This window comes from Ambystoma mexicanum, chromosome 9, assembly GCF_040938575.1.
Source record: "Ambystoma mexicanum isolate Mex_15411 chromosome 9, UKY_AmexF1_1, whole genome shotgun sequence".
Lineage (NCBI taxonomy): Eukaryota > Metazoa > Chordata > Amphibia > Caudata > Ambystomatidae > Ambystoma > Ambystoma mexicanum.
This window is the reverse complement of record NC_090931.1, coordinates 823,275,892-823,420,070: the sequence shown is the minus strand read 5'-3', so window position 1 is coordinate 823,420,070 and position 144,179 is coordinate 823,275,892. Positions and strand designations below refer to the sequence as shown.

Below are 144,179 nucleotides of genomic sequence, written 5' to 3'. Positions count from 1 at the left end.
GAAGAGGTGGAGGATTCAGAGGAAAATGAGGTGGATTTCAGAATACTCAATGTGGATTTCAAAATGTCCAGGGTGGAAGTCAGAGCATTCAGGGAGGAAATAATGGTGGGTTTGCCAGAGTGCCACCCCCATTGTCCTGGAATTGTGGGATAGTAGGGCATATTGCGCATGTATGTAGGAGCCGAGAAAACATGCAACAGAATGGACAAAATTCAAGAGGGGGACAGGTCATCCACCGCCATACAGCACACAAACACAAGAGGACTGTGCCCAGGATCACACATACTCAAGACTCAGGCGCCGCAAGCACAGCAGGGGCCAGTGCAAATTCACCCACTGCAAGGGCAATCACAACAAGCACCTATGCAGACACAACGGAATGTGGGCACAGGGCAAACACTAGCACCTAGGATAGGGGGTGTCACCGTGGTACAAGGGAGCCCTTTTATGGGGACAGGGATGAATGTGTACCCTCATTAGGACAGCTCACAGGGTGACTTGATGTGTTCAGTACTATCAGTATGAATGTAGTTCCTTTTTACTGATAAATTACCTGTTTCTATAGGGCAATGTGAAATGTCTGTCCCCTTGTTATATTCGCGACAAACGCCAGTTAACATTCTGGGTAGAGATTTGATGACGAAACTTAGCATGAACATTTCATTCACTGATCAAGGAATACTCCACTCCAGGATTACACTATTTCAATGTAGGAGAGTTTATACTGGCATTTACAGGACAAGTGGCCCTAAGTGGGATTCCGGTAGATCCGTAAGTCTTCATATATGGGGTGAGCATTTTATTAACATGGTTACCTGGATGAGTAGGGGAAATTGTGAGGATATTGATGAATTTAGACCACAAGTACATATGGATGAGGAGGAAGGGCAGATTATGCCTATAGAATTGGAAGCAGCTATAGTATGAGGGTAAATAGCAATGCTTGAAGGAGTATGAAGTATGAAGGAGAAGGCAGAGTATGGAGAACAGTGATAGCTCTTGAAGAGGGATACAGATTGACTGATATAACAGATGAAGATATGTTCAGAGATGAATATACAGATGATGAGCTAGTTTTTTTATAAGCATTACATATTGGATAAAGATTGAGAAAGGGGAAGTCCCACAGTGACTGGCACTGACGCGACAAAGACCAGCGTTCTCGCCGGAAGACATAGAAATGGTGCCAAGTGTCCTTTGGACTACTTGCCAATATGACATTGGCCTATTGAAGGTAATAGGAGAGATTAAAATAAAACGCAAGCAAGGAGCAATTATGCTCCAAGCAAAACAGTACTCGAGAAGCTGATGAAGGCATATTTGAGACTATTTCAGCGTTGATGAAACAGGGAATCCTAGTGCCATCGGACTCCTCATTTAATACTGCGGTGTACCCAATTAAAAAATCAAAAGCGGGGTGGTGGAGATTTATCCAGGATTTGTGCCCTCTTAATGAGATTGTAGAAGCAGAATTTCCATTAGTTCCGTACCCTGCAACAATGTTGTGTAGTATCCCAGTTGAAGCTAAGTACTTCATGGTGATCGATTTGAAAAATGTGTTTTTCTCAATCCGTTGCACAAGGCCTCACACGACCTTAGTTCCTTTACATTCAGACAAAAAAGACAAAAACAGACTCGTTTGCCTCAGAGGTACTGTGAGTCCCTGTTGATTTTTAATAGGGTCCTACAGATGGATTTAGATAATATTGAACTCAAAAGTGTGGTAATTCAGTATGCAGATGACAAATTAATCTGTAGTGAAACAGAGGATGAATGTAGGAAGGACTCTGTTCAGTTAATGACTGTATTGGCAGACAAAGGATACAAAGTAGATAAGGAGAGGTGATGTACATAGGACAGTTAATTTCACATGAAGGAAAGAAAGTGATTCCTGAGAGAGCTGAGGTTATCATGAAAACACTGAAGCCAAATACAGTGAGGCAAATGCAGCAATTTCTGGCTTTATGTAATTATTGTAGGGCCTGGGTGTTGGACTACAGCACATACACAAACCTCTTTTGCAAGCACTTAAGAAAGCACAAGTTGGTAAGAAAAGGATAGAATGGACTGAAGAAATGGAAGAAGGATTTGAGGAATTAAAAAGAGCAATTTGTACAGCTCCAGTTTTTGGAATTCCCAATTATAGTGAAGAGTTTTATTCGTTTTGACACACCAATGGATCAGTAATGACAGCAGTGCTCACACAAAGAATAACACTAGGTTATAAACCTTTGGTGTATTACAGTGGGATTTTAGATACAGTCACAAGAGGACATTTTCGATATGAACAATCTGGATGCTGCTGCATTTCCAATTGAGAAGTCCACAAGCATTACAATGTGCTAGGCAATGACGCTATGGGGCCGATTCATGGAACAAACGTGCGCCGAAAATCTTGGTGCAAGCTGGCACAAGCGTGAAAAAACAGGCGCACGCGTGCGATTCATGCAAGTCCCTGCGCATGTTTCCCTCGGGATGTGCGCCAAACCCGTACATGGCGCACACGGGCGCACACGTCATTGCAACATCCCGAACGCCGTACGCGATGCACACAAGGAAAGCGCACAACATCGGCACACACACCAAAATGGGGGCGGGACATGGGGCGTAACACGCGGAATGGGGAACAACGCGTGAAAAAGAAGGCAGAACTGGGGAAGTACTGCAGGGAAATACACGGAACGCCCACACACACACGCGAACAACACGTATTCATGGAATCGAATATGGGAAACCTGCGCACGCTAAAAGACACGCATAGGCGTCAACACGTCTGCCACACGAAGGCAGGCGGAAGCGTCCCCGCGCACAGTATAAAAGTGCGTGCAAACAACAAACACGTATATCCAGCTACGATGGGAATGCCCAATTTGTCGCAGCACTGATCGTGGGACACCGCAGGAGGTGGAGAATAGCCAGTGTCTGCATTTTTTTCCCCGGACTAGCCTTTTTGGGATGCCTGACGACCAGGACTATGGCAGGTATAGGTTTCCACCCTGTATCATCCTAGACCTGGTCAGGGAGTGGGAAGATTACCTTACATCACCCACCCTGTGCTCCCAAGCATTGAGCCCCTTGGAGAAGGTCCTCAATGTCCTGCAGTTTTTGGCCACTGGGTCCTTTCAGCGGACAACTGCCATAGTGGGGGTCTCACAGGCCACGCAGTCACGCTGCCTACACCAGGTGTTGGCAATCATCACTGCGTGCCCCTCAGTCCGCAGGCACATATACATGCCCAGAACACCCGCAGAAAGGCAGGCCGTGGTCCAGGACTTTTACAGGGTGGCACACTTGCCCAAAGTGGTCGGTGCCATAGATTGCACCCATGTGGCCCTATGTCCACCTAGGGCCACTGAGCACATCTATCGAAACCGCAAGCACTGGCATTCCATCAACACACTGCTCAGCACAAAGCACATTGAGCAGCCATTGTGTTGCAGATACACCTTGGGCATCACATGAAAATGACAAATCAAATCAATAACCAAATGACGCATGTACAGGATACCCAAATGGTAATAGATCATGTGCTGCAGGGACACAGCAGGCCTGAGAAGGCAATCTGTCTGCACCTGTGCCCATGGAAGGGTGGTTGTACGTGTGGTGGATCATTGTGCATTTGTGTGTGTCATTAGGGACATGCACTCAACATATGCATGTGAAATCAAGTGACCCTCAGTGTCCTGTACACATCATATGTGAATATTGCCCATGTGAACACCCCAGCATGTCAAACCACACCAATCCCCTGACACCAGAAAAGTAAATACAACACAGGAACAGGCATTGACCACCACAACACATCATGTACATAGTACCCCACAATTACAATGTCAGAGTGCCCAAAACACTATAGCCCAAGCCAACTGTCCAACAACAAAAGGCCCTCCCTCATTTACACATCACCGTGACCTTCGGAACAACTGTGTCTGGGGTATGTAGCCTTCTTCATTCAAGTCTACCTGGCTACAGGATCACCCTACCCCTTGGTCTCCATGTTCCAGCTTGCGTGTAAATAGGGTCCACCCCCCTCAGAGGCCACCTTGACTGGTAGAAATACCAAATCGCAGAGAACTCCAAGTAGCCAAACCCACAAACCAGGGAAAAAGCCTGTAGGCACCAAAAACCCCCGGAAGAGTCTCCAGTAGATGACTTGAAGTAGCAGGAAATGTCAAGGCACATGTACAAGCACAATGATAGAACAACCAAGGTAGCACAGTTGAACAATGGACCAACAGGATGGGTACCATTTACGGTACATAACATACAATGAGGATGCACCAACTGATGGGTAGTGTCACAGCTCCTGTGTCCAGACGCAAGAGTGGCACGAACCAACCACCCCCTCTGTGGTCTGGGCGCCTGCATGGTCAAACTTACACAGGCCTCTGAGACCCCGGCGGGGAAGGAGGGTCAGGGATATGTTGTTTGGACAGGCATTGGTATTCAGGATAACCGGAAAGAGGGGCAGGAGAGGGGAGGTGGATTTGCAAGGGAAAGTAGGCAAAATACAACTATTCACAAAAACACATACTCAATTTGAAAAAACATGTTCATCATGCACATTGTACCAAATGAGCCAAATGCAAGCCAAAGACAGACTTATCTCTGGGGTGAGTGCTGGCCTCCTGCCTGCGCACTCTCAGGTCCGGTAACAGGAGCAGTTCAATGCTGCAAAGAGAGCGTGAGTTACTAATCTGAATGTGTGTTCACAACACACACAGACAACACCATCCATGCCCCAAAGTAAGTGACTTCTCCACAAACTAACACCCCTGTCTGCTGCTTTGTACCCATACGTTAGCTTGGCCCCCTGATGGTTCATACACTGTCAATGCAGTAAGGCAGGCCCACGTTGGCACGCGGGAAATGGAAGACCAATGCGTCAACAATCACACATGATACAATGGTCCCTGGGTGAGCTGCTAGATGCGTATGGCGAGGTGCAACTTCAGTACAAGTTGTGTTCTGGCAGCCACAGATTTCAATAGGTAGTGCACGTGGCAATTTGCACATGCAAATGACATGCACTGCCCACAAGTCTGTGCCTCGCTGGGTGTCCCTGTGCACTGTATCAGTTTCTGGCTAGGAACGCTACTGTCCTAATAACTCTGCTTCAATGGAGCAGGGGGGATTCGAGGATATGTTCGATGGCCCCTGCATGTGCCCCTGACAACCTGTAAAGCCACTTGGCATTTGGCCCTCAACGCATGTCAGCTGTACTGTACGCTTCTCCAACAAAGCCTGGCAAAGCTTCCCAGCACTGGTGCTACTTAACATGCATGTGCAAGTGGCCTGGTGGAAGGTTGGCTGCGGTGTGGGCCCTTGTGCTGCTCAGCTTTCCTGGAGCTCCTGGAAACACGTCTGCTTCTATCGGACGTCTGAGCACAAGCACTGTGCTTCTGTTTGCACACACATCCACACGTCTGCACCACCGAACGTGGCCGGTTTTCTGGATTACACGTCCCTGTGTCTGCTGGCAAAGGTAGTCTGGAGGCTCATCTTCCTGCAGAAAGGGCATAACATAAATTAATAAGGCTGGAAAGTTCCCTGTGTGTGTGTCTTCATGCTGGTTGTCACTGGGCCAGGTTACAGACCTATATCCAAACTCCTCCCACCATCAGTGTCATTTTGACAGGCCAAGGGTGCAGGCTACTGTCTACAGCATGAAGTGCATCAAGCACATATACAGGCAAGAAAATAACATACATCACAATCCACATCAATTAATGGAGACATCAATCACGTACTCACCCAAATTGATTACAGACATGGGGTGGATAAAACGCAACCAATCCCCACTAGGGGTGTTAACACAAGTAGTACAGCAGCAGACAGACCTCAGTTATGAAGAAAGTCCAAAGCCCTTGTGTAAAATTTTGTTACACCGAACCATCCTAGCGAGCCCATGGATAAGGGAAGCAGGAGTGGCCTATGTGAGTCAGGAACCCAAGCTGCAAACACATACACGAGACAAGCTTGAAGGGCCCAGCTGGAACAGACAGTGGATGCTTTCAAAAGCCACAAAGCACCACACCGTCACATGAATGCACAATAGACAAACAATATTAAACTATATTAACTAATTAAACTAACAATGAAAAACCTACATAACCTAATTAAAATAACTATCAAATAGTTAATATTAACTAACTAAACTAAAAGGAAAAATCAAAAATGGCCACATATGACCCGGGGGGAGGCACCCAGGAGGGGGTAGGTACAGGGTGCACCTCAACATCCACGTGCGATGATGTTGAGACAAAAAAAAACCTCCATGGGCTCAATGCCTGCACGCCACGACCTGTGTGGGAGATATCTCGTCGTCCGAATCTGGCTCATCCTGAAAAGGAGGACGTGGCACAGGAGCCTGACCACACCTAGCCGCAGCTTGCCCCTCGTTGGCAGCAAGTCTGCCGGACGGGTGAGCCTGGTTCTGTGGTGCGATGACACGTAGGTCTGCATGCAGAACCTACCATGATACACGTGCTTCCGCTTGCAAGGTAACACGTGTAACACAGAGTTCTTCCTGCAAGGCCTGGCTGGACAACTGATGCACCTCCTGGCAAGCACGTAGCTCAGCCGAGATGTAACGCTCAAGCTGCGCAAACCTCTCCTCTGCCTGCTCCCTCTGGATCATCATGAGCACACCCAGAGTGGATCTGAGGGAAGCATACTCACCCTCCATGGCCTCCATGTGTGCCTCTGCGTGAGCAGCAATTGCTTCACACAGAGACAACATTTCAGCCTGGCGTGCCCTGTCTGAGGCCACCATGCCCAGCCTGAGCAAGTGGACCGTGGACTGCACCGCCTGCTGCTGGAGAAGTACCTGCCTAGCAGGGGGAGCACGGATTGGGCCGCACGTTCCATGCTCACAGCGATGTTATCAAGTGCTGCCTCCTGCCATTCTGAATGGGCAATCATGTCTTGCTCCCACTCAGTATACCTCAGTGGCACGCAGCCACCGCGTTGCTGGGCTTGACACCTGCAGGACCCAAGGACCGCCCATCCTCGTTGGGTTTGCACCACCCGCGGCTGCACGACTACATGCCCCCATTGACGTGATGCCCCAGGCACATCAGCGACTTGTGTTGAGGGTGACCCTGCGTCCGATCCACCACAGGCGGAGGTCCCACCACTGTCTGGCCCCTCAGTGCAGGTGTCGTGGACAGAGGAGTGTCCACATCAGAATCACTCACCCCTGACATTTGGACCTGATGCACATCCAACTCGACATGGACGTCAGAGTGGTCATCTGGGCTGGACTCATTGCCAGCCAAAGACAAGATGGTCTGTAGCACATGTGGGTTCTCGTGGTCTACCACCCCATGACCCCCACTTGTGCCGGGTTGCTGTTGTGATAACAACCCTGTGCCTGGCATGACAACACCATCCTCTGGCTCCATTGCGTCATCATCTGAAAAGTGGAGAGAAAAAAACATTAGTACACATGTCAGAAGCACATAACACACACACACACATAGACATCACACAGACAGCCAACACATGAAGTAGACATGTCACACAAAAGAGAACCTGCCAGGCATGCCTGGTCAATTTGACATTGCATCAGTGAGTAGGCATGTAGAACGGTGTTACACGGCTCAGAAGTGGTTTGATGCAGTGCAGAACATGTGTACGTTACTCACTATCGTAGAAAATATAGGGCGCCTGGCGGAGTCCTGATTTACCCAGGTGGGTATATACTATCTACATGAACAAGTACTTCATGATGTGTATCAAAAAACGTGAAGCCAGTGCAAGGGCAAGTTCAGGCATCACGTGCAATTTGCATGCAATGGGTTGCATGGCTACAAGCAAACCCCCCTCTGAGTGAAAATGCAGGGATGCCTTACATGGTAGCAAAAGGGTGACCAGAGACCTGTGCATTGGCAGAGAGTGTTGACTAGCATCAATGGCATCATCTGAGGCAACTGACAACACAGCAGATGATGATGGGAAAGTAAGCAGGACACATGACGAACCCTCAGTAGTACACCCATGTGTGCAGAAGCCACTACACCAGTTGGACAGAGTCAGTGGGCCTGAAACAGGGGGAGGACTGTGCCCCATACAGACTGTGACACCCTAAACATGTGTGTGATGCAGGACTGGGCCAGAGTGGGCATGGGATGGCTGAAGAAATGCCATGAAATGTTGATCATCCCGGACATGTAATTCAATGATCATCCAGTCAAGGACACATAGGGGCATGCATGGAATGCACATGGAGCATGAATGGGCACTCATGTCCCTGCGGAGCATCTACCATGTGCACAGTCCAAGTGAGACACCCTGCATGAAGGGCAGAGGATGTTCCCCACTGCATGAGTCTGGCAGGTTGGCTGGTGGAAGTTAGCATGTACACAGGAGGCTTGAACACGCCATTGCAGTATGCCAAGATGATGCACACCAGTGCAATGGTGTAATTGGGGTGGAGGGGCAAAGGGGCATGCCTACATGGAGTACCCGCATGCAGGCAGAGGACACATGCACGTCAGTCATGCAATGACATAGTCCCAGTGCTGAGAGGAAAGACACCCCTGGCTACATGCAGAAGGGCTAGTGAGCTGGAACATGGACCAGAGGGGCATCTGGGTGACTAGCATGTGAGTAGGGTGCAACTGTGGTGATGAGGACAGTCCCCGTCTGCTCTACATGTCCACCATCCTGCACAGCAAGCACACATCAGTGAAGCATTGCATGACTAGCACATGAGAACCATGTACACATAGCATGTAGTGGCAGTCAAGCACAACACATCACACAGCCAAACCACACATGGGCTGGACATACACGCAACAACACTCACTGGACGGGGCGTCAAAGTCCTGCATCTCTCCCACTCCTTTGACTGATTCTGCTGGTATGAACTCTGCAACGAGTGACTCGTGCAGAGTGAGGTCATCCTCCTAAGGTGGTGGCCCACCACCAGTCACCAGAGTCATGCTGTAATTAGAGACACGCTTGGCCTAAGCGCTGCGTTTGAGGTCATCCGAACGCTTTTTGCACTCGGCACCTGTGCGTACCTCATGGCCGAATGCACTCACATTATCCGCGACATGCTTCCAGTGGGTATTCCGATGTGCAGCCGTAGTTTGACAATTCGGCCCCACTAGCATGTCACGCCTGTGGGTCCGCACGTAGTCCACAAGGGAGTCCAGTTCCTGCGCACAGAAAGGCTTCTTCGTTAACATGCAGGGGGCCGTGGCTGTGTATGGGGTCCCAGTCTGTGCTGCAGATGCAAACTTCCTCCTCTTGGATAGTGGCGCGGACCCTGGCTGGTGAATGCCGCCCTGATCAGTATGGCCAGTGGCACCGGTGGATTGAACCAAGGGAGTGGCAGGTGGTAGGACGACTGAAGGCCTGACTTGCGTCAGTGGCTGCTGGGTGCCCTGGAATGGACCCTGCGCAGCAACATCCGCTGTGCCAGGGTCATTGACCGAGCATGTCCTGGTTGGTAGACTCACAACCGGGGTGTTGTTGGCTGCATCTGCCCCTGCACTTGCCAACACACAGCTGGTCGGGGCAGCAGATGACATTACTGCCCCAGGGACACGTGTCTCGCTCAGGGCAGCCCTACGTGCACCTACGGTGTTCCTCCTGATCTGCTGGGAAATCTTCCATGGACTCTTCAAGTGCCAACGCAGACTGCTCTGGCAGACCCTGAGCCTGGGTGGTGGTGTCCACAGCTGCACCTGCAGCTACCACTACCGTTGGCCCCGTGGCAGTCGATGAAACGGACTGCCGGGTCACATGGGCACCAGTGCCAGATGCAGAAGCTGCATCTCCCAGAACCACAGGGGGTGGTGGCATGACTGCACCAACACATGGCACAACATTGTGCCGAAGTGGCGCACCCCTGCCTCTTCCCCCTCTGTGGCCACCCTGGACACCCTGGAGTCCCCCTAGTCACTGGTCACCCCGGCCAGGTTCCTGCCAACACCCGCCATGAGGAGTATGCCCAGGTGAGGCCCCCCTCACCTTTGGTGGCCTCCCAACCTTGGCACAGATGGAGTAGTGCCGGCACAGATGGAGAAGTGCCAAATGGGAGGTGTACACGACAATTGTCCTGGGAAATTGGGGTGAAGGGGGTGGGATACAAGATGTTAAAAGCAACCCTGCACCTGCAAGGCTGTATGTGACCCCGGTGATGAAGTGACGGGTCACGCAACACTCAGGCACCCCAAAACTGCAGTAAAACCGTGCATGCAACCCTGGTAACCCACGTGTGTGGAATTAACCTCCCGCAGTACGCGGTGGCACCCAGGGACACGGAAAACACATACGCGACACACAGGGGCACCCGCAGTGGGAAAAATAGCGTGCACGACTCACTGTCAAACTAGCATGATAATGAAAAACACGTGTAGCCAATACCCCCGCCAACAGAAGAGATATGTCCTTGATCCGCTGTGAAGTTGTGATGGTGTGCGAAACAACACGAAGTAGAAACACACACGTCGGTCTCCACGAAAGGCACATACAGCGAACTGCTGGCCCCACTCACCTTTAACCCATGCTGAGGGAAACGCCCGCGCGTGTCACGTCACTTACGCGCTTAGGCCCTTTCCTCGGATTACACGCATTAACACGCGGACATGCTGTTTTTTCACGTGCTGAATCACTATGCACCCATCACGAGGGAAACGCCCGTGCGCATAACATCACAGACGTGCTTACACGCTAAGGGCCTTTCCTCGAATTACATGCTGACGTGCACTTTTTTCACGTGCCAAATCACTCCGTATCAAGCTGGCCACGCGACAACACACAGAAGACCACGCTCATGCCCAAAAGGACATTTTTCTGTCCCCCAGAGCCCCGAGCTGCTGCCTGCCTGCTGCCCACGTGCCCTGCTATTTGGTGCCTGCATGTCAGTCATCTGCAGGGGTCCAGTTGCTGTGTCCACCCCTGCTGAATAGAAGACTCCTGACTGGGATACCATCGCTCCACAGCCCAGCCCCAGGACCCAGTTGCCCACCCACACCTGCCTCGGGGGTCGCCATGTCAGGGTAAACACCATCTGAGACCACTGTCGACCCCCAGCCAGAGAGACAGAGGGCTACCAGCTTCAGCGATAAGGAAGTTGGTATCCTGGTGGAGCAAGTTCTGGGGCATTATGATGCCCTCTTCACACCATTGTGCGCCAAAAAGGAAGGACGGGAGAGGATCTGGGAGAACGTAGTGGTTGCCATCAACGCGGAGGGGGTGGCAACCCGTGACATGAAGCACGTCTGGAAGCGCTGGGAGGACTTCGGGGCCAGGACCCTCAACAAGGCCCAGCGCCTCTTGAAGGCAGAGGATGCAGAGGGATGCCGGGTCAGCCTGAGTAACATCCAGATGAGGGTCCTGGAACGCATAAACCCAGTCCTCCACATCCAGATCCTTCAGAGGCAGACCTGTCTGGAGTTGAGCAGTAAGTGGCCATGCATTGCTGTGTGAAACAGGGCATGTTACAGTGTGCTGGTAGTCAGCTACTTGCCTGTATGTGTGACATAGGCCATGTATGGATGTATGTGTGCAGGGACATCATGGTGCTGCATGTGAGACCAGTCATGCGTGAACCACATGGATGGTGCATGTGTTCCAATGCAACATGGGGAGCAGCATGCGGAATGCACACATGAATGCATGCCTGTCTCTGTTCTTGGACATGGATGGGGTGTGAGAGATGGGTGCTGCTGTCATGTACATGTATGGTGTACATGTCTGTGTGTCTGAGTAGCGTGTGTGTGACTTTGAAACGCCATGGATGCATGACACATGTCCGTGACAATGTGTTAATTCACTTATGCAGTCTAGTCATCCTTGTATCCACTGTGTCTGTTGTGTACGAGCCCTGATGCATGACCCTCCAGTGATGTGTGTACATGGGATCAGTATGAGCCATGATGCATGTGAGTTTGAAGACAACATTTATGTCAATAGAGGCCCTTGTACATGGATGCTGATGTTGATTGCATGCACCGTGCCCGTTTCTGCATCTGTGTTGCCTGCATTGACCCATGTGTTGTGGAGGGACAGGATGGAAGTGACGTTTGACAGTGCCACTCATGTGTTATTGCTTCCTGTCTAGGGGACTATTGTACAGTACCCTGATGCTTGTGTTCTATGTCTCCCGCTATGCAACGTCGAGTGAAGAAGAGGGCAGAGACGGAGCTGTGGAGGAAAGCGGGGGGGATGCCTCCACCGGGCAGCGACACAAGGCCCAGCCACCCTCCCAGGAATTGCCATCATCTGGGAGCGAGGGGACTGGTGCTACGTCTGCCACTACGGCTGCAGCGGAAGGGCCGGGTGAGCCCCCACAGGGGCTTGCAATGGTGGAAGACAGTGCAGAGCCATCCAGGTTGGTGGTCTACACAGAGGAGGAGGAGACCGCTACTGAGCCGCACATGGGGCCTGGTGGGGGTAGTACCACTGGTGCAAGTGGTGCAGTCCAGGGGCAGGAGGCAGCACAGGTCACCGCGGAGGGGCGTGTGCATGTCACTGTCCCTGACCCTGTGACTGCACCATCATGCACCAGCAGGGATGCCCCGTCCCAGGCTCGTCCGCAGGTAGGGGAGGCCCACGTCATCTGGCACTCCACTACCTGCGGAGGAGGAGAACCATGACCGTATGGGTTCCGTCCTGATTGGTGTCGTGTTGCGCACGCGTGTCATTCATGATGACGTGCATGCTTCCTGGGGGGACCACGCACGCCATCACGAAGAGCTGCATGGCAATGTGGCACAGTTGGGAGGGGCCCTGGTCGGAGGGTTCCTACATGTGTTGAGCACTCTGGCGGCCCTCTCCTCCTCTGTGGAGGCTATGCGCCAGTCGTTCTCCCTGCTGTCTTCTGGCCCAGATTCCAACAGGGCCCCCTGTGGACCTGGCCCGACCAACACAGCCAGCTTGGTGGAGATCACATCCCTGCCACAGTCGGGAGTCAGAGGTCCAGCAGGGGTGGACACCCCACCAACTGGAGACCAGCAGATGGAGGATGTTCCGGCATCATCGGGCAGGGCACATGGACAGCAGCAGCAGGCTCAAGGTGAGAGCGATGATGGCTCGGGGCCATCAACATCAGAGGGGCAGGCATCGGCCGGAGGGCAGGAGGACCCTGGAATGGGAGTGTCTTCCGTGTGGCAGCGGTTGGGCCAGCGGATAGATGCGGAACGCTGGCGGGCAGAAGAGGCACGGCTCACCATGGTCAGGGCAGAGTTCTCCATGCGCAGGACGTTGAGGCGGGGTGAGTGCCTCAAGGCAACTCGCAGGGAGTTGGAACAGGCATTGACTGCATCCCTGCGAGACCTCGGGGCCAGGGCAGAGGCCCGCCTCCAGGACATCGACATGGAGTTCGATGATGCCCTGGCCTGGGACATCACAGAGTGAGCCATAGGACTTGCCCGCCGCCATTGTATATAGTTAGTTAGTGTTAGGTTTCCTTTCTGTATTTATTTCTGGTGGGGCGCTTGGACAATGTCTTTGGACTTTGTACTTTGGATTTGTACTTTGTAAATAGTTCTACACTGGATTTCACTTCTTATTTTTTATTTTTCCATGGATCAATGGTTTTGTCTTGTTTTTTCACTTTGGATTTGTTTTGCCGGACTGACACTTTGGACACGTGCTTTTGGATTTATTTGGATTCTGCTTTCCTACATTTTCATTTTATATTTTGGACATGCAGCTTTTTGATCATTATTTCCATTCTTGTGTGTTTCATTTCATTCCCTTGCTTTTGTGTTTAATACATTTTTATTTCCTACTTCAATGTGTGGTATTCTCTCTTTGGTTTCATGCATGTCACGATGTGTGTTTTCTCAATCACATGCACCCATTGTATGGGTGTGACGGAAATGTGTTGATGTGCATACTTGCCATTTGGGATGTATTATGTGATGGGGATTTCATTGTGGGGTGGATGTAATACCTGGTTGTGTGTTTGGACTGGGGTGGTCTGGGGTGTGATTTGGGTGGCCATAAGGCCCATGATTGTGGATCGTCATTACGTGTTGGGGGGGACATGAGCCGGGGCCTGCTGGCAGGTGCCTGTTACTGCTGGGTGGGTGACAGGGGGTGCAGGGACATGAGTCGGGGCCTGCTTGCAGGTGCCTGTCACTGCTGGGTGGGTGGGTGGGTGGGTGAGTGGGTGTGGGGACATGAGTCGGGGCCTCCTGGCAGGTGCCTGTCACTGATGGGTGGGTGAGTGGGGGTGCAGGGACATGAGCCAGGGCCTGTTGTCAGGTGCCTGTCACTGCTATGAGTGGGTGGGGGACATGAGTCGGGGCCTGCTGGCAGGTGCCTGTCACTGCTGGGTGGGTGGGGGTGCAGGGGGACATGTGTCGGTGCTCACTTGTGCATGATGACATGTGGGCTGGCTGGGGGGCATGGCCAGGGTGGATGGGCTGCCTGTGGGGCATGGCCAGGGGTGCAGGGTAGTCCCCTGTGTTGTAGGCTGCCTGCAGGGCCTGGGGAGGGGGGAGCGGGCACACCTGGGAGGACACACACTGCCAATTCACGTTGGGGCACCCCAGGAATACACGTTCCCCTCCCGCGGCAGCGAAAATGCATGTAAAACGTCCCGCACACCCCTCAGAATACACGTACCCCGCTCGCACAAGGCCTATCGCGTGTGATACTTCACACGCATCCCCGAAATAAACGTACCCCGCTCGTACAAGGCCTGTTGCGTGTGAAACATCCCGTGCACTCCTCAGAATACACGTACCCCGCTCGCACAAGGCCTGTCGCATGTAAAATGTCCCACGCACCCCTCAGAATACACGTACCCTGCTCGTACAAGGCCTATTGTGTGTGATACTTCACGTGCACCCCCAAAATACACGTACCCCGCTCGCACAAGGCATGTCGCGTGTAAAACTTACTGGGCACCCCTCAGAATACACGTACACCACTCGCACAAGGCCTATCACGTGTGATACTTCACGCGCACCCCCGAAATACACGAACCCCGCTCGCACAAGGCCTGTCGCGTGTAAAATGTCCCACGCACCCCTCAGAATACACGTACCCCGCTCGCACAAGGCCTGTCATGTGTAAAACGTCCCACGCACCCCTCAGAATACACATACCCCGCTCGCACCAGGCTGATCGAGTGTTACACATCCCGCACACCCCCAGAATACACGTACCCCAGCTCGCACTAGGCCTATCGCGTGTGATACTTCACGTGCACCCCCGAAATACACATACCCTGCTCGCACTAGGCCTATCGTGTGTAACACGTCCTGCACACCCCCAGAATACACGTACCCCGCTCGCACTACGCCTATCGCCTGTGATACTTCACGTGCGCCCCTGAAATACAAGTACCCCGCTCACACTAGGCTTATTGCATGTAAAACTCACTGCGCACCCCCAGAATACACGCAGGTACCCCATCCGCCCTAGGCATGCCCCACAGGCAGCCCATGCCACAGGAGGGTGATTTTTCTATGCTATTTCCCTGGCACGAGCGGGGTTCGTGTATTCAGATGGGTGCACGGGGAGTTTTACATGCGTTTTCGCTGCCGCGGGAGGGGTACGTGTATTCTAAGAGGTGCGCAGGGAGTTTTAGACGCGTTTTTGTGGTTAGGGGGCTGTATGCTGGTCCACTGGCCTTTGCGCCATGTACTGGATTCGTGCGCTGGTCATGGCACACGGGGCGGGGTTGGGGGTGTAACTGGCGCTGCTGCAGGGTTGCTGCGCCACTCTGCGCCACGGCTGCTTATGGATGTTGAAATCCATGAATACGCTGTGCGCTGAAATGGGTTTTGGCGCACATGGGTGGCGCAGACTGCCACACGCAAACACTGTGCACCAGCTCCATGCGCCACTTGGGTGCCGAATTCTATGAATTACTCCCTATATGTAGAGCATACCATATTCGCCATTTTAGAGAAACCCAAAAGTACATTGACGACACAAAGAGCTTCTGCATATGAAGTAATGATTTCTAATCCAGTGATTAAAATTGTGAGATGTAAAATAGTGAATCCAGCCACATTTGTAGCAGAACCTATAGAAGAAGGTGATCATGTACACAATTGCACTCACTAGGTTGAACTTTATGATGATGTACCCCGTGTGAATGATAATGCTTAAGAGAGAGGGGAGTTTCATTTTATTGATCATTCATCAGAAATTGAGCAAACTAGTGGGGAGAGGCATACAGGAGCCGCAGTTGTGAGATACAGATTAAATGGTGAATTTGAGGTAGTGGCGAATGCAAGACTACCATCGCATTTTTCAGCACAGGCAACAAAATTGGTAGCGTTTATTGCTCCGCTTGAGAAACACAAAGAACAGGAAAGGACGGTGTACAGTGACTCTGCCTATGTGATGTCAACCGTACATGCAGGGCTGTCATGCTGGAAAAGGAGGGGTTATCTCCGACTCCCAGTGGCCATAGTGGTCATAAAATGCACAGCAAACACTAAACAGACAGACTTCATTTCTCACGGAAACAAAGCTGCAGCTTTAGAAGCTAAAATGGTTGTGTATGCCTCCGAAACTTCGAGTTTCAAAACAGAAAATATCAAAGAAGTATCAACTAGAAGTATGTTGGTACGAGAGGGATTTAATATGCTGTCAATTTTGCAACTAATAGAGATACAGGGTAGAGCCCCTCAAGGAGAGCATGAGCTATGGAGGCATAGGAGGTATTCTTTATCCCACACAGAAGCACTATGGAGACAGGAAAGCACTGGAAGGCCAGTGATGCCACCTGCATTACTGAAAGTCGCACTTGAGCAGCTGCATTACCCTGTGCATATAAGCCGAGAAAGTCTTGCTGCCACTATTGCAGAGGACTAGTTTGTTCCCAATATATTGGAACACGTTGCATAGTTCATTGTGAATTGCATCGTGTGTTAGAGGTTTACAGCTGGGTATACATCAAGAACAATCAGAGGAGTAATATCCTGTCCAAATGGACCATTTCAGCATCTGCATATCGACTATATCGATATGCTGCAGATATGTAATGGATATAGGTATTTATTGGTGGTCGTGTGTCCCTTTTCGAGATGGATCGAAGCAAGTCCTTGTGCACATCCTGATGTTACCTGTGCAGCAAAGTTCTTAGTGCATGAGGTATTCCGAGATGGGGTGTGTGTGAAGTATGAAGGTCTGATAATGAGCCACACTTTGTCAATTAGCTATTTGAACAAATAGGGCTTTTATTGAACATAAAGCATACATTTTCATCTGCTTATCACCCACAAGCAAATGGAATATGTGAGAGGCTCAACACCATCCTAATAAGGAAGAATAGCAAAGATTAGATTAACTTTGAAAAAGGGATGGCTATATTGCCTTCGGAATCAGCCAGGTTCAGACCATCACCTTATGCCCATGAATTAGTAACAGATTGCCGCAAGAGGACGCCCCTCATGCCCCCATGTAGAGTTCGAAGTGATGCCCAGAGTGTAGCGCAGACTCTAGGTGACGAGATGCATGATTATTTGACATGCATGACTAAAAGTGTTTCTTTCATTTCAGATCAAGTCAAGCATTGGAGGAGGGGGTTGAGGAACATGGAAGTGGACGGCTCATTAATGATCCAAGTGAATTATTGCCATCACCAAAGTTGTATGTTGGAGATTAAGTGCTTATCAAAAACTTTACATGTAGATGGCATGAGCCAAGGTTTAATGGAAAATATCAAATGGAGGAAGTTTCTCCTACTACAGTTAGGGTGTCTGGAAGAAGAGCGTGGTTACATTTGGTCGACATAAAGATCTACAAACACGAGAGCAAGTGTGTGATTACAAAATAATATTTCTTTTGGATTGGAATTCGTTGGACACTCCTTAAAATATTAGCAGGAAGTGCATGGACTTGCAGAGAATTCCAGAGCTTAAACGTACTTTTTAGAGATTCTTTCAAAAAGTAAAATCATATCGGCACTATGCCTACGTGCCAATTCCTTATTAAAAACTGGAAGCAAGATAAATAACCAGATTCATTTTCAGAAAATATTTTGCAAGAATAACAAATGACACCAGCCGATAGTGACACAAATAGGGTTGTGGTTGCAGTTTTTGTGTTTATACTTCATTCATATCCTAGCCTCGTTAGAAGAGATGTTAATATTCTCAACTTTTTCCAAGATCCAAAGAACAGCCCAGTTATAAGAATGTTTTTGATTGCAATATTCGAGCAGATTGTGCAACTACAGATCTGATTTGAGTACATATATTAAAAATGATTCAGGGAGTAAAGAATGCAGTTGCAAGAAGGCAAGAAAATCAACAAGAAATGGCGTGGCACACAACATGTTTGTCTAAACTCTTATGCATAATATACATATGCATGTGCCTGCTTTTCTTCTTTTTGTATGTTACATTCCGAAGTCTTTATCAACTTGATGGTTCAATTGAAAACACGACACATGTGATTTTTCCCAGTATAAGTACAAATGATGATAATTTCTTTGGACTATTTGGGCATGTCAAACGACATAAGAGGGATGCAGAAGAAGACAACCAGGGGATAAATACCTATCTTGATAAAGCGGCTCACTTGGGGAATAATATGTAGTACCAACATATGAAAAAGGTGGGGAAGAGGCACTTGATGGGAGCTGTTATGTCTGCTCTCTCATCCCCTATGCCATGAGTACAGTAAGAACAATAATTTTAAAAGAGATACCGGCACATGATGCGAAGTGCCTCAGCCATCTAGCAGCATATACTACTAGAGGACAGCTCCAAGGGTGCTGGGCAACCCAGCAATGGTGATAAAGACAGACATTCTCATACCAGGATGATTATATCAAGACAAAGCAAATGGAATAAAGAGCCTGGATGGACAGACAAGATGCTTGTGTATCCTTCTATGAGACAAGACAAAGTCATAATTGAAGAAATGAAGAGGATGAATTGCTCTGACAAAACTGAAAAAAACTGGAATGCCTGGATGCTAGGAGTGCTTACAGCTGTTAATCTATGGATGAGTGATTATGGCCAAAGGATGGGAAAATGGGATGCTGTCCTGTGTAGCTCATTTACTGAGGAAGGAAACAGTGCACAAGGTGCAGAGATTGAATGATGAGTGCCTAAAGTCATGAGCCAAGAACTCTAGACTGCGGACATGGGAGGATGATGAATCAGGAGCAGTGGCCATAGTCCCATTGACTAATGAAACAATGTGCTTTCGAAGCAAAAGTAAAGTCCAAGTTGGAGAGAATAAAGGGTGCAAGAACATAATTGATATCCCAGGAATGAGGAGAGGGACTGTTGTCCTAATGGATCAATCTTGGGCATGTGGATCCAAAACATATATAAAGTTGACCAGGAACTGGGGAGGACAGTGTTCCATTTTACTGAGCCATCTTCCAGCCTTGGTGACTCCACAGAGCGATCTGAATATCGAGGGATTTCCAAAAGTGGATGAGCACCTGAGAAAAAGAAGGTCACTTGCACTCCAGCGGGCGAAGAGAGAGAATTATTTCTCAGCTAAATCAATAAAAGCTTACAATAAGATTCTCGATGAGCACAAGTTGCTCAGCAAGACTGCAATGATAATGACATCTATATTTATGCCTGTACTCCAAGCTGTAGTGAATGCCAAATGGTTGCAAATCACCAGATGGGAGCAGTTACAAACAATCAATGCCAATATAAAAGGATTTAACGCCATAAAGGAAGAGTTGAGGGCCATAAGATTAATGACCTTCCAGAACAGGTATGTCCTCGACATGTTTTCAGCAATGGAAGGAGTTGTTTGCGCCAAGGTCGAGCCTTCTTGCTCTTCTTTCATACCATCCTATTGTCAAACTAGATATTAAATTATGCCTCCTAGTGCAAACGATTATATGTATATTGGCCTACGCCAAGTCGCATAAAACTGTACACGAATAACTCTCTACGGCAAGGTCTTAATCTTAGAAATTGATGTAAATCGCCATCTTGAATCAAACCGCCATTTTAGGTTCTCTTGCTGTTTAAAAGTCACCCTGAACATCAAAATGGTGGACAATGCCATTCAAACAGAATCTGGTCGGCATTACCTCCGTACAGCTAATGTATAACTTGCCTGCAGGCCGCTTGTTAGGGTCGTGAACTGAGACCTTGTCCTTCTGTTGACCTGCATGTAAATGGATTACCTGTATCAACGGAATTGATCTATGCACATCCAAATTAATAAATTAGAGTTGACCTGGCAGAGACCTTAGACCTGTTACACATTCATGGAATGGTTAACCCATGAAGGGGTTGGACAACAGGCTGGAGAAATCTATAAAAGCCTGAATGTCCCAATGTACAGTCTCTCACTGAATACATCGAACCCCGTTGAAGTTCGTTGTGTTGCACTGAGGGCCGATAGCTATCTGACCTGTCATTTGACTTTGTTATTGATTGACCTTAAAATAAAGTACTTTGTATGTTTCTTTGTAACCAGTGTTTGGTGTGTTTCCTTTGGGTTCCCCGGCCTCATATTATTTTCCTCTTTTCACAGTTGGCACCCGAATAGGGACCCTCAAGATTGATGCCGGAACATTGAAGGTTTACGCATACTATCGGACTGGGATTGGACGGTGTGATACTACGGGCCCGACTGAACGAGACGCGACACCTCTACAGCGCTGCACGATCCGATCCCTGGACGATAGCGGTGCGGTCTGAGACGGCATCTTGACGAGGGTCCACTTTTGAGGCGGGCAGATTTGCCGAAATCACCAAACACAAGGTAAAATTCGTTAGGTAAGTTCTTTGATAAACCGTACGGTCCTCCTTAGGTTTGGTCAGGTGAGTCGTGACCCTACTCTTAATTTAACCCTGACAATTTGAATTTGGCGCATTGTATCTGCAGACACGATTATTGACCAGGTAACACCAAGTTTTTGAGAAATGCCTGGGAAATTGTCTAGCTGCTTTAGGGCATTTTTCCGCAGCGATCGACAATCTTTGGAATTTAGCCGCCCGGCACCACAGGAGGGGTCGCCGGCGTTTACTATGTATTGTAAACATGGCATTGGAAGTGTAGTATTTAATGATATTTGGCACAGACAAACCAGACATGCCTCCGAACTTCAGTGGCCAATCAATGGTAGTTTTGAGATCCCTTGTATTGAATACTTAGAGTCGGTCTTGTTAAAGAAAAAGGCTAGACCTGTGGCATTTGATGTTCTGCAGAATTGGAAAAAAGAAGCGTTGCTGCAGCTTAAGACTAGGGAAAAACATGCGCGTCGTCATAAAACGAACGCTGAAAAGGCGTTGTTGTATGATCAGGACAAACAGTCTGAGTCAGTTAAGAATATGAATAGGGCTTTCTCACTCGGTATTCAGAAAATCTATCCTTCTAAAGACCTTCATGTTTCTGACGAGTTTCTCGACAAATTATTAAATGAGCGAAGGCCCGGTGCCTCTGCACCACCTCCGTATGATCTTCTTCCTGTTGCTTTACCTCTTCCTGCTGTTATTCCTGCTCTCCCTGCTCAACCTGTTGTTCCTATTGTTCCGGCTGTCGTTCCTCCACCTGCTCTACTACCTCTTCCCATTGCACCAGTAATAACACCTTCATTGAATCTGCCTGCACCTCCACTCCCGAGTAGTTCTGTACCGACTATAGTTGATCGGGGTGCGGGGTCGAAGGTTGTTACTCGTAAATGGGCATCTGAGGAAGCACAAATTTGTACAAAAGATGCGATTAGATGGATTTCGGATTTATCGATAACTCCGGTTGAGGTATATGACACATACAGTCAATATACGCTAGAAATGCAGAGGAAGGTGATTCAGGTAATGGTAGAGTACCTGCAGGATGAATGTGTGAGGAAGAAGGTTAGTTGTCCCACAGAGTTACTAGGTATTTATAAGAGAGCTTTTTCGCTTGACACTTCTTCGACTGCTTTAGCACTCGACTTAGTTCTGCTGCTTAGTAAGCGTTCGGAGTTGCCTATATCTCAGTCGCCAATGAGAGAGGGGCCTCCAACATTTATCCCAAAAGTTGAGATTGCCGCTAATGCTGCAGCAGTTATAGCTGCTGTGGACATTCCTACACATTATGTATCACAGTTTGTTCACGTCCCATTTTCGCGACAAGAAGTGAACACTATTAGGCAATCTATTCCCGACATTACGAAAAATCCGACAGGATTCTATAAAGAGATAGAGTCCGTCTTGCAGTCCTCAGTGTTCACCATAGGCGATATTGACTTGTTATTCCCTGTACTCCTGCCCGTAGATTTGCGGAAACAGGTTAGAACAATAGATGATGCACCCGGATTGGGAGATACGTGGGCTAATTTAACTAGGCTTGACAGGGAAAGGCCTGCTGGTGAGAGACCGCCTCAGGTGATACTCACTTTGCCTGACAGAATCATTGCGAAATTAAAAACTATAATTCCCGAAAAAAGAATTATTTGGGACAAGGTTACGGCCTGTGTTCAAGGAAAATCTGAGGGTGCCACTGAGTTCTTTAATCGGTTTGAACAAGTATTCTCGGACTTTAGTGGACAGGATTTAGGCACCGAATCTGAGAAAAGGTTATTTGTGGACAAATTTGTGCGTGGATTGCTGCCTGACATCCAGTCACAGATTATGTCTTCCGAGAGTGCTTGGCAGGCGAAATCTCAATCAGAAGTACTGCAGATGGCTCAGTACTACGAGAACCGTGTCAATAATGAAAAAGATAGAGTAGAAAAGAGAAAAGGAGACTTAAAGACTAAAGTATTGTTACAACAAATTGGTAGAGGCCCCAGAGGGGGTAGTTGGCAGATTAGAGGTCAGTATGTTCCACAAGGGAATGTGCCCTTGGGTCTTGTGAACATTAACCAGTGTGCCTATTGTCACCAAGAGGGTCATTGGCGTGCACAATGCCCTGTCCTTCGACAGAGGTCGAATAACACACTTGGGAGTATGGGTAGACGACCCAGAGGTCGCCCCGGGGTGGGGGTCCCTGGTAGAGGTCAGTTTTCACAGGATCCTCAGCAACCTTTTTCACAGGACAATCAGACTTCGAGTGTGGATACTAGAAACATATTCGATCACCCTTATGCTGCTTACCTCTCTGAGGAGCTTACTTCTGATGATGTTTTGTTTCGTTAGGATTGCCCGAAGCAGGGTTTGGAACCTACACCTATTCCCGTTAGTCAGAAAGGTCCCTACGTTGAAATGGTAGTGGGAAATAGAAAACATCAGTTCTTGATAGACACTGGAGCACAAAAGTGCTCCATTGATCATTCTCGGGTTCCAAACATTTCACTGTCAGGGCAAACCAAAGTTTCCTTAGGGTTTTCTGGCACACCAGTCATTTGTCCAGTTTCTTCGCCGGTACCTATTTCTTTGGGTCCCTTTATGGACCATTGTCCCTTTCTTTTGACTTCGAATTGTGGAGAGAATTTGTTGGGGTTGAATCTGTTGAAGGAATTAAATGCGGTAATTCACTGTTCACCTGATGGAGTGCTTTTGACGATTTCACCACAGCAGTTTTCTGTTTCACAATTCTTTACTAGACCTTTGCCACCAGAATTTAGTAATGTCCCGGAGTGTTTGTGGGCGGCTGACGACAATGATGTCAGTGTTCTACAGATTGAGCCTGTTAGAATAGTCTTGAAACATGGTATTAAGCTGCCACGTATTACGCAGTATAAGATCTCGGTTGAAGGTGAGCGAGATTTGAAGAGCATTGTTTCCGATTTTGTGCATCGTGGGGTGATTGAAAAGATTACGGGTAGTTTGTGAAATAGTCCGATCCTACCCGTGTACAAAAAAGGTGATAATGCTATTCCATTTCGTTTTATAATTGATTTGCGTGCCATCAATAGAGTTGTCGCTCCACAATTTCCAATTGTGCCGGATGTGACGACAATATTAACTATGATTCCAGCTACGGCTACTTACTTCAGTGTTGTGGACCTGAAGAATGCTTTCTTCAGTATTCCTATACACAAGGACAGTAGATATTTGTTCGCGTTCACCTTAGAGGGACGCTCGTTCACATTTACTTGTGCACCTCAAGGTTACACCGAGAGTCCTAGCATTTACAGTAGGGCCTTGAAGGAACAGCTTGATACTCTCGAATTGTCCCTTACTTGTACGCTGCTTCAGTACGTTGACGACTTGCTTTTAGCAGCAGATTCTGAGAGCTCTTGTAAAGAGGGCACGGTATTGTTGCTCATCCATCTAGCTAAGCATGGTCACAAAGCTTCGCTTAAAAAGTTTCAATATTGTTGCCAGGAGGTCACCTATTTAGGCTACCTCCTGTCAAAGGAGGGAAGAAGATTGACACCTAAAAGAATAAAACACATTTCTGGCATGTCTGTCCCAAGTACACAGAAGGAAGTCAGAGCCTTAATAGGTATGGCCTCTTACTGTAGGTTATGGATCCCGAACTTTTCACTAGTGATAAAACCGATGTTGGCTTTGACAAAGAAGGGCATTTCTTCGCCATTGCCATGGAAATCGGAACATCAACAATCATTTGAGCTTCTCAAGACTGCATTATGTTCTGCACCGGTTTTGGGTACACCAAATTATAGCAAGGCCTTTGTGTTGTTTGTGCATGAATGTGATGGATGTGCTTTGGCTGTATTAACGCAGGAACATGGAGGGAAGAATAGGCCGTGCGGCTACTACTCTTCCGCCCTTGATCCTGTCGCATGCGCTTTGCCAAGATGTTTGCGAGCTGTTTCTGCTGCTGCTGCGTCTGTAAAACAGAGTGAGGGAATGGTCCTAGGCCATGATCTAACCCTGATGGTACCTCACTCAGTAGATGTTCTATTGAACAAAACCCAAAAGCAACACCTCACTTCCGCACGATTGACGAGATATGAGTTAATTTTATTTGCTCCCCACATACAAATTAAGCGGTGTTGTGTTCTTAATCCGGCTGAACTCCTACCTTTCCCGCAAAATACTGTTTGCGGTGATGATGAGTCACATGACTGCCTGTATACTACTGAACAAGAAACGAAGGGCAGAATTGATCTTAAGGACACTCCATTGGATAATGCGCAAGGGGAGCTATGTTGTGATGGCTCCTGTTTCAAACTTCTGGATGGTACATCCACAGCTGCTTATGCAGTCACAACATTGAGCACGGTTGTAGAGACCAAACGAATTACACATAACTCTGTGCAGGCCGCAGAGATTATAGCATTAACCCGAGCTTGTGAGCTTTCCAAAGGGCTAACAGTGAATATATATACTGACAATCAGTATGCCTTTGGGGTGGCTCACAACTTTGGGAGACTTTGGTCAGAAAGAGGGTTTTTAACTTCACATGGGACCAAGATTCAACATGGCCTCCTGATAGTACAATTGCTCTCGGCGCTCGCGCTTCCTAGTCAGTCAGCGATCATGAAATGCGCAGCGCATGCAAGATCACAGACGATGTAGGAAAAGGGAATGCTTTCGCTGATCAGATAGCCAGACAAACTGCCACAGATCTTCGCACAGAAATGTATGCTCTAAGAGAAACAAGGGATGTCTATGTAATGGACGAGGATATTGGGTCTGTGCGGGATATCCAAGCTGATGCCACAATGGAAGAATCTAAGAAATGGGCTGAAGGCTTGGGGAAATTAGATGATGACGGGTGTTGGGTGGACACAGTTGAAGGGAAATGGTTACTTCCTAATGCCTATATAGTTATGATGGTTACTATGGCACACGGTCCCACACATGTGTGTGCCCAACAGATTGCAAAAATGTTAGAGAGTCTGGGTAAATGATAAGATTTCAAAAATTGCTCAGCATTATGTCCAAAATTGCATGATTTGCCTACAGCACAATGTGGGGAAGGGGACGGTAACTCCAAGGGGTAGCTTTGGGCCTCCTTTTGTCCTGTTTGAGGTGATACATTTTGATTTTATTGAGATGGAGCGGTGCAATAGTTTAAAATATGTCCTTGTGGTCATTTGTGCCTTCAGTAAATGGGTTGAGGCTTTCCCTGTCAAAGACGCTACAGCCATGACACTGCAAAAATTATGGTAAAGGAATATTTCCCGCGGTTTGGGTTGCCAAGAGTCATCTGGTCGGACAATGGTCCACATTTTGTTGCTGCTGTAATTTTACAGATATGTACGGCACTGCATATTGATAAGCGATTTCACTCGGCTAGACATCCTCAAAGTGCCGGGTTGGTGGAGAGACATAACGGTATCCTAAAGAACAAACTCGCTAAGACGTGTGCCGGTACCAAACTAAAATGGCCGGACGCCTTACCGATCGTGTTATTAGCCATGCGCACTACCCCTCAAACTAAGACTGGGCTCTCTCCATTTGAGGTGGTGATGGGGAGACCTGCCAATATTTGGGGTCTTCCGAAACCTAAAGCACTGAGAAATGTTGAGAATGTATTGCTTTCAGACTACTGTAACCAGTTGACTAAAAATCTGTATTTCATTTATCATCAGGTACGATCAGCTTTACCTGTACGATATGAGGGCCGAGGACACAACATCCGGCCTGGAAGATGGGTCCTGGTGAGAGCATAGGAACGGTCCTCTTGCCTCGCGCCTCGCTGGCGGGGACCATTCCAGGTTTTGTTGGTCACCCAAACGGCAGTGCGGGTGGCTGGAAAGAAGAACTGGATACATGTGACGCATGTCACGAAACTTCCTCACCCGACGCCGCATGTTACAGAAGAAACAGAACCCCTCGCTAACGCTGCAATCGATAATCCTGGAGCAGCAAATAGCACTGTGAGTGAATCAGAGAATCTCTCTGAGCCCGTGGTGCTTGGGGAACCGTTCATTTTGTCTCCACACTCTTTGGAAAAGTCATTTCCGGAAACCATTGCTTCGAATTCTGCAACTTCCGTTGCCTCTGATACCTTGCTTCCCTCCGGGGGTGACGTTACCTTATTTCTGGATCAAACAGTACCGGGAATCACCAGATATAATCTTCGACGGAGAAAATAGACCTACAGCACGGTTCGATTGTGCATTTGAAAGAAGGAAAGAATCGTCAAGGGCTTGCCTTTTTGCCCAAATTTGAGAAAAAGGGGGTTCTGACGGCTAGGGTTGGGGAAGGACTAAGAAGCCGTGCAACCGGAGGGTCGCCAGCAACGAACATTGGGGTTTCCATCCGCAGACTGCGATTCCTGCCACCGCTACTGCCCGTATTGAACTTGTAAATAAGGGGTTGACCAACTTGAACAATGAACAATGTGCCTGGGCCCCGAAAACATATTGCTATGTTTTGATGTTAATAATTGGGATTTCTATAGTAACTGCTTTAGGATTCTGGTACGTCGAGGAGATTTATCCTCTAGAGCCTCCTTTACCAAAAGAAATTGCACCTACTGTTTTTACTCCTTTTGTATACCTGCATACTCTGTCACCTAGGGACTCTCAGCATAGACAGAAGTATCACAATAATATTATGATGTTAGTTATGAATTCAACACATGCCATTTTTAACAAAACCAATTGTTGGGTCTGTTCACATTTACCGCAACATGGGGATAAGGGGCTTAGGTTGGTATATTCATCTCTTACCTTTGACGACTGCTTGTTATGCCTCTCTCAAAGCACTGTTCTTTGGCCGATGGAATGATGGCATCTCGGGGAACTTCGATGGAACTAATTTGAATGATTTTGAGAAACGTGTTCTGACTCCCCTGGGATGCTCGCTTTTCGCAAATAGGAGCAAACCCAACGTTGCTTCTATTAGGCCTTCTGATAGACTATCTCGTCCTTTCCAAACTTTTGTTTCCTTTAAAATGGCTCCGATAGGCAATAAGGATGCTGTGCCTCCTTCTTAACCATAGCCCCGATTCAGTTTCTTTCTGCATACAGAGGAATGGTACCCGGTCAATGGGAGATTTTAAAGGCTGTGCCAACGTTGCAAATTTGACTGGGGAAAACAGACCTTTGTATGTGGGCGAACCTGTCTATTTTATTTGCGGTAATGTAGCATTTCCATGCTTAGCCTGGGATTGGCAGGGAACCTGTTATTTAGGGATCCTGTTACCTGGGGTATTCATAGCAAGCACTCTGGAAGTTTCAAAGGCTCGTCCACGACGGGACGAGAATGGTGATACCCCCGCACAAGTGATGGGAGATATAGCTAAATCAGTTGTGCCATTTCGGGGCCAGATAGCAAATTCCAAAGACATCAGGAGACTAGCGAGAGTACTGGAGAGAACCATCAACCGGACCACAGATATACTCTATAACATGACATTAGAGCAGAAAGCGATAAGATTAGTAGCACTCCAGAACCGGATGGCATTAGATGTCATTCTGGCTGAACGTGGTGGAGTATGTAAATTAGTGGGGTCCGCTTGCTGTGTTTTTGTACCAGACTCCTCCCCAACCATTTTTAAAGCAATTCAGAATCTGCACGTCCTTAGCTCAGAAGTGCATGTTCCCGAGGGGAACTGGAATCTTAGTGCGTGGTTTTGGGATTTCTTGCGATCTTGGGGTTGGAAGGTACTCTCAGTCTTGTTGATCATTTTGGGAGTTTTGCTATTCCTTTGTTATTGTATCCAATGTCTGCCTAGCATATGTTTGATGCTAGGGGGATGTTGTGCTCAGGCAATAGGTACGATAGGACACAAAGTATATGCCCCGGATAAAACTTCCAAGGAGTATGTGTTAAAAGAGATTTTAGTGAACGACCTGATGGCCATAGATATCTCTGACAGCGATTCAGGGTGTATGGACGATGACGTATGGAGTTACTTGCAAGGAGATCAGAAGTAGTCTTAGCACTTGGCATAGGCCAAAAGGATGGTTTGTCAAACCGTTAAATTTAAATTATGCCTCCTAGTGTAAACGATTGTATGTATATTGGCCTACGCCAAGTCGCATAAAACTGTACGTGAATAACTCTCTACGGCAAGGTCTTAACCTTAGAAATTGATGTAAGTCGCCATCTTGAATCAAACCGCCATTTTAGGTTCTCTTGCTGTTTAAAAGTCACTCTGAACATCAAAATGGTGGACGATGCCATTTCGAACAGAATCTGGTCGCATGACCTCCGTACAACTAATGTATAACTTGCCTGCAGGCCGCTTGTTAGGGTCGTGAACTGAGACCTTGTCCTTCTGTTGACCTGCATGTAAATGGATTACCTGTATCAACGGAATTGATCTATGCACATACAAATGAATAAATTAGAGTTGACCTGGCAGAGACCCTAGACATGTTACACATTCATGGAATGGTTAACCCATGAAGGGGTTGGACAACAGGCTGGAGAAATCTATAAAAGCCTGAATGTCCCAATGTACAGTCTCTCACTGAATACATCGAACCCGTTGAAGTTCGTTGTGTTGCACTGAGGGCCGATAGCTATCTGACCTGTCATTTGACTTTGTTATTGCTTGACCTTAAAATAAAGTACTTTGTATGTTTCTTTGTAACCGGTGTTTGGTTTGTTTCCTTTGGGTTCCCCGGCCTCATATTATTTTCCTCTTTTCACACTATGACAGTGAGAACGGGACTCTGACAGATGCTATAACTATGTTGACAGAACTGCACATGAAAATGGCGGAGGAGACAGAGGCTATTGGAGATGGTGATTGGTTCTCATTTCTGTTTGCATGGATTCCCGACTGGATGGCAAAAGTGTTCAAGTTCCTTGGAACAATATTGGTGATGATAATTTTCAGATTCCGTGTTATAAGTATTATAATTGAACAATGCCATAAAACAGCAAAGAAAGCAGTGGGAATGAAGATCATGATCGATGTGAAGGATGAAACAGAACAACACGCAGACTGAAAGTACCAATAGAAACCACATAAAAGCAATTATTGTGGCACCTGAAGGAATGCAATTCCTGTACCCAAGAGATCATTAGAATTATGTGGGACGTTGGGTCTTTTTTTACCACACGGGGAGACTGCAATTACACGAACACAACAATAATGCGGGCAGCCTGAGCGGGGTGACAAAGATATGGATACCAAAGAAACCCTTCTTAAAGCGAAGATTCAAAGAAGCAGGTAAAATTGAGGAGGTGCTGGAGGACTCGACCAGAGAGGAGAATGTAGACATCCACAGGAGATCCTACCCCCCTATCTCACCTGTATTGGAGGCATGAGACTGTGCCCTGTCTAACACCAGCTATTGTACCAATACCGCAGCGAGTATTTTTAAGACGGTATCCATTAGGACAACCATATCGAATGTACCCTTGAGTTGATGACAGTTGCAGGAGGAGATTCCTGAAGGAATATGAGAAAGAGAAAGAAAATGGACTGATGACGTCATAAGAAAGTATGCACACAGTCCTGAAATACTGAATGAAGACAATGTATGAATCCTACAGGAAAAAATGACTAAGTAAATAATCAAGTGAACCTTAAAAGTGTATAAGAAGAAGATTACATGGTAAAAAGTGCTGCTGAAATCAGAAGTATAATGAATGTACATACCGCGAAACGCAAGATAGATGAAGTCATTGTATAGGCTAGCTACAAGTAGTGAATGGAATGCATGCGGAGCCGCCATTGTACAGAAACTGGACATTGGAATCATGAAATAATTAAGCCAAAGAATTATGAATAGAAAATGAAAGGCTGAGTCTCAGTAGAATTGCAGGTTGTTGGAGCTGCGTTGCGAGGCTGTCTGGCCTGAAGTCAAGAACTGAAAAGTCGAGTCCAGCTATCTACGCTTAAGAGGAACATGTGTGCTGAGGATGAGTCCTCTCACTATAAGTTGCAAGAAAGAACACAAAAGATGCCAAGTCTTAATTCATTAAAACATTTAAAAGCTTGCAGAGCGAACAGAATTGTGGTCTCTTGTCACATGAGTTGAGGCTGAAAATAGGGCTTGAACTTGAAGTTCCAGGCCCGATAGTGAGTGCCCTTACTCCTGTGCCCTCACTCTGCAAGGCCAAGTACAAAGACAATTTCATGGCCGAAGGCATGGGTGATGAAAGATTTTCGGCTATTTGGGTGGCAGGGCAGCTTCATGTCCTATCTACTTGCACCTGGGTCTTGGCTTATGTGCTGCTAATTGAACCGAATGTTCCAGGCCTGGCACACACGTGCCAAACCAATTGCATTAGTCCATGTAATAAAGGACCTTATAGCTTGAGAAGGTAATGAAACACTGTGTAGCTGATTTTTCTTAAATGACACGTATGTAGAGGTAGTCATATGTTGTCCACATATTTGACAGCCAATAACAAACCTAGCTCTTATATGATTGTATATCTAGATGAGTCCCTTAACCAATCCCAACCCTTCATAGGTTTTTCACTATTGCCACTTAGCATGACGTCATTCTGATGCACAAAGAGAGTATATAATTGTATTTCATGTGGAAATCACTGAGAATGTCCATTGATTTTCGTTGTAAACTCCCTGTTTTAGATAATTGTTCATAAAGCAGTAACTGCCCATCTTCTTGAGTTTGTCCGGTTATTTGGACTCAGAATTATTCTGGTGTAATCGCATCCAGTAACAGATACACGTTTCCATGGGCCATTAGCTTGAAGGCGTATGATTTTCCAGGAAGGTCTAAACTTATAACATCTTAGCAACAGTCTCCCAACCTGCTCATTTGCCTTTGCAACATTCTGCTATAGGATCCCTGCTATTCTACACCCTGCCAACAGTTTTGGCCTGCTCACTTCCTCCAATCAAGGCTCAGGGGGTACATTAATTAGTCTAGCTTCTCATTTTGTAGTAAGCATCACATGACAAACGTGTTTATTGTTTGCTATTATTATTTTTTATTACAGTCAAAGTAATCCTTATCTGTAGCGCTGAAAGAAAAGCACATTGCTAATTTGAACAATGTGCCAAAATATACACACAATAAAAATAAAAACAATTGTGAAACTTCTGCAAAAAAAGCAGTTAGTTTCAGCTAGCAAAACACAATCACCATATTTTTACAATGCCTTCCACAGATAGTGTTTTTAAAACCAAAGTTTCAAAAAGACCTTTTGCAAACAGTATTTCTATTAATTACATCTGGGAAGAGATGTGTTCAAGTTCATGAATTGAAGACAGCTCTCAAATCCAGCCTTCGCCACTTAAAAGTTGTGGGTGCACTCACTTTGGTTATCACGCTATGCCTTATCTGCCAAAATTAGAAGTCTGTACAAGGCATTCCACTGCCTGCTACTTAAAAATGCCTCGCTCCTGATATTGCCACATAGGTAAAGGTTAATATTGACAATTCATATACTGGACGTCACAGTGTATTTGTCTACTCTCTTACGCATGGCAACACAATTGAACTTCCCATGATACCTTTGCGTACTAAAGACTCATTCTGTGATATCACTGATGTCACTATTTATGCAAATTAGGGGGGCGCGCACATCTTTTGCCGTCCAGGGCCCTGCAAATGCAAGGGCCGTCCCTGAGTAGGCCCCTGGTACCGAAAGCAGTTTCCTATCGGGTCCTGGTGGAGTACAACTACTTTCACAGCTGTCAAGTTTTCTGTGGCCATGAATGAGGGACATCCAGGCCTGGTTTTTCCCTTTGGATTCTGGGACTTGTAGTTTTTTCCCAATTAGAAATGTAGTAAAAAAGTCACAGAATTCCAAGCAAAAACACAACCGGATGGCATGGTCATGGGACAATTGAGAGCTCTCCACCTTCGGGCTAGTTCAATCAGGCCAGGTGTATGAAATTGATGTGGATAAGGTCAACACGCTAATCAGGCATGATGGTGAGAAGAAAGCATACGTGCGCCTAGCTCCGGATGCATTGGATACAAGATTAGCACCATTTAAACTGCTGCCTTGGTATCTGTACAGTTCAGAATAAAACATTTTTTTTTTAAATGAAAAAATAAATCAGGCCAGCAGGTGTATTGGAAGGGTCCTTCTTAGTTGAGCATATCAACAGTGACTCGGGTGTCAGCAGAGAGACTTCAACCTGCAGTATTTTGTCATTTCTCTGTGTCTGATGGTGGAACCAAAGTATACTCATTGTTGAGCTAGCGTTTAGTTTGAATCAATATTGTTGCTCGCTGCAAGCATACAAGGTTGTCTACGTGTCCAAGAGAATGAATTCACGGCTAGGGTGCCATTGAAGCTAGGATCGCCATGGCGACCACAGAACTCCTGGAAGCATTGTTCCCGGAATTTCCATTCATTCTGGAACCGTGCGCGTGTGCTCGGAATCTGATGAGAGAAGCAGTGAGGCCGAAGGGTGCCATGCAAAATGCGCCCTTTAGCCACGCGAGTGTCCAGAATGAGAATGGAGAGCTACGGTCCTTGCCGGACACCGGTGCACAGCAGGAATACCAAGAGGACATACTAGAAGAATACTTCCTATCTTCCCCGGGCTCCTGCCAGCTGTTCAACCAACCCGGGAGTGGGGACGCCCGCTACCGCTCCCCGCAGCCTGGCTGCTTGCAGAAGAACGGGCAGGTGCTTCCAACGCCCGACTTTGAGGCGTGCCATCAGCGTCATGCCAAGTGCCAAATCCCAGAGAGATCTTTGGCCCTAAGTGAATCGGGTGAAGGCCCGGAGAGCCAGCACTTGTCAGAGTTGAGGACGGAGACCTGCTTCCCGATGGAGCCCTTCAGCCCAGCAATGCCTTCAGATTGCACTGGATATCTCAGCTTCTTTGGAAAAAACCACTTGGGAAACCGCAGAGATGCCCACACCACTTATCCTCACCACAGCGGGGAGTGCGCGCTCTCACAGGTACAGAAGTCTTCATCTGTGCAAGGCCAACACCGGTTCATGAAACCCAATGACAACCAACAGGCTAACCTGATGGTGGAAAAATGCCCTATGGCGCCCTATCTAGAGATGTGCCCTGTGCATCTTGATCTTCAAGAGCACTTGTGTGACCCTCTGCAAGAGCGACTCTACTACTTAAATCAAGAGAGCCTCCAGAATAGCCAGCTGCCCACCATGCCACCCAGGGACTTGCACCACCACAGAGGCCCCCAAGATAATGCCTGGCTCTTGCAAGAGCTGCATGGGGCACAGAATAGACAGGTGTTTGCCCTCCATGATTTGTGCCTCTTGAGTCAAGCCTATGGAGCGCAGCAATGCTACCTCTCCCTGCACAGGAACCTCAATGAGCTGTACAAGGAGCAAGAGCACGGAGGGTATTTCCCAGGTCAGCAGCTGAATGCATGTTGTTCTGAGGCTCCTAGAAAGCATCTGGGATTACACTTACAACTAAACCACCACTATTCTTGGCCAAGAGCCTTCACTGGTCCCTCCGTGGAACCCAGAAGCTTGGAGAGATGGCTATTCAGCCATGGTCTGAAGCAAAGGTGATCTTCAGAGTTCCTTTGTTCGAGTGGGAGTTTTCTCAGTGCCCACCTTTCGTTGGTATCTGGTTCACATTCCCGTGCCATGCTCCAATTTCCTTGTCTGGTGCAAGAATAGATATTGTGATTAAGCATGGAGATTTTGGCTCTGGAAAGGCTGGCATACTTAAAGGTCCTGCTTTTTGCACAGTCGGAGTAGGAATTGTCATGGAGTCATTGGAATTTTGTGGTGGTTAGAACATTGTCCTCTTATTCTTTTGGCAAAATTAGGAAGGTCCACTGCTTTTGGAATTGTATGTAGGGTGAATTAATTGTGTGAGGTCTGAATGTTCTATATGAACAGTCTGGGGGAAACAAACATTCGTTGATAGTAGCTGCAAATGTCCAGTTCTGTATAATTCTTATTACTGGGGAAATTACTGTTCCTACTAAATCACAATTGTTCCAGTTAAAGAAAGCAGGTCAAAGATAGATAAAGTGGTTTGCCCAGGCAAGACAATTTTAGGTGGGGAATAGAGGATTATAACTTTGGTCTTGGCATGGGTAGCACACACACTAATTAAACCACTGTTCTGCATCTTCACACCTGAATCACTCAGTAGCACTGTTCTCGTGTGGTTTATAGTGATTTGGTCGAAAACAAAAATGTCGAAAGTCAAAATGTCTAAAAAAAAATCTCGGAAAAAAAAGTCAAATTTCTTTTTCAATACGTTTTTTTTTCGAAATTTGGGGTTTCCCCACAAACCCCCTTTTTTACTATTTTTTTTATTTTACCCCTTTTTTTTACTTACCAAACCCCAAAAAAAAAAAAAACAAAATTATAAATTCGACTTTTTTTTTTTTGACATTTTTTTTGGGACATTTTTGTCATTCGACTTTTTTTTTTGACATTTTGACTGACCACCTTCTCGTGTACCTTTCAGGGCTCAGACTTTATATAAAGTTGCTAGTAACACGAGAAGCTGGTTTGATTACAATGACCCTCATTACGACCCTGGCGGAAATCGCGGTGCAAAATGCACCATGGAGCACGGCGGAAAGCTGCCGATAGCGCCATGGGGGATGGCGGATTTTCCGCCCCATTCCGACCTTGGCGGGGCGGTAAATCCCCATTCCCCATTTTACCCTTCCCCATTCCCATTTTTGCCCCATAGGGTATAATGGGAGTGGGGAAGGCGTTAATTACGCCACCGTAAAATACGGTGGCGTAATTAACAGCAAGGTCCCGTAGCGCCATGGATTTCTCCGCCCGGAAAAACCAGGCGGAAAACGCTCCATGGCGCTACGGGAACTCGTAGTAGGGCGGACGGGTCCGCCGCGAATAACGCTGGCGTAAACCCACTCCGCCAGGGTCCTAATGAGGCCCAATGTGTAGTGACTGGTGGCCACGTGGAGGATGATGCCTCATTAGAACAAGAGGCGGCGTGCTTGCGCACCAACACTCCATGCGGGTCAAAGCGACCCGCGACACCCAGGTAATAACCGCTCACAATCCCAACAGCCTCCTAGAACCCTGCTTAAGTCTAGATGCTGTGTGGTGGATGATAGTGCAGAGCATAAGAATGCGAAGTGGCATGCCAACCTCCCATGCCGCCACCAGTCCCTACACAATGGCTATCTAGAGTAGGCCGAAGAGAGTGGGTGAAAACAGATCAGTGACTCGGTTAAAGTCCAGACTTTAGACAATACTCTTGATCAACGCAGACTTACAATGAAATCTCACTCGGGCAGCTCAAATATTCAGTTAAGTGAATCCACTAACAGGGTCACATTTTCCTGAATTCTCTCCATCTCAGACCCTGGACAGAAATCTGGCTAGCAGCAGGGAAAAGGTATAGGATTCTGTACAGGATAATCAAACTCTCCCAAGAATGACCTGAACAAGTCCAACCCAAATGTGCCTCTTATGCAGGTTTTGGTGTCCCTTTTACCAGCCTGCAAGGCACCCCAAGAAGAGTATTGATGTGGTTACTTTTAAGTTTTTAAAAGGACCGGTTCAATATCTCTATTTTCTGGGGTTCGTGAATGTGTGAGGCACAATAAGACTGCTCCCTGTGTACGTATATGATGAAAAACATTGATACTAAAAGCAGTTTGAAGTTTGTTCTGGTTGTAGCGGGATCTTCGTCTATCGCACCTTATTGGGAGATAGGGGCAGGCGGGCACAAAATAGCTTAACCCTTCACTTATAATATGACCCACCTCTTACCTGTCTCCAAACCCCGCTCTCCTGGGTTCAAGATTACCCCGGTGTACCTTGCTATTAAGGTGGTGAGGGCAGGGAGTGGTAGAAAGTCAGAGTAGAAATACCCCTAAGGTCAAAAAACAAGGTTAGAGTAACTCGAGCACAGAAGGAAAGACTGACAAAAGGAATGCTCGTGAACGGTTCTTTTTAGTTGGTAAAAGCTTACTTATATACTTTTTCAGTACACCAGCAGGGTTTTGTGAGTTTTGGTATAAAAGGGACAAACACAAGACTCTATATAGAACTTAAGTTACTCCTAAGCAGCTGAATTACTATAAAGTAAAACACAAAAATATAAAAAAAGAGTCCTTCAAATATTAAAAATATAAAAAAGTCTTAAAAAAAATATATTCAAGTCTTTACAGTAAACTGCATTAAACACTATTTCTTAAAGACCTTACTTGCAAGACAACCTGGCCAGGCCTGTCTCAAGTTCTCCGGCTGTTGCTCTCTTGATCTTCTTTCTCCCTATGTTCTTTTGCGATGGCTTTTGTGACAGCAGCAGCAACATAAGCAAGGGGTGTGTGGGGACCCCTGAAGTCTTTAAATGGCCGTCAGAAGGTGCAGCCCAGCAATAAGAAATAGTGTGGGGAGCTCCCAGAGCTTCCTCCCACCTGGGTCACATCTGTCAGATGCGACCCAGGTGGGAGTGGAAGAGATGCTGATTAGGTACTCCCCTGCCGGTCAGCGGAGTGTCTTCCTTGAGGCCCAGGCTGCGGCAGCATACCAGAGTGGAGCAGAATGCCTGCCAAACCCTCTTGAAGGGTCCAACTGTCACCATCACTATGTTCGTGCCGGTTTTTTGCATGCATGAGGGTCCCTTACTTTCACTTTTTTCCCCCATTTTTTTCTTACATTTTGGGATCCCCAGCACAGCTTCACACGCCGGGGATGTTTCTTCAATCCCCAGACCCGGGAGGTAGATGCTTCTTTCATGAAAGTGTTTAATTGTTCTACTGATTCTCTGCAGAACCGCTGAGCATTGCCCTAACTGGACTATGCGTCTCCTGGATCCATTTGATACAGAGAGTTTGTTTCTGGTGTAAGACCCCCGGGAGAGTGACAGATTATTCAAAACCAATTCTGGGTTCATTCCCATTACGACAAGGATTAAGGTTAGCTAAGAAACAAAACTGTGATAGGAATGGTCGTCAGTTCGTCCCTCTTTTTCAGGGATGGACTGGGAACCATAAGAGGCCCTGGAAATAATTTTCCCCATAAGTGGCCCCATATTACACATTTTGAGGAAGCCTAACCCTTTTCCTATGAGAAAATGTCGAAATACCTACACAAATGTGGCCCAAAGTGCAGATGTGTACCAGGAAATCTCTAGTTTTCCCTGTAGGCCAGTCCACTCCTGCGCTTGTTCTAGATCAGGGCTGTTGCCCTGTGTAGCTCAGTCAGTCACATTCTCTGGGATATTGTATTGCTCTCTAGCACTTCTTTCTGAATCTGTGTTTTTATTGGTTAGTGCTTGGTTTGGTTAAATTGATCCTCTTGGACTCTGCTACCAGATACCTCTACCCCAGTACCAATAGGTCATCCAATGGGGAGTCAGGTGTCAGACACTTTAGGTCCTGGTAATTGAACTGCAATAAACCTACTTAATAACTTACCTGCTGGCTCGGGTGTTCATCAGCTTCCAAGTTATTACACTGGCGACGAGGGTGGGATCTGTTGTGGAGGGGACAGTCTGGAATCAGGAAACATTGCCCTCCATTGAAAGCATGTCCTGTCAGCGGGTTTAAGCCCTGGTATTCTCCACCGGTTGCAGATGCCTTTCAGCGGGCCGGGTGGCGCTGAGCTAAGGATCTGTTCTGCACACAAGTCGGTGTGCGGCGCACTTATAAACCTGTCGGCACACAGGTCGGTGTGCAGCACAGTTTTTTAGTCCCTGGGTGCACTTTTGGGGCCTGGTCGGCACACAGGTCCGTGTGCTGGGTCCTAGGAGTATCCTCATGTTCCATCTGCCAAGTCCCAGCGCGCCTTCTGCGTCGGTTTCCGACTCTGGTTGGTGTTCGGAGTGAAATCAGGTGCTGGCAGAGGACTGTTAAGAGAGGAGGCGGCTCTTGGCATGTGCACGGGGCGGGCTTCAAGTGCCTCCTGGTGCGGTATGCAGAGCGCTGGGACACTTGGATGTGAGACGTCCCTGCACGCTGATGGGTGCCGGATGGTTCGTGTTGAGAACCGCATCCGTGTGGGGCCTGTAGAGTAGCTTCAAGTGTCGGTGTCCACTGATGTTGCCCCGCGTGCACAGATGGCGGGTTCCCTGTCATCCTATTCCAGGGAGGGGCAGAGTAGAAGTGAACGCTGCAGAGCCTGGAGCAACTCTAGTGACGTAGCGTGTCACCTGGAGGTACTGTTATGCGGGTCATACGCATGCCGACAGAGGGTGGAGTGCGAGCGCGTTCATGAAGGCGCGACGGAACGCGTAGAGGTAATGGCGTGGCCTTTGTTGCGACGTGCGTTCCAGCGTAGGCTGCTGGAATGCTCAGGAGACTTTCGTTACGTTGCTAGTTGTGAGCGCAGCGTATACGTGGAAGAAGTGTCCATTGGCTGTGGAAAGCAACCACGGGGACACCTCAGGATATTTGGAGAATTTCATGATTGCGAGTGGCATACCATGAATGTTGGGGGTGATTTGGTCATCCGTGTGTGCACGTCGGAAGAGCGCAAGCCTTACCCTGTATGGGTCGATGGCATCAGCATCGAGTTTGGTAATACGGATAGCCGTGTGTTTGACGTTGGGTGTTTTGCGCTCGAGTCGGAGACACTAAGAGATGAGCATTTATTGTACTGCAAGTCCGGCAGGCCTGGAGCAATGGAGGATTGGTCTGCGCCCTATTGCTGGACTTGTGGTGGTGCGTGGACCTGGGACAGGTTGGGATTTGAATCTTTGCACTTTGTTACGAGGAGGAGGACGTTTCCGTTCCTGATGAACATTTTTCACTAGTGAGTTTGTTATAATTGTTGCCGGCTGTATTTTGGATTCCAGTGTGTGTGTATCATGGGTCCGTGTGAGTGTGTGTGGATGCGCGCGCTGAATGTTTGCATGAGTGTAAGTGGCTGTCTGTCAGGGTTATGATTGTTGTATGCAACAGGTGAGTGAGAGTTAGCGTTTGTTGTTGCTGTAATGTGCTGAAAATTGCAATGCATTTTTCCCATTATGATTAACAATTTATTCCAGGTGGACTGAACTTTTAGGGTTTGGACTAGTGGGTGGCGGCACTCACATCTTATTATCAGAGTAATGTCTGCATTAATCTGCTGAAGGCCTAACATTTTTATTTACAGGTTGGGTTCCATTTGGTTTTGGATGGACTCGTGGGTGGGGGTGCCCGCGGGTGATTATGCTTTATCGGGCTGTCAGTTAAACCAAAAGTGCTTTGAGACATTTCTCGTCCTAATTGTTTAGTTATGTTATGTCTAATCTTTTGTAGCACTGAATATGCATGTGAAAGTCAATGTATCTTTAGTAGATATGCATATGGTGTGTGGAGGTGTATATGGAGAGTGGAGGTGACTCTATCCTTAGTGTGTGTGTATGTGAGGTGTGCTATTGTTATGCAAGGTGGGGCCACTGGGTAAGTCCCATGTTGGTGAAGAGTCCTGCTGTTTTGCAGGTGGTTGGACCAGGGGTCCAAGGTGAGTGGTGTGGTGTCCTGCGTCCGCGCAGGATGCTGGACCTGGGGTCCATCTTATAGAGTGGTGTGCTCCGGGTGGCAGTAGGTTGGACCTGGGATCCAAGGTATGTAGTGGGTGTGCTGCGGGTGGCAGTAGGCTGGACCTGGGGTCCAAGGTATGTAGTAGGTGTGCTGCGGGTGGCAGTAGGCTGGACCTGGGGTCCATGGTATGGAGTGGTGTGCTGCGGGTGGCAGTAGGCTGGACCAGGGGTCCTAGGTTAGTGGTAGGTGTACTGCGCTGTGCAGTAGGCTGGACCAGGGGTCCGAGGACGGTGTATGTGTCTGGTTGTGGTTGTTGTGTTTCCGCTATTCTTGCGGGTTGTGTTCTCAAATGTTCATGGTTTTGTGGTGTTGTGGTACCCTTTTGGGGTGCTGTGGTGAACTGTTACGTTGTTGTGCTTGTTGTTGCTCTGCTGAGCTGTGTGGTTCGTGCCCGGGGGTGGCAGCCCTGGTGTCCTAGGGGGCAGACTAGGACGGAAGGATGTTTGTGCACTGAGGGATGAGGATAGTTAGGTAGTTTTTCATGTGGACGCTGGGTCGTGGCAGGACCTAGGTTCCAAGGGGCAGCTTGGAACAGGTGGAGGTGCTTAGTTTTTTTTTATTTTTGTTTCTCGAAGGGTATCCAGTTCTGTTCATGGGAGGAGTTAGCCCTTTTTAGATTGCGTTGGGTTCCTCGTTGTTTGTTTTTAGAGGGAGGAGTGGAATTGGAGTTGGAGTAGGAGTTGGCTGTTGTTGACACGGTGTGTTATATTTCCCAATTTGTTATGGCACAGTTAGTTAGTATCTTGGGGGTGCCATGTAGGTATTATTGAGTTCCTATTCTTTTGGTGGAGCTCTTTCCTGTTTCCTAGATCTTCCTTGGAGTGTCCGGGGTTTTGGTTTTCTCTGGGGGCAGTTTCTTGTCGCCAGTGGTGTTACTAGTTGGTGCATTAGGTGCTGGCAACACGTACATGTAGGCGTTTTGTCTGGTGGTGGTTTTGGTGTGCAATTTCTCTAATTTCAATAAAGTAAAGGAGGGAGAAGTGTTGTAATGTGTCTTTCTAGCTGAGTGGATGACATCACTGTACAGGGAATGTAGTGATGTCAGTGTGAGTGGAGTGTTGGTGTGTTGCGATCTGAAGCTGCATTCTATGCTGGGCAGTAGGAGGTATGCTGACTTGGAAAGGACATGCCAATGTTTTGTTCCTGGCAATTGAACTACAATAAATGTCAGACATTTTAGGAACAGATGTATCCCAGGGAACATTGAAGTTCCCATTAAGTCTTAAGTGGCCTCTTATAAACTCAGACATGTACTCATGTTCACATGCACTGTTCACATGTCTCTTTACTTTATTTCTGGCCCTTCAACTGCCACCTGCTCCTCCAGCTTAGTAGCACTGTTCTGGCCCAGGCTTTGGCCAGTACTTCAGTCCCTATCTATCCTCCTCACACCCACTGTGCTCCTCTGCTCTTACTTTTCTTCTGTTTCATCCTGCAGTTCTCTTTCCTCCTCCTCTCCTCTGTCTTTCAAATGTCTGTATTTTCCATCTCCTCTACATCCCTTGATATACCTCCTCTTCCTCTCCTTCATCTTTCTCTTGATGTTTCTCTGCCACCCCCTCTCTGTCCCCTCACATGTGTTATTCCCCATCCTCCTTTGCTCACCCTTGATGTTCCTCTTCTTCGCCTCTCTTTCTCATCCCCCTCTTTTTTCCATCTGTCTCTTCTCTCACCTTTCTCTGTGTTCGTGTGGTAGTGGCATTACAGTGTATTTAATGTATTGTACTTTGTGTTCCTTTTGCTGGGGGTGACACGAGGAACACATGCTTACCTCATTGTTTGTTGATGTCCCAGGACCAGTGGTCCAGGGCTGCAGGTTAGTGAATGGCTGGAAGACAGGGACATGGGTTGCTACCATTAAAGTTGGTTCTTTGGGAACCTCTCACCACATTGTGGCGACAAGGACCCCCCACGGCAAAGGGCCCTGCATCAGGACCACCTTGGAGGGACAAGGCAGTGCCCTCGTTTCAGTGCATGTTGCGGCAAGCCAGATAGTGTTACGGCTGAACAGCACTACATGGGCACACTGTAGGCATTAACATGACCTAGAGAGCTCCCGAGGCCTCGGCACAATCGCTGTTGTCAGGTCCCAGTTTACCAATTCCGCAGAGATTGAAGATGAACCCCGCTAACCCCTTCAGAATCACCTGCTCTGCAACCTTCGAGTTACTATTGCAGAATCAGAAATCCTGGGGGGAAAAAGGGAAGTGGATAAAAGAAAAAATATCAGCTCCCGGCTTGCTGACCTCTCTGTTCTCTGGTCAATGACTTGGGTTTGGCATAGATCTAAAATCAAACACAAGACTGTTATTCTCCTGACTACTCCTTTTCCCAGTGTCTGTCTTAAATAGGAATGTATTCCTTCTCCTAATTACCCTCCTCCCTTTGCTATGTGCTGCAAGGTCTTTTAGAAACTTTACTTCAAGGTACATTCTCAATTTCGGTTCCTCAGTTAGTTTCTTTCCTGTTTTACTGATCACCTCAACTTTAGAGATAATACCTTTGAGAAGTGTTCCTTATATCAGATGTTGTGTGGAGAACTTTCTCAAGTGCACTTTGACTAGTTCTCGTGTGTTTTATTTATATATCATTCTGTTTCTGTGTCTGTCAGAATTTCATCCTGAACTCAATTGCTGGTCCACTGTGCTGCCTGCACTGACTCAGAGAATAGTTTTGCTTCTTTTTGTCTGTTTGCTTTTCACTGCGCTTCTGCGCTCACTAAAATCTTATTTATGGATTTCAAAATTCACTGTGTACCCGTGCTTACTAGGAACGCTGAATTTACCAATTCAGGATGCCCCACGCATTTGCGCTCATGGAAGTGTTCCTCCTTGGCTCATCACCACACTTCCATGTACACTAGGGTCCTTTACTCTGGCTTCCATCGTGTCGCTTTGCTGATCGCCGGCACTGCCTAATTCCTTTCATCTGTTTTCTCTGGTTCCTTATTTGTACATTCATTAGCTTTGCTTTGAATAAATAACTGTTTCATCTAAACTTTACCTAACACTAAACTGTGCTAGTTGGCTAACACTCGAGTAATCTATATACCACTAAAACGTAACTATAAAGACTGTACACTTTTTCACTTATCCTCTGCTTGCTCTGACTGTCTCTTGATATTCAGGGACTCTGGTTAAACTTACTCTTCTGCAGTTTAATTTCCTGTCTCTGATGTCCCTTCTTTAGTTAACTTCTTTTCAGGAGCTCTGGTTTGCTGTGACCATCATGGTCCATGTCCTGGATGAAAGGCAGTTTTGAATCTTTCACAAGATGCTACATTACCTGACAGGGAATCGTATGCCAATCAGTGTAGAGAGATATTCCCACCAGATATGGGTTGTTTGACCTAAAAAACTTGCCATACTGCCGATTTGACCTAATTTTGTTGGTCTTTATTTTGTACCTATAGTGCGGTGAGACACCCCACAGTCCCCCGACTTCCTCCCACCTCAACCTATTCCCTTACCCCACCCCACAACTATTTGTTTATTAAAATATACCATTTGACCTACCAAATTCGACCAAAAAGATATGGTCAAATCGGAGTAGGTCCAGTTGGCATTAGGTCAACTATGCCAGACCATTCCCACCATCTTGAAATGGGATAACTCCAGTCTCTTGATACAAACTACGTTAAGAAAATATTGTTCACCAGTGATTGTCAATCTCTCATCCTTTTACTAACACCAACCAAACCTCCTGCATGCAACACACCCTCCTACCTTGTGTACCCCTCTGCCCCCCTTCTTGGAGAACTTTCCCTGCAGGACCCTAACAGCCGTGAACAGAACAGCCGACATATACGTGATGTTCCCTGGAACGTTAGAGGACAGAACCCGGGTGCCGTCCCTTCAGGAGACATTAGCAGCTTGACGACTGTGTCAAGGGCGCCACCTACTGATGCGTATAGGTATAATGCTGATTTGGAAAACTCAGCCCAATAAACCCACGCCCAACATTTTTTCAGTAAGGCACATTCAATAGCCATATAATGCAATCCACAAATGCAAAACCAATCCTTGTTTTCGAACGGTCCTGGGGACCCACCAATCAGTTGGGAGTTATGGATCGATGCATTCCATGTCTGTCTTTGTGCAGCCGGCAGGAGACAATAATTTGATGGCCAAGAAGAGATGGCATTGCTATACTGCTTAGGGACAAAAGCTTTGTGTATTTTTCGGCACCTACATGGCGAGGCTGTCATGGTGCCAGAAGGCAGAAGAGAAGGCAGCATAGTTGTGAGCACATATGTGGATGCCCTAGCCAAAGTTGGTAAGCATTTTGGGAAAAAGTTAAACATTTTATTGGAAAGATACCATTTCTTCTCAAGAGTCCAGTGACTAGACAAATCTATTGACACAGACATTACTGCTGTCAGGTCCCTAATAGCAACCTGTAACTTCACATGTGTCATTGAAGAAAATATCAGAGACTGGATAATGATGGGAACTTGCAACATCAAAGTAGGCAAGAGACTATTGATCGATCACAACCGTACTTTGGAGAAGGCACTAGAGTTGCCAAGGGCCAGAAGGAAACACAAGTGGCAATGAATGAGGATGTGCAGACTATATATTCCAAGAGAACTGACACTGGAAGGCCAAGTCCGTCAAACCCTAGTAGGAACAAACCCGAAACCTATGCCAGTTAGTCCACCAGAGGAAAATCTGCATGCAGCTTATGCGGATGGAGCAACCACTGCACAGGAGTGAGAGAAGGCCCTGACGTGGGGGTGGAATGCAGACAATGTGGATTGAGAGGACACTTCACTAGACAATGCAGAGCATACACTCATACCACAAAGCCAAGGGGGCTGGATAAACCTGCCACATAAATCCAGGGTGTAAAAATGGTGGAGTATGCGAAAACATCCAGAATCCCGTCAAGGAAGAAAAGGTGTTATTGCAGATACAAGGTCACAAAAAGAATGGGCCTTAGGATATCATGCCAATGAATTGTGTTGACATGGAAATTATGGTGAATTCAGGCTTCCCTTACACCATGATTTCCCCAGAGCTTTATGAAAGCTGTTTTTGGAAATATGTAAACATGCTCACCCCAGCATATATAAAGCCCATTTCCCTCTGACAAGTCCCAATTACGGTTCTGGATTATGAATCGATGATCATCCAGTAAAAGGGAAGGTAGGCCAGGGAAAACTGTATGTCGCAAATAAAGACACTAGTGTCCTAGTTTGGGATGAACAAGCAACTTTGGAGATACAAATCTGCCCAGGAAAGGAAATCCCTATTCTGTGTATACATTCCGATAAAACTATGCCAATGGAAAACCACAGGGCAGCTTAACATACAGTTTTTAGTGAGAAATTAGGGCTATTGAAAGTGTTTGCACATAAAATAATATTGCAAAGAGGGGCAGTAGCCAAGACACATAAGGTACGGAATGTACCTGTACTTGCGGGCCTTGTCTTGTGCGTGGTATAAATAAAATAAATGAATAAATAAGCACTCAAGAGGGAACTCAGTAAGCTTGTAGGCGAAGGAGTCAATGTAGGAATTGAGGCATCAGAATGGCTATCACCTATTGTTTTGGCTAAGAAACAGGATGGGGCATTAAGGATGTGCGAGGAGCTATGTGATTTAAATGCTAGCATATGGTCGAGAGACATCCCCTGCCGGATATACATTACAATTTAACCATGATGGGACAGGCTTCTTGGTTTTTGACATTCCAGTTATCATCTGCCTACCACCAAATATGGGACATGAGGCAGCCTACCATCTTACATCTTCTATTACGCCATTCCGAACGTACATCTTTCATAGAATGTCATTTGGGTTGCCGTCGGCTGCTGACATTTTTCAAAGTTTGATGCAGAAATGATTCAGTAGGTTTGTGGGTGTGTGCTAAACCCACAATGATATACTAGAGTGGGGAAAAAGAGTCAGAACACAATCAGAGAATACACCAAGTGTTGCCATTGTTACAGGAGAAGGTGCTAACAGTAAAAATGAGTAAACATCAGATGAAGGTGTCAAGCATCACATATTTGGGGCACATCATTGACAGCCATGGAATAAGACCAAGAGAGGGTTTGCTAAGAGTCATATCCCAGACTCTACTCCTACATCCAAAGATCAGCTAAGATAATTTCTGGGCATGGCAGAGTACTAAGAAAAGTGAATCTTGGGGTATGCCGAAGAAACCATTCACATGTTGAAGTTCTTAAAAAAAGGGATGTTTGATTGGTCGAGACAGTGTGAGCAGGAATTTGATAGAGTAAAGCAGGACATGGATAAGACACAGTCATTTTCCACTTTTGATGTGAGGTGTCAACTGGTATTAACAGCAGATGCCTTGGGGCGGTATTAGAGCATTGGGAAGAAGGTCAATACAGACCTACAGCTTTTGCCTCAAGGGTTTTACGAGATCCTGAAACAGCTCAGGAAAAATTCAGTTAAGGATTGTCTTTTCAGTTTGCCTGTGTCTTCATGTGAAACCATGCAAGAGGGTGGGAGTACACGAGTACCGTGTGTTATACCTGCTGTCGTTAAAGAGCAATGGTGGGCAGAGAGCGAGAAAGAGCATGAGTTAATATGGATCCGCAAGGGGTTGAGAGAGGTGTGGATGAAGATTGAGAACATGCCAGAAGGGAAGAGAAATGCGTTAGTTTTGACTCAACTGGATGAGAGCTCTTGGGGCAGAGGTGATAGGTTTCTTGTTCGTGTAAACATGAGGAGTCATTTGGTTGAACTTGCTGATGAAGGACATCTGGGGAGAATGTTTACTAAAAAAAGCCTGAGATAATCTTATCGGTGACAGGAAATGGCAGCGATGTAGAGAGTGTGGCCTTGTGCTGGGAATGATAAGAGGTAAGTGTTGAGAGCAAAGCCTTTGCATCCTGTTTTGATCCCAGATGAAGTGTGGAACAAGGTGGCTTTAGACCTCATAGGTCCTTTTGAGGTTCCGATCGAAAGTGTAGGATATCTGTTGGTTTTAGTGAACTATACCTCACGATGGATAGAGGTGAGTCCTAGTGGGTTTGTTAACCAAGGTAGTGGTAATAGACCCTCTGGATAGGGTGTTTGATAGAGGAGTCCCAGGGAGCATTGTGATGGACAATCGTGTTCAATTTGTATTGCACCAGATGGTGCAGTATTTGAAGGAAAGGGGAATGGAGCATCATGGGACTGCTTTGTATAATCCTAGTGAGAATGAACTTGTGGAGCACATGAAGAGGTTTGACAAAGAAAATATACAACTAGCACTTGTGAGTAAGTTACAGTGGAGGCTAGTTTTGACAGAGGCTGTAAAAGTGCATACACATACCCCAAATAGTCTCATAGAGTGTACACCTTTTGGATTAATGAGAGGAAGGAAGGCAGGAAGCAAATTGAGGCCTATGGGTCTAAGAGGTGCGGTGCAATCTGAAGTAAATGTAAAGCAGCTGGTGCAAAGAGCTAGGGAAAAACAGCTAGGTAAGGCTGAAAGACATAATGATAAACACAATAGGGAGTCTCAAGTCATGATTGGGCATGTGGTGAGAGTAAGGAGCCTGAGGTTTGCGACAAAGGGTTTACCTGTTTTCCTTTCACCTTTGGTGATAGTTGGCGTGTGAGCGGGATATGTGAAACTGAGTGATGAGACAACGTGGAGCAAGAGGAGGTTCTCTATTCAAGATTCCTTGGGAGCATGGTGGATGGTGGTTGACGGGGACAGTGACAGTCTGGAGAGCGGCAGGAGTGTTGAGTGTTGGGATGGGAGAAGCCAGGATGTCCGAAGGTACCAGCATGGCTTGTGCCGGGGGCGACATGAGGAACAAATGCTTACATCATAATTTCTTGATGACTAAGCGCCCGAGGCCGGTGTTTCATGATGAGCAGTTGGTGAGTGGCTGTAAGACTGCATCGTGGGGTGCTACCATTAAACGCTGTTGCACTCTGGTCAGTCTCCGGTGGTTCTTTGGGGACCCCCCCCACCACCACAGTTCGCCATTCAAATTCTAAAATCCACACTAGCATCTTGGTCATGTTACCTTTTATATTCCTCCATTGACTGTAATTCGGATCTTGAGCTGCTACTCTGTGGCAGCTGTGTGGCAATCAGGAGTGAGCCCTCTGACTGACAAGGGCCTGGTCAAACCACCTCACTTAAATTCCGTTTAGCTCCATATTACGTTGCAGCCCCGCTCAATGAAGGCACAAAAGGGCAGTTGGCTTTCAGAGAGTGAGACGGTCCCGATTCCATGGCTCCCGGATTGCAGGATAATGCCTCCAGTGTAGGGCACTGATGTGTTGCTCCACATGTGTTGCTTTCACTGTGTGAACCATGAGCTTCGCCATGCCCACACAAGGTGCCTCACTGTATGCCCCACAAATCCTGCTTTGCATCAGTTACCCAATGGTATTTGACTTGTTTTTTGTCAATATGCATCTTGTGAGGTACCACGAACAGGGGGCTCACTAGCCATAGTTGTTAAGTTCCATTTCTTTCTCTATTCTGAATTCATTTTACAATTTAGTGACTGCAGTGAAAGTTCAAAGTATTTCTGTGATGTACAGCACACGTTTTTGGATGGAGTGAAGGCTCTGGAAGATCCCCAATATACCACCTACAGGTCCAGATTTGTGGTGTGGTAGATGCCCCCGGCCTATAGAGTCCCCAGGGACCCATCCAATAGCCTATCCAAAGTGACGTTGTCAAACTGGGTCGAGATGCAGTAAGTATGGACTGGGTGCAAAAGGTGGCTATGGAAACACTGTGCAAGAAAGCCAAACCCCACCAGGCAGAGATTGAGGTTCTCTGCCCAAGAAGGTTTTGAAAAATAGCTCCAAATGGTGAATTTCAAAGCACATTAGAAAAAGTAGTAAAAAATACCAAAAACAACATAGAAACCATTTGTTAAGGTTGAGGGAAAACACGGTAGATTTAGAATTCATTCTTTGCTTCAAAGGCATGTGCTAATGAGGAGAGATGAACCGAAAGGGGTTTGGTGACTGAGAGAGAGGAAGGGAAAACTAGGTCATCCACACAAAAGAGGCCCATTGTGTAGAGCTCCCACGTAGAGGCCCACCAGGAAATCCCAGACATCCATGTAGGCCAGTCCATTACTGGATGCAGCATTGGGACTTGCTTCTGCATCACATGACACACGCATTCCCCTTTTGTCTCCCAAAATAAAGACTTTGGGCCTCATCACGAGTTTGGTGGTAACCCTTAAATCCGGCAGTAGCGCTGTTACTGCCGGATTTAAGGGTCTGCCAAATCAGGGCTTCGGCAAATTTCTCCCCAGCTCTGAGCTGGGGTGAAATCCGCCGATAATTCGCACTCATACCGCCGGCGGGAAATCCGCCGGCGGTATGAGCGCGAAATTTCACCATTGAGCCCAATGGGGAATGGTGCATTCCCGAATGGGCTCAATGGGGAATGGGGATTTCCAAATCCGCCAAACCCGTGATCTGGCGCTAATAGCGCCGGTGGGTTTGGCGGTAGGGCAGATAGGGCCAGCGCTATTAGTGCTGGCGTTACCGCCCAACTCGTGATGAGGCCATTTGTGCTTTAACGCCTTCCAAATATGATGTACTATGCATCTGACGGAGAACGATGGCCTGGAGGGTTGCCCAGAGCAATGGCACAGGTTGAGATTAATTCTAAACCTTCCAGCCATCACCTCTTGCTTTGCTGTACTGTTCTTCTTCCCGTGTATATCTCCAATATTACCTTTAGCTAGACCTGAGTCTCTGATGCCAAGACGAGCTTGACACCAACACCCTCCTGGTCTGATAGGAGTTTTAGCTTTTACTATGAAACCTACAGTGGATTATATAGGCCGTATTGCATGGACATTTAAAAGCTGACATATTGCATAAAAATACCTTTTTTTTTAATGCAGCACAGGCTACACAATGATCTTTAGGGCACCTGGGTGGAAATGTATGTTTTCTAGGACATCAGGTAAGCATATACAGCCTCATTATGAGTTTAGCAGTAGCTCGGCAGTAAATCCGACAAACTACTGCCAAATTCTGTTAACGTTACCACCACTTGGTCTGGCGGAATTACCACCGGATTACATGTGGCTGCCTGCTTATGTTAGTCTCCATGGATGCAGTCCATACGACTCTAATGGGTTTTTGGCAGAATTACCACCGGCGGTAGTTCTGCTGTGGTTATTCCATCAATAATTGGTGGCAGTGTGGCAGATTTTTCTCCAGCTATGTGCTGCAGGTAAATCCTCCGACCCCACCGCCAATCTTGTAGTTCAGCGGTGCGGTAATGCGGCAGGAATGCAGAGGTAATGGAATTACTGCCACATTCCCGCCAATTTTTCCCACACCGCCGACCTTGTAATGAGGCCAATATATTCACATGCTGTCATGCAGGCGCAATTCCCAATGACGTGAAATGTAATTTTTTATTTGCCCACAGGCCATGACAGGTCTGCGGCTACCACCAACTCAATAGACCCAGTCAGCCACCCAAAGAGGTCACAGGTTATATGGCCTGTGGACTTCATAGTGACAAATCTGCCCCCCAAACATGACAGGGCCACAGGTTACCACTAGCTTCACAAACTTGGTTAGGAGGTTTGAGCCAGGTCTACAGATTTGAGGCTGTTCAATTCCTCTAGGTGTCTCCCTGCCCTGACGGTAATGGGGGATTAAGAGGGGTGGAATATGGTGTGAAAATGTCAAACAGAGCCAGTTGTTCTTTCTGGGAGCCATTGACTAGACCTGCGGATCCCACAAAAAAAGTCTGCATTTTTTCCCATCGTCAATCCATTTTCACCCCCACTCCGCCCCTAGGGTTTTGAAATCCGTAGATGGCAAAAATAGGCCTTAGCTTGGGGAGATAACCAGAGGGCAGTAATGTCCCCCTTTTGGAATTTCTTGCAATGCAGCGTCCATAGTACAGCACAAAAGTATGCAAATACCCATGGTGGGCGTTAAGCATAACCTGGGCCCCAAACAATCAGATTGTTACTTTTTCAATGAGTCAAGTTCGTTGCCCCCAATACAATTCATGGACCTGAAACAAACTACCAAACGTGGCCCCTGAAAACAGCCATGTGGCTCCACAGACAGGGCGATCTCAGTTATCCCTAGCCGAATGTGCACCACACAAGCGAAAGCACGTTTCTGGGAGTTGCCTGCAGATGTCTTTGTACACTTCCATGTCGTCATGCAGGCAAGTGAGGTTACTATCAAGAAATCATCAATCACATAAATCGATGACTAGATGGGCATCCCTAAGCTGTGGCATCATGTGGCGCCTTTTTGAAGCAGCTTGGTATTCTTTCTAGGTATCCGGTTTTATTACCTAAGCCTCTGCTGGCAAAGCTTGAAAGCTCATGTCAAGTGTGCCTGCATCTACCCAGCAGCCCACATGAGCACTGTGTAGTGGCATGAGCTCCACCTTGCAGTATCTTGTTTGCCTGAGGCATGGTATAAACAGGCAGACTCCATATAAGTTGAGGGTTATAAATTGAGGTTTAAGGCCCAACTTTACTGTCTCAACATCCGCAGGCAACTGCCTGCTCTCAGGCCGGTTTCACTTCCACCCACCTACGTTCCACCCGTCAGCCTGCCCCATATTCCACAGACCGAGACCTCGACAACACATCCCTGATCCAACAGAAGAGAAAACACAATAGGACATTATTTACAAATATAGTATTTTGCCCGGCTAGGTGGAGCAAGCTGTCTCGTACTGCTTCGGACACTGTTCCAGCAGCTACCAAGTGGTCGGAAACCCTTTTCGAGGAAGCAGACTCAGAAGAAGGTCTGGAAATCAAACCAGCACGAGGGTCTATGCATTAGACGTAGACTCAGAGGAGGGCTCCCTACTCTCTCCTTGACACACGAGCAGGCCACCCACAGCCATACATTTGGCCAGGCGCCATATGGACCAAATTTCACCTCCCTCTAAAATTACTACACCAGCCCTTATGGCACTTATCTTCCTCTGAACTAAAACATCTCCCTCTGGCACAAGACACCCATTCTGGGATTGTGCACCAACACCCACTCTCCCACTTCAAAATGTTATGTCTTTTCGTTTTCTCCTTAGCACACCATCTACCGTTCATATTTCATCCATGACCTCATACCAGGCCCACCAATCTCTCTCTCTCTCTAGAATGGACTTGTCTGGCCAACCACTAAGTGTCCACTCTTGATACACTTGAGAATGTCATCCCCAGCCTCAGTCTGTCTCCAGGCCTCCTCCGATACAGCGGTAAGCTCTGCGCAGGCCACAATCACTTCACCCTCCGATGAGACTTTTTCCTAATGACCCTGAGGAATGGGAAGGCAAGCAGATAATCAGCAGCCGCGTTCTTGACTCCTGGGAGATGCACCACTGAAAAATCAAAGCACTGCAAATCCAGCAGACATTTAGAAATGTGAGGCGAAGCGTTTCTTCACCCCACTTAAAAATATCAATACAAAGAGCTTAGCATTAGACCTAATCATAAACCTGTTGCCCCACAAGTACAAATTAAAATGGGGTACTGCCTCCGATAATACCCCTGCGCCTTTGAGTGGCCTGGATGCAAAATCTATATAGATTCTCCCTATGGTTTAGAGTACTGAGAAAACATAGCCCACAGACCAAATCTGCTGGCTTCAACTGTGAGTATGGCACGCCAGTCAGTAACCAAGTTCCCAAACTTGAGGGCATTGGAAATGTCAGACTTGATACAATGGAATGCTTAATTCCATGCACCTGACCAAAGGAACTTTTTTTCTTTCTTCAGAAGAACCCTGAGTGGAGTAGGCTTTATGGCAAAATCTTTAGCACATTTGTGATAGTACTCATATAAGCCGAGAAGGAGTACAATTGGTCCTTGTCATCAGGGGTAGGGGCTAACTTACCTGTGTCAATCAGACCGGCTCAGGCAGGTACTCCCTCTGCAGTTGACCTGTTGGCCAAATACTGCAGTTCATTCATATCTACCTTACATTTACTCTTTTGTAAGGTGGGATCTGCATCCATTAGGTGGTTGAGTACATGCATGCATGTGGAATCATGCTCAACAGTTATACTGCCAGACACCAGAATATCATCTTGGAACACCACTGTATTGGGCATACCCTCCAAAGCATTATTGCCAGGTCAAAGTGAATCCGACAAAAGATGAATGCCCCTAGAGGAGTAATGAAAGAGGTCAGGTGCTGGCATTCCTATGATAGATAGCCCTTCCTGGTGCAGCTCAAAGTCCCCAGTTTCTCTGATACATTAGCAACCCAGATTCACTTGTTGAGAGTTTGTAGAGCAATACAGAGTCATAACTTTCCATTAGCTTTGGACACCAAAACCACAGGGGCTAACCACTCTGAACTTTCAATGTCCTTAATGACACCACCCCGCAGCATGATGTCTAGCTGCTATCATAGTCCTTTATGCATATTGTGTGGAATGTGGTGCACATTATAAACTACTGGTGTGGCAATGCTTTTAAGCTTGATGTGAAGTTCAAATCTCTTCCCAAGTCCTGAGTTCATGTGTCTGCTATTTTGGCTCAATACAGATGCAAATCACCTTTTCCTCCTCCCAATCCAAAAGTCATAAATCCAAGTCATGCACGCTCTGTCCTTGTATGTGATGTTTGGTCAGAATCGCTCTAGCAAATCAACTCTCACTTCATCATAGTCCCTGGGACTGATGTCTTCTAGATCATGGTGTAGCACTGTGGAGTATGTTGATTTGAAGATTATGGTCCAGCGTGATCAGCCGTCCACTTTCATTGTGATTCTTTTGTCTCCAATCTTAAAAACATCCTCTTCTGCCTTCCAGTGATGTCACCTCAAAAACTGTGTCTTCTCCCATTCCCGTCCGATGTAACCTTATCAATGAATTTCACTGTTTTGTCTGGGAGGCTGGAAGTGTTTCCTGAATCCTTGCATTGGCATGCAAAATGCCTCTGTCTTTTGCACCTAAAACAGGCCATGCTCTTCGCTGGGAAGAAATCCTTGTTAGCAAAATGTCTTGGACTGCCACACGTAAAAAACATTAGATCGCTGTTGTACTCCCTTATTCTGTTTTCGCTCTGTTTGACAGCACAAATTTCCCTTGAATCCAACTTCATCTGTTTAATATGTACATGGCAATTTGCTTGGTGCTGTGGACTATTGTTGCAGCTTCACCTAGAGAGGGACCCTTTATTCCTGAATCATCAGGTTATTGGTACACCCGGCCGGCTGGTCTTGAAAGTCAGATGTATGATTCATAGGCCAGTGACATAGTTCTCAACTGGCTCATGCAGCTCTTGTATTGTTTGAAGGCAGTGTTAGTCTCAGGACCAAAGTGGGTTCTCAATGCAGTGACTGCCTTGAAAAAGCAATCTGTACCATCAGCACCTTCCTCCTCTACATCTGGTACCCCATCATGCATCGTACTTCCTTCTGTGCATAGGTTGTGTAATAGTATTGCCTGTTTTCTTGCAGCAGGTAATTTCTCTCCCCTAAAAGCAATCAAGCAGATGTCAAGACTTCTATCCATCGTTTGCATACTTTTGAGGGCAGGCCAGTTTCAATCAGAACGATGTGGGTGGTATCATTCCAGCTGCAGTCATTGTTCTGTTCTGTCTACTGCAAATCCAGTCTGAATCAGGAATAATTTATGTTGGCAAGCCCTTATCTGAAGACAGACCAGTTGGGAGATCACCTTAGCACCTTCAGCACTCTAGTGCAGACACAGTTCTTTTTCACACTTTATCACAGAGACTGTGTGAGCTTGTTTCTAGGTAGCTATGATGGTTTGATGACCACAGGTCGTGGTCTGGTCTTCTCCCAAGATTTCTGCCATACTGACGTTCTCAGCATCCAATGGCTCTGGTTGCTGTCAGTGAGTTTGGTCTTCCTTCAGGAGTCAGCGGTTTTGCCTCATATGGCCCGCTCTGCAGTTGTGCTGACTAATACTGTGTGGCTGAGAATGTGGCTAGAATTTCTTGGGTCCCATGGCACAGCTCGCAATGAGGCTTCCTCAGTCGGGAAGCGTGGCCGTCTGCCAACAGAGGCAGGTGGTATGGATGTTTGATGGTCGCCCTACTCCATAACCCTTATCACTTGTATGCCAGTATGAAGAGGCATACTCCAGGTAAGTTGTGCGTCAATGCCCAACTTTATTGTCGTGACATCTATGGGCAACCATCCACTCCTAGGACTCCCTTAAATCCCTCAGTTTGGTAGTGGTTGGTAGCTACACAACCTTGTCTCCATGTCTCTCGGTGTGCAGTCCATGAACACACCAATAACATTCATGATGACCTCACATATGCCAACACTTACAGCATCACTTTTGTAATCATTGATGCCATCACTGGAAACTAGCCCACACTAAAAACAAACACAGATGCCATCACTGATAGCCTCACATGTGGCATCACTTATGACATCTTCGATGACATCTTGGTACATGCCATTGTGAACATTCACATGCTTCATTTCAATGCATATATATGAGAAACATGCTTTAGATTTAGTGTTTGCAAACAGAGAATATGTCATGCCTACTTAATTAAATGCAGAAAAGTGACTTATCGTGATTCTAAAAATAATGACGAATGCATTCTAAACGTCATTCAACGTCCAGATGACCTATGATTTCATACACAAAGATCACAAGTTAAAGTTGAAGCGTATGTCATCTTCCTTTGTACTAATAATGTTTTGTCTCCGAACATTTAACCAATTTTCCACCAGTTTGGCCATTACAGGTCATTTAACATAAGCATTACAATTTCACTTGCTTGAGGCCTACATTCTCATTGGTGTACCAGACCTTTATCTTCCTGTGTTTTGACAAACAAATGAATTTAAGAAAACTGTTTCATTCATCGCATTTCATTTCATTTGTTACTGTCCGTCTCTGGACTGCTGAATAGACATAGTTATTCTATGCACATCGTCCATTCCGATCTTTGATGTACTTTGAAAGGCCATGGTGTGAACATTTTAACATACGGCTTCATCAAAGCAGACTACCTTTTGACATACCCTGAAAGTTTAAGTTAGTACTTTAGCAACTTAGTAGACAAGGCTTTCATGCAAAGGGTACCATTTTAAGGACTAAGAAGTTAAAATGATATACATTATTCATAATATCTTTTGTTTGGAAATACTAATCCATTACTGCCTGACTCCAGCCTGTTTGATTTTTACAGTCAAAACATGACACTATTTCAAAGTAGGAGGTGTTAGATGTGAAAATAAGACTAACAATGCAATTGACTCCTTAATTTATAGAGTGTAGTACTGATGATTAGGTTTTGTAGCTCTCTTAATTTTAGATGTAATCTGTTCTACCATTGATGTCATTACAGAGCCACATTAGTGGCTGTGTAGTTATGGTTAAGTTGCTGTTTCCATAGGAAGAGCACTATTTGGGTGGCTTATAACTTCGGCCTCCCTGGACGAATCCTCACCAAACATTGCAGAAAAAGTATATGGCCCACTCTGAATTTTGTTTGCAAAGTTTGGTGAGGTTTGGTCCAGGGGGGGCAAAGTTATAGGGGGGTCCCAAAATGTATTTTTTTCCCATAGACGTAATGGGAAAAAACTTTGCTCATGCCTACAGCCCAAACCGCTGGATGGATGTACACCAAATTTGCGGCAGGATTGGCGGCTTGGCCCCGAAAGCGTGCTTTTGTTAATTTGGTGTAAATCCATCCAGTAGTTTTTTTTTAAATGACCAAAACGTAAAGCACAAAAATTAGTGATATCAATGTCCGGTCCGCCAACTCACTTCCCTGTTCGGTCCGCAGACTGGCCTCTGATTGGCTGCACTGTCCGCAGACTGGCCTCCGATTGGCCAGAAAAATTTGCAGACTTTTGCGCGGTCCGCGGACACCGGGCGCAGCCACTGACTGGTCGGTGAGAAAACGTGCAATGCGTCTGTTTTCTTGAAACGCCCGCCATCTTGGATTTGCAGACTTTTTTGGGGTCCACGAACAGCGTGGTGAAAACATTTAAAAGAAAACAGCATTTCACTTGTCAAACTCGACAAACAATCTCTGGGGATCTGGGGGGGGGTGAGGATTGGATTGGATATGGCCATAAGAAGCCAAAAAACTGGTTGTTTCACCCCCCCCCCCGAAAGTCTGCGAACACTCTGGATGTCCTGGGACAGTCCTGTGGTGTTCGCGGACACTTCAGATGTCCTAGGACATCTGTACCTATTTCTGCATTACAGCGTTGGGGAAGAGCAGCTTTTGGATGGCTTATAACTTTTGTGCCACTCAATGAAACTGCATGTAATTTTGCAATTTTATTCTAGAACTAATCCTGAATGGTTTTTTTGGGATTCTGTCAAGAGGGGGCAAAATTAGAGGGGGGGTCCCAAAATATTGTAAAGGCATATAAATGTGGTGTCATTTGACGAATCTGCACAACATTTGGCAAAACGATTTTGGATCTAGATATAAATGTTTTTCTAAAGTTTGGTGGGATTTTCTCAAGAGGGGGCTAAATTAGAGTAGGGGTCTCAACATTTTTTGATGGCTTATAACTTTGTTGCTATTTGACAAATGTGGACAACATTTTTGGACAATGTTTGTGTAAAGACTGAATGGATTTTGTTGAGTGGGGTCTAAGTTATATGACTATTGTATGTTCATACTTTTTGACACTTTTATAAAAATAAAACATGGGTGGATTTCGAGCAAACTCGTGAGGAGCATTGGCAAGGACATTAAAGCATGGTTTTGCAAAATGTGCCCAAGTGTAGTGTAATAATGTAGTTACAAAAAATAGTCATATACCTTTGGTGACTGAGGTATAGCCTGTGGCCAGGGGGAGTAGCCAGATTGTCTGGGTCATGGCATGGCATAAGATTGTCTGGGTCATGGCATAAGGTTATGACATGGAAAATCTGGCTGCTGGCCATGACCGCTAGGGACGGAAAATGGTGTTAAAGTGGCTATGTCTACCAGGGACCAGCTATGTGGTAGAGTTATTCGAAGGTAGGATAGGTTTGAAAGGGAAAAAAGTGCTTGTGGTAATATGTTCATAGGGTTTTGCGGGCTGCCATGGCAAGGGAAGAGGGGCTGTGTATGGAGCCCCGCCTTCTCTTTCCATGTTGGCTGTCTTGGAAAAGGATGTTCCTTCCTACAGCGGGACACCAAAGGCGTCCCGCTGTAGGTAGAATAATCCTTCCTCCTTACAGCGGGACGCTGCAGGTGTCCCGCTATAGGAAGAAAAATCTATGTTTTAGCACCCTGGGTTCCCGCTTTGGGAACCAGGGGTGCTAATGGCCTTTATCCGCCATTTCAGGGGCTGAAAGGGTGATTATGGCCCGTAGCCCTCCTTATTTATTTATTTATAATGCACCAATGCCCGTAGACATCAGGCTGTGTGGTTACAGTATTTGTTGAGGAAGATGAGGTGGAGGAAGACAGCTTGCTACTTGCTGAGAAAGGAATAACCTTTCTGTGAGCATTGTGGTCATTGGATTTGGTGTGGTGGCGCATGGAGGTGGTCCCGTAGGAGTATTGCCCATGTAGTCTGCGACTGAGCACAAAATTGCACTCAGTGCATTTCAATTTGGTAGCTTTAGCCTTTCGTACACTCCCAGCAGTAGCAACGAACTGGCACACCCATGATTCGATCTTGGTGCTAGAAGTAGGCACTTCCTCTACCTCATCTTCTTGGTGATGTCATCTTTGATGTCCTGGGTGTTAGTCTTAGCAGTGCACGGTGCTGGCGCGAGTTATGGTTGCTTAGCTTACCATAACTGGCGAATTTCAGGGGTTTTTCGATTTTTATTGTAACCATAACGTCCTTTTGACAATGTTTTTTACTGAATTTCATAGGTTTTTATTAGTGCAACTTAACCATAACGTCCCTTTAACAAAGTTTTTTAATTGAATATGATTTTATAAGTGATGTAATATGTGATGTTAGCTGTGTGTTCATGGGATGCACAATGGGGAGCTCAGAGATAAGTTGGTGTAGCTTCCAACAATGTCCACATTTCTGGGGTTTTGTTATAACTGGCACCTTAAAATCACTTCAACTAAAGCTTTTTTAAACACATTTTAAAGTTAGTTTTACTATCTATGAAAGGTTGAAATCTATAAACGTTTGGAATGCCAATATTTTGGTTTAACCTATTAAACATAAAACCGACATTAACACTAATCAAATTATAAAATAGAAACAGCATTAAAAATTATATTTTTGGAATCTTACCCACCCTCTTTTTATGAAGTGTTGTTAATGTGCGAATGTGTTCAATAGTATTTTGTGCATAGTTTGTATAACAATGTTGTGTGAATTCTTGTTTATACTTATCATATTAATGTTGGTTGTTGTTTGGTGTGAGGTATTGCATGAAGATGTTGGTAAGAGTACATCTTGTTTTGAACTAGGGATTTTAGTTATATGTGGTGGGGTCATTTAATATAAGGTGAGATTTTAAATGTATGTTTTGACATCATTTACTATAAGGCGTGATTATTTGTGCATAGTTTGATGACATGTAATGTTTTTATATTTTAAGTTTTTAGAATGTATTGTATGTTGCTATGTATGTACAGTGTTGGAGTGAATTGCAGAGATTTACCTATATGCTGATATTACTTTTTTACTCGTAAATTGTGTGGCTGTGATAAGGTTCCATAAATGTTGATTTAATGTTAGTTATAGTTTATGTAATGCTTAGCGTTAATGTTAGTTTTATATTTAATAATAGGTCAAACCATAATGTTGCATTCATAACATTTATAAGGTTACATTTTTCTTATAGATCATAACCATAACCCTTTTATAACAAAACATGATTTTCACTAATTTCCTCATTTATTTAGGCAAAGGTGTATTTCATTTTTTCGCATGCTTGTGTTTATGCCTATACATTCTTACGTTTTTGCAAAGTGACCAGTATAAGTTGATTTGCTGTTGATTTGGTGTGATAATTCCCAAAGTATATGGCATTTATTCAGTACAGTACTACATATTGTACATGTGTATGCCATGAGACAAAGTGGGTCACAGTATAGCAGACTGTTATTTTTGTGGATGTTTGTTTCTTCATTCCTCATCTTATTATTCTTTCTATACCAATCCATATTGCTTTGTGTGCTACTAATATGAGGTATAATAATCCTTCCATTTGCAATGTCTTTTTTATTCTGCAGCAACAAGTTAGTGGCATCTTTCAATGTATATATTTTTTTATTCTGCCAATACAAGATCTTTCTTATGCATGGAGCTTGTCAAGATTGTAAACACAGTTTGTACCACTTGACACCTTATGCATCAAATAAACATTCACAGGGTAATTCATAGAATTTCGCAGAAAAGTGTCGCAATCGGCTGGCGCAGAGTGTCCGCGTGCGATTGACTGCGCCAGGCACGTGCGATAAAACCGATTTCCGCGCACAGCGTATTCATGGATTACATGCTCCCAAACCAGCCGTGGCGCAGAGTATCGCAGCGACCCTGCAGCAGCGCCAGTAACGCCCCCAAGAACGCCCTCTCGCAAGGAAAAGCCAGCAAAATCGCTAAATCATCGCAAAGGGCTGCGCTAACTCTGGACCAGTTTACAGGGCAGCCAAACAAGGAACGCAAAGCGGGTAACGTGCATATCAGGGGTACACGTGAAGTCATACACGCGATTAGCCAGGGTACGTGTATTACAGGGGTACGCGGGAAGTTTAACACGCGATTGGCCAGGGTACGGTACGTGTATTACAGGGGTACGCGGGAAGTTCAACACGCGATTAGCCAGGGTAAGTGTATTACAGGGGTACGCGTGAAGTCATACACGCGATTAGCCAGGGTACGTGTATTACATGGGTACGCGGGAAGTTCAACACGCGATTGGCCAGGGTACGTGTATTACAGGGGTACGCGGGAAGTTTAACAGGCGATTAGCCAGGGTACGTGTATTACAGGGGTACGCGGGAAGTTTAAAACGCGATTGGCCAGGGTACGTGTATTACAGGGGTACGCGGGAAGTTCAACACGCGATTGGCCAGGGTACGTGTATTACAGGGGTACGCGGGAAGTTTAACACGCGATTAGCCAGGGTACGTGTATTACAGGGGTACGCGGGAACTTTAACACGCGATTAGCCAGGGTACGGTACGTGTATTACAGGGGTACGCGGGAAGTTCAACACGCAATTAGCCAGGGTACGTGTATTACAGGGGTACGCGTGAAGTCATACACGCGATTAGCCAGGGTACGTGTATTACATGGGTACGCGGGAAGTTCAACACGCGATTGGCCAGGGTACGTGTATTACAGGGGTACGCGGGAAGTTTAACAGGCGATTAGCCAGGGTACGTGTATTACAGGGGTACGCGGGAAGTTTAAAACGCGATTGGCCAGGGTACGTGTATTACAGGGGTACGCGGGAAGTTCAACACGCGATTGGCCAGGGTACGTGTATTACAGGGGTACGCGGGAAGTTTAACACGCGATTAGCCAGGGTACGTGTATTACAGGGGTACGCGGGAACTTTAACACGCGATTAGCCAGGGTAAGTGTATTACAGGGGTACGCGGGAAGTTCAACACGCAATTAGCCAGGGTACGTGTATTACAGGGGTACGCGTGAAGTCATACACGCGATTAGCCAGGGTACGTGTATTACATGGGTACGCGGGAAGTTCAACACGCGATTGGCCAGGGTACGTGTATTACAGGGGTACGCGGGAAGTTTAACAGGCGATTAGCCAGGGTACGTGTATTACAGGGGTACGCGGGAAGTTTAAAACGCGATTGGCCAGGGTACGTGTATTACAGGGGTACGCGGGAAGTTCAACACGCGATTGGCCAGGGTACGTGTATTACAGGGGTACGCGGGAAGTTTAACACGCGATTAGCCAGGGTACGTGTATTACAGGGGTACGCGGGAACTTTAACACGCGATTAGCCAGGGTAAGTGTATTACAGGGGTACGCGGGAAGTTCAACACGCAATTAGCCAGGGTACGTGTATTACAGGGGTACGCGTGAAGTCATACACGCGATTAGCCAGGGTACGTGTATTACATGGGTACGCGGGAAGTTTAACACGCGATTGGCCAGGGTACGTGTATTACAGGGGTACGCGGGAAGTTTAACAGGCGATTAGCCAGGGTACGTGTATTACAGGGGTACGCGGGAAGTTTAAAACGCGATTGGCCAGGGTACGTGTATTACAGGGGTACGCGGGAAGTTCAACACGCGATTGGCCAGGGTACGTGTATTACAGGGGTACGCGGGAAGTTTAACACGCGATTAGCCAGGGTACGTGTATTACAGGGGTACGCGGGAACTTTAACACGCGATTAGCCAGGGTAAGTGTATTACAGGGGTACGCGGGAAGTTCAACACGCAATTAGCCAGGGTACGTGTATTACAGGGGTACGCGGGAAGTTTAAAACGCGATTGGCCAGGGTACGTGTATTACAGGGGTACGCGGGAAGTTCAACACGCGATTGGCCAGGGTACGTGTATTACAGGGGTACGCGGGAAGTTTAACACGCGATTAGCCAGGGTACGTGTATTACAGGGGTACGCGGGAACTTTAACACGCGATTAGCCAGGGTAAGTGTATTACAGGGGTACGCGGGAAGTTCAACACGCAATTAGCCAGGGTACGTGTATTACAGGGGTACGCGGGAAGTTTAACACGCGATTAGCCAGGGTACGTGTATTACAGGGGTACGCGGGAAGTTATACACGCGATTAGCCAGGGTACGTGTATTACAGGGGTGCGTGGGAATCATCACACGCGATTAGGCTGGGTGGGTCCTCACAGGTGTTCCCTGTACACCCTCCACGGCCCCTGCAGGCAGTCTACAAAACAGGGGACTACCCTGCACACCTGCTCATGTCCCCCTGCACCCCCACCCCCCCCAGCAGTGCAGGGGCAGCCTCCACCAGGCCCCCACTCATGTCTCCCACCACCCCCACCCTCCCGCCACCAGGGGCAGCCTCCACCAGGCCCCCACCCATGTCTCCCACCACCCCCCGCCACCAGGGGCACTCTCCACCAAGCCCCCACCCATGTCTCCCACCACCCCCACCAGTGCAGGGGCACCCTCCACCAGGCCCCCACCCATGTCTCCCAACACCCCCACCCACCAGCACTGTGGGGCACGTGGCCAGCAGGCAGTCAAGCAGCAGCAGATGGCAGGTGGGAGCGTGCTCAGGGCTCTGGGGGGCAGTAATTTCGCCTCCTGGCCAGGAGCGTGGTCTCTCGTGTGTGAACGCGTGGACAGCCTGATAGGTAGTGAAATCCCACACGTCAGCAAAGGCCCTTAGCGCGTAAACCCGTCAACAGCATATGCGCGCCTATAGTCACCTGCACGTGCAGGAAATTGTTACGTGACACGTCCCAGTGTCAAAGCGTGTGATTGGTGAAAATTGATGTACACGTAGAAGTGACAAAGCGTGTGATTGGTGAAAATGGATCTACACGCAGGAGTGACAAAGCGTGTGATTGGTGAACGTACACGCCGCGTAAGTGACGCTGTACGTGTGGGCCTGTATATAAGGTACATGTCGAACACCATTTCCTTGTACGTGCTTTTCGTGGAGAGCGAGTGGGTGAAATCTGTACTTCTTGTCGTTTCACACGCGATTTACTTCACGGCGTTTCCAGTTCGTATTCCCTGTTACCTCTGACAGCTTTTTCTCTTTTTTCTCTTTTACTGGTTTACCTGGGCCTGTTCCCTCAAACAGTGTCCCCTTCTACTGTTGTCCTGTCTTCTCAGACAGCGTACACATCTTCTTTTGGCGGGGGTTTAGCCAGCCAAACGCGCTCATTCTTCACGCTCTTTTACCTGGCAGACGGTGAGTCACGCACGTATCCAACTTCTGTGCTTGCCCCGTGTGTTGCCTACCCCTTCAGAGGTCATTCTAGGCTGCGTGTGACACGCATACGTTCATTCTTGTGTTACTGGGTGCCACAGCGTAGTGCAGGTTTTTCTTTCTGCACACGTGGTCTAGGAGGGGTTGCGTGCACGTCATCTCCCTTTTTTGGGCCTCCTGTGCGTTGCGTGACCCGTCATCTTTCCCCAGGGGTTACAATCAGCCGTGCTAGAGCACTAGGGTACAATTACCATCTGGTACCCAACCCCTTTGACCCCCAATTGCCCAGGACAATTGTCTACAGCCACTCCCATACGCACATTAATATCAGTGCCATGGCTGGGAGGCGAGGATTCCGTAAGGGTGGCAAAGGTGGAAGAGCCACAAGTGGTGGCCGTGGTGGATCCGGTAGGGGACGTGGTCGTAACTTGCAGGGTGAGCCTGTCCCCCCATGTGTGGAGGACCAGTCAAGGGCACCCATCATCCCCCCCCCCTCCCCCCCTCCCGTTGAGGCTGAAGTGGCTGACACCATCCATGCTCAGCCCTTGTTGGACCAGCCCATTGTGGCACCAGACCTGGCTGACTCCATGGCTGACTTCCAGGTCAGCAGGGCTACGACACGTGCGCTGGTGCACGTTGATGCCATCATGCCACGTGGATCTGGGGCAGCAAGGTCATCTACTGCACCAAGGAGGCAGGGCGGAGTGGCTGCAGGGGCAGCTGCGGCTCCATCCACCCCAGCCCTCACACACCCAGCCAGGACAGTGTCGGTCCTAGTCCATGCTGCTGAGATTCCCCCTGACACCATCACACTCGAGCCAATGCCTGCACCAACTCCCATGCTGAGTGTGCAATCCCACACTCCTGATACAGAGTCCACCAGGGCTCCTGCCCCTAGTGTCCAGAGCGGCGCAGGACACTCAGGATCACCACCACCTTCCAAGCGGAAGAGGAAGAGTGCTCGTCCGGCACAGGCTGATGCCCCAGACACGGCTACACAGTCCGGCCCGTCCAGGAAGCCCAGCTTCACGGATGACGAACTGAATGCACTTGTCGAGTATGTGTCCGGACATGACAACGAGATGGTCATTGTTGCAGGATCCAAGACCACACCTGCACAACGCCAGGCACACTGGCAGACCGTTGCGGACATCGTAAGTGCCCTTGGAATCGTGAGGCGCACAGCCAATGATTGCTATAAGCGCTGGAATGACCTAAAGCGCAGGGCAAAGAGTAAGCTGGCCTCAAGTCATGCCGCAACTCTAGTGACTGGAGGTGGGTCTCCAGTAGTAGACATGGAACTCACTCCACATGAGTCAGTCGCTGGGACCTACGTCACGGAGGAACAGATCCAAGGCGTGGGAGATCTGGCTGATTACGAGGCATTGTCCGGTGAGTGCACATGCATGTGTGTGTCATACATGTGCATGGTGTGTGTGTGAGGGCTTCTGTTTGGGTGGCAGGAGAAAGTGTGTGCGCCTCAGTCGTATGGGTCAGCCATGTGCTTCATGCAATACTTCCTGCGCAGCTGCATTTGGCCATAGCAGTATCCCTTCTGCCAACAGTAGACATCTAGCACAACTGCACGCCAGTTGCCCTTGAAGTGTCACCTTGACACAACAGATTTGCTTATTTTTCACTGTTCATTCAGTCAGTTTGTTTGCATTCCACCACTTTCACTAGGCATGTCGCTGTCCACTAGTCACATGTCTGACATGGGTATGGTAAAGGGGAGTGACTTTGTTACCTGGATATCATTTGTACCCACATGTCCCTGTGCAATTTGACCATTACAGACTGGCAGCTCCAGGTGAAAAATCTGACCTGTTAGAATCAGAAAAGCTATTACATGCGGGAACTGGACTGAATGAATAGGTGCTGCCCTCCTCTCCATCTTCACTCAATAGCAATGGTACATGCCATCTGTGTGATGGCATGTGTGTTTCACCTGCCAATCACAGGCCAATGTGTGATGCCACTGCCAGGCAGCATGCAGAAAATTTGTTCATCTTCCATCTTGGTGTCATCAGTGTGTGCCGTTTGCCTGCACTTCATACGCAGTGTGGGTGCATGCATGGGAGGGTTTTAGTCATGTGGGACATGTCAATCAAGTACTGGTTCTCTTGCTTCTCAGCCCTCAATGTGTGCCATGGTGCTAATGCCTGTTTCCATTACTTTGTTTTCATGTCTTTGCAGGGGAAGACGCACCTGATACTGCTGGGGTTGTGGAGATGGTGCAGACCCAGGAGGTGTCCCAGGGCCGACCAACCACCAGTGAGGGACGTGGTGTGGTGGTGGGGGAGAACCCACAAGTGCTGCAGGTCGTGCTCTCAAGGGGTGTCTCTGGCTGCACCTCCCCCGAGCTGTACTCAGGTGTTGATTCGGATGAGACCTACGTGCCGTCGCAGGTGAGTGTTCCAGGGAGGGATTCTGTTCTGTCTCACCCACCTGCACCAGGGTCAGTACCCTCCATGGGGATGTCAGTGTTGGCAGCTACGCCTTCGGTGGTTACGGATGCAGGGTCACACTCCGCGACATCTGATCCTGTTCCTGGGCCAGCAGATCAGAGGGGGAATGCAGTCCTGCAGCCTCAGGCAGTGCCGGCACAGCAAGGCGCAGTTCGCCTTGCCCCAGACAGGTGTGGTGCCCGCCGACGTGGTGGCCGTACGCCACCTGGCAATACCGCATGGGAGCAATCCATTTACGGTATGGCTACCCAACAGGCTGCATCATCCGAGATGATGGCTCAGGCCATGGATAGGGTGGCCACTTCCATTGTCCCCCCAGAAAGGCTGATGGAGCGACTAGAGCAGGCAACTGACTCCATCTGCCAGTCACACAGGGAGGACATGTTGGGGTCCAACAGGGACAGGCGGGCGGCACTGGCGACTCTGCAGGAGGCCATCTCCATTGAGTCCCAGGGCCACAGGGAAGCCCTGAGGCAGGAGCTCCTACACCTCAGGACGACTCTTGTTGAGCTTGAGGCTTCAACACACCAAAGGACAGAACAGCAGCTGGAGCGTCTCACCCGTACGCTCTCAGCTGAGATGCAGGCAACGAGGGCGGAGGTCCGGGCATCCCGTGAGTTGTTGCATGGGGACCTCCGCACACTCATCCTCCAGAACCAGACCTACCACACCCGCATGCTTGCAGCCATGGAGGAGCAGACTAGGGCCTTGCGTGGGCTGCCTCCCATAGTGCAACCACCTCCGGATGCAGCTGCACAGGGTGATAATAGCGACAGCAGTGACACTCCCACAATAGGGTAGCCGTGTGGGCCATGAGCCCATGGAGGTGTTTTATTTTCCCAGGATCCACGCAGGTGGGTTCTGGTGTGCATCCTGTCCTCGGACCTCCTGGGTGGCCTCCCCAACCCCCCCCGGGCCCATCAATGGCCATTTTTGATTTTTTCTTATTTTTATTTTTATTTTGATTTCTTTTATTCCCAATTTTTTTGGGAGGATCTGTTGGCTCCGATCTGTTGGCTCCGATCTGTTGGCTCCGATCTGTTGGCTCCGATCTGTTGGCTCCGATCTGTTGGCTCCGATCTGTTGGCTCCGATCTGTTGGCTCCGATCTGTTGGCTTCCGTGGTTCCTGTGGGCATACGCTGCATTGTGGCTGGGCACATGCAGGCTTGTAATGTATTTGGTTCAGATGCTTGGGTTTGAGTCACACACACCCCTCCTGCTTCCCGTTTCCATGGGCTTGCAAAGGGTGTGCCCAAGTGACAGTGAATTACACAGTGACGTTGGACTCCCATGACCTGTGTGGCCAGTCTGTAGTCAATACTGTGTATACATTCCTAGTGCATATTGCTGTTGTGTTGTACACTGCATGTTGCATTGATGTGTAACTCTTCTTCTGTGTCTACCTCCCAATTTGCAGGTCCCTTCCTCAAGTCCACACAAGGACCTCTAGTCTGGCGATGGGGACCATGTTGGCAGCAGTGCACCTACAACTCTACATGGCGCCAACACTGCACAGTTGGTAGTGGTGGGAGTGCAGGCATTTCCAGGTGGTGAGACTACTAATATGTTACATTTTTGATGTCATGTTAATGGTACTACGTGCTCAAGTATGTTGTTGGTCCGGCATTGCTGTGAGCATTTCAGGTGTTGCAGGTTTCTAATAGTGCTACTGTACATAGTGAGAGTGATGTCATGTTGTGGGGATTACTTTGTTTACCTGCAATTAGCATGACATGGCACGGTGTGTCGTGTGGCAGTGCTGGGGTTGGGTTGGCTGACATGCCACTGTCCTCTTGTTGCATTTTGCAAGTGGGTATTCATTTTAGCTGCTTCAATGTGTAACTTCACAAAACTGCATTGGTGGTGTCTGTGTGGGTAGGGATGCACACATTGTGACACTTCCAGGTGAACAATCTCAGGCTGACATGGAATTCCCCGTTCATTCTCCACACATTCAGGATCAGTGTCAGGTTGAGTCATCATTGATTGTCAGATGGAATGTGCCAGGGCAGTGTGCACTCCACAGGGGTGTGATTTCTATGTGAAGTAATTAGCCACTAGCTGTGTACGGGCTGCCTCCCCCCATGCCCTTTCCCCTCCCATGCGCAGCGGCTGTGCATGTGGTTGGGGATGTGGGGCCACCACCATGTCCACGGCCAGGCCCCGGCGTGTTGCAACGTTGTGCAGGACACATGCTGCCACTATGATCCTGCACACTACTGGGGGAGCGTATAACAGCTGCCCGCCAGAACGGTCAAGGGAGCGAAAGCGTGACTTCAGCACTCCGAATGTGCGCTCCACTATGCCCCTGGTTGTAATGTGGGCTGTGTTAAATCTTACCTGGGGTGGCGTGGTGGGGTTCCGAATTGGCGTCATCATGTGGGGGCTGAGAGGGTAGGCACTGTCCCCTGTGGAGGTGGGGATTGGTATCATTGGTGAGGTTGTGACCTTGCTCAGTATCCAACATGCATGCATGTGCAGTGGCATACATACTCACCAAGCAGCCATGTATCGCCATGCCGCCCAGCTTCTAGGTCCCGGCTTAGGGTGGACATTCGGTAAATGAAGCTGTCGTGGGTGGAGCCGGGATAGTTGGCATATACTGAGGTGATGATTCCCTTGGCATTACATGCTACCTGCACGTTGATGGAATGCCAGTGCTTGCGGTTCCTATAGATGTGCTCAGATGCCCTGGGGGGACGTAGAGCCACATGGGTGCAGTCGATGGCACCTAGCACTTTGGGGAATCGTGCCACTGCGTAAAAATCCAGGGCGGCAGCATGCCTTTCTGCAGGTGTTCTGGGCAGGTATATGTGCCTGCGGACTGATGGGCGTGCAGTCATGATGTTCAAGACCTGGTGTAGGCAGCGTGACTGGGTGGCCTGTGACACCCCACCCACTATGGCACTTGTCCGCTGAAATGATCCAGTGGCTAAGAAGTGCAGTACATTGAGGACCTTCTCCAGGGGGCTGAGTGCTTGGGAGCACAGGGTGGGTGATGTGAGGTCATCCTCCCACTCAGTCACCAGGTCCAGTATGATGTGTGGTGGAAACCTGTACCTCCCATACACCTGGTCATCAGGCATCCCGAAAAGGCTGGTTCTGGGTGTGAATATTCTGGCCCTGACTATCCTCCTCCTCCTCCTTTGGTAGCCCACTGCCACTGCTGCTAGGAACGGTATGTTCATCCTGGCGTCTGAGCTTGTTATTGTTAAAGTCCGCAATTTATGCTTAGCGCGTGTTCTAGGCGAGCGTGTGACCCGCGCAGCCCTGGAATCCTGTTGCCAGTCCAATAGCGTGTGGAAATTCACACGCACCACGGGATACAGCGTGTGACCCGCGCAGCCCTGGAATCCTGTTGCCAGTCCAATAGCGTGTGGAAATTCACACGCACCACGGGATACAGCGTGTGACCCGCGCAGCCCTGGAATCCAGTTCCCAGTCCAATAGCGTGTGGAAATTCACACGCACCACGGGATACAGCGTGTGACCCGCGCAGCCCTGGAATCCAGTTCCCAGTCCAATAGCGTGTGGAAATTCACACGCACCACGGGATACAGGTTCGCTGACGTACTTGCGTGTGTAAGTGGCCGCGCACCCATTAAATACACGTACATAGGCCAATCGCGTGTACGCGCACTTTTGTCCAATTACACGCGATGACACTCTGACGTGCAGTATCTCCACGTGTGCCCCGTCATCACGTCCTGAGTGGGGAACACCCGTGCGGGTCACGTCACAGACGCGCTTACGCGCTGAGGGACTCTGGTCCAATAGAATCGCGTATGCGTGCTGACGCGCTTACGCGCTAAGGGCCTTTCCTCGGATTTCACGCTGACGTGCAGGATTTTCACGTGCCAAATCACTCCGTATCAAGCTGGCCACGCGAAAACACACGGAAGCCCACGCTCCTGCCCAGAAGGCCGAGTTACTGCCCCCCAGTGCCCCGAGCAGCCTCCCACGTGCCATCTGCTGCTGCCTGCCTGCCTGCCTGCCTGCTGCCACCGTGCCCTGCCATTTGGTGCCTGCACATCAGCCATCTGCAGGGGTCCAGTTGCTGTGTCCACCCCTGCTGGAACTGAAGACTCCCGACTGGTATTACATCGCTCCACAGCCCAGCCCCAGGAACCAGTTGCCCACCCACACCTGCCTCTGGGGTTGCCATGTCGGGCACTTCCACATCTGGCACCAGTGGCAACCCCAGGCCAGAGGGGCAGAGGGGCACCAGCTTCACTGTCACCGAAGTTGGTGTCCTGGTGGAGCATGTCCTGGGGCAGTATGATGCCCTCTTTGGATCGTCCCGCGCCAGCAAGGAAGGACGGCAGAGGATCTGGGCCGACTGTGTGGTTGCCATCAACGCGGAGGGGGTGGCAACCCGCGACGTCCTGAAGATCAAGAAGCGCTGGGAGGACTTGAGGTCCAGGACCCTTGTGAAGGCCCGGCGCCTCGTGGAGGGGGGCCGGGGCCGCATGAGTACCATCCAGATGAGGGTCCTGGAACGCGTACGCCCAGCGCTCCACGCCCAGATCCTTGAGAGGGAGGCCCGTCTGGAGTTGAGCGGTAAGTGTCCATGCATTACTGTGTGAGACAGGGCATGTTGCGGTGTGCTGGTTCTATGATACTTGCCTGTATGTGTGCCATAGCCCATGTATGCATGTATGTGTGCAGGGACATCATGGTAATGCATGTGCGACCAGTGATGTGTGATGCACATGGTTGTTGCATGTGTTGAAATGCCGCATGGGGAGCCCTAATCAGATTATGAACATGAGAGCATGCCAGTCTCTGTACCTGAACATGGGTGGGGGTGAGGGATGGGTGCTGATGCCAGGTACATATATGGTAGCCATGTCTGTGTGCCTGACCTGCGTGTCTGTGACTTGTGCATGCCATGGATGCATGACACATGTGTGTGACAATGCAGAGATTCAGTAAAGCAGCAAAATGACCCTTGTATCCGCTGTGTTTGGTGTGTTTGGGGCCAGATGGATGTGACTGAGGTGATGTGTGTGCATGTGATGGGCATGAGCCATGATGCATGTGAGTTACATATCATTGAATGTTTCAAGAGTCCATTGGACATGCATGGAAATGTCCATGGCATGCACCATGCCTGTTACTGTGTGTGTTTTGCCTGGACTGGCCCATGTGTTGTGGAGGGACATGATGGAAGTGTACTTTGACAGTGGTGCTCATCTGCTATTGCTTCCTGTCTAGGGGACCATTGTACAGTGCCCTGATGCTTGTGTTCTTTGTCTCCCTCTACGCAGCGGCTAGTGAAGAAGAGGGCGGAGACGGCGCTGTGGAGCAAGGCGGCGGGGATGCCCCCACGGCTGCAGCGGAAGGGGTGGGTGAGCCCCCACAGGGGCCTGCTACGGTGGGAGACGGTGAGGAGCCATCCAGGTTGGTGGTTTGCACAGAGGAGGAGGAGGCCGCCACTGGGGCACACATGGGGCCTGGTGGGGGCATCCCTGCTGGTGCAAGTGGTGCAGTCCAGGGCCAGGGGCAGGAGGCAGCACAGGTCACCGTGGAGGGGCCTGTGCATGTCGCTGTCCCTGACCCTGTGAGTGCACCACCATGCACCAGCAGGGATGCCCCGTCCCAGGCCTGTCCGCAGGTAGAGGGGATGTCCATGTCACCTGACTCCCCTCCACCTGCGGACGTGGGAACCCCTGGCCGTGCGGAGAAGGTCCTGATTGGGGTCGCGTTGCGCACGGCTGCGATTCGTGATGCCGTGCGTGCTTCCCGGGAGGAGCACGCACGTCATCACGAAGTGCACCGTGCCGACGTGGCCCAATTGGGATCGGCCATGTTCGGGGGTTTCCTGCATGTGTTGGCCAATGTGGCGGCCCTCTCCTCCTCTGTGCAGGCTATCCACCAGTCGTTCTACTTGCCGTCTTCCAGCCCAGATGCCACCAGGGCCCCCTGTGGACCTGCCCCGACCAATGCAGCCAGCTCGGTGGGGATCCCATCCCTGCCACAGTCGGGAGTCAGAGATCCAGCAGGGGTGGACACCAGAGCAACTGGACCCCAGCAGATGGAGGATGTGACGGCATCATCGGGCAGGGCACGTGCACGACGGCGTCGGTGGTTTCCATCAGCCTGGATGCCGTCGTGCTGGCACAGGCAGTTGCGTCGGAGGCAGCAGCAGGCTCAACGTGGGAGGCATCATGGCTCGGGGCCATCAACATCAGGGGTGCAGGCATCGGCCGGAGGGCAGGAGAACCCTGGAATGGGAGTGGCTTCCGTGTGGGAGAGGTTGTGCCAGCGGATAGGTGCGGAGCGGCAGCGGGCAGAGGAGGAACGGCTCACGATGGTCAGGGCGGAGGACTCCATGCGGAGGGCGCTGAGGCGGGCTGAGTGCCTCGAGGGTCTTCGCAGGGAGTTTGAGCTTGACACTGCGTTATCCCTGCGGGACCTCGGGGCCAGGGAACATGCCCGCCTCCAAGCCATTGAGCAGGAGTTCGAGGATGCCCTGGCCCATGACAACAACCAGTGAGCCGTCCGAATAGCCCGCTGCCTTTGTATATAGTTGTATAGTTAGGGTTAGGTTTCCTTTGTTTTTTTGAATTTTTTTTGGGTTGCGATTGGACAATGCACCACTTTTTTGTATATAGTTCCCTTTTTAGTTAGTAGTCAGTTAGGTTTAATTTGGTAGGGCTCATGGACCCAGGATTATCTTCTTGATTGGCTTATTTTATTTTTTCATAATTTTTTCATGGACATTCATCTTGTTTTGTTTGATTTGCTTTGTGTTTTTTCTTATTTGCTGTTCAATACATATTATTTTTTTAATCTTCAATGTGTCGTATCATCTCATTGCTTTCAGGCATGTCATGTTGGGTGTTTTGTCATTCACTTGCAGCCATTGTGTGTGACAGACATGTGTTAAATTGCATTATTTACATTGGGGGTGTAACATGTAATTGCCTTTGATATGTGGGTGGGTGTGATAGTTGGTTGGGCCTTTTGGCAGGGGAGGATGGGCATTACGGACATGATTGGGGAATGTTGGGACCCAGGTGCAGGGGGGCATGGATTGGACATGGGTGGGGGCCTGCTGGCAGGTGCCCCACAGTGCTGGGGGGTGGGGGTGGTGAGAGACATGAGTTGGACATGGGTGGGGGCCTGCTGGCAGGTGCCCCACAGTGCTGGGGGGTGGGGGTGGTGGGAGACATGAGTGGGGCCCTGGTGGAGGGTGACCCTGGTGGCTGGGGTTTGGGGGTGGTGGGAGACATGAGTTGGACATGGGTGGGGGCCTGCTGGCAGGTGCCCCACAGTGCTGGGGGGTGGGGGTGGTGGGAGACATGAGTGGGGCCCTGGTGGAGGGTGACCCTGGTGGCTGGGGTTTGGGGGTGGTGGGAGACATGAGTTGGACATGGGTGGGGGCCTGCTGGCAGGGGCCCCACAGTGCTGGGGGGTGGGGGTGGTGGGAGACATGAGTGGGGCCCTGGTGGAGGGTGACCCTGGTGGCTGGGGTTTGGGGGTGGTGGGAGACATGAGTTGGACATGGGTGGGGGCCTGCTGGCAGGTGCCCCACAGTGCTGGGGGGTGGGGGTGGTGGGAGACATGAGTGGGGCCCTGGTGGAGGGTGACCCTGGTGGCTGGGGTTTGGGGGTGGTGGGTGACATGAGTTGGACATGGGTGGGGGCCTGCTGGCAGGTGCCCCACAGTGCTGGGGGGTGGGGGTGGTGGGAGACATGAGTGGGGCCCTGGTGGAGGGTGACCCTGGTGGCTGGGGTTTGGGGGTGGTGGGTGACATGAGTTGGACATGGGTGGGGGCCTGCTGGCAGGTGCCCCACAGTGCTGGGGGGTGGGGGTGCAAGGGGACATGTGTTGGTGTTCATTAGTTCAAGGAGACATGTGCCTTTGCTGGGGGGCATGCCCATGTTGGGTGGGCTGCCTGCGGGACATGACCAGGGATGCAGGGTAGTCCCCTGTGGTGTGGGCTGCCTGCAGGGGCCGTGGAGGGTGTACAGGGTACACCTGGGAGGAGCCACACTGTCAAATCACATGTGGAACTTCCCGCGCACCCCTGAAATACACGCGCCCAGGCTATTCGCGTGTGGAACTTCCCGCGCACCCCTGAAATACACGCGGCCAGGCTATTCGCGTGTGGAACTTCCCGCGCACCCCTGAAATACACGCGCCCAGGCTATTCGCGTGTGGAACTTCCCGCGCACCCCTGAAATACACGCGCCCAGCCTATTCGCGTGTGGAACTTCCCGCGAACCCCTGAAATATACGTAGCACGCTCCCCCAGGCCCGATCGCGTGTGGAACTTCACGCGAACCCCTGTAATACACGAAGCCCGCTCCCCCAGGCCCGATCGCGTGAGGAACTTCACGCGAACCCCTGTTATACACGTAGCCCGCTCCCCCAGGCCCGATCGCGTGAGGAACTTCCCGCGCACCCCTGAAATACACGCGCCCAGGCTATTCGCGTGTGGAACTTCCCGCGCACCCCTGAAATACACGCGGCCAGGCTATTTGCGTGTGGAACTTCCCGCGCACCCCTGAAATACACGCGCCCAGGCTATTCGCGTGTGGAACTTCCCGCGCACCCCTGAAATACACGCGGCCAGGCTATTCGCGTGTGGAACTTCCCGCGCACCCCTGAAATACACGCACCCAGGCTATTCGCGTGTGGAACTTCCCGCGCACCCCTGAAATACACGCGGCCAGGCTATTCGCGTGTGGAACTTCCCGCGAACCCCTGAAATACACGCGCCCAGGCTATTCGCGTGTGGAACTTCCCGCGAACCCCTGAAATATACGTAGCACGCTCCCCCAGGCCCGATCGCGTGTGGAACTTCACGCGAACCCCTGTAATACACGAAGCCCGCTCCCCCAGGCCCGATCGCGTGAGGAACTTCACGCGAACCCCTGTTATACACGTAGCCCGCTCCCCCAGGCCCGATCGCGTGAGGAACTTCCCGCGCACCCCTGAAATACACGCGCCCAGCCTATTCGCGTGTGGAACTTCCCGCGAACCCCTGTAATACACGTAGCCCGCTCCCCCAGGCCCGATCGCGTGAGGAACTTCCCGCGCACCCCTCAAATTCACGCGCCCAGGCTATTCGCGTGTGAAACTTCACGCGAACCCCTGAAATATACGTAGCACGCTCCCCCAGGCCCGATCGCGTGTGGAACTTCACGCGAACCCCTGTAATACACGAAGCCCGCTCCCCCAGGCCCGATCGCGTGAGGAACTTCACGCGAACCCCTGTAATACACGTAGCCCGCTCCCCCAGGCCCGATCGCGTGAGGAACTTCCCGCGAACCCCTGTAATACACGTAGCCCGCTCCCCCAGGCCCGATCGCGTGAGGAACTTCCCGCGCACCCCTCAAATTCACGCGCCCAGGCTATTCGCGTGTGAAACTTCACGCGAACCCCTGAAATATACGTAGCACGCTCCCCCAGGCCCGATCGCGTGTGGAACTTCACGCGAACCCCTGTAATAGACGAAGCCCGCTCCCCCAGGCCCGATCGCGTGAGGAACTTCACGCGAACCCCTGTTATACACGTAGCCCGCTCCCCCAGGCCCGATCGCGTGAGGAACTTCACGCGAACCCCTGTAATACACGAAGCCCGCTCCCCCAGGCCCGATCGCGTGTGGAACTTCACGCGAACCCCTGTAATACACGTAGCCCGCTCCCCCAGGCCCGATCGCGTGAGGAACTTCACGCAAACCCCTGTAATACACGAAGCCCGCTCCCCCAGGCCCGACCGCGTGAGGAACTTCACGCGAACCCCTGTAATACACGTAGCCCGCTCCCCCAGGCCCGATCGCGTGAATAACTTCACGCGAACCCCTGTGATGCACGTACCCTGCAAATCGCGTGTGACACTTCCCGCGCACCCCGGTATACATGCACACGTATTTTTTGTCAGCGGGTGTCCGTGTTTGTGGGTACCCCTTTGCACGTCATTTTTCCTGGAGGGCCACAGTATGGGACATTCATCATGGCAGTATATAGGTGCTATTTGTTGGCGCACCTTTTGGCGCACATTTCTTACAGCCGCAGAGACGCTACCGCCTCCTTTCTTGTGGCGGTCGTGTTTGTGCCTGTGCGCTGGTTTGAGCGTGCGCTTTTTTCCCCTATTCTATTCCATGAATACGTGTTGTAGGCGAGCGTGTGGGCGTTCCGCGCACTTGTGCCCTGTACTTCCCCCGTGACGCCCACGTTTTGGCAAGTTGTTCCCCATTCCGAGTGTTACGCCCGTGTTCCGCCTACTTTTATTGCGTGCGCCGCGCTATGTGCGATTTTCGCTGTGGCCTGTGCGATTTTCGCTGTGACCTGGCGCACGCTGTTAGATGGCCTGTGCGCTAACGTGCGCCGCGCACTTTTTATCGCACATCCGCTGGTTTTCTCGCGCACGGACTTCCATGAATCGACGTGCGCTGCTTTTCGTGCGATTTTCGCACGTTCACTGCGATTTTCGCTATTCCACTGCGATTCGCACGTTTTTGCCCACTTGCGCCGCGCTAATTATTCCATGAATCGGCCTGTTAGTGTTTCATAGTTGCACTTATGTATATTACAGCAATTCATGTACAATCTGTGCTATTGTATGGTTATTATTTTACATTTTCATTGTGCTATGTTTGTGGAAGTCATGTTTAGTTAATAGCCTATGTGTCAATTTTAGATCTATGTTTTGTATTATTTTGTGTTGGATTACATTTTTTATTGAATGTAACAATGTCTATGCTGGTATGCGGTTTTATGTGGAGTATACGCTATCTAAAATGTGTTTAAAGCTTCTGTAGAGCCAGGGATCTTTTCCGTATGTGGTTTGTAACAGAAAGAAAAAGGGTTTCAGTTTGTGCTGTGTTAAGTGGGTTTTGGCAGCTGCTTAACCAAGCATGATTATTTGTGTTTCAATGTTTTCAAAAGATGTGCATGTAATTGGATGGTTGATTTGATTGTTCTGGAAATGTGTGAAAGTAAAAGTGTGATGCAATGTTGTGTAGCCTGCTTTCTCTTTGTATATTTTCAATTGTTTAGTTTAGTTTAGTTTAATTTAGTTTAGTTTATTATTTGATAATGCGCACCAAAACCCAGGGGTAGCCGGGCGCAGCAGTTACAAGAATACTTAAGCTTAGTTACATACAATAGTGCATACAGAGGATACAGTTCAAATGTTATTAACAATTTAGCAAGCATGTATAAAGGGTACAGGAGGAAGGAGGTTCCTATACGACGAGGAAGTCAGGTCAGGGATCAGAAATGACATGGTGGTTTTTCACCGTAGGTAGCCATGGTGAATCCAGGCCGAGAGAGTTAGTTAGTTGGCGTTGGACCAGAGCCACTTTTTTACGTGGCGTCTAAAGCTCGAGTATGGAAGATTAGCTCTCAGTGCAGAGGGGAGGGCATTCCATGCGCAAGCAGCTTTTACAGGGAAACTGGCTCCGCCTGTTTTTTTAAATTTAAATTTAGGAATTTCAAGCAAGAGGTGGTTGGCTGCTCTCGTGTGGTATGTGAACGATTTTCTGTGTAGTTTATCCGAAATGTATGGTGGGGCGTTATTGTTCAGTCCTTTGTGAGTGAGGGAATGCGTTTTGAGGAGGACTCTGTCGCTAATTTTTAGCCAGTGATGCTCTTTCCTAGTATTGGAAATGTGTGCTCTGCGAGGTGGTGTCTAGTCAAATGGTCGACAGACAAATGGCCGACAGACAAATGGTCGACACAATTTGGTCGACAGGACAAATGATTGAATTTTTTTTTTAGTTATATATATATTTTTTAGGTTTTCGTTTAGGGAAAAAAGGGGTTTTTAGCAAAAAAAAGGGGGTAGGGTGGGACCCCCGCCAAAAAAAAAAAAGTGAAAAAACAAAAAAAATTCGATCATTTGACCTGTCGACCTTTTGGTGTCGACCATTTGTCCTGTCGACCATTTAGATTCAACCATTTGACCTACAACCCTGCAAGGTATATCCAGAGCTGCTCTAAGGGTATTATTTTGTAGTGTTTGCATTTTGTTTATGATAGACTTGCTGGCCCCCAAGTAGAGGGCGTTGCAGTAGTCTAATTTCGACATTACTAGGGCGTTGGCAAGTGTTATGCAGTTGGATTTGGAGAGGTAGGGTCTGCAAGCCCTGATTAATTTGCATGTGTAGGCCGTCGAGGATGCGAGGACATTAGTTTTTTGAGAGAAAGTGTAGCGTCGAGGTAGAAACCTAGAGTTTTTACCTCAGTTGCCACTTTGATTAAATTGCCATCAATATTGAAGGCACGGTAATTGGGACTGAGTTTTTTGAGGTTGGAGTTGGAGCCCAAGATCAGTATCTCTGTTTTGTCATCATTCAGGCAGAGGCCGTGTGAGGCCATCCATGCCTGAATGAGGAGATAAATCTTATTTACTAGAGCTGTATCTTCGACGAAGTTGCCAGAAAGTGGTATGAGGATCTGAGAATCGTGCCCATAGTTAGTGTATGTTATCCCCAGTCTGTCAAGTTTGTCGAAGAGTGGCTTAGTGAAGATATTATACATTGTGGGGGAGACACATGAACCTTGTGGGACACCACAGGTGATATGTATTGGGTCCGCAGAGGCTAAAGGGGAGAACACTCTCATCGTCCGGTTAGCCAGGAAGGATTGTACCCAAGCTATCGCTTCACTTGAGAAGTAGGCGGCAGACGCTAGGTGGTTGCATAACACTGCATGGTCCACCAAGTCAAAGGCCGCCGATAAGTCAAGGAGGAGGAGCATAGCTGTGTTGCCTTTATCCTTCAACTCATCGATTTGAGTCTTAAGGTCAATTAGGGCCGTTTCAGTGCTGTGTAGTGGTCTGAAACCAGATTGGTGCGATCCTAGTAATTGGTTCGTCTCTAGATAGTTTTGTATCTGGAGGTAGGCTACTCTGTCGATAATTTTAAGGAGAAATGGTACCGTCGTGATGGGCCTGTAATTAGTAGGGATGGCTGGGTCAAGGGTCTGTTTTTTAAGGAGGGGCAGTACCCAAGATTCTTTGAGGTTAGTGGGTACAGTGCTAGTTCTAAAGGATGCGTTGATTAGCTTAGCTATGAAGGGTGCTAAGACTCTGGTTGCATCCTTAATAACTTGTGCAGGGCAGCTGTCGACTCGACAGTTGGAAGGTTTCAGGGAAGATATCACCTTTTCAGTTTCCAATATGGATATGTTGGTGAATCTGAAGGGTTCACAGTTGAATTGGGTGATTGTTCTTGGTGTATCCGGGCATTGGGTAGTCTGGGTTGCAGTGGCACTCAGGGAGGCTTTTCTTTTAGCAATTTTAGATTGAAGAGTTGTAATTTTGTTCGCTTGGGCATTTTCTATACTCGTGCACCATTGTTTGTCTTTGGGAACATTGCCAATGGGAGCGATCGGATTTTCCATTTTCCGAAGGATGGAAAAGAGTTCCTTCGAGTTGGAGTTAGCTTTGCTAATTCTCTCGTTGAATGTATCTTTTTTAGTTTGAATTATTTCCTTCTTGTAATGTTTGACAAGATTGTCAAGTAAAGTTTTATTCTCAATTGAGGGTGTGTGCCTCCAAATAGCTTGTAGTTTGCGTTTTTGGGTTCGTAATTCTTTAAGATGGGCAGTAAACCATGAATTAAGGTGGGCTTTTCATTTACTTTTACGTTCTTTGATGGGGGCAATGACGTCCAATGCTTTGGACATAGTATTGTTAAATGTCTCCACTAGCGTATTTGGATTGGTGTAGATATTACTAGCTCTAAGATCTGGTAGGAGAAGCGGAAGTAGTTTTTCGACCGTAATGTCTTTTTTGCTTCTTGTATGCATAGGTGGAGCTGTTTCCAAGTTGGCTGGTTTAGGAGGCTCTATGGTGGATGTGAAGCAGATAAGGTGGTGGTCAGTCCATGTCTGAGGTAGTATATTAGAAATGGTGGTAGTGCAGTTTCTGTTAGCCATCCAATCTAATGTGCGACCTTTCATGTGTGTAAGGGCTAGGACGTTTTGGGTAAGGCCATGATCGGTTAGGATAGATTGGATGGAATGGGTCTGTTTGTCCTCAACATCATTAAAGCCCAGATTAAAGTCGCCTAGCAGAAGGAGCTGGGTGGGGTCTTTGATGATGTTACTGAGGAGGCTGGATAGGTCTTCTTCAAAACTACCCAGAGGGCCTGGTGGTCTGTATATCAGGAGGACCGTTAGGATGCTGATGTATGAAATAGGAATTTAAGCTGAGAGAAGTTCGCAGGATGTGATATCAGGGGTGAGGGCAGAGTCTGCATCCTTTTAGTTTCTGAGAAGTAAGGAGTGTGCCAGCATTGTTGTCTTGGACATGTGTTGTAAGTGCGTGCATGGTGAGTATTTGTATTTGTTTGTTCCCTATGATAACGGTTGCATTTGGTGGCAGGGTATGAATTATGTTGTATGGTGGCACATTGCTTTTGGATTCATTTTGCTTCCATGTTGTAGATATGTTGTTCCAGGTGATATTGTTTTTTGTGTGATTCCATACTAATTTCGTTTTGTCCCTCTGACAATATGTTGTGCAGCATACATTTTATTTTGAACCACTGAAATCAGTTTTCAGAAGGCAGCAACTAAAGACCAAAGTGGTAATAATATTGCCAATATATAGTAATCTTTAAAGAAAGTTTTAGGGGCAATTTGCCTTTGCATTTTGTTAGTCGTTTGTTAAGGTTTAATTATGGAGGGTTAGTAAAGATAGGCTGGAGTTTAGTCGGAGAGTAAGATAGAATCTAAGGACTGGCATTAGTTAACAAGACCATCTGAGAAAAGGTTTTAAAATTGGCATAGGGCTATCTCTTTGGCATTAACTCTTAGCATAGTCTACTCACAGTGAGAAGGCTCTTCAAAGGGCAAGCACCACAGACAAGGAAAGTAAAACGTTCACATCCAGGCAGCAGCAGAGGTGTTTACAAGTGAATAAGATCAGTAGTCTTCCAAGGAAGGGTAGTGTAAATAAATAAATTTGGTCCTGCGATGGAAGAGACTACATTACAGCTACAGCTCAGATAATTAATAGGAAAGGCTGATAATTTGATTCTTTTGTCCAATTCTCATTTTCCTATGTGCTAATAGCTTGGACAGCTTTGTGAAGGGCTGTGCGGGCAGTTAGCATTAGGGCATCTGTGGGGCATACTACAACTTTGGATGTTTTGTGTATTTTGTGGAATATTCTTCATTTTATAGTACTTTTTAAAATGTAGTGTTGCCTTTTTGACCCACCTACACATATACAGTGACTATACAGTGGCTTTTGTGTGGCGTATCACCATGTGCATTTTGAGGATATTTTTCACTTTGCTGTATTTTTTTTAATTGTTTTTGTTCCTCCATTTTTATTGTCTATCACTGTGCATGTGTGTATTTGGAGCTGGTGGTGTTTTTGCATGTTTTTCTGGTAGATTTGTAATTATTTTTGTCCCTTTGTTTCTACTGTGCAATATTTTGACCATAAACAGTGAATATGCCATCTTTGGCTCATGTCCTATTGACAGTTTTTGTGGCGAGTATTACTTTAGCCTTCGGCAGAAGTCTATGCAAGCAATCTCAAAAATCCAAGTGGACACTTTTGAGATATTGTGGGCTCAATGATGCCTTTTTCAGCCTTTTTGCGAATCAATGTTTTTCTGTAAGAAAACTTGAGCAAACTTCACCAAATTTGGCATGTGTGTTTATTTGGCCAGATCAATGGCCTTCCAAAGTATGTGAACTTTCACACATGGAAATGACCGTTCCAGAGGAAAGCATTATACCTATTTAAAGGCCATGGTCACCTTATCGCTGGTAGTACAGTATTTAATTTCCCATGCTGGGTAATACAATTGATCCACTATTATATATACTCACACACTGCCACATTGCAACAGTAAAGGATTTGAAGCATAACAGAACACATGCACCCTCAAAAGTCCTTGATTCGCAGTTTCACTGATTCATTACATCACGCAAGATACCGAAAAAGATACATGAGCGTGAATGTTTAATTCATGACATATGTACATTTAAACAAGGTCAATAAACCTTCTTCAGACTATGCATACATATATCCTTGCATCTGTGTGCCCCAAAACGACCCCAAATCATCACAGAACTGCTAATTCTCAGACCTAAATATCAGCAAAGAAAAAAAGCAACAACAAGTAGGTTAGAACACACACACTTATTAACTTGCATGCACATACTTACAAAAACATTGTGTTTTCAGTGAAACAAAACCAAAATAACTACAATACAACTAGTGTTGTTAAAATCAACTAAACCACATCTACAACAAGTAACAACAGGGACTGAAGGAAGTAGCATGCCAACTTTACATGATTTGAAAATAATCATAAAATGTAATTAGTATATGTAACAAGAAGCACAATATTCCCACCTATAACCTCACTATACATGCATTAACAGCTTCAAGCCATTGGAATTCCCATGTACAGATTCTGTCTATGGCCGAAGAACAGGGGTACCCACCAACAACTGCAAAACACCACCTCAAGCCCATAACTCTGAAAGAAGGCAAATCGAATCTGGGATCAGCTGAAGAGTACCAAAAAGGAAAGACCAAAAATAAATGAACATCAGGAAAAACTGTCACACACAAACCTATTAAAATGTGTGGCAAGTGAAGCCCTGAGAATGTTTGAGCCAATTAACACTGTTTCAACATGCGATTGAGAATGGGTGAGAATGTGTGTGCCAATTGCCCTATGGGGCTGAAATGGGAATGGGGACTAATTATTACCGGCACCCGGCAATGGGCAAATACTGGGTCCACCGGGGGCGGAATGCCCCGTAAGTGCCCATGGCTGGGTGATGGTAAAAAAACGACTCCGGCTGCAGTATTTACCGGCACGGCTACCGCCAAACTTGTAATGAGTTTGTTATAAGAATATACAAGATAAAATAAAGCTCCTATAGATAGTGACTGTATGTAGTTGTATGAAATGTAAGAGGATACGTTATACGTCCTCTATCTAATAACTGAAAATAACGTTTTGCAAATAACAAAGGTGAAATGGAATATGTTATGTTTTACTGCTGTTGCATCATATTAGTGTGGTAAAAATTCAAGTACAGCGTGGTAAAAAGGCACAAAGCTATCAGCTGCGGGAGTAGATCCTTGAACGGGGAGGGGGATTGAAACACTTGTGTATAGGCGCGTTACAAATGCCATATCATATCATATAATTTCTTGATACCAACACAGTAATTTGCACTAGGCTGGAGAATGCCCTAAATAAGAGTGTTTTCAGTTAATAAAATATAGATAATAAAGATCGGTCACAGGTAAGCTAATAAGCTTTAGCATCATGCAAAGGCACTGCAAACAGGCCTCAGAGCATGCTTTTAGAAATGCGTGCTCATTTAATTAATTTGCTTAGTAGCCGCAGTGGCTGGTAACACATATCGTTTCGTCCCAATTGTTCAAAAACACTTTGCCGAATGGTACATTTGGCCGAATTTGCCCAGTACCATTAGTTCAAAGCTGAAAACACAGAACATGAGGAGTAGGGTTTGCGGGGGTGTCTTCCGCTTCCATTGTTCAGTACTTTTGGCTTCGGTGGTTGTGGGGTGTCCCCCGATTCCTCGACAGTTCTGACCTGCATTGGACGGATGCAACTGACGCCACAGGGTACAGGAGAAAGTAGCGGCAGATGAAGAAAAGATAAGTAGGTAGGGGGTGGTGGCTCTACCGGCGATTTGGCAGACATGTTTTTTTTTAACTGAGATAAAAATGTATTTGCACCGAAATCGACTACGGTCAATTCCAATGCGATTCTATTTACTTCGGTAAAACAACCCCAATCGGCAAATCTCACATTCCCAGGATAGCACGGTAGGAAGCGAAAAATCTTTGTTACTTTTGAGGTCATAAAACAGAGCTCATGGGTGCTGCGGGAAAACAATGAATGCACAAACGTATTATAATTCAGCATATTGATTTACAAAGCCTGTTCTACTGACGCTTTAAGAAAGTCATGCCGGTTTCAAATTGCCCCTGAGTACAGCTCTGCTTTGGAAGAATGTTGAAGAGTTTATAAGCAACACTAAAGCACTAACAAGGCTCTGACATTGTCATGGTATAAGACTTTCTCATAAGAACGTAGATGGAGATGACCAGTGCAGTTGAATGAAGATCAGCTGGTCATCTCAAATGTTTAAATGAATTGGCATTATGATGCGGGAATTAGGGGTTGGAGTGCAATGTCACAATGGTAAACTAGGGTGGTGTGTTAAGGTTCTCTTTGAATTTCACATTCCCAGCTGCGATTGAGCCCAGATTAAAGTTGCATTACTTCCTGCCTGGTGTACACTCCTTTTGACTGCTTTTGTAATTTTTCTGGTGAGGTCCGAGGCGACCCCATGAACAGTATCTTCAACATACCAAATGATGAAAAATAAATCCTCGTTCTCATTAAAAATATATTATACAACTACCCGATAAATGCGCCCTGTGTACCTATTCACCAATTGTCCATTATGAAGAAAATGATCAACCATGGCAACATGTAAAATTATCAGCCTATGTTATGGTCTGACAGGTAAGCCACATCGTTCATTCACACTGCCAACCAGAGAAGTGTTTCAAGTCTCAAATGGCCACCATACATTATAGGTACAGCTCAAAGTCCACTGTAATATTTGTTAACCAATTATGCTAATCTATCAAAATAAGCTCTTCGGCAATTTTCTTATTTGACAAATACAAATAAAATCAAACAAGAATACTTCACCTAATAAACAAATTAAAAGGCAAACAGATATCCAGTGTGTTTGTTACTTTTGATTAAAATAAAATTAGAAATCCATCAAATGGCTACACAGGGATCAGTATTTTACCTGTGTACCTACTAAAAAGCATGCGTGCCTATGAAAGGACATGCAAAAATAAAAACAGATATCCTAATACATGAGGAAGGAGTGTGCATAAATGTAAACGGCCGTTCAATCTTCCCATAACAAACTTTACAAAGTGGACAGCGTTGCACTTACAACATATGTCAAATTACAACAAAAGGCACTCACTCTATTCTGATTGAAACTGTCAAAACAATAGTTACCTCTTAGTCAAATTTACATTTTAAAATACCTGTAAAAAACACAAATCCTTACAAATGTTGAAATGGCCCTACCTACTAAAGTACATAATGCAATAAACAATAATTAAAAAATTAGCATGAAACAAAGACATGCCAAACATAGCGTAGCGTTAAATCAAATGGAGGAACATGGTCTACCATTACCTTATGAAAACATCACACAATGCTGAATGGGCTGCCGAAGTCTGCACAAAAACTAGCAAAATTACCCCAGAGCACATATTGATTTAATACGCCTACAAAATCATCGATTCCATTGAAACATAATACAACCCTGAATCACTATACATAACTATTTCTCATGCAATCTAAACAACTCTTGATATAAAAATGTAAACCTTAAAAAATGTTGTTATAACATACAGCACTTCTTATCTACCCAAAATCTACAAATGATTAAACAATACTAGTTTAACAAACACAACTTAATGAGAAATCATAACAAATAAACACATCATTTTAAAGTACTTACCAAACACATGAAACAAACAGTAAGTCCATTTAGAAAAATATTAAAAGTAAGAAACTACTAGTAAAATAACGTACTTGTAGCTACTGATTATCAACATAAACCCTGGTCGATCACATTTCATTGCTTTTACTTTTTCTTTTGCTGGTTGTGTAGCTTACCATAACTAGTGAATTTCTTTGTTTTTTTTAGATTTTGTGCTGTGACCATAACATCCCCTTAGAAGCTTTTTTATCACTGGCCTTCAAATGGTTTTATTAAAGCAACTGAACCATAATGTCTCTTTAACACAGTTCTTTCCACCGTATTTCAAAGGGGAGTATTGGAGCAACATATCCATAACATCAATTTAATAACCTCTGTACACTCGCAATATTTTTAATAGGTATCATGTACTTGGCAATCCTATTCTCTCACCTTCTATTATGTATTGCAGCCACAAAAAGAGGTGCAGACATCCACCAAGTCAGGTGACATCAATGGTATCCAAATGGACTGGGGGCTCACTTTCACTTTTATATACACAAAATAATGTTTTCACTGCAAACCATGTACTGAAGTAAGCAGCAAGTCATTTAGAATTATTTACTTCTACACATCACAGGTATTGAAACACACAAAGGGTAATTCATGCAAATTCGCACAAAAGTGGCGTACGCGGCTGGCGCACAGTGTTCCCGTGCGAATGTCTGCGCCAGCCGCGTGCGCTAAAATCGAATTCCGCGCACAGTGTATTCATGGATTTTAGCCTCCAAAAGCAGCCGTGGCACAGAGTGGCGCAGCAACCCTTCAGCAGCGCCAGTTACGCCCCCAAGAACGCCCTCATGCAAGGAAAAGCCATCAAAATCCCCAAACCAGCGCTAAGGGATGCGCCAACCCTGGACCAGTTTACCGGATTGCCAAACAGCAAACACCAAGCGGGGAACATGTATTACGGGTTTTGCGGTAACTTCCACATGCGAAAGTGCCTGTGCGAGTGGGTTACGTGTATAACTGTTGTTCGCGTGAATTTTTACACGCGATTGGCCTGGATATGTGTATTCCAGGGGTGCGCGGGAAGTTTCACACGCGATCGGGCCTGTGGGAGCGGGGTACGTGCATTTCAGGGGAGCGCGGCAAGTTTCACACGCGATTGGCCTGGGTACGTGTATTCCAGGGGTGTGCGGGAAGTTTCACACGCGATTGGCCTGGGTATGTGTATTTCAGGGGCTCGCGGGTAGTTTCCCACGCGATTGGGCCTGAGGGAGCGGGGTACGTGTATTTCAGGGGTGCGCGGGTAGTTTCACACGCGATTGGCCTGGGTATGTGTATTTCAGGGGTGTGCGGGAAGTTTCACACGCGATTGGCCAGGGTACGTGTATTTCAGGGGTTCGCGGGAAGTTTCACATGCGATTGGCCTGGGTACGTGTATTTCAGGGGTGCGCGGGAAGTTTCACACACGATTGGCCTGGGTACGAGTATTTCAGGGGTTCGCGGGAAGTTTCATACGCGATTGGGCTGAGTACGTGTATTTCAGGGGTGCGCGGGAAGTTTCACACGCGATAGGGCCTGGGGGAGCAGGGTACGTGTATTTCAGGGGCTCGCGGGAAGTTTCACACGCGATTGGCCTGGGTACGTGTATTTCAGGGGTTCGCGGGAAGTTTCACACGCGATTGGCCTGGGTACGTGTATTTCAGGGGTTGGCGAGAAGTTTCACACGCAATAGGGCTAGGTATGTGTATTTCAGGGGTGCGCGGGAAGTTTCACACGCGATAGGGCCTGGGGGAGCGGGGTACGTGTATTTCAGGGGCTCACGGGTAGTTTCACACGTGATTGGCCTGTGTACGTGTATTCCAGGGGTGTGCAGGAAGTTTCACATGCAATTGTGCCTGGGGGAGCGGGGTACGTGTATTTCAGGGGCTCGCGGGTAGTTTCACACGCGATTGGCCTGGGTACGTGTATTTCAGGGGTGCGCGGGAAGTTCCACACGCGATTTCAGCAGGGTACGTGTATTTCTGGGGTGCGGGGAAGTATAACACGCAATTTCAGCAAGGTACGTGTATTTCTGGGGTGCAGGGAAGTTTAACATGCAATTTCAGCAGGGTACATGTATTTCTGGGGTGCGCGGGAAGTTTCACACGCGATTGGCCTGGGTACGTGTATTTCAGGGGCTCGCAGGTAGTTTCCCACGCGATTGGGCCTGAGGGAGCAGGGTACGTGTATTTCAGGGGTGCGCGGGTAGTTTCACATGCGATTGGCCTGGGTATGTGTATTTCAGGCTTGCGCGGGAAGTTTCACTCGCGATTGGCCAGGGTACGTGTATTTCAGGGGTTCGCGGGAAGTTTCACATGCGATTGGCCTGTGTACGTGTATTTCAGGGGTGCGCAGGAAGTTTCACACGCGATTGGCCTGGGTACGTGTATTTCAGGGGTTCGCGGGAAGTTTCACACGCGATTGGGCTGAGTACGTGTATTTCAGGGGTGCGCGGGAAGTTTCACACGCGATAGGGTCTGGGGGAGCAGGGTACGTGTATTTCAGGGTCTTGCGGGAAGTTTCACATGCCATTGGCCTGGGTACGTGTATTTCAGGGTTCGTGGGAAGTTTCACACGTGATTGGCCTGGGTACGTGTATTTCAGGGGTTCGCGAGAAGTTTCACACGCGATAGGGCCTGGGGGAGCGGGGTATGTGTATTTCAGGGGCTTGCGGGTAGTTTCACACGCGATTGGGCTGGGTACGTGTATTTCAGGGGTGCGCGGGAAGTTTCACACGCGATTGCCCTGGGTACGTGTATTTCAGGGGTTCGCGGGAAGTTTCACACGCGATTGGGCTGGGTACGTGTATTTCAGGGGTGTGCAGGACGTTTCACACGCGATAGGGCCTGGAGGAGCGGGGTACGTGTATTTCAGGGGCTCGCGGGAAGTTTCACACGCGATTGGGCTAGGTACGTGTATTTCAGGGGTGCGCGGGAAGTTTCACACGCGATAGGGCCTGGGGGAGTGGGGTACATGTATTTCAGGGGCTCGCAGGTTGTTTCACACGCGATTGGCCTGGGTACGTGTATTCCAGGGGTGTGCAGGAAGTTTCACACGCAATTGTGCCTGGGGGAGCGGCGTATGTGTATTTCAGGGGCTCGCGGGTAGTTTCACACGCGATTGGGCTGGGTAGGTGTATTTCAGGGGTGCGCGGGAAGTTTCACACGCGATTGCCCTGGGTACGTGTATTTCAGGGGTTTGCGGGAAGTTTCACACGCGATTGGCCTGGGTACGTGTATTTAAGGGGTGCCCGGGAAGTTCCACACGCGATTTCAGCAGGGACGTGTATTTCTGGGGTGCGCGGGAAGTTCCACACGCAATTTCAGCAGGGTACGTGTATTTCTGGGGTGCGGGGAAGTTTAACACGCAATTTCATCAGGGTACGTGTATTACTGGGGCGCGCGTGAAGTTCCACACGTGATTTCAGCAGGGTACGTGTATTTCTGGGGTGCGGGGAAGTTTCACATGCAATTTCAGCAGGGTACGTGTATTACTGGGGTGCGGGCAAGTTTCACACGCGATAGGCCCTGTGCGATTGGGGTATGTGTATTTCGGGAGTGCAGGGGAGTCCTACACGTGAATTGGCAGTGTGGGTCCTCCCAGGTGTTCCCTCTACACCCTCCACGGCCCCTGCAGGCAGACCACACCACAGGGGACTACCCTGCACGCCTGGTCATGTCCCGCAGGCAGCCCATCCACCATGGGCATGCCCCCCCAGAAAAACCACATGTCACCTTGCACTAGTGATCACCAACACATTACCCCCTTGAACCCCCACCCCACAGCAGTGCAGGGCACCTGCCAGCAGGCCCCCACTCATGTCCCCTTGCACCCCCACCCCCCAGCAATTAGGGGCACCTGCCAGCAGGCCCCCACTCATGTCCCACTCATGTCCCCGTGCACCCCCACGCCCCAGCACTGAGGGGCACCTGCCAGCAGGCCCCCACTCATGTTCCCTTGCACCCCCACCCCTCAGCACTGAGGGGCACCTGCCAGCAGGCCCCCACTCATGTCCCACTCATGTCCCCTTGCACCCCCCAGCACTGAGGGGCACCTGCCAGCAGGCCCCCACTCATGTCCCACTCATGTCCCCTTGCACCCCCACCACCCAGCAGTGCGGGCCACCTGCCAGCAGGCCCCGACACATGTCCCACAGCCAACATGTCATCACAATCTAGATCCCTGGCCCTTATGGCCAGCCTCCACATGCCAAAGACCCACCCAAGTATTGCATCCACCCACATAGAAATGCAAATTACATGATACAACCCCAATGGCAAGTATGTAAATGAACACATGTCCGTCACACGCACACAATGGGTGCAAGTGAATGTCAAAACACATATCATGACATGCATGAAACCAATGAGATGATACCACAAATGGAAGTATAAAAAAATATATATTGAAGATAACATGAACGTGAATCAAAATAAACACACAACAATGGGAATAACAAAGAAATGGCCCATGTCCGATAAATTATGAAAATCAAGAAAACATAAGCAAAATAAATCCATATAGAAATGTTGTCCAAAGTCACAGTTCAAAAAATCAAATCCAAGGGAAAATAAAAAGTAAAATCCATTGCTCCATGGAAAAGTCAAAAGAGAAAAAGCTGACAAATGCACACTCCAACTATTTACAAGGATGAAATCCTGGGTCCATGAGCCCAACTGTCCAAAGGAAACCTACAAAAAAGCCTACAGAATAAACAACTATGTACAAAAATGTGGGGCATAGTCCATACGTCCCAAAGGAAAGAAAAAAAGACCGGAAACTTAACACTAATGAACTATATACAATGGCGGCGGGCAAGTCCAACTGCTCACTGGTTGATGTCATGGGCCAGGGCATCATCGAACTCCTGATCAATGGCTTGGAGGTGGGCATGTTCACTGGCCCCGAGGTCTCGCAGGGATAATGCGGTGTCCAGCTCCAACTCCCTGCGAATACCCACTCAGCCCGCCTCAGCGCCCTGCGCATGGAGTTCTCCGCCCTGACCATTAAGAGACATTCCTCCTCCGCCCGCCGCCGCTCCGCACCTATCTGCTGGCCCAACCGCTGCCACACGGAAGACACTCCCATTCCAGGGTTCTCCTGCCCTCCGGCCGATGCCTGCCCCTCTGATGTAGATGGCCCCGAGCCATGATGCCTCCCACGTCGAGCCTGCCGCTGCCTCCTATGCAACTGCCTCTGCCAGCACGACGGCATCTAAGCTGATGGAATCCACCGACGCCGTCGTGCACGTGCCCTGCCCGATGATGCCGGCACATCCTCCGTCTGCTGGGGTCCAGTTGCTGGTGTGTCCACCCCTGCTGGACCTCCGACTCCCGACTGTGGCAGGGATGGGAGCCCCACCGAGCTGGCTGCGTTGGTCGGGGCAGGTCCACAGGGGGCCTGGTGGCATCTGTGCCGGAAGACGGCATGGAGAACGACTGGCGCATAGCCTCCACAGAGGAGGAGAGGGTCGCCAGAGTGGCCGACACATGTACGAAACCCCCGACCATGGTCGCTCCCAACTGGGCCACGTTGGCACACTGCTCTTCGTGATGACGTGCGTGCTCCCCCCGGAAAGCACGCCCGTCATCACAAATGACACCCGTGTGCAACGCAACACCAATCAGGACCTTCTCCATGCGGCCAGGGGTCCACTCGTCCGCAGGTAGAGGAGTGTCAGATGACATGGACATCACCCTTACCTGCGGATGAGCCTGGGATGGGGCATCCCTGCTGGTGCATGGTGGTGCAGTCACAGTGTCAGGGACAGTGACATGCACAGGCCCCTCCACGGCGACCTGTGCTGCCTCCTGCCCCTGCCCCTGGACTGCACCACTTGCACGAGTGGTACAACCCCCACCAGGCCCCATGTGCAGCTCAGTAGTGGCCTCCTCCTCCTCTGTGGAAACCACCAACCTGGATGGCTCCACACCGTCTCCCGCCGTTGCAAGCCCCTGTGGGGGCTCACCCACCCCTTCCGCTGCAGCCGTGGGGGCATCCCCACCGCTTTGCTCCACAGCGCCGTCTCCGCCCTCTTCTTCACTTGCCGCTGTGTAGAGGGAGACATAGAACACAAGCATCAGGGTACTGTACAATGGTCCCCTAGACAGGAAGCAATAGCAGATGAGTGGCACTGTCAAACATCACTTCCATCATGTCCTTCCACAACACATGGGTCAGTGCAGGCAAAACACATGCAGTAACAGGCATGGCACATGCTATGGACATTAGCATACATGTCCAAGCGACTCTTGAAACATACAATGTTGGTTTGAGACTCACATGCATCATGGGTCATGCCTATCACATGCACACACTTCACCGTAGTTTCATCCATCTGGCCTCGTACACCCCAGACACAGTGGATACAAGGATGACTAGGCTGCATCAGTGAATCTGAACATTGTCACATACATGTGTCATGCATCCATGGCATTCATAAGTCACAGACACGCAGGTCAGACACACAGACATGGACACCATACATGTACATGGCATCAGCACCCATCCCTCACCCCCACCCATGTCCAGGAACAGAGACTGGCAGGCTCTCATGTGTCCATTCCGCATAGAGCTCCCCATGTTGCATTTAAACACATGCATCAACCATGTGGTTCACACATTACTGGTCTCACATGCATGACCATGATGTCCCTGCACACACACATACGTACATGGCCTTTATCCCACATACAGGCAAGTATCAGACAACCAGCACACTGCAAGATGCCCTGTCTCACACAGCAATGCCTGGCCACTTACCGCTCAACTCCAGACGGGTCTGCCTCTCAAGGATCTGAGCGTGGAGCGCTGGGCGTACACGTTCCAGGACCCTCAGCTGGATGGTACTCATGCGGCCCCGGCCCCCCTCCACGAGGCGCCGGGCCTTTAAGAGGGTCCTGGACCTCAAGTACTCCCAGCGCTTCTTGACTTGCTTGATGTTGCGGGTTGCCACCCCCTCCGCGTTGATGGCAACCATAAAGTCATCCCAGATCCTGTCCCGTCCTTCCTTGTTGGCGCATGGTGATCCGAAGAAGGCATCATAATGACCCAGGACAAGCTCCACCAGGACACCAACTTCCTTCTGACTGAAGATGGTGGCCCTCTGGCCCTCTGGCTGGGGGTCGCCAGTGGTCTCAGATGGTGTTTGCCCCGACATGGCGACCCCAGAGGCAGGCCTGGGTGGGCAACTGAGTCCTGGGGCTGGGCTGTGCAGCGATGGTATACCAGTTGGGAGTCTTCTGTTCCAGCAGGGGTGGACACAATAACTGGACCCCTGCAGATGGCAGATGTGCATGCACAAAATGGCAGGGCACGATGGCAGCAGGCAGGCAGGCAGCAGCAGATGGCTCATGGGAGGCTGCTCGGGGCTCTGGGGGGCAGTAATTCAGCCTTTTGGGCAGGAGCGTGGTCTTCTGTGTGTTTTCGCGTGGCCAGCTTGATACGGAGTGATTTGGCACGTGAAATTCTTGCACGTCAGCGTGTAATTCGAGGAAAGGCCCTTAGCACGTAAGCACGTCAGCATGCATACGCGATTTCATTGGATCAAAGGCCCTCAGCGCGTAAGCACGTCTGTGACGTATCGCGCACGGGCCTGTACGTGCTTTTCGTGGGGTGCGGTGCATGTGTTTTCCAGGCATTGGGTTCACACGCTATTACTTCACAGCGGGTGGGTGTTGGTTACGCGTTCTTCTACACGCAAGGCAGACGGTGAGTCGTACCCCGCTCGCCCAGGCCCAATCGCATGTGAAACTTCACGCGCACCCCTGAAATACACGTACCCAGGCCAATCGCGTGTGAAACTTCCCGCGAACCCCAGATTTACACGTACCCCACTCGACCAAGGCCTATCGCGTGTGAAACCTCTCGCGCACCCCTGAAATACACGTAGCCAGGCCAAACGCGTGTGAAACTTCACGCGCACCCCTGAAACACACATACCCAGGCCAATCGCATGTGAAACTTCACGCGCACCCCTGAAATACACATACCCCTGCCAATCGCGTGTGAAACTTCCCGCGAACTCCAGATTTACACGTACCCCACTCGACCAGGACCTATCGCATGTGAAACTTCATGCGCACCCCTGAAATACATGTACCCAGGCCAATCGCGTGTGAAACTTCACGCGCACCCCTGAAATACACATACCCAGGCCAATCACGTGTGAAACTTCATGCGCACCCCTGAAATACACTTACCCAGGCCAATCGCGTGTGAAACTTCCCGCAAACCCCAGATTTACACGTACCCCGCTCGACCAAAGCCTATCGCGTGTGAAACTTCACGCGCACCCCTGAAATACACGTACCCAGGCCAATCACGTGTGAAACTTCACGCGCACCCCTGAAATACACGTACCCAGGCCAATCGCGTGTGAAACTTCCCGCGAACCCCAGATTTACACGTACCCCGCTCGACCAAGGCCTATCGCGTGTGAAACTTCACGCGAACCCCCGAAATACACGCAGACGCTATTTTTCACACAGCGGGTGTCCGAGTTTGTCGCATACCCCTTTGCACGTCATTTGTCCCAGAGGCCCACAGTATGGGACATTCTACATAGCTGTATGTACCTGCTTTTTGTGGGCGCACATTTTGGCGCACATTTTTTTCATGCGCAGGGACGCGACCGCCTGCCTTCATGTGGCGGACGTGTTTAGGCCTGTGCGCGTCTTTGCCCGTGCGCTGTTTTGCCCTATTCAATTCCATGAATACGTGTTGTAGGCGAGCGTGTGGGCGTTCCGCGCACTTGCCTCCCGTACTTCCCCCGTGACGGCCACATTTTCATGAGTTGTTCCCCATTCCATGTGTCACGCCCCGTGTTCCGCCTACTTTTGTTATGTGTGCCGCGCTATGTGCGCTTTCGCTGTGGCCTTAGCGCACACCGTTAGATGACCTGTGCCGGCGTGCGCTGGTTTCCCTGCGATATTCGCACTTGCACTGCGATTTTCGCACTTTCACTGCGATTCGCACGTTTTGGCACGCTTGCGCTGATATTTTCAGCGCACATTAATTCCATGAATCGGCCTGAAAATGTTTTTCATGCTGGAAACTATCTTCTTTAACATTCAGTAAATGGTGCTCTCTTTAATAAACCAACACCAATTTTCTAGATCATTTATAATCATGCATGTAAGTTTACTAAATACAGAACGTTTGTTGGAAAACATAATTAAAAGTCATATCATTTCCTGTTTTCATTTCACTTTTGAAAACACCTCATGACATTAAAATAATGTACTGCATGATTATTTACAAAACGCATAATAATAAATAGAGCATCATAACACATTTTTTTAAAATGTGTAATATTCCAAACTAGTTCCATTGATGTACATAACAAAACATCAAAGGTTGTGTAAAACTAGAGAAGAATTTACAAATAAAGAACAATATAAAGGTTATGTTAAAAACATACATAATATATTTCATTATAAAAACACTGTTTCTAGAGAAAATGAGCTTACACCATGAGAAGATCCTTAACAATTATTCACTGTAAACTGTCACTGAAAGTTATTCTACAAGAAAGGATTGTAAAACCTTGTCACATCTTTAATTAAGTGCTACAATTATTATGCTACATTACTTAAGAAGCAATAACACCACAAGTGGTAGGCTGGTTTATCTGTTAATGTGCCGGGGCCCAAGTTATAAACCCAAGCAAAGCAAAGTCCTTAATGATGGGCCCGCAGTGTCATTACCGGCCATTCATGACTTCTGCAGTAGTGATATTGCTATTAGCATCCTGGGGCACAGTGTGCGTGCAGATTGAATTTGAGCCAGTCATGCAAATGGAAGAAGGCTTTGCAAACAGCCTGTCTTCCATTTCCATGATCAGGTGGAGTGCAGAGAAGTGGAAGACTGGAGGTGGCAGAAAAATCAAGTGCCTGCAGCAAGGGGGCGGATTGAAAGAATTAGGTGGGAGCAGGCGGTGGGACATCTCAGGTCAGTAGGAAATGAGTGGAAAGATGGCAGGGTGGGTACAATCAGCTGTCAGTTTTCTCAGAAAACAGGCTTGGATCATAAGATTCAGCCTGTGAACCCTACCCTGACGAGGATTTCCCTGCTTAAAGGAAACACTCTAACAAAAGGTTTCTGTTCCTCATACTTTTACATACATAAAACAACTCAACAAGTTTTATTTTTGCACCCATAAATTTAGAGGACAATACAAAGAAGATATTTTCCCTTTTTGTTTGGCAAAAGATTGAACAGGTTTCAATTTGATCTGTGCCACTCGAAGAAACCCATTCATCAAAATGGGGAATTTCACTACCCAAGGTCATTGGGGTGGGAAGATTAGGCATTAAAGCCACCAATACCGATATGGTTTTTCCAAGAATGGTAGTATAAAGCTTAGTCAAAGGATGTCCTTCTGCCTGTCCATGAACACAGCCTATACTCTTTTGGTCTATGGTTTCTCAATTTAATGGAGGAATGCCAGCATGTACCGAAGAACCTCTGCTCCCTATATCTAACTGGGCCCAGATTGATTTCACTTGAGGTACTACGGGGACGAAAATTATTCTTTTCTCCAGTGCAAAACATTACATCAGTTTTTCTTTCAGATCTAATTTTGAGGGAATGTGCAGATGCCGTACTTTCATCAGAAAATTCACATCTTTCCTCCTACTCATCCCTCAGAATGGATGGAAGTTGTGAGGCACATCGATATACAGGATGTTCAAAACTCCCACATCTCAAACAACCCAATTCTTTGGAAGTATTATTCTCAGAAAACCCTGGATCTCTAAAATCTGAGGGATTACTATCCCAAGGACCTTTTATTAGATTCCTGCAATCTATTTGACACTGGAGATAACACTTTATAATATTCTGTCTGTGAAATTTGTTTTCAATTGAATGCTATAGAGTTGTTGTTATTGTTCTTTTTAGCATAACAGGATTGGTTACTTCCAAGGTATGGTTTGAGATCCTTGTCAGCCTCTGAACTCCATGAGTCATCTGATTGTTCTTTATTTAGGGACTCAAGGCTGGGATAAGAACTTTACTCAATTTCTGTTGGGTTCTTTTCAAAAGAATAGAACACATTTTCTCCTTCTTCTTCCTCCTTTTTAACACACCTGCAATTAGCATTATTAACTTCACAAACAGGAGAGATTTGTGTTGACCCATGATGAGGATTCAGGTTTTTAATTGTATCCCGGTTCCAAGATTCCTAATAAACATCATGTATTAGCCTTCCTACTCTATCTCCTCTAGTTATCTCACAGGGATTGATTGATAGATTCAGGAGCATGAGTTTCAGTTCTTTACCAGTAGAGACTAAAGGATACACTTTAAATCTATGCCCCAGATCAGGCATAATGTAGGCAGATATACACAGGAAATTGAACTTCTAGCAACTGGGAAACCAAAGCTTATCCTTCCCTGGATTAATATAGTCCTGGGAAAAGATCAGATGGTATATATTCCCTTCCACTGGTTGTCTTACTGGAGTAATAGCTTGTCCTGAGAGTTTAAAGAAATGTAGGCCCACATTCATCTGGAGAGGCCACTGATTATTAGGGTTCACCCTTATTCTCCCAGTTCCTCTCATGGAAAGAGGATCAGAATGAATTTCTTCCCCAGTGATGGAGGTTGTAGAAACAGGGATGATAGAGGAGGCATATGATCTAATAAGAGGGAGAGTGTGGCCATACCAATCTTTCGCTGGCTCAATCTCTGCCTGATCAGAATCTGCCATATTCATATTGGAATCTGTAGGAGATTTTTTGTATTTAGTATCTCGTGGTATTTTGATATGGTGGTAATATATTGTGGTAAACATATTGGGGTCTTTTTTATAGTGGTGAGACTAATTCCAGAACACTGCCTAATAATTTTTATTTTTTTTTAAACATTTTTTAATTTTATTTTTTAAAAAACAAAACAAAACACCGCACAATACAACTGTTTCCGCATGTAGAAGCATCATCAAACCATCATATTACATAACATAATTCCCCGACTCCCCCCTCCCCCCTTCGAACTAGAGCCGGCTCCTCTGTGTCGTCTGCTGGAGCACTATCGGGTGGCACAGTGCTTATGCGCTCATCGTCTGAGTCCTCAGATTCATTATGACCCTGGTGTGGATTAGCCATAGAGGCCACCAGTTGCCGCCAGGCCAGCAGGGGCTCTATTTCCTCCTCACCCCCTCTAGTGACCGCTTCAAACCATACTACGGATTCCGCCTCCGCCCACCTCAAGAGGTCCGCCCACCATAGCTCCACCCTGGGCCTGTGGGCCGCCTTCCAGCTCATAGCAATCCTGCGCTTGGCCAGAACATAAGCCAAATCCTTCATCTTGCTTGTGTGCCTTAAGTCCCGGGGTCTGGGAAAGATCCCAAGCATACATGACCAAGCTGATCCTACATCCAACACCACTCCCCCACCAGCCAGTTTCATTTTAACCTCCTCCCAAAATCTGCACACTTCCGGGCAGGCCCAAAATATGTGTAGTAGCCCCGCTTCCACCTCCCCACACCTGGGGCATTTCTGCGTAACCGAGTCTCCAAACCTTGCAATCTTCTGGGGAGTCAGATAAGCCCTGTGAGTAACATACAGCTGGAGTTATTGGAGTCTCGCGTTTCAGGACACCTTTTTATGATACCTCTGCACTCTCTCCCACTGCCCGTCCGTCATGGGTCCACCCACCTCCTCCTCCCAATCCTGTCTCAATTGGAGCAACTCCTTCCCAGCCTTCGCTCTCAGGAGCTCGTATATTGTCGATATTTCGTGCCCGCCCTCTGAAACATCATACATGGTTTCCAGGGAGGCATCAGGGTCATCTGCCAATGCCGTCTCAGGCCATCTCTCTCTTACCCGTTTCACAAGCCTAGCGTAGGTTATGTATTGGCCTCTGTGCACCCCTGTCTCGTCTTGCAGCCTCTGGAAGTCCAATGCCTCCCCTCCTTGCCATATGTCCCCAAGGTGGCCAGGCCCACTGATTCCCAATATCTACGGACTGACTCAAATAATTGAGAGTCGTTACCACACAACGCCACCAGTGGGGCCTGCTGGGAGAGCGGCTGCGACTCACCCATCATTTTCCATGTTCTGTGCCAGACCTCCCATCCCAGCCTCAATAGCCGCCCCCTTCCCATCAGTTTATACTTTTGTAACCACACCACTTCCCTCAGGAAGTATGGGGCCGTGTCTTCCCGCAACAGCCTAGATTCCGCCAAATCTTCATCTGACAGCCACCTGGCCACATACAGCAGCTGCCCCGCCAGATAATAAAGTTCAAAGTTTGGCAAGCCTATGCCCCCCTTATCGCACGGGTTCTGAAGTTTCCACAAAGCCACCCTGTTTCTGGAGTTACCCCACACGAAGCCCCTGCACATGCTGTGGAGTCGCACAAATAGGCTCCTGGGAATCAAAAACGGGACATTCACAAAGAAATGCAAGAGTCTGGGCAAGACCACCATTTTAAGCAAGGCCGCCCTCCCCATCATGGACAGGGGCAATCTAGACCAAAATACCATGCTGTTCCTGACCCCTTCTGCGGCTCTCTCTGTATTATGTTTGTGCTCCGCTTCAATCTTGTGGTAGATACTTACTCCCAAATATCTAAATGTCTCGGTCTGCCATGGTATTGGCAGGATAGGCAGCCTTTCCAACGGGACATTCTTATATCTGCCCAGGGGGAACAGACTAGACTTTCTAGGGTTCACTGATATGAGAGAGTGGCGCAGCGGTCCAGCACCTCCAGTACATACTGCAGGTTCTCCTCCGGATAACGCAAATAAAGGAGCATATCATCTGCATACAATGATATCAGGTGTCTACCGCTCACTGTGCTAATACCCACCTCCCCGTACTGTTGCCGAAGGCATATCGCCAACGGCTCTAGTGCAAGTATGTATAACATGGGTGACCAGGGGCATCCCTGCCTGGTCCCCCTGCTGAGTTGCCAGACATCTGCGACTATGGCTCCTGTTTTGACTCTCGCCATCGGGGTGCTATACAACAACTGGACCCACCTGATATACCCAGGTCCGATACCGTATCCCCTTAGGGCCGCTTTAAGCCAAGGCCATCGCACTGAATCAAAGGCCTTGACAGCGTCTAGCGACACGATAGCCAGCTCGCCCGTGTCTTCCCCAGTTTGGTCAATAATGTGGTGCAGCCTCCTATGGTTATCAGTAATGTTTCTACCTGGGACATAGCCCGTCTGATCTGGGTGTATCAGCTTGCCGATCACCTTCGTCAACCTATTAGCCAGCACTGCCGTGAGTATTTTGCTGTCCTGGTTGAGCATGGACAAAGGTCTATAGGACCCGCACTCCGCGGCCGGTTTACCTGGTTTCAGTAGTGGGATAATCACGGCCTCGTGAAGGGACAATGGAAGTTCTCCCTGCTCATAGGCCTCATTAAACATGGCAAGCAGTGGCTGAAGCAGCTCCTGCTTATAGGTCTTGTAAAACTCACTGGGCAGGCCATCAGACCCAGGCGCTTTACACGTGGGGAGGTTCCGGATCACCACCTCCAGCTCGTCCGAGGTGACAGGGGCGTCCAACTCCTCACGTTCTAGGTCATCCAGGGTGGGCAGCTCAATATCCTCTAGTGTGTTCAGTATATCTTGGCACATATCCTCCCCGGTGTCCTCATACAAGTGTTTGTAAAACTTGAGGAACTCCTTGTTCACCCCTTCCTGGGTATTGCAGATGCGACCTCCCTCACCGCTAATCTCATTGATCACTGACCGGGGGTTCTTACTCTTGTACAGCCAGGCCAGCAATCTGCCTGGCTTGTTGCCCCCAGCGTGTAACCGCTCCGTATATTTCTTGTAGTTTAATCTACACAGTCGATCCCAGAGTGCGCTACAGGCTAACTGAAGGTCTCTTACCTTTGCTCTATCATCATGGGCGGCGTCCTCGCGTCGTGCGAGGCTCTCCAGCTCCCTTTCAGTGTCCTGAAGTTCCCTTTCGATACCCCCTTGGAGCCCTTTAGATTTGGAAATGGCTACTCCTCGCACCACCACCTTAAAGGCCTCCCACAGCGTCCCCACAGAGCGCACGCTGCCCGTGTTTATCTCAAAGTATTCCTCGATGGCATCCCTCAAATCCTCCCGGAACCCCTCATCCTGCAGTGCCTCTGTCCTAAGTCTCCATGTTGGGATCCAAGGCCTGGGGGGTTGGTGTCGCCATTCCACCACCAGAGGCGAATGGTCAGATAATACCCAGGCTTTGTATTCCACTCCCACCATTTCTCCCGCTATCTCAGCTGCCACAAACACATAATCCAGCCTCGTGTACAAGCCATGTGGCGCTGCGTAGTGCGAGTACTGCTTATCCGTGGGGTGGAGTCTTCTCCACACATCTTCCAGGCCAAAGTCCCCCAACAATGTCCTAAGCTCTTTGGCCGCCGGTGACATTTTCCCGGTCCTATCAACGGACCTGTCCATTCTGGAATTCAGGGTGCAATTGAAGTCCCCACCCCACACCATCGCACCCCCAGCCAGGGGGCCAAGTTTACCACAAAGGGACCTAAAATAAGCTGCAGTATCCTGGTTGGGGGCGTACAGATTTAAGATGTGCACTTCCCTGTTTTCCAGGAGCCCTGTTACCGTCACCATTCTACCTTCCGGGTCTATCGTTGAGCTAAGCACCTGAAACGGCACATGCAGCGCCACCCAGGTGATAACCCCTCTATCGTACGCTGAGTACGTAGCACCCACCACATTACCCCTCAATTTCTTCTTGACCACCTCCAACTTCTCCCTGGTGAGATGAGTCTCCTGTAGCATGGCTATGTCAACGCGCATCCTTTTTAAATACAGCATTACTTTATTCCGTTTCAGGTAACTATTGAGGCCCCGTACATTCCAGGTCACTATACGGAGATTACCCGATGCCATCTATTCGGTCTGTTCCCAACCCCCCCTCTCCTTAATGCTCCCTTTAACGAACCTCTCACCGGCTCTCTCCTTTCCCCTTCCCAACAATGCCGCCCCCCTCCCTGTTTCTCAACTTCGCACCACAGCACACAACCCAACCCCTCCCCCCACCCTACGCTTCCCCAACAAATGCCCAGCTCCATCCCTGGATCTCAGGCCCACCCGCGTCTGGTCCTGTCTCGTATACGAGGACTAGGACCCCGCGGGGCGTCACCGATCTAACAGTGACCTAACTAAATATACAGCTATTGGGATCAGGGGGTGCCTCCCAGGAGCTCCCAAGTATTTATTTCAGGGGAAGTGCATCTAACAGGTCCAGCCGGCTGACACCATGACTCACTTCCCAGGAGCATTATATAACTCTATATTCAAGTCCCAATGTCTTAGCTATGTCAACCCAGGTGCCGCAACAGCATGCTACTTAGCTTCCGTGGCTTCCGTCTGGGCATCCGATTCCTGAGGTCGGCCCTGCATGTCCAGCCAATCCATCGCCTCGGACGGCGTCTAAAAGAAAAGGGATCTGTTCTGATAGAACACTTTCAGCTTGGCCGGATAGAGCAACATGTAACGATGGCCAGCTTCTTTCAGTCTTCTTTTCACCGACCCAAAGTTAATCCTACTACGCTGTACAAGCAGCGTATACTCTGGGTACGCCGTGATCCTTGCTGACCCTCTCGCAATCGTTCCTCCCTTGCGAAAAAATTCAAGGATCTTCTCCCGATCCCGGTAATTCAGGATCTTTGCGATCATCGGTCGCGGGGGGGCTCCTGGGGCCGGTCTCCTTGTCAGGGCCCTGTGCGCCCTCTCCACCGCGAACCCCTGGGTCAACACCCCTCCCGTTATCTCCTGCAAAAGCAAGGTTTCCACGTATTCTGTGGGGTTTGGCCCTTCAATTCCTTCCGGTAGACCCACTATGCGGATGTTATTGCGCCTAGCGCGCCCCTCTGCTTGCTCAGCTCTATCTTCCAGATTTCCCACACGTTGCACTAGGGCATGTAGCTCCTTTGCATGCACGGCGCGCGCCTCCGTAGTCGGGGGCCATCTCCTTCTCCAGGGCCCCGGTGCGTTCCGCGATTGTCCGCACATCCTGCCGCTGCAGGTTCACTTCCTCTTGGACCGCTCCGATCTTGAGGTCCAAACCCACCTGCAGTTCTTTCATGGCAAGGCCCAACTTCGTCTCCCAGGCCATCTTTAAATCAGCGATCGCAGCCAGCACCTCCTGGATCGTGCCCGGTGTTTCTGCCGCCGCAGCGGGGGGTCTCCTTACTTTTGCCCCCTTCCGCTCCTGGGGGCGACTTGGCATAGGCCTCCATCGTGGGCTGCTTGATCCTGGGTCTGACGACTTTGGAGGACATCCTACTGTGTCAACGGGGCGGAAGCCTTTCGTGCCTCTCACCACCCGAATGACCTCGTGGTCACAAGTCCAGCGATCCAGACGTGCGCTTGTTACTCCGCTCGCACCCAGAGTGGGCTGTGTCCTCCCCCGTACACGTGCACCCGTTTGAATTGGGTGCGTGTGGAATCGGTGTGGGCCTTGGCACCTATCAAGTGTCCCTCCTCCGGTGCATCTCCTCTCCGATCTGGGTTTGGGCTTCTAGTTTTCTCGCCCTGATTGTGTCCCCTCTCTAGGTTTCGGGACCAGGCAATCAGTCTAGTGCCCCCGGCAAGGGAACGGGGGGTCTTCTGGTTGCTGTCGGGTCCCGGAGTGTCCAGGGATTACTCCGGTTCCAGCCTCCTTCCTCAGCACCTGGGTCTCGGCCCAGCCTGCCCAGTTGTCCCCTGGGGCCCGCACTCATGGATCCCCCCCCTGGTGCCGGCTTCAGATACCGGCAATTAGGGGTTTCCTTCGGCCAGCTCACCCACCTTAGGCCCCACCTCTGTGGTGCCTTCGCCCCACCAACCTGCTTGTTTGCGGTGAATGCACAGGAGCAAACTGTGATGGTCTGTTTCCGTTATATGGGCAACCAGGCCTTACAACACCAGGCCCCTGTTCAGGTGGCTCACTGATTCCTCTCTTTTCCGTGGGTATTAGTTTAGGGCCCCTGCACCTGGCGAGAATCTCTGGCCCAGTACATTCCCCCTCTGCCCCCAGGCCTAGGCGCTTCAGTTTCTTCTCATCGGCCTGTACGTACCGCCGTTAACCCACTGCTGTTGCGGGTGCTGCACTGTATTGGGGGTTTGTACCCACACTCCAGGGCCGGGTGTGTTTCCCAGCACTCTTAGCAGGCCCCCCACGTAGCGCCAGCCAGGCGCCTCCTTCAGAGCCCCCCACTGGCACCGACACTGCAGGTTCCCATGCGATGCCGGGAGCCCCAAGATCCGGTCGTGAGACCCAGAGCGTGCAGCGCCAGCTGTTTTGTCGTCCTGCTCTTAGTGCCAGCAGTGCCGCCGGGAGCGATCCGCACCGGCTCTACACCGTATCCATTATTCGGTGTTGGCGAGGACCTCACGCCACCTCTGTACTCGCAGTGGGCCTCGGAGTCCGTCCCCTGGGCCAGCAGGACCCCACTCCGGCTGGGTCCTTGGTTTCGTGCACGGGCTGAGCTACACCAATACCCTAGCGCAGCCACAGGTTCGGTCTCCGCCGCACCTGCTCATGTTGCGTCCGCTGCGCCGCGGCCAGTTTATGGCCCTTTGTCCCCATCCGCCATCTTGCCCATGTCCAGATGTCGGGCTCCCTGTATCTCTTCGGTAGCTGTAACTTCTATGTCCTGCCGCAGATCAGTACCTCACAACGCTGGAAGCAAGCACCAGTCCTTCACACATCTTTTAGTATGCTGCCTGCATACATTGTTTCACGGAAACTTCATTTATCATGAGGATCGATGTCGGATCTGCGGGAGCTCCTCTAGGGCACGTCCTTTCACGCGGCCATTTAGCCATGCCCCTCAACACTGCCTAATAATTATGTCACCAGGATCACTAACGGCAAACAAATACTGGACTTAGTACACTCTGAATCGTTGGCTCATACTCGTATGTGATATTTTATCTACAATATGACTCGTATGCCCTTTTGGCTGTGTTAAACATTAAAGATGCAAATGAAATACAAAACATTCAATCATTATAGGTAAAACAATTTACTGTGGCTAACTTTGCTTTGGGATTTTTCTTACCACATGTTTATCTCGCGATGCATGTAAGATCAATGAGAGTGAATGCAGAAGAAATACACTGAAACTAAATTTCCTTTTTTAAAATAATTGTTCTTTATCATAAACTAGAATTATGCAAGTTTCACAGAATGACATGTGCACCCACATTGTAATTCACAACATAAATAAAGTTTTTATCTGTGATAAAGTGCAGAGCTCTGCCTATGGGCGTCCTTGCCTTTGCAAAAAAAACTGGCAGGAAAAATACACTTGGAATAACAGCAAAACTCTGAGAAATATAAACACAGTTTTACATGCGCGTTAAATTCTTTTTACTAGTGCAGCGCCTAATAATTTACTGATGTATGTAACCTATGCTACTTAGTATCAAACAGCCACTTCACACCCCCTCCTCCCCCCCGATTAACAGTATAATTACCTAGGTCTGTTGGTCATATTCCCTGACTCAGCTTGGCAGTGACCCAGGGTCAATCACAGATAAGGTTGCTCGACTGCGGCTCTTCTAAGGACTGCCGACCCAGGGGAGAGACAGCCTCAGCCATGAAGACAGTCTGCCCAGGAACCAGCCGTCTCTTCCTTCCAGCACTTCTGCCTCCTTCGTCAGTGAGTGGATGGAATGCCCAGCCCTCTCTGCCTCAAACCTTTTTCTCAAATCCCTGTGTCACTCAAAAAGCACCTCCCCATGACAAGATCCTCCCACTAAAATAGCACATGATGTCCTCTGTGCCTTTACCCAAAATACAAACTGCATGGCTGAAGAGAACTTGTTATATCTCTCTTGCATTTCCTGCCTCAAGACTATGCACTGTCTTGAGCAGAACGGATCTTCACATTCGTCATCTTACACCACAGTGCAGCTTCAATCCTGCATGTTTAAAGTTTTCAATTTCCAGGGCATCATTCATTCCCATTAACCTGCATCCAGTTTATATAATGGATTGATTTGTACTACATGTTATTTTGGGAGTTATATGTTAAATGGGTTTGGGTACATTTGTATGTTAGTTTCATTTTTCAGTGCAACTCAGCCCATTAACATAGCATTGTGGAGCAAAGTGATAATTTTCTAGCATGTGTTCTGTGCATTGGAATCTATTTAGATTCAGCCTGAATCTCATATTCTTAAGTCCATCTATGAGTCTCACACCCTTGGCCCTAGTTAAAATTCAAACCTTCGCTAAAATGTGAATGATGAAATGTGGAATCTGGATGTTGAAATCCAAAGCCTACATTCTTTCTACACCCGCTCGTTTTTTTTCTGCTGGCAAACTATAATAGTCAACAAATGAATAACATGCAGATGGTAACATTCATTCATGAGAACATTATGTATATTCTCTATTTTGATCAAGAGAAATCACATCTTTTTTTAGGATGTTTTTTTGTTCACCTTATCTTTTCATCTCTTGATCACCTTTATCTGTTATCTTCTTTTAATTGGTGATCTATGTATTTATTTTTGTTTGTTTTAGAATTTCTTTTTTTGTAAAACATTAAAGGAAAACATTGGCACTTTAAAAAAACACATAAGTCCATAAAACGGTGCTATTGGCCCCAGCCTGATGTAAGAATCAGTTAAAATCAGTTTGTAATAAAAATCAGTTTGTAAAAAAAATAAAAAATTGTTTTTGCAGTCAATTTAAAAGTCCCTCAGGAAACTGTTCTTGGTGAAGTGAACCTCCATTCTGGGACTTCATGGGACTTCTTTTCGGGGTCATCATCTCCACATCTTTTGGGGTCATCATCTTCACCATCTTCACCCCCTTCTTTTGTCCAGTGGGATTTCCATGGGACTTCCTTCCAGGTGCATCCTCCAGGTATCCGGGCACTCCAACGATCCGGCAGGCTGATGAGGAAAACAATTATTTTTCTAGAATAAAACGAATAAGACAACGTAATAATCAAGTACATCAAACCCTTTACTTTTCCCTTCTCACTGGGATATCTGAAATCAATTCATGTACATAGTACCAAATAACATATCACGTAGCGAAGATATCTTTTTTGGAACCATCTGAAAATTATATAAATTAAGCACACTAATACCACATGGTATTTTTCAGTTAACAGTCACAAACACAACACGCCTTTGTCTTAGGTAGTTATTTACATTTTTGGTCACAAACTTGATAAGTTTTTCCCTTTTTACTACTCCCTGCTAGTCTCAACTTGCTCTAGTCTTTTCAATTCATGTTTTGGATGAAAGGGCTTCATTTGATTAAAATGGACAAACTATTCCACTGTTAATTCTCCCTCCTTTTTAGCAATTCTGTAGACCATGGGGAAAACCTTATCCACAATTCTACATGGCCCTTGCCACGCTGCAAGAAATTTTGAGTTTTTATGCTTATTGTTTCCAAAGTATAATGTATACTCCTTTCTCATATTCCCTCTCAGATGTCTTCCTATCGTAATATGTCTTTGCACTGTCAGCGGCCTTTTGCTGCACAAATGCAAATGCGTATTGCAAGTGCTTTCTCAGTTCTTCCACATATTCATAAATTGTGGACGCATTTACAAGAACCGGTTCATGTGTTCTGTAAAGTAAGTGCTGTTGAAAAACCATTTTTCTTCCTGTCAAGATTTCATGGGGGCTGAGATTTGTTGATTTAGACAGCGTCAACCTGAGAGCCATTAGTACCAGTGGAAGCCGCAAATCCCAACTAGATCCTGCTTCAGCTACAAACCTTTTTAATATATAAACTATCTATCTGTTGCATCGTTCCACTCCCCTGAAGAGGAGGGCCGGTAAGAAATGTGTAGCTTTCTCTTCACACCCAAGATTTGCCACATTGCTGTCATTAATGCCCTAGTGAAATGACTTCCACGGTCTGATTCTATTCTTTGAGGTAAACCAAATCTTAAATAAATATGATTGAAAAGTAAAGTTGCTGCCATTTGTGCACTGTTGTCTGGAGCTGGAATGCATTTCACCCATTTAGCATTAGACAAACGACTGTCTGCATGTACCTGTTTCCCCTTGCTGATCTCCTCACAGGCCCGACATAATCAACTTGTAAATCAGACCAGGGGAGTATCAAACCCCTTTTCATAAATGGTGCTCTATGAGCTGGTGACACATGCTGAAACTGTGCACACACTAAACACCCTCTGGTGTAGAGCTCAACATCTTGAGACATGTGTGGCCAATAGGTGTAATCTTTTAAAATGTCCAATGTTTTCCGTGAACCTCTGTGTCCCGCAGTTATGGCTTGTGGGCGTGATGTAACCTTAATCCCCGAAATGACAAAGGCACTACCCATTGGATTTGGCCTATCAAGGATTCTCTAATCATCAGTCCATCTTGTAACCTAATTCTCTTTTTGTTTTTTAATAGCACTCTCAATTTCTCTTTCCCTTTGCAGTCCTCTTCAGTCAGAGGTTTGTGTTCTGCATTTAGTAAATGGTTGTAGAATGGGCCTAGAATAAGTTCTTCCTTTTTGTGCCTTGATCAAGTCTTGCTCTTGGGTACAAAAACTGCATTGCGCCACAGGCTGTTCAACTGTTTTCTGAGTTTTTAGAGTGTGTTATCGCATCTATGTGTATTTTACCAAGCAGATGTTCAATAGAAAATAACTCCCCCATTACAGCTCCAGTTTTGGCTAACTGTTCTGCCTTATCATTTCCTTCCTTGTCCTCACCTGGTGTTTTGAAATGACCACGTATTTTCATCCAATGGATTAACAGGTCATTTTCTGACACAAGTTTGTCTATGGCTTGAAACATCTTGCCAAGTTTAAGTGGTTTCTTGTTATGTGTGAGTATACCTTTCACCTTCCAGCCAGGTAAATACGCCACAAAACTATTTTGTGCATAATCAGAATCAGTGACTAAAACTATCTCTTTGAGTCTATTTTCTACTGCTGTAGATATTGCCTTATGAATAGAGGGCAGTTCTGCCACTTGACTGCTTGTGGGACCTATCCTCATGCTTAAACTTGGATTGCTGTCACATTGAAACCATGCATTTCCTATTCCTGTTACTAGTTCTTTTTCTGTATCATTTTCTACATGGTATGCACATCCATCTACATACACAGTTGTTAAATCCTTACATGTTTCTTCATTGAAAGCCTTGTTTGGAGATTGCTCAAATTCATTCAAACTTGTCTCCAGCACACTGTCATCAGGTGCACAGACAGCTGCACAATCATGCAACTCTGCTAGCCCTTGAGCAACTGGGTTCTTTTTATTTTGTCCATATCGCACTTCTAATGGAAATGCCTAAGTGTTAATGTCCATGAAATTATTCTTGACTGGGCCAAATTCCCTGATCTGATTCACTTACTTTGCAAAAATTGCAGATGCTGGTGATTTGTTTCCACAATCACCCGCTCCCCTTGAATTATGGGACGGAAATGTTGGAATGCCCAAACAGTAGTCAGAAGCGATTTTTCACATTCATTAAATGCGGTCTCTACCTGTGACAATGCTTTGCTGGCATATGCAATGGTATTGTTATTTGCATCATGTTTTTGATATGACACTGCTGACATGCATTGATCTGTGAATCCTATTGCTACAAAAAAATCCTGATTTTCCATTGGATATGCCAAACATGGTGCTTTCATTAGGTACCCTTTTAGCATGGCCACAGCCTCACTTTGTTCCTTTCCCCATTTCCAGAGTACACCCTACTTCAGTAACCTTGTCAAAGGTTTTGTAATCTCTGCATAATTTGCAATACGTTTTCTGTTGTAACTGGTAATTCCTAATAAGCTCTTTAAACTTTTCAAATTAATGGGATCCTTTAGTTTGTGAATTACTTTCACTTTTTTCTTTTGTCGGTTTAACCCATGCTCTGTCACTTCATGACCTAGGAAGTTTACCCTTTTTCTACATCACTGTGCTTTTGGTGAAGATACTTTTGCCGCAGCCTTCTTTAGCTGACTGAGTACATGTCTAATCTCATTGAAGTGGCTTTTCAGATCTTCATTTTTGATTAGTACATCATCCACATAAACTATTGTCCCTTTTTCAGCTGCATCCAGAAGTGGCTTTCTCAGGAATATCCGAAACTCACTTCCTCTATTGACATACCCAAAAGGGGTCCCGGAGCATGCATATTGTGATTTGTCAAATGAAACTGCAAATACATTTTGAATATTTTCAGATAGTGGCACACACCAGTATCCAACTTTAAGGTTTAATGTGTTAAACACCTTTGAGCCGTGAACTTGTGCAAGACCCTAGTGAATAAATGGAAGAGGTCACCCTGAAATAGGTACCTTTTTTTTTAATTCTCATAGATCTGCACACAAACGTCAGTCATTGGTCATTGGGTTTTAGCACACCTGAAATAGGAGTATTTGATGTATGTAGTATGAATGAGCCTAATGATTCCTCGAGATTCTAAATTTTGATTATTTCAGCTAGCGATTCCAAACGTGTCATGGGTAACCTATATTGTTGCACAAGTACTGGCTCTCTACCATCTCCTTCTGGTAGTGTGGCAACATGTAAATTGATCAGTCCACAGTCATATGCATCTTTGGCAAAAACCTGTTTGAACTCCATGAATATTTTTCTCAATTGGTCTTTTTCTTCTTCATTTGTACAAGCATCTGCAGCTTGAATCTGCTCCTCTACCATTTTAGAAAGCACTGGGAAATCCTCCAAAGAAAGAACCTCTGGACCGTCCTCTAACCGTGTGCCCGTGTCTCTCTGGCGAGTCACTACACTCAAATATTTTGGAATATTGACCTTCATTTCAATATGCTGTTTTTCTTTTTTAGAATCACTTAATTCGAAAAGAATACAATCATCCTTATGGCAGCATATCATTTCACTTGGTTCATAAGAGTACACAGACTGAACTTTATAGATTCCTTTAGGCTTCGACTCCAATGATTCTGGTAACTCACCCTGTGCAGTCACAGAACTTTCAGGGATGTTCCCAATCACTGGGTTACTGAAATCAGTAGTGTAATATGATTTCTGTATTGTGATTCCAAATGCTGAATTCTCTTCGCCATTAATGAATGTCTTGACTCCCTTTATTGTCCACCAGGATTTGAATGGCTCCATCACCAATCTCTATCAGTGGTGTATAGTCATATTCTAACCCTTGCTGCTGTATGGATTCCTTTAGGCATACAAATGCATCAGAATCATTTATCTGTTGTCCAATCCTGTATTTTAATGCTACTGTAAATTGTCTGGTAAATGCGGGAATACTAACATTCTTTATCACCTGAAGCTCAATTGCATGTGGAGTCATTTGGGTACAATGGTAAGCTTGTCTTTTGTCTTCAAATTCAGGTGCGGCTCCACTCAACCTGACCAGACCTTTTGATTTAGAAAGTCTAATACCATACACATTCTGTGCATGATGTCATTTCCCAATTAACCGTATTCCTATTGGATACCTATGTTCATTTATCTCAGAAGGTAGTATGCTGTTATTTGTATGTTTTCAAATTGTTTTCTTCAAGAGTTCAAATCTCCAATGTTTTACTTCTGTTCTGATCTTTATTACAATTTGTAGAATCGGGTTCAGAAATCTTGATGATTCCCATCTGTTTTTAGGGGAGTCAAGGATCAGGAAGTCCGGCAATTCTTAATTATCTATTCGTCTAGGACTCATCTTGCTATGGGAGCCACAAAAAAGCCGACTCCCCATCTGGGCCTTCGTAGAATCACAGAGAAGACCCAAAAGCATGACCATTTTCTCATGCCTCCCTGGGAAGTTCAGCACGTAATCTTCCCATCCACATGGATACAAGTAGGGATCTCTACAACTAGGTGGGATTTCCCGGTACCATCCAACCAGTTACCGATACATAGACACACCAAACCAGAAGTGTCCGCCCAGCCCTGATGAATGTGGCGCTCTTGCCACTGAAACCGGTAGGCTTTTTTGTGGCTTCCATAGCAGGATGAGTCCAAGACGAATAGATAATTAAGAATCGCCGGTCTTCCTGATCCTTGACTCCCCTAAAACAGATGGGAATCATCAAGATTTCTGAACCGGATTCTACAAATTGTAATAAAGATCAGAACAGAAGTAAAACATGGGAGATTTGAACTCTTGAAGAAAACAATTTGAAAACCTACAAATGACAGCATACTACCTTCTGAGATAAATGAACATAGGTATCCAATAGGAATACGGTTACATGTATTTCTTTTTAACACCCTGTGGACAGAGAAATTTAATAAAAATAATTTTTTTTCATCTTTGAAGCAGCTTTTAAAGGAATCTCAAGTACCTCACAAGAGGGTAAATTGAATCTAAAAAAAGAAAAATAATATCTTTTTGGAACACTTTTTTAGAATTGGCTAATCTGAGTTCTTTAATGTGTGAACATGTAAGGGTAGACTCAGGTATGAGATCCCCCTCTCCATTTGGTCCTTTTGTGTCAAGTAATTTCCCAAGTAACATGTTTTTGTGTCCCGCTCACAATCCATACGTTGTGAAGAATGCTCTTAGAGCAAATTGTAATCTTAAACATGCTTCTTCCTACAAGTCTTTATCCCAACTCGGGTCAGCTAGGCCAAAAATGTGTTGGTTCCTTATTTTAAACTTTGGGATATTCTCCCTGTCATGTATCTGCCAAAGTACCTTATCATTAATAAAACTCCTTCATGCTCAAGCGCCAAAGTGGCTTCAGCCATTTCAGAATACCCATTCACATGCATAGGGATCCATGGCTGCACTTCTCCCATGTGTATTTCTGAGATTGTTGAAATGTGTTTTTTTATTTAACACTGCAGTAATATTTGATTTGCATTTTTCTTCATTTAGATAAAAATACAATGTTTTTTCATCTATTTCTGTTTGCCAGAATTTCCTGGGGTCCAAATATATCTCCAAAGACTTCTCTTTTTCTCCTCACATTTCATCCTGACACATGAGAATGACAGTGACGCTAAGCACACAGCCATTCTGAAGATCTACTTCCACTCACTTTCTGATTTAGCAATGGTGTGGCATTCTTTTACACTGTTGCTTTGGGTCATTATTTTCTTAGGTCTCAAGGATGTTTTAACTAAGGACCATAATATTCCATTTACCCCATAAATGAGGGGTGATAACCTCTGCATGCAATTCGTCCCTATGAGAAAGGGTATTTCATGAATGGGTATGACCTGCACTCCCTGTCTGACCCGATGCTTCCCTATCTTTATGTCAACCTCAATGATACCTTCGATATGTATTTCTTCACTATTGAAACTGTGCACAAGGCCTTCATTTTGCCTCATCTTTACATGATTTTGTGGGGATCTCCCCTCATTGATACTTTTCACTGGTTCTTTTGATATTATGGTTGCTTGGGCACCTGTGTCAAACATTGCAAATGCATTCCATTTTTCTTTAACGGGGATATGAGCGTAGTACCTATCTCCAACCTCTTCTAGTATGCATAGAAAATGAGAATTTTTGCTAATTTCCTGACTTTTCTTGGGTCTCATTTACTTGTTGCTAAGCACATGGGCATATGAAATGACATTTTACCCTCCTTTTACCCACTTCATTTTGAATTTCTTTGTTTAGTCTCCTGGGTCTAGAACCCATTTGGAGTGTAGCCACTGACGGCCCCTCTGACTTAGGACCTCTAGTGTTCACACCACGATTTCTCATTGTACCTTTCCCATTGTCTGGGTCCTGGTTACTTACTTCCACGTTCCAACCTATTTGCTGGGTGTTTTCACAATTGTCACATTATAGCATGTCAGCTTCTGGCGTATGGCACTTATCTGCATTTGGTATGGAGCCTGTCATTTCTGTCCCTTGGAATATCCGTGGTTCAAAATACTCCTCAGGTGATTGACCTGCACCTGCCTTTTGGGCAATTGTGTCCTCTGTGTGCGTATCAACAGTGGTTTGATTATCAAGTAAGGATAATCTATCTGTTGATCCTAATTCTTCGTTTTGTGTTTTATTTTCACATTGGATGCTCTTTTTAAATCTGCTTCTCTGTTCTTTGGGTTTTTCTTGTTCACTTTCCCCCTTTTGTTGTTCATCGTCACACACCTGAATGGTCTGATTCAACTCTAAATTGATCCACACTCCCTTTTTGTGTGTGTTGAAATTCCCTGTCTCGCTTTCATTAGTTTGTTTTCTCATTTTTAAATCAGCAAGTAATTCAGTATTTTTATCCAAAGGCAATTCATGGGCATCTGCTTTTTCATCAGTGTAGAGGTGATTAGCTAGTCACTTGTTGTCGCTACACACAAGATCACTTGTATGAACTTCTGCTCCTACACTTGGCTGTTGCTTTTGGACTGCACATCATTTTCCTATCTGTTTAGACAACATTTGGACTTAGGCCACTAAGCATTGAAATCTGTCCATGTCTCTGAAATCCTCTCCTTGTGGTCTGGCCCAGTAATGATTAAAGTCACCCTGATTAGGCATGTTCTGATATCTTTCAGGAGATTGATTTTTATTTGCGTTACCTCTGAATTTGCGTGACAAAGGAGGTGGAGAACGTGGAGTGACCATCCTCGGACCATAGTCGACAAGTGGTGGTGACTGATTATATTGGCAAGGGACATAATTCATATTTTGTCTTTCATTTGATGAGAACTGTTCCATATGGTGGTTTCCATTTTCAATTAATTGATCCACATATCTTGGTCTTTTTTGGTGGCCACATACCATCGTATTATGGTCAAATCTGCTCTGGGCACCTAGTGTCTGGGATGGGCCATTGTACATTTGATTTTGATTGTTATTTAGGCCTGGCATATCGTGGAGAAATCCCACTCTGGGAGAACTACCAAAATATATAGGACTTATGTAAGAACTTCTATCGTTGGGATAAATGGATTGGAATATAAGTGTTTGGGGTGGTGTCCTCTGTGGAGGCACACCCCTTTATTTAGGTGTCATGTTGTTCTTTGCCTGAGTTTGGACTGATGCTAGCGGCATCTTTACAGATTTTACCTGCAAAATCGCTGGTATGTATTCCTTAGACTTTGGTTTGGTCTCTTTATTCTTAGGACCCTCCTCTCTCTGACCAAATATCACTTCATACAGTTTGGTCCCCTGTTCTATTATCCATTCTAGGGATTTTTCCCCGTCAAATTCACAAATTAATTGGGAGACAATTTTTTTTTTTTGGAGAAGAGTATGCAGTTTTGAATTTTACAGAGTTAGGGTTAAAGATCACATCAAAGCGTGAAAATGATCTTTTTAAGATTTGAAAGAACTGGCAAGGTGATTCATTCTGCTTTGCCGTCATAGTATAAGCAGCTTTCTTGGCATCCTGCATAGGCTGGTAAGGTGAGAATTGATGTCTAACCTGATGTCTAACCTCCTCCTCAAAGTCTGCCCATGACAAATTGTCATGTTCATTGAGACCACGAATGATACTAGCAGATGCTGCATCTAGGGTGAGGTGAAAATACTGACTTTATTGTTCCCCAGGGATCTGGAGGACTTTGAATGTATCATGAACGGTCTCTAAATGGTCTTCCATGCAGAAATTGCCTTCCTTTTTGAATAGTTTAATCAAAGTCTTGATAGATTTCATAATTTTTATAGGACCTCATGGTGCATTCTGGTATATGTAATTTTGTCGCTTACTCCTGTTTTCTTGTGGGCAAGAATGTGTGTGAATATTTGCAGGTGATTCAGACCCCGCCATTGGGTTATAACCAGGTCAGGGCAAGGGGACAGCTGCTGGTACATTGTTTCCTTGGATAGGGCTGTGATTGAGTTCAGCTCCAGTGACTGTAGTACCCTGTCGCTTTTCCTGAGATTTGAGATTAAACATTTGCTGTTCCAGGTTTTTGCACTGCACAGGAAGCTGTTCGGCTTCATGACAGAGATCAAAATTCTCATCTCTGACCTTATTGATTATTGCTTGCAATTCATTGATTTGTCTCTGACAATTGTAAGAGGATTCAATTCAACACTACAGCTAAGTCAATGCCTAGTCTGGGACACTGAATGGAAACCCTTATTGATATATCTTTATGTCCAGTTCATGAGTTCTGGGTGACTACCCCTATATAACACCCCTCTCTTAGAATCCCCCTGACCTCACTGAGCCAAGAAGTAGTTCTGTTTTGCAAGTTTAAAAGGTTTATTTGAGAAATAAAACAAAATATAGATACCACGCTTTTATAATAATTAATAATCAATATCGCCCTCATAAATATAATGTTAATCAACAATGGGTAATCTGACACTAGCACACTTCTTTATAATCAATGAGGAGTTGGTGTAGGATGGATAAGGCAGTGAAAATACTTTTATGATTTCAAGGGAAAAGCAATGAGGAATAAAATGCAGTACAGAAATACTTGATATGATTTTAGCAAAAGATAAGATAATCACTTTTTCTCTGGCAAGTCACCCTCCCCCCTATGCAATGTAAGAAATGGAAGGAGATGGAAGTAACACACACAGTTCTCAGGAATGCAATCAAATACAATACGAAATTCAATTCCCACCCCAGCAAGCTTAGAGAAAACCGGTATGAGTTTTAAAACACAGGCCCAAGTGCTTTGAATGTGGTGGCAATAAAATGAGAAATATGCTGAAAATGCTTTTAATTCCCTTTAGGAGGTTCAGGGTGAGTGAGAGATACTTGGGATGAGCTCAGGCTCACTTTAGCAATGATTCAGGGATGGTTATTAAGAGGCAAACACATTTTTAGCAGAGGAAAGCAAAAAGCTGCTATCTTTTTACAGGTAAAGAAATCAGGTCAAATCGCAAATTGACAGGTGACAGTTGTGCAGCTTTAAAAATGACAGATGATACGATTTCTAGGAGGCAGTTCTACTTAGGTTAAAATAGTTTGGATTAGATTATTTTAACTAAGAGATTGGTTCTGCACAGTTCTGCTAGGTACTCACAATATAAGTTTGAAATAGGCCTCGCCACGGATCTGGTCAGGTTTTGGACTGGACTCCGGTTCTGGTCTCGGCACTTCACAGTGATCTGGGTCAGCTCTCTGGTTCTGCTCACAGCGGTCTGGGTCACTCTGGATCTCTGGTCTGGTCTCTGGCAATTGTTCTTGGCAAAAGAATTCAAACAGCTCGCCCGGCTGTGGAATAGTTTGCAAATGATTTTAAGGTTGCTGAGGCCTGCTGAGAAGAGTTCTCAGTTTGTGGGTTTAGGCCCTTGCTTTAAGTTCTGAAGTAAAGTTCTGGTCTTTGGAGATTGATGGATTTGAAGTCTGGATGTGAAGTCGTCGGTCAGCATGCTCCGCAGCAAATGGAATTGAATCTCTCTACCTGTCCCAGCAGTCTCTTTTTATGTGTTTTGAAAATGGGCGTGTGCCTGGGCCTAGCTAGGCCTGCCCCTCTCTACTTGTCATTGGCTCAATTCTCCCCTCTCCCATGATTGGGGGAAGGAAATGGATTGTCAGCATGATGAAGTCTGTTTATGGGTCAGGGGATCCTCCCCTGGTCAGTTTGCCCACAAATCTATATTTGATTCAAATACATCCTTCCCAGATATACAATTTGTTGAAACTACATGTGCACATTATATATTCCTTATGGTCCATGCTTGTCCGCCTCTGTTCTTCCTGGGGGCTTGCATTAAAAAATGACAACATTTTGCGCTTTTTAACTGGTTTTGCAATATCGGACATTAACCCAAAATTACACACATGTGCGCAAGGAGTATGGACATTAATTGATGAAGTGTCAGATTTTTAACATGCAGACATTTGGAGTGAGACCCTATTTTCCGCTAGCAACCCCCCAGAATACACCACAGGGTCCTAACGCCTCTCAAAATGTTCACAGAAAAATCACAAAAATAATGATATTACTTATATAATTCTGACAAGTCCGCACTATGAGTTATCTATCTTTTTAAAATTATGCCCTGGTCAAAAAGGGGTGTGGCTTCCCACATCACAGGGTGGAATAACTGGTTTATCCACTTCCCCCAAGCTCAGCTGCTAGCAGAGGCACTGCCCCTCCCAGTTTCCCCTAAGAGGAAGCCACTTTTACGACGCCCCCAATATAACATTTGCCTGAGTCCAGGACAGGCCTTTGTTCAACTCCCTGTAGTCCCCAGCTGCCACTCCCCTTTCAATCAACAGGGCCATGTGACCTCAGGATGCAGCCAGGCCTGGCAGGGAACACAGCTGTTGATCCAGTTTCAACTCCTGTCGGGGGTAGTTGTCAGGCAGAATCCAGTTTCATTAAGCCAGGTTTCAGCTAAATGTCACTTTTTGTTCCCAGTTTTCTACATTCAAATCAAACTGACAATTTTTACCTATACATTAAATAATTACTTCCTTCAAGCCATTTCAGAATATAGTTTTACATTGTATCCACCTCTTAGCAAGTCTTTCCTTGGTCTGGTTTTGTTTCATTTGTTCAGTTTTACACAAAAGTCTGATGGTTTTAAAACGCCGGCTTTCTGATAGTGGTGAGTACTGGTAATGCAACCATTTTTGGGATTAAGAAAATGAATTCCCCACAGTTCTGAGTTGCTTTTTTGGCAATCAGCATTGCCATTCCCAATGATTTCGGGCTACTGTGTGTGCAGCCCACTGGTGGTTTTAGGCAGTGCCCTCCTGTGCTCACAACATAGGCAAAAATGGGTGGCAGCCTATTCTTCATGTTTTCCCTGTGCACTCTCTGGGGAGTTCTGGCCATCATGATGTTTTCCATGCCAGTACTGCTGTTACAAACTTGATGGTCGTGCAGAGTATGGGCAACCCCTCTGTCCCCAAGTATCACACTGACAACACCAGAAATACTGTCTGTGTGATATTTGAAGCCACAGGTGGAAGTCCGCAAGCCTGGGCGTGGGAACAGCCGGAAGAACCCCTTGAGCGCTGCAAGGCAAGGAGCAATGTGGTTAGGATACAGGGCAAGGCAATGTATACTGAATGCAAAATACAAGAGCACGATGTACCTGTGGGGATTTGAGGGTGGTTCCAGAAAGGCCGAGGGAGGCGTTGACCTTCAGACAGCAGTTGGGCCAGACAGAGGGCAAGGGTAGGTGAACACCTAGTGCAGGACCGAAATCCTAAAGTGGTATGTGATCCGTAGAGAAAATCAAGCAGTCCGTGGTCAAAAACAGGCGATCCAGGTCGAGGCAGATGAAGGGTTAAGAGACAAATACAGTCCGTAGAGCAAAGCGTAGTTCGGCAGCATGTAAATCAAAGTTCCAAATCAAGTGAAGGGTTAAGCATGGAGCAGTCCGTTGGGCAAAGCGTAATAGTCAGCAGGCAATCCAAAGTTCCAAAACAGATGAGGGCTAAGCGTAACAGTCCGTGAAGCAAACCGTGGTCAGGCGATGGACACAGATCCTTAGAACGAAGAAAGAGCGTCACGTGATCCAGACGAAAACAGCTGTGAAGGAACGTCTTCAGTTTCCGGTCTTCCTTTATCCCTTGGGAGAAAGCACGTGACCGTAGTCACGTGAGGTGTGGAAACAAAACGCTGCAGCGTTGCTAAGGGACCACGAGTCACGTGATCCGTGACGCGCCGTGACGCGCAAGTTTCCGTGAACGCCGTATGTCTCGCCGATGAAGGAGTCTCCACTTCGTTTGCCAGCGATGTGAAGGGCGATAAACGCCAGTCCTGCCAATCCTGCCATGCCGTGCCCTGCTGTACAGGACGCGAGGAGGCAAAACGGTACATGTGTCAAGGCGTGTGTGTCAGGTGGCAAGAGGGGTGGAGGCCACAGACGGGGTAGGGCGTGTCTTTGTTTTCATAGGTGCAGCAGGTAGCGTGGGGGGCGGCGTGACAACTGCACAGTTTTATTGTAGGGCTTGGATGCATGGGTAAAAACATCCCACAAGCCCCCCTCTTGCGATGGCCATTCTGTCCTTTCACTGATGGAACTCGCAAGATCTGGGATGTTCACCTCCTCTTCTTCCAATTCCATAGGTGGCACAGTTCAGCATCTTTTCCTCCCTCCAGTCGATCAATCAGTTCTCCTTGCTGGTCTTGATGGGAGGATTGGGCGGTACCCCGGGCCCCTTGGGTCTCTGCTCCCGGTCTCTGGATCATCCTCCTTTGCCAGTCTCCAGGTTTTCTTTCTCCTAGAACGACAAAGGAAAAGCGGAAATACCTATTTGTAGACATTTTTCCATCACTACTAATGGTGTGGCAGACATATACACTTTATACTTTAACATACCTAACATTTTACTTTTGAGATACAAGTTATCATTCAAAGACAGTGGCTTACAAGAGTATAATATTTTAGAGACTATATGTGGGATATTTTAGGGTTGGAACTGAATTAATCTGGAGAGGTCCCCTCTGGTATTGCAGAGGACTCCTCCAGTTGCTGCAAAGTGTGCCTGGGATGGCAACACTTTAGCTGGTTAATATGGACCCACTTGTCTTCCCCTTCTGCCAGACTGCCTTTGGGGATGCAGATTTTATAGGCAACAGGGGAGATCTTGTCTATAATTTCAAACGATCCTGTCCATGTAGGCAAGAATTTTCGCTGTTTGGCCTGGTTCCTTTGGAAATTGTATAGATAGACCCGATCACCCACCTTATATTCCTTTCGGGTAGTTTTTAAATCATAGTGGGTCTTCATGCTCTCGGCTGATCTTTCTAGATTCCGCTGAGCATAGGCAAAAGCATGCTGAAGGTGTTTCCTTAAATTCTCCACATACTCATGAGTTGTGGAGGCATTTATCAACGTTTGCTCTTGGGTTCTGTAGAGCAAATGCTGGGGAAGCACCATCTTGCGTCCAGTCATCAACTCAAATGGTGACATTTTGGTTGCAGATGAAGGGGTAGATCTGATGGCCATTAGGACCAGAGGTAATCGGATATCCCAACTTGGCCCAGAATCTGCCACAAACTTTTTTAAGATGCTCACAATGGTTCGGTTATATCTCTCCACTACTCCAGAAGAAGCTGGCCTGTAAGCAATATGTAGCTTTCTTTTGACCCCCAGTATCTCCCACATCTTCGTCATTACTTCACTGGTGAAGTGGCTACCTCTGTCTGACTCAATCCTTTGAGGTAGACCAAAACGGGAAAAGATGTGGTTAATCATCAGGGCAGCTGCTGTTTCTGCCTTGCAGTTTGGGGCTGGGAGACATTCCACCCACTTGGTAAACAAGCATGTAACGGTCAACATGTACTTGTTTCCTCTAGACGAGCGAATCACAGGGCCTACAAAGTCGTTTTGCAAATCTGACCATGGCAGTGTCATCCCCCTCTTTTGGAGAGGCGCACGGTGTGTGAGGGATGATGGCTGAAATTGTGCACACACAAGACACCCCTTCAAGTATTGGTCGAGGTCCTGCCCCATGTGTGGCCAGTATGCAACCTCTCTTAAGATTTCCAGTGTTGTGTGAAACCCCCTATGACCGGCGGTGGCCGCATCATGGGCGTGACTTAACATCAGGCTTCGGAATGAGGTAGGAACCACCCACTGATCATGCCCAGCTTGGGATTTCCTTACCAACAAACCGTCTTGGATTCGGAACATTTTTGGACATTTCATCAACACTCTTAGGTCCTCTTTCCCAATGTAATCGGTATCCGTCAGGGGAAAGTTCTCAGAGTCCTCAAGGTGTTGGTAAAACTTACCAATAATTGGATCCCCCTTCTGAGCTGTAATTAAATCTTACTCCATTGTGCAGTTGAAAGATCATTGTGAGCATTTGTCTGGGACCTAGTGATAGCGGTGACCTGAATTTCCCCCAACAGGGACTCCATTTCGATTAGATCCCCTTGGATGGCCCCGGTTTTGGCCAGCTGATCAGCTAAGTCATTTCCAGTTTTGTCTGGTCCCTCTACTTTGGAATGACCCTTGATCTTTTTCCAGTAGATGGTCATCCCATTCGATGTGACCAGATCATCAATATTTTGGATTAACTTCCCATGTTTCAGGGGTTTGTTATTAGCGCATAACATGCCTCTGGTTTTTCAGTTAACCAGGTGCTCCACAAACCCGTTCCGTACATAATCCGAATCTGTGATTATGACCAGTTCGTGGAGTTGATGCTGGACATCAGTGAGTATGGCCTGATGCACAGCCATCAATTCTGCCACCTGACTACTTCGGGGACCAATTTTGTATCCAGCGGAGGGTTCTGGGAACTCCTTCACCCATGCATTCCGTACGCCAGCCACCAGTTCTTTCTCCCCGTCGTTGTCAACATGGTAAGAGCATCCATCCGCATAGACAGTGGGCAATCCCTCACACTTGTCTTCTTCAAAGACTTTGTGTGGGGAATTAAGGTATGCCTCCATGTTGTCCTTGATTTTTAGACTTTCGTCCTGGAGACAGTTTTCTCTGGCACAATCATGCAAGTCAGCCAGACCTTGCGCGAGGGGACTCTTCTTGTTTTGGCCATATCTGACCTCCACAGGAAAGCCTTGCATTGACAGAATCCAGGAAGTAATTCGGGAATTACTCACATTTCCGGCCAGGATTCTGTCACTTTGGAGATATTGCAGAGGCTGGTGTGGAGTCTCCACTATGATGTGTTCCCCCTGGATAAACGGGCGGTAATTCTTCAATGCCCACACCGTTGCCAGGAGTGCCTTCTCACAATCGTTGAATTTACCTCCACGGAGGATAATGTTTTGCTCGCATAGGAGATTACTTTATTGACCTTGTCATGCTTTTGGTATAATACTGCGGTCAAGCACGTATTAGAGAACCCCGTCTCCAAGAAGAACTCCTTGTTTCTGACAGGGTAAGATAGGCAAGGCGCTTGTGAGAGGCTTCTTTTGAGTTGTCTTACCGCCTCGGATTGTTCTGGACCCCATTCCCACTTGACCCCCCCCTTCAAGAGATGAATCAGGGGTCTAGTGATCTCTGCGTAGCCTTCAATGAACTTTCTGCTGTAATTAGTCAGTCCAAGGAGGCTCCTTAGTTCCCGCAGAGTTGTGGGGTCTTCAAGTTTCTGGAGTGCTTCCACTTTCTTTTCTTGGGGACAGAGACCCTGAGGAGTAATCTCATGCCCCAAGAAATTAACACGGGTTCTACACCACTGTGCTTTCTGAAAGGAAAGGTTTGCTCCGGCGGCCCTCAACTGTGTCAGAACATAACGGATCTCCGCTATGTGTTCCTCCACAGATGAACTTTTGATGAGGACATCATCTACATAAGCCAGGTTACCCCTCGCACCCAGGTCCGGCATGGCCTTATGTAGGAAAATGTTGAATTCATTGCCGGAGTTGAGGTATCCGAAGGGAGTCCGGGTCCATGTGTACTGCTGGCCCCCAAAGGTAAAAGCCAGTTTGTATTGGTCCTCCCTACTGACAGGCACGGTCCAGAATCCATTGGTCAGGTCTATTGCTGTGAATACCTGTGACCCCTGAATCTGGGCCAGCCCTTGGTCAATGTAGGGCAGAGGCCATCGGGAAGTATGGACCCGTTTGTTGAGCTCCCTAAGGTCGGCGCAGAGTCTCCACTGGCCGTTTGGCTTCAATATTCCCAGCACCGGATTATTGAAAGTGCTGTGGACTGGTCGGATTATTCCCCGGGACTCTAGGTTCTTAATTATTTCAGTAAGGGACTCCATGGATGCGAGAGGCAAGCGATATTGCTTCACAAACACTGGGGTCATTCCAGGGTCCGTGGGAATTGTTGTGGTGTGGATGTCGGTGCGACCACAGTCATATGAGTCTACCGCAAAGAGATCTTGGAAATCCAAGAAAACTTGTTTCAACTTTTGCTTCTGTTCCAGAGTCACACAGGCATCAGCTAGGTTGACTCTCTCTTCCACCATCTGCCTGAAGCCTGGAAAGACTTCTGGTTTGGCTATGTCAGCGGCCTCCTCCAGCTGGGTGGAGAAGTCCCTGGTCAGAGTGCTGATTTGGACGGGAGGCTTCCGGTGGGAAAGGCAGCCCTCATGGACCTGGAAAATCACCTCATCCCTCCTGAAGTCACAAGTCACATCTTCCTTACCGTAAGGGCAAGAAGTGTACACCAGGAAGTTCCCCCCATGCCTGGTGAAGATCCTGTCTGGTTTTGTTTTGTCATCACTGTCACTGTCCAAACAGTCCTTGGGGATTGGTCCTAACAGTTCATTTCCTAGATCAATGGAGAAATGTCGGTCATCAACCGCCATTCCAATAATGGTGCTTGCGGCTAGAGTAACACTCTTTAAGTCGCTGTTATCCACCTCTATTGGAATGGTGTCATGTTCTATGTTGACTAATGGAGTTGGGTTTACCCCAACCCTTGCTGTTGGAGAGAAGCATTTAGATGTATATAAGCATCAGGGTTTTGCAATTTTTGTCCTCTTTTAACTTTTACTTCCAGGGAGAATTGTCGGGTCCTTTCTGGGATGGTGACTTCCTCTTTGATCTGAATTTCAACTGCATAAGGTAGCAATTGAGCTGACCTAAATGCTTTTTCTGGATCATCAAAGCCCATGGGATTATCCGCTAATCGGGACCAAGCTTTGAAGTTTATTAGGTCCAAACTAATGGCAAAGCGATTGAGAATGTCACTGCCTAAGTAAAAGGCGGCAGTGACGTCTCGCACAACCCAACAATTATGGACTATGCTCTTGTTGCCAATGGAGATTTTGAGCATACACCTTGGCAGGAGATGTTTGGAATTAGGTACTTCCAGGTCCATTTCCCATTTGTCTATCAGTTTGAATGTGGGAATGGCTGGATCTTTTGGGAGTTGGCGGAACATGGCTTCGCTGATGAAGCTCTTACCGTTGTTCACACACACTCGAGCGAGAACAGAGTCCTTCCCATCATTTAACTGGACAGGGATGAACAACTGCTCTCCAATTTGCTGAATATCAGGCAAGCTCTGAGCTGATTTCACATCTTTCTGGACTATAGGAGTGGGAGTTTCTGATTGTGGATTAGTAAAGAATTTCAGGGTGTTTCCTTCCAGTGTGGAATACCACCTTAAACTGGAAGGAAGGTTGATTTTCAGAAATAGAGAGGACCCCCCATCACCAGTCTGTTGTCCTACTGCTATTACTGTCACGTCTGGAATTTCGTTGTTCTGGAAGTGAAATTCTACTTGGTCAGATTTTTGTTCAACCATGTGGCAGGTGCCATTTAAACTAACATGGTTGACACTCTGTTTTAATTTTATTGGTCGGCTAGTCTGGGTCCAGAGGACCTTGTTTACGCAATCTATTAGGGGTGACAACCTTCTCAGGAGGTCATTCCCTAGTAAACAAGGGGTGCCCTCTGGAGTCACTACTATATCCAAGTCTGCAGTCCCCTCAACGGGAATTTCCTTCCCGTCAAAGTTCTGCAGTTGTCCAGGAAGAGAGGTGAGAGGAATTTGGTAATTCTCCCCCCTTCCTGCATTTAGTTCCTCAAAGGCCCTTTTGGACAGAAGGGTAGCTTGGGATCCAGTGTCCATCAGTGCCAAAATTGTACCCTGCCCCTGCACTTGTACCAGGGCATAGTATCTTCCCTCCTTCTCCTCAAGGGGGCACAGATAATGCACATTTTTGGACAACTGGTGGGCTAACTTTCTGGTTTTGGACATTGCTAGCGAAGAGATTTGGGCAGAATTCTGTGGAGAGCCTGGGGAATCTGAAAGAAAAAGTTGGCAACTGGAAATGGTTTCAGGTTCTGGGCCACCCCCCCCTTTTTGGAGGCAGTCCTCAGGATGGGTTTGATCCACAGGATTTTGGTATTGTCGGTTCTGGGATGAGATGATGGGCGGCGGTAGCTCAGTCTCCACATCTCCCCAGTCTGAATTGGCATCCCATGGGACCCATTTTTCCTTGGGAGGAGTTCCCCCATCTCTGAAGGAGAAGATCCTTTTCCCAGGATCTTCTGAGGATCTCTCTCCCTCAAATTGGACGACCTGTACCTCCTCCACAAAGTGGATCTGTTTGGGTCCTTTGTTTCTCCTACCCCCCCTCTGCTCCTTGGGAGGCAGGCTTTCAGGGGTAGGGGATTTTGTTTCCGGTTCCTGGTTTTCCAGAGGCTGTTTACAAGTTGGGAAGAAGGCTTCCTCCAAGGCTTTACACCCCTCTTCCCCTTGTGCCTCCTCCCTGGGAGCCGGTGGGTTATCGGGGTGCTGCCCCCATCATTGTTCTGGAGCACCCGGTCCAGAGTTTGGGCATTCTGCGGTGGCATGCTCATCTGAGGGTTCTGTTGAGCCCTCAGTATGTGACCCAGATCTCGTGCCATATTTTGGACCTGGCGCTCAAGTTGTGAAACCCGCTCAGGCTGATATGGGGCTCTATTTGCTCCCCTGGGCTGATCCCGGGAAGGGTAGCTATCCCTTCTCTGGTAGTACACCTGGTTGGGAAGATTTTGGTACCCCTCCACCCTTGGCCTCCCCTCTCCCGGATTAGGTTGTCTGGGCTCAGGGAATTGGGGAAAGAAGGATGGATGATTTTGGGGCTGGAAATTGGGTGGATACCTGGGGAAAAAGTTCTGCCCAGGATTTGGAGAATTTCTGCCCTCCTGGGGGAAGTTAGGAGGGAAGTTCCCCGGGTCAGGTGCTTGGCTGGATCCCCCCCACTTGGGCTGGAGGAGTCCAAACATAACCCAGGATTGGTCGGTTTCCCTTGTAACGAGGACTTACATAGTCAGGGGAGCGGGGGACCCCATTTGTGGGACTACCTCCTCGACTCCCTGTCTGTGACTGGCCCAAGGGCCTTCTGGGCTGTGAATTATTTGGTGCAGGCAGGTTTTTAGGCCCCCCCATCTCCAAAACTAAAACGGGGGCAACCTTTACCTCTGCCACCTTGGCAGCAGCAGGGGTGCTGTTGGTTTTGGGGTTTTTCGGCGCGTTATTTTTATTTTCGATAGGCTTCTGCACCTCATAGATCCGGGTAGCCTGTTCAATGACCCAGTCTAAAGATCTTTTCACATGAAAATCTCTCACGAGCTGGGTCATTATGTATTTGGGTAAGGCATGGAAAAACGTACTGATAAATTCTCTGCTATCCGTGCGCACCCTTCTGGTGGTCTGCGCAAAAGCACGTTTTAATTCTTGCACAAACTCTTGTGGGGCCTGATCCCCCCCCCAAATTGCAAATTGTAGGCTGCCTTGCGAGCCTCTTGAGGATTTCTGTGAACAGAAAAATGTTTCAAGATGGCCGCCTCATAGGTGGACCATCTTAAATGATTTTGGTCCTCCAGCCCCGCAAAGAAACTGCACTATTCTGGGGAGAATGTCCATTTGACGTACTGGATGCAGCTACTGCTGTCCTTCAAATGGAAAGTCTCCATCATTTGCTCATAGAGCTCCAAGTGTTCCCAAATGGAATGCTTGGCGTTCTTATGATAAGGAGTGATGACACTCCTGATTGCCTTTATTTGTTTCAATGGGTCCTTAAGCAAGGCCCTTTTTGCCTTATTGGCCTTTTTGGTTCGGGTAACCCTGGTCCATTCATCCTCTGACTCAGAAGCACTGCTCCCAGAGGTGCCCGTCTGATCCTCCAGGTTTTCCCGGATTCTGCGAGCCTGTGAATGGCTGGCAGAATGTGGGGACCTGGTCTCCTGTGTCCTGTAATGCTCAGAGGAGTCTTCAGATCCCTCCTTGCTGCCAGGATTTGATGGGTACCCCCCCCCCACTGACCTAACTGGGCAGAGGTTTTCAGGATGCCCTTAATGGGCTACTCTCCTGGGGTTCCCCACTAAATTGCACTGTGCCTGGGTGCGCATACCCGGATGCCCGCCCATCCATTCCTGGGAGGTACTGGCCTATGAGCCCCATACTTCTAGCTGGATAGTAATCTGCCGTCTCCGTGGCACTGGGCTCATGTGCACGAGGGGACATGGGGGTGGCAGTGTCCAGGGACTGGGAGAGATGAAGGCCTCTGGTACCAGGGCTCCTGAGGTTATGCTCAGGCGTTTCCCTTTCCCAGCGCACCTCGTCTTTATCAACCCCTCCTCCCTGTTGCAATGCAAGAGCCTGCGCTTTCAGTTCCTCAGTTAAGGCCTTACTAGACTCTAGCAGTCTCTCCTGCATGGCTACCTGTTGCTGGAGCCTATCATTGTGCTGGCAGAGAGCCTCATTCTCTCTCTGTGCCTCCTGATTGGTCCTGGAGTACTGGGCCTGTCTTTGCTGCAGGAGGGTTACCTCCTGAGCTGTGTCGCTATTGGCCTGCTCCTTTCTTGCCAGAGCATCCTCCACCCTCCTGGTGTGCTCTAACAAGTTCTGGTGTTCTTTTTGGAGGTCAACCAGTCCCTGGAGGGCCAGGTGATTTTCTTCCATTTTCCTTTTTAAGTGGCAGACTTCCTGGCCTAAGGTATCCCTTTCCTGACTAAGAGCCTGCATCTGTGCTGCCAGGTCGTCCCTTTGCCTTTGGAAGGCACCAGCTTTCTGGCGCTCCTGGTCAAACTCTGCCTGGGTATCCAGGTCTTTCAAAATCAATTTATTGCTCTCTGCCTTCTCCCTATCTAGGTGGCTTTGCAGGGTGACTACCTGCTCGGCACATGCCCTATTGAAATCTAATTGTTGCTCCAGCTTTTTCTGGCTCTGCAGTAGGGAGTCCAAACCTTCTTGATACTCCTTCTGCAAGGGCAGAAATCTGGTATCCTGGTCCGCCTTTTCCTGTTGCAGCACATCCATATCCTCCTTTATTTTAGTGATGTACCGTTTGCTGTCCTTTTCTGACTCCTGGCTCCTGAGCAGCCTCTGCTCAGAAGAGTCCAGATCAGATTGGGCCTTCTCTAACGCCATCTGTTGCCTATTTGCCAGATCTTGGCCTTCAGCACATTTGTCCTGGATAGCTCCCATATATAGGTACAAATATGCCGCTATCCTGGCAATCTTATTATGTTCATCTTTGGCTTTAGGGGCCATATATAGTTCACTCAGGGCCACATGTAGGGGACCCGGATCTCTGCATATATCTGACCCTGTTTCAGTGACCTGTTGCGCGATTGCCTGCAACCAGACCGTTTGGTCCTGATGAGTCCACTCACCTCTCACAAATAGCTTATGTAAGAAGTGCTCTCTGGCTATTTTGATGTCTACCAGTGTCGTCATTCTGGAATTTGAATTCCTTCCTGACTTACAGAAGTTTGTATTTTATTTTTGCAAAACAGACCGTTTCCTTAGAGCGTTCCTTTGAGGAGTGCTTTACAGCGTAACACAGCGTGGTGATCCGACCGGATATGTGTATCTGGTCAGCTGGCACACTGTATTAATCTGCACAAATGGTAAATCTAACCCAGAATATCCTGGCTCGAGCCCCCAATTTGTAAGAGGATTCAATTCAACACTACAGCTAAGTCAATGCTTAGTCTGGGATACTGAATGGAAACTCTTATTGATATATCTTTATGTCCAGTTCATGAGTTCTGGATGACTACCCCTACATAACACAAAACAAAATATAGATACCACGCTTTTATAATAATTAATAATCAATATCACCCTTATAAATATAATGTTAATCAACAATGGGTAATCTGACACTAGCACACTTCTTTATAATCAATGAAGAGTTGGTGTAGGATGGATAAGGCAGTGAAAATACTTTTATGATTTCAAGGGGAAAGCAATGAGGAATAAAATGCAGTACAGAAATACTTGATATGATTTTAGCAAAATATAAGATAATCACTTTTTCTCTGGCAATTCACCCGCCTCCCCCATGCAATGTAAGAAATGGAAGGAGATGGAAGTAACACACACAGTTCTCAGGAATGCAATCAAATACAATATGAAATTCAATTCCCACCCCAGCAAGCTTAGAGAAAACCGGTATGAGTTTTAAAACACAGGCCCAAGTGCTTTGAATGTGGTGGCAATAAACTGAGAAATATGCTGAAAATGCTTTTATTCCCTTTAGGAGGTTCAGGGTGAGTGAGAGATACTTGGGATGAGCTCGGGCTCACTTTAGCAATGATTCAGGGATGGTTATTAAGAGGCAAACACATTTTTAGCAGAGGAAAGCAAAAAGCTGCTATCTTTTTACAGGTAAAGAAATCAGGCCAAATCGCAAATCGCGGCAAAATTTGCGAGTGCCTGAATCGTGATTACGGCAAAAGTATAAGCAAGTCGGTTCTAGGTTCGTTGGAAAGCTGAGATTCTAAGCTTTTAGAGGAAAATTAAACCAAGTTCCTAGGACAAACTGTTCCAGAGATATGAACGATTTTGTAAAGGTCGTTTTTCGGATTTAAAGTAAACTCAAAATGACAGGTGACAGCTTGCAGCTGCAGAATTGACAGGTGACAGTTGTGCAGCTTTAAAAATGACAGATGATACGATTTCTAGGAGGCAGTTCTACTTAGGTTAAAATAGTTTGGATTAGATTATTTTAACTAAGAGATTGGTTCTGCACAGTTCTGCTAGGTACTCACAATATAAGTTTGAAATAGGCCTGCCACGGATCTGGTCAGCTTTTGGACTGGACTCCGGTTCTGGTCTCGGCACTTCACAGTGATCTGGGTCAGCTTTCTGGTTCTGCTCACAGCGGTCTGGGTCACTCTGGATCTCTGGACTGGTCTCTGGCAATTGTTCTTGGCAAAAGAATTCAAACAGCTTGCCCGGATGTGGAATAGTTTGCAAATGATTTTAAGGTTGCTGAGGCCTGCTGAGAAGAGTTCTCAGTTTGTGGGTTTAGGCCCTTGCTTTAAGTTCTGAAGTAAAGTTCTGGTCTTTGGAGATTGATGGATTTGAAGTCTGGATGTGAAGTCGTCGGTCAGCATGCTCCGCAGCAAATGGAATTGAATCTCTCTACCTGTCCCAGCAGTCTCTTTTTATGTGTTTTGAAAATGGGTGTGTGCCTGGACCTAGCTAGGCCTGCCCCTCTCTACTTGTCATTGGCTCAATTCTCCCCTCTCCCATGATTGGGGGAAGGAAATGGATTGTCAGCATGATGAAGTCTGTTTATGGGTCAGAGGATCCTCCCCTGGTCAGTTTGCCCACAAATCTATATTTGATTCAAATACATCCTTCCCAGATATACAATTTGTTGAAACTACATGTGCACATTATATATTCCTTATGGTCCATGCTTGTCCGCCTCTGTTCTTCCTGGGGGCTTGCATTAAAAAATGACAACATTTTGCGCTTTTTAACTGGTTTTGCAATATCGGACATTAACCCAAAATTACACACATGTGCGCAAGGAGTATGGACATTAATTGATGAAGTGTCAGATTTTTAACATGCAGACATTTGGAGTGAGACCCTATTTTCCGCTAGCAACCCCCCAGAATACACCACAGGGTCCTAACGCCTCTCAAAATGTTCACAGAAAAATCACAAAAATAATGATATTACTTATATAATTCTGACAAGTATGGACTATGAGTTATCTATCTTTTTAAAATTATGCCCTGGTCAAAAAGGGGTGTGGCTTCCCACATCACAGGGTGGAATAACTGGTTTATCCACTTCCCCCAAGCTCAGCTGCTAGCAGAGGCACTGCCGCTCCCAGTTTCCCCTAAGAGGAAGCCACTTTTACGACGCCCCCAATATAACATTTGCCTGAGTCCAGGACAGGCCTTTGTTCAACTCCCTGTAGTCCCCAGCTGCCACTCCCCTTTCAATCAACAGGGCCATGTGACCTCAGGATGCAGCCAGGCCTGGCAGGGAACACAGCTGTTGATCCAGTTTCAACTCCTGTCGGGGGTAGTTGTCAGGCAGAATCCAGTTTCATTAAGCCAGGTTTCAGCTAAATGTCACTTTTTGTTCCCAGTTTTCTACATTCAAATCAAACCGACAATTTTTACCTATACATTAAATAATTACTTCCTTCAAGCCATTTCAGAATATAGTTTTACATTGTATCCACCTCTTAGCAAGTCTTTCCTTGGTCTGGTTTTGTTTCATTTGTTCAGTTTTACACAAAAGTCTGATGGTTTTAAAACGCCGGCTTTCTGATAGTGGTGAGTACTGGTAATGCAACCATTTTTGGGATTAAGAAAATGAATTCCCCACAGTTCTGAGTTGCTTTTTTGGCAATCAGCATTGCCATTCCCAATGATTTTGGGCTACTGTGTGTGTAGCCCACTGGTAGTTTTAGGCAGTGTCCTCCTGTGCTCACAACATAGGCAAAAATGGGTGGCAGCCTATTCTTCATGTTTTCCCTGTGCACTCTCTGGGGAGTTCTGGCCATCATGATGTTTTCCATGCCAGTACTGCACAGTTTTATTGTAGGGCTTGGATGCATGGGTAAAAACATCCCACACAATGATGAAGTGCTTTGGCTTTTTTTCATTTTCTTCCAGTAATTTAAATATCTCCTGTTCTATAACATGGAGTTCTTTATTTTTCTCCCTGCATCAGCAACTGCAACATCTTTATATTGTCTTATATCATCCAATATTGCTTTTAAATGGGTTAATTCCTGCTCAATCTCATTTAGTTGTTTCTCTCCCTGAGCCAATTGAGTAGCAAGATCACTACATTTGGCTTTTAGTTCCGTGTCTAGCTCCCTCTGATTTAATTCTGCTTTGAATTGCTGCACCTGAACACATTCATTGTCCAAGCTGTGCTGTAATGTGCTGCTTAACTGTCTTTCCATTGCATCTTTATGTATCTGTGTAGCAGAAACCATGTTTTGAGCACAGTCTGATGATCCAGTTTTTCTCCTCTGTGCATTCTGTCGCTCCGAATAACCTAAGGAGACACACTTGCACAATGCTTCCTTCTTCAAAAATACCTTCAAATGTTTCCTTTTCCACCTCTGTGGTAATCCTGTCTTTCCATATTGTCACAAAAAGCTTTGTCTCGAGGTAATCTGACAATTCAGAAAACTCAGCCTGAATCTGTGACATGGCGGCACTATTGCCAATGACACTATAACGAGAGTCAAGTGAGCACACAGTACTGCACTACCTCACAGCACTAATTCAATGAATAAGTACACAATATGGTTATGCTTTAGGTTGCAAGGCCATGCCCAGTATATATTTTTAAGTTTCCCATCCAACGCACCAAATCTGTAGGAGATTCTTTGGGTTGTATTTAGTATCTCATAGTATGTTGTGGTATTTTTCTATGGTGGTACTATATTGTGGTCAACATTTTGGGGTATTTATATAGTTGTGAGACTAATTTCAGAACACTGCCTAATAATTATTTCACCAGGGTCACTAACGATAAAAAATGCTGGACATAGTACAGTCCGAATCATTGGCTCATACACTCCTGTGATATTTTATCTATGATATCACTATTATGCCCTTTTGGCTGTGTTAAACATTAAAGATGCAAATGAAATAAAAAACTAATTCAGCCTCTCTAAGTAAAACAAATTACTGTGGCTGACTTTGCTTTGAAATTTTTCTTACCGCACATTTATCTCTCTACGCATTATAAATCAATGAGATTGAATGCAGAAGAAATAGACTGAAACTAAATTACCTTTACAAATGATTGTTCTTTATCATAAACTAGAATTCTGAAAGGGACACAGAATGACATGGCAGGAAAAAAACACTCTGAATAACAGCAACAGTTTTACATGCGCGTAGAATTATTTTACTAGTGCAGTGTCTAAAAATGAACTGAATTATATAAACTATGCTACATAGTATCAAACAACCACTTCACACGCCCCTCAATTAACAGCATAATTACCTAGGTCTGTTGGCGATATTCCCTGACTCATCTTGGCAGTGACCCAGGGTCAATCACAGATAAGGTTGCTCGACTGCAGCTCTTCTAAGGACTCCCAACCAAGGAAAGAGATATCCTCATCCCTGAAGACAGTCTGCCCAGGAACCAGTGCTCTCTTCCTTCCAGCACTTCTGCCTCCTTTGTCATTGAGTGGATGCAATGCCCAGCCCTCTCTGCCTCAAACCTTTTTCTCAAACCCTGTGTCACTCATAAAGCACCTCCCCTTGACAAGATCATTCCACTAAAATAGCATGTGAATTCCTCTGTGCCTTTGCCCAAAACACAAACTGCATGGCTGAAGAGAACTTGTTACATCCCTCTTGTGTTTCCTGCCACAAGACAATGCACTGTCTTAGGCAGAACGGATCTTCACATTCCTCATCTTACAAAACAGCGCAGCTTCAATCCAGCATGTTTAAAGTTTTCAATTTCCAGGGCATCATGCATTCCCATGAACCTGCAGCCAGTTTATATAATGAATTGATTTGCACTACATGTTATTATGGGAGTTATATGTTAAATGGGTTTGGGTAAATTAGTATGTTAGTTTCATGTCAATTTCATTTTTTAGTGCAACCCAGCCCATTAACATAGCATCGTGGAGCAAACTGATCATTTTCTAGCATGTGTTCTGTGCATTGGCATCTATTTAGATTCAGCCTGAATCTCATACTCTTGAGTCCATCTATGAGTCTCAGACCCTTGGCCCTAGTTAAAATTCAAACCTTTGCTAAAATGTGAAGGATGAAATGCAGAGTCTGGATGTTGAAATGCAGAGCCTACATTCTTCCTACAATCCCTATTTTGTATCAACTGATTCACAGCCTGCTTCTGACACCATATGTGATGGGCCTGAAATGTGAAGTGGATAACTTTGTGAAGATATTTCAAAAGATGCCATTGTATTAATACAAAAGGCTGGATGAACGTCTCACTATCACTACCCGGACAAGGGTTTCCCTGCCAAAAATAAACTAAAAGAAACCCTCTAACAAAAGCTTTCTGTCCCTCACACTTGTACATACACTAACTCAACAAGGTAATATGTGGCAGTTCATATATAACAAATATTACAGTTATGTTCACAACCCGATAACTGTCTTTCCTTATAATTTGGGTGAATTCCCATTTCCCATATTCAAGCAGCATTCTATTCAACAGTTCCAAAAGGATACCGAAATTATGTCCTGTAACAAAGTTGCAATTAAGTTCTTTTGGTTCAACTTGACAACAAAAGGTCCAACTTGAATTCAACCAACAGTTCAACAATGTTCAGTGAGGTTTTCCTCTTTCCACTTGTGACAAAGAGGTCAACACAACTTTCTCTCATAAACCAAGAATACTTCCATAGTTAATCGGGATCAACCCAAAAGAGTCCTCCTGTTCCCCCTAGGCCCTTCTGCTCCCAGGTGATCCTCTGCCTAATACCACCCTCAGGATCATGAGGCATCTGCCTTCCCTGGCCACCTAGGAGGAGACTTCAGGTAGGGTCTTTGTGAGGACTCCATAGGATTTATCATAGAAATCTCAGGTCAGTGGGTAATGAGTGGAAAGATGGCAGGGCAGGTATACAATTAGCTGTCAATTTCTTCATAAAACAGGCTTGGATCATAACATTCAGCCTGTGATCTAAGCAACCCTATATATCATTAGCACATGGGTCACGCCTGACCCATGTGCTAATGATATATATCACTCTAAAAAATATACATACAAATTATATGATATGATATGGCATTTATAACGCGCCTATACACAAGAATTCCTCCAAAAATTCCCCAATAATTCACAAAACAGATAAATGATAAAAGGTTTGATGAAGCTTTCATGTCACATTCCCTATTTATTAACATGTTATGCTTTCCCAATCATCTCCTTTTGTAACCGCCACTGAGCCTCCTTCCTTATTTTAGTTAGAAATAATTTGATGCATTGAATTCATGACACTCTAGACACACTCCTCTTCAGAAACAGCATAGCATGATTGCCAATATCATACCACAATGACACCCATCCAGCGTGGCTAATGCAAAAATTACATACATTGTCTGACTGTATACCATGAATCTAAATTCAACATACAATGCATGCTCTAACTTTCTGCTCATTATGCTTTACATGTATTCTAGATGTGTGTCCTAGTGCTTCTTTACACACACTCACAAACACACAAACTTAATATCACATAGATGTACTTTTATTCCATCAGTTAGCTAGGAAAACTAAAAGTAAATCTTGGTAACTGTTTGTGATATGGCAAACAGACTTGCCTAGGCTTGAAGCAGCAGTGAAATCCCACCTCCCAACAATTTCAAACCCTGTTCCATTTCCCAGAGCATATAACCAGCCGCAGTATTGTAAACTCTGACATAGTTATTTTACAATCAATATTTGTTAACTTTTCTTGTGTTTTTGCATCCTCCACCTCTGCAGACCGCACATTTCAAGGTGTTCCACCCACTAATTCGATTGATTTCTACAGAGGGTGTCCACCTTCAAGTTTATAGTCCTTTCTCACAGGAAGCTATTTTACAAAAAACAAAATGTAAAAACCTTGTTACAGCTGTTATTAAGTACAGGACTTGCAGCTGAAATTGTGTTCTGTGCTGGCTCAAGAACAGCCATTGTGATATCACAACCGAAGCATAAAAAGAGATTACACTGGATTAGTGATGTCATTTGCTTATTGCAGTTTAGTAGTAATGCCACAACTAGTCTGTAATAAAAACAACTATTTACAGGCATTGTTCAAATGCATGCATCTATTTCCTAAATCAATGTGTATTTTAAGCATAAACACACTATTGTATTAGAATTCACAGTTTATCATTTAAAAAAATTACTCTTTTAAACAGTAAATACAAGCAATGCTACTAGTATATTGTGCATTTTTACATGCGTCTAATATCTACTGCAGTATTGTAACATGCCTGATAATTTTTCAAAATACATTTTTAAACATAACATGTGATGGCTGTAGATCCTGAAGAGTAAAGCTATGCAGGTTTGGAAAAGCAGCTTGTAGGGCAGGAGCCTCTCATTCACAGGACACACCCACTCTCAGATTTCATGGATACATCTGAACTGTGACGCTGAAATGAGAATGTTAGTTTGAGACTCTGTGTGTCTGTTTGGTAGAGAACTCTGTAGCTGCTTGAATGAAGCCAATCAGAGTAAGTAGAAAGAGAAAAAGAAATCACATTTCCCCCTCGGCCGATGTCTGTGGACACATATGGTTCATCGCGGCTGGATCACACATTTCATCTGGGCATTCTAGCATGAATGTATCACACTATGCCCAAAATGAGGACTGTCTGTCGATGCTCGTGGACACTAGTCTGTGTCTGCGGTCAGCAGGGGGGACAATCATGTGTTCTTCAGGGGGAGTAGAAATTGAAATCAGAAAAAAATAAATGATAATTTCTGCATTGCTTACATTATCAAGCAGAACAAGAATACTGTTTGTGTAGTTGGACACGTGTGGATTCATAGACATATGTGTGAAGTAGCTTAGTACCTTACATGACCTTAGTCTTATTAACGCTAGTGCTATAGTACCTAGTTCATAGCATGAAGTGAATCAAGTGTTACTAATGTATCAACGCATGGTGAATGACAAACATCCACAAATGATAATTCATTTGTAAAGTCATATTTTTTATTTGATACTGAATATGTTTCAATTTGCCATGGAAGATATATGTACAGCTCTGATGCTTCTTTTTCCACAAACCATATTGATCTTTTCCAAAGTACTCAAAGCGCGTAAAACATCAAAATAATATTGTTCACAAATGAAAAAATCCAGGCTTAATGTAAATAAAGTTATCGCTGAATTACTTTTCGTCTATAGCATAGCATGTCTTAAAAAATAAGTAAACCCTCCACCCAAAACCTTCATCATGTGATCTTAATCAGTGCCAGTTAACACTAGGCTGAGACCTTAAAAATGCACAAAAAATACCAATGAGTTCATATCCTTCCCAAATAATAATGCACCCCTTCTTAGCCTCTAAAACCTCAGATAGAATTTTAAAATGTTCATACACAGCAAACACTACTGCACCTAGAGATTCAAAATGTACAAAGACGCCAAACAATGCATCACCATTCCCAAAGAAGATCAGACTCCTATCTGCCTATACCTGGCTGCAGACTTACTATTCCAATGTTAATTCACAGCGCACATTGCATCAGAAGGACAGACAAAAGAGGTCCCGTGGCCTGACCAAAGTGTCCCTAATTATAACAAAACCCACACCAACAACAGACCCAAGTGAAAGAATGCAGAACAAGAAGGAGGGGCCGAGCTACAGAGTATCCCAACATGGACCTGACCAAAGTGGCATCAAAAGCAAAAAAAAAAAGAATTACTGTTTCTCAGACAAAGGTTTTCTTTTTAAGAAAACTTAATTCAATTGAATGTAATACCAAATGATTTTTTATATTAGAAAAAGCATATTAAGAATAAAACATAAACACACAATACACATACATTTGTAATAGAGCTTGCACCACACCACATATGTTTTATCTAATATAAAAACATTTGGTATTACATTCAATTAAATTAATTTTTCTAAAAAAAGAAAAACTTTGTCTGAGAAACAGTAATTCTCTGTGCACTCCAGACCTGTACTGATCTTTTGTGTTTTCCAAGTAAAAGAATGCACAGAACCTGCATGCAGCCACACCCTGAACCCACTTTTCCCTAGCCCTAATTATAACATAATCCACATCCTAAACCAAGAAACACAAACCAGTCCCAGGTGACTTAACTGCAAAGTGCTCTTTTATACTTTCAGCATACCTGCTCGGTTCTTCCTCAATCACAACCTTTACCTATTACCAACCACCAGGGAATGGCCAATAGTATTCACATATTAAATATAAAAAGTCCACCCTAGTACAAATCACATATACAAACTTCCTTTTGACTAGGATACTGGCTCTCCTGCTAAAGAAGGAAGAACATTCACTGCCCGTGCTGATATATCGATAGATACTACTTATGGTGAATTGCAGGAACAAAGCATAACCCCATCTCAACGTTCTAGACCAGCTAAAGATCACGTTTTTTCATATGTAAGAAAATGCATGTAAATGAAAGAATTAATACACATAAATGAAATAACCACAAGTGGTGCATCGTCTGACTACAGTAATATATGCATGTCAACGAAATGTAGAATGTAGTACACAAAGGTTTTTGTGCCCCTGGACGTAGAAAAAAATGAAAACCCTTTTTTGCCTTTGATACACATATTCCACACCACCCTCATCATCCCTCCCCTCACCTCAGGATTTAAGAGGACTATAAGGTAGTATTTCAGATATCCAAAAATGCTGTTGTCCACGGACATGATGATGATGATATGATGATATGGCATTTGTAACGCGCCTATACACAAGTGTTTCAAGGCGCGACGAGGCAGGGAGGGGGGAACAAGGGGAAGACAGACAACGATCCTACTAGGCCAGGTGTCATTCAGACCGCGCAAGTGCAGGGGTAGGGGGAAGGGAAAAAGTGCAAGGGGGAGGGGGGAGTGCAGTACAAATAAGTAGAATAGAAATAAAATAATAAATAAATAGGGCCAGCTGGTGGCAAGTGCAAGGTAAGTGCAGACAAGTGCTGGGGGGGGGACTGTAGTGATACAGAGACAGTCCCGCAGTGCAGGGGTTGCCAGGGAGGCAGTGCAAGTGAAGAGTGACTGTGCCCAGGACCGAGGTCGATGAGAGTGGCCCAGTTGCAGAATCAGTGCAGTTTTGGTGAAGAATTTAGCAGGGGAGAGGGAGAGAGAAAGCAGAAGTGAAGAGGAAGGTTTTGAGGTGCTTCCGGAACCGGAGATGGTTCTCCTCAAGTTTCAGGGAGGCAGGAAGGCTGTTCCAGAGGGAGGCCCCTTCCGCGGAGAGAGATCTACCCCCAGCTCGTTGCTTCGAGAAGCGGCTGACCCTGAGGGAGTTGGAGATGGATGAGCGTAGGGCTCGGGAAGGAAGATATTTAGGAAGAGAGAGTTGAAGGTATTTAGGCCCCAGGCCCCAGAAGAGTGATCCCACAAACACAGTAGAATGACTGTTGCTGTTTTCTTTCCCTGGCCTGTACAACAAATATTCTGCACCAACCTACCCACCTCCAGCTCCCCAATGATTCTTTCATGTGGAACACTAGTTTAAGCATGTGTTTTTAAACATTTTCCTTACAGCAATGGCTGTGGACCACCGGCAGAAGTCGCAAACCCAACATGGCTACCATTTCAACATTTTTGACAATCATCACATTTCTCAGTCAACAAATCAGTGTCTTTGCATGATGTCCATGAAGGTTACGTGGCTCCCCGACTGGACCAGACACATCCACAGACACTGAATCAGGAAGTGAAAACGTGCAACGGCCCGACATATCACTCCATTTGTTACCTGCTTTTGGAGACTTTTCAAAAATCTGCTGGATGAATTACCACCAAATTTGCAAAAGCACACATCGAGACAAGGCTGCCGCTCCTCAAATATGTTTGGTGCAAATCCATCCAGCGGTTCGGCATAGCCACGGGCAAACCCTTTTCCCATTCAAGTCTATCTGGATTTTGGAAATGTTGGGTTCCCCTCATAATTTTGCCCCCCTAAAAGAAACCACATCAAACATCCCACTTTCATTCAGTCAGGTCTATATTTTATGTAAAGTTTCATGTAGACTCATTGGTCATGTAGACCAACATTATAAGCCACCCTAAAAAGTGCTCTTCTGATGGCAAAGCCAATTTAGCCATATTTAAAGGTTCGCTATTGCAGAATTTAGGTGTGATGTCTTAAATAAAAATACACCTATATCATTTATTTGTACTATATGAGAAACTTTCTCCACTCAGGGAACTGTTGTATCCTTTCTCTTGATGAGACACTGCTGTTCAGAAGTAGGATGTTTAAGTGATCTTGCGGTTTTGCCAGATGTGTAGGTTGGAAGCTACATTGAATGAGGCATAGCTCCTACTTACTATTACAGTTCCTATGTGACTTTGAAAGAAGAGATTTATTTCTGAGGTGGAAACCATTTTTGTATTAGTAAACTCACAAGTGGAAATGATCCATGTTTAAGTTGCCTTTTATAGGTAGTAAACTGCAAATGGTAGTATTCCGATGTAGGTTATCACCCTAATTTCAACAAAAGCTTTCATTTTTGTTGGAAGCAAAAAGAGTATGTGGTTTCTTTACTAACACTTATTTAATCATCTGACTATGAAAAGTACACTTTTTTTTTAATTTTTAGATTAACCAGACAAGTCAATTAATCAATTTCAATCTTTTAAGCCTGTTTGATGGTTTTAATGTTGGTACCCTATTACTTTCCATTTAATACTTATTTGTTCTGAATAAATCATATTTGCCAATGCAGTGGCCAACCAAGCCAGCATCTTCAAAGTGTTTTGGATGCTTGCTCCTATGTTGCTGCAGAATATTTGTGTGACTTTCTGTTGTTTATTTAATCTTTATTTAAACGTTTACAAACAAAGTACAGATATAAAATGTTAATAACGTAGTAAAACACAAGCAGCATTAAATTACAAAATATGTAACATTACTGTACAGATGACAAATAAAATTGTTAAAATATCTATACAAACAATAAGAAATCTTGGGAGTTGCACCTTGTACAAAAGAAGGACAGCATCCTTCACTGCACAGATGCGATGGTACAGAAATATTGGTTTCAGCAATGATCTGCTAGATTGCATCCTTTTAGGGTGTACAAAAAGAGCATGCCTAAAGTCTATTGCTCCTCAATCAAATAGCAGGCACATTTGGTCAGCATATTGTATTCCCTCCCAACAACATATAGTCCATCTAATCAGAAGCTCAGGTCACGTAATATGTTTAGGAGTGACATTGACAGCCAGTAATGTATGTCACCGTCCCCTGAGATAGTGATGCCTCCAAAATAAATCTGTGACTAACTTTGTTGTGAAGTGAATTTCTAATGAGGATTCCTGGAATTCATACCAGTAAACAGTTATCCTAGCTGGGGGTTGCTTCCTTCCCAGTTTTTAAGGATTTTGCTAATGGATCAAATCCAAATAATAATGATGGCTTGGTACTGGTTTGAATTTTAACAATGTTGCTGTTCAAATGTGTGCATATGAACGGTAGCCGAGATGCAGGTACATGTAGTGCAATCCTGGTTCTCTTAGTTAGATGAGGTTTATCATTCCTTGGCCATTGTACTTTGAACTTCAAATGGATAAAGATGAGGTCTACAAATACAGTTTATGGTTGGGCATGGACATGAAAACCTTTGCTTACACAATAGGTCTGCAAGAGGTGTGTGTAGTATCCTTCATTATCCTTCCAGAGGATAGAGAAGGCTTGTTTAATCTCAATTAGATAACTTTCTTCCCTCTCACTCACCTGCCACCCTCTTGAACTTTCCTAGATTAGAGCGATAGTTGGTTACACTGCACTCTTGCTACGACTGCGACTCCAGTGCTGTTTTCATAGGAGTTAGCCATGTTGCAAAATCGCCATTTTTTCCTGTAGGAGAACTGAACTGTTTGAAAAGTATTCTTAAATGTCTGCTTGGCCTTTCCAGGGGCTTCTTGGCAACCTCCGCATTGTTACCCAGACTCCTGTGCCAACAGCCAGTATGGGTCACTGGAAAAGCAGGCCTCTTCTGACTTGCAGCAACACCTGGCATGCAGCACTGGCACCACCTGTCCAGGAAAGGATTTGGTGAACACACAGAGAACACGATATAACAGCTGTTCTGGCATGCTGGATGTTCAGGTAACGGAACCTCTGCCGCTGAGTGAATCAGACCCAAGCTCCAGTGCACCTGGGGACGAATATCATCTTTCTTGTTCGGCACAGACAGCCTGTCGCCATTTTGAAAATGTGCGTGCGCCGGTTCAGCGACGCCATAGCACCCTCAAGCCTTCACAAACTGGTCATATCTCGGATGAGCTGAACCCCTACAAATCTCTACAGAGCAACAATAATCTTCAACTCGTTCAAAGAGTTCCGCAGGCTAACCTCCTGGCTCAGACCCTGCAAGACGAACCTTCGATGACCACATCAGTGAATTTGGGGAAGTTTCCCGGCCATACACTGGAAAATGCGTCTCTCACTAGCAAGCCCAAAGCACACCCCAGCCAAAATGCAAAGGAGAAGAGCCCTGTTATTCTGACCTTTGAGGAAGCCATCGAAATGTTTGATTTGAGTCTTCTGGGTGAGGAACACATTGAGAAAGAAACAGGTACATCGGCCACTAAGGCAGAGGGATGGCAATCTGCCCAACACCCCAAGTTAGTCAAAGAATCCACCAAGACACCACCCCTTCCAAGGTCCTGCTAAAACCATTAAAATATACATCACTTCAAAGAGGAGAGATTTTATTTTTTAACTACAGTTGAACCTTGAGTGCCTCACGATGTGAGTTCTGCTGAAAAGGTATTTCAAATCCACCCAAATCAATTGAGTGAGAGCAGATTCCTCGATATTACAATGCAGTGATGCAAACAGACGAAAATCAACAAAGTCATGTCCCACAATAAAAAACTTTGGAAACATTAGCTGGAAACGTATGTTTATTGCAACGGGGCTGTGAATGGTGTATGATTATCTTGCATGATTATCAAGGGTGTTTTGTAAGGCTCGGGTACAGTCTACAATAACTGAACTTAACCTTGTAACAGTGCCAAGTGGCAGACTATGGGTCCCTTCAGAAGTCATTTGTAATCAATTAAACTAGGAATTCCAGGGTGTGACATATCCCCATACTAGGTAACCAGTCTGACCCCTCTGAGAAAATCTGGGAGCCTGCCGAGTAATGCAACTATTCAATAATGCACTGTCAATACATACTGTCTGCTGTGTATCCTCAAGCACTGGAATTCTACATGCTTAGCTCTTCTGGATACACTCCTATAATTCGTATTGATTTCCTTCACTTTTTTATCGTATACATTCACAAAAAAGAAGGCAATGCTCCTTTGATTATGACTTGCTTTTTTAAATCCAGTTCATCATAATGTATTATTCAATTTCATACATTTTCACAGATTTGCACACTGAAGTTACTTTTTTGTATCAAATTCAACTAGGAATGAATATGTTCAAAACATGTCCAAAACAATCTTCAATGTCAGTTCTTAAATCAACTACACAGAGAAATGAAGTCAGTTTAGGTTCCTCCATCAGTAAACAAAAAAACATACATTTCATTCGAGCCATACATACTATTACATTTCACATTTTAACACTTCAGGCACAAATGTTTAACAATACTAGAGTTCAAAATCTCTCCAGGGGTACATGGTCTACCACGTTCCCAATGATGCCGGCTTAGCAGTGATAATCCAGTCTGTGTTTGCCATTCAATGACATTCCAGAAGCTGAGACAAATTAATATTTACATTTAACAATTTAGCTGTCTTTGGTTATACCCCTCCATTTCTAGTATCATTTCCTGGGCTAACACTCATATTCCAGAATTTCAAGTTACCAGTGGGTTTACATCTACGACATCTATTATTACCAGCAGACTAACATATTATAACTGAATTTGTTTCTCATCAGTCCATACTGCCCCTAAATGCATATGTGTTTCCAAGATATCTACTAAACTACAATGTACAATAAATTGAAATCACTTAAAATCCTGTTCTTCCTTAATTCAAAACGATTTTGAAAGTGTTCACAACACAATTCAGAAACTGCAGTAGTTGTCTTTGCAAATGTTCACATGAAATGGATGATAGAATTACTTCTAACACCTCTGATTTCATTTAGGAAATATTGTGGTTATTTTACAAGAAGTATCTCGCTAATTGAGA

General features: G+C 46.8%; 1 protein-coding gene across 1 annotated transcript; it reads left to right on the top strand.

The window, feature by feature from the left end:
* The first annotated feature begins 33,055 nt into the window (after positions 1-33,055).
* On the top strand, positions 33,056-142,915 carry LOC138489746 (uncharacterized). The gene is made up of 2 exons (XM_069617382.1): positions 33,056-33,987; positions 141,938-142,915. The coding sequence occupies exons 1-2, from the start codon at positions 33,069-33,071 to the stop codon at positions 142,696-142,698; spliced, it is 1,680 nt and encodes a 559-aa protein (XP_069473483.1). The 5' UTR covers positions 33,056-33,068; the 3' UTR covers positions 142,699-142,915.
* The last annotated feature ends 1,264 nt before the right edge of the window (positions 142,916-144,179 follow it).

Coding starts and splice junctions, on each gene's coding strand:
- LOC138489746 (XM_069617382.1), top strand. CDS start 33,069: ATGCAAAATGCGCCCTTTAGCCACGCGAGTGTCCAGAATGAGAATGGA. Junction 33,988..141,937: donor GCACGGAGGGTATTTCCCAG/GTCAGCAGCTGA, acceptor TGGCCTTTCCAG/GGGCTTCTTGGCAACCTCCG.